Below are 140,684 nucleotides of genomic sequence, written 5' to 3' on the forward strand. Positions count from 1 at the left end.
GGGCCTTCTTTTTCTCGTCGATCCCATCAAGAAGGTGGGCGAGATGGTGGTTAAAATTCTCCCAGTGTGGGCAGTGTGTGATTCTGGAAGTAGGAGCAGGTAAGAAACAAGGTGAAAGATGAGAAAGAAAAACAGACCAAGGTCCCTGACTATCAGCAGAATTGCTTCCTTAGCAAAAATCAACAAGTAGTTCATATCCGAATAGGAGTTCACTGAGATCTCTGCCCACCAGCTGCGTGCCATGTTACTACCCGCTCAACCTTGACGCTGCACACGCCAGTGCCTGGCTACATGTCTGTGTTTGCCCAGCTGCCTGCCCCTCTCCAGCGGCATTAAACTCTCTGCCTCCATTTGCTTTATTTGCTCTCTCTCTATATTTTTTATTACGTACACATAGTATGTTTCTCTGGACCATGTGAGAGTAAGTTGACTACATCATGCCCTTAGCTTTTAGAATTTTAGAAAGTGGTAACTGGAAGGCCGATCAGAAGACCTTCGGTCTGAGGATTCTCAGCCAAGAATTTCCATGAGGGTCTGTGACTTCTGGAGATGATATGCAACGAAGAATGTGTATGTTATGTGTGTTTCAAAGTGCAAAGTGTCCAATGATTTCATCGGATTCTCAAGGAATCCATGACTCCCCCTCAAAATAAAAGGACAGGAAGCTCTAAGGTAAACCAACTCCACTGTAAAATAAAGAGCACAGGAAACTCGAAACATTTCGTTAGGTGTGTGGATCCTAAGAGCAAGGATATTCTCTTATAAAACCACAGTGCAGTTATGAACATCAGCATATTTAACTTGGATGCAATATTTTAACCAAATCTCTGTCTGTTCCAATTTTGTCAGCTGACCTAATAATATCCTTTCTAGACTTTTCCCTTCCAGGACAGAATAGAGTGTAGGATCAGATGTTGCATTTACTTGTCCTGTCTCCTTAGCCTCCTGTAACCTTGGCCTTTCCTCAGCCTTTGATATAGATGACATTGAAATTTTGGATGAATATAAACCCCCCCTTTTAATAGAATGGTCTCATTTTGTGTCCATTTCATGTCTCCTTGTGCTTAGGTTGAGGCTGTGCATTCCTGGCCAGACTCTGCATCCCTGAGGTTGTGTTCTTCTTAGAGTATCACGCCTGGGGGCACCATGCTCCTCTCAGGTGACATATGAGCCCTTTATCTGGGAGGTGACTTCAAGAAACACTGGCAGGAAGTGGAGAATGAGAGAGGGAAGGAGAGCTAAGGAGTGCTGGCCAGGCCCGGAGGTATTCAAACACGACACAAAATTAACTTCTGCTCCTGTGCAGATAGAATATGCCAGAGGGCCAGGTATGCATAGGCCACCTCAGGCCACCTCTGCAAAGAGGAGAGATCGTCTGCCTCGCAAATAAACTAGTCCTTGAGGCTCAGAGCAGGTAATCTCTTTCCACCTGCCACCAGGAGGGAACCCTCCATTGCTCTTCCTTGACCCCGTAACTCAGGAGGGGCCGGCCTCATGGATTCTTAGAGCTAAAAGGAACTTGAGGGTCACCAGGCCCAAGCTGTCTATTTTAAAGTTGTGGACTCAGAGGCCCAAGAAGGGGATGTAAGGTGGCAAGTCACACGGCCCCGGAGTGGCAAAGCCAGGACTACCCATCCAGTGCCCTCAGCTCTGTGCCTCCAGATCCTCACCCAGTACCTGTCTTGTCCAGCATTTGATGTCTAACCAAGAGGCACTTGCAGGAGCACGATGTCGGTTAAAAAGAAAACAAAAAGAATGCTGCTGGCCGTCTCTATGGTCCCAGTGGCTCCAGTCGTCCCAAGCGACCCTGGCTGAGGCTGCACAGAGCCCAGCCCTGCCTCGGCACAGCCTGCTCTAGATGACACACGGAGAATGCGTGACGGTTATAACTTACCTTTTCTGTAAGGGGGACAAAGCCAAGGAAAAGGAAACCAATTTTGGAACCCTTAACTAAAATTAGTCAATCTTGCTGTTCCAAGAGCTTCCAATGTACTCTGCCAAAGACCAGCTTGAAATAGGATCCCCCGGAAAGCTCAGCAGTTTCCCTTGGCACCTTCCTAAATAAGCTTTCGGGACTAACCCCCACCCCCACCCCACCCACCCCCTCATCTCCCAGAGAAACATTAAACAATGTTAAGTGATATTGTGGCTTCTTTGGTATATTGGGGCATGTCTAGTCTCAGGGGCTGCTGGGGCTGACCTTGGGATGTGGGAAGAGGTGGGAGGGTCCCCCAAATGAGGGGTGGCAGGGGTCACGGGCCACCCATCCCAGGGCCACTGCCAAGTCAGACATCAGAAGGGGCAGTGGTTGGGTCCTAGGGCAGTGTTTGCTAAGTGCCTGCCATGTGCCAGATGTTGTTCTAGCTCAGTGGAGACAGCAGTCAGTAAGACAGTTGCTTGTGTGGGCCTAGGCAAGGGGGAGGAGGGAGGCAGGAAGGCAGGAAGGCAGACCACAAATAAGTCAAGAAAGGAAAAAAACAGGATAAGCAGAGCTTGTGGTAAGTCCTAGGAACGAGGAGGATAGAGTGGTGATGGGAGTAACTGTACAAGAGGGCGCAGGGGTGCCAGATTTGAACAGGCTTCTGAGATTGCAAGGGGTTTGCCAACATCTGGTTCCCCTACCACATTTCCAGCTTCCTTGCAGGTCAAGGGAGGCAGGGCCAGAGTTCTGGTCAGTAGAATGTGGTGGAAGGGGCACATGCCACCACAGGCTGGTTGCAAACACTCCTGCATGATCCTCTATATTCTCCTTCCCGCCCCACACCCTGCAAGTTGCAGGCAGATCCAAAAAATACTCAAAGTCCTAAAGCAGGGATCAGTAAATTACATCTGGCCCACTGTCTATTATTATAAATAAAGCTTTATTGAAACACAACCAGGTCCATTCATTCAGATATTGATTACGGAGCTTTTGGACTACAACAGCAGAGCCGAGGTGGGCAACAGAGACTGTTATGGCCTTCAAGCTGGAGATATTTATTCTGGCCCTTTGCAGAAAAAGTTTGCCAGCCCTGCCCTGAGGGCGATGGAGCTGCAAGATGGAAGCAGCCATGTCCCCAAACTCCTGCACCGCCAGCATCGATGGATTGCTCAAGCAAGAAGAAACTTCTCCTGTGTAGCCCGCTGAAAATGAGAGGTTGCATGTCATAGCAGTTGGCCCACCTTTCTACCCTGCACCCCATGGACAAAATACTCATTTCCTGTAGAAGCTTCCAAAGGCATTCGTGGGCCTGATATCCCTGGCCACTGGCCCCGGTGGAGTGAGGAGCCTGGCTCCCCAGCCACCTTCGCTAGCTCTGGTGATCTGCCACTCTGGGAACAAGAATCTGCACCCGAAGTGCAACAGCAAATCTCTATGGGGAAAACATGCACGCAAATGCATTACCACCTCACCCACTGCAGGGGCGATGTCCAAGTGTGATAGCTTCCCAGCTGACACCTACTCTAGACAATGAAATATTTCCTTTTCATGATGACCTGGACCCGTTGTTCAGTCCTATAAACGTGTCTAAAAGTCACCAGCTTCTGCCTCTGGCCCATGTCTACCTTTAGTGACAGGGCCTGGCACTCAGCAGGTGGACAGCAAATGCGAGCATCCTTCCCTTCCCACGAAGATTCCTTTTCTCTCATCTTAGTAAGTGGCCGCTGTGTGCCAGCCACCACGTCAGTACCAGGGACAAGATGGTGAGCAGCGAGACTGACATAGTCTCGCCCACAAGGAGGGTGGGCCTCCCTGCCTCCCCATCAAACTTCTCACATACACAAATGCTCCCATTTACTTAATTCTTGCATCTGAGCTAAAGACACTGAGATCTTCAGAAAGTAAATTAACGACTCCAGGCTCACCCTGGGAGAGCACTAGCCTCAGCTGGCAAGGTGAATCCAGGGTGTCAGAGGAGGACACTGGGTATGGGTGAGGCTGTGGAAAGGGGCTGGGGTATCAGTGATGTGATCCACTGGGCTACCAGGCCCCTGCAGTGACAAGAGGGTATGCTGGTGTTTTTTTTCCCAAATTTGTTCTCCAGTTATTCATCAACAAGTTTTTATTGTGCCAGACAATGGTCCAGGCACTAGGGATTCAGCAGAGAATGAAACAGACAAGGAATAAAGCAGGGTAGGAGTGAGATTACCAGAGTGAGGGGTTGCGAATTTGTAAAAGGTGACCCGGAAGGCCTTTCTGAGCCATAACATTTGAGAAAATCCTGAAGGAGTGAAGGGAGCAAAGTACGCAGATCTCTGAATGAAACGCTCTGGGGAAGAAGGAACAGCAGGTGCAAAGGTCCTGAGGCAGGAATGGGTTTGATCTTTCAAAGGATAGCATAGGGCTGTGGTGTCTGGAGTAGAGGAAGTGATGGAGTGGAAAAGGAGGTGAGGTCAGGGACTAGTGGGCGACAGAGGGCAGGGCTCCCTAACGAGGCACTGGACCTGCAGCCTCTGGGGAATCTGCTTGTGCTCCCCTCCTGGCTGTGTGATGCCCCCTGCAGTGCCTAGTCCTTTCGCATGGGGTAGATCTTGTCAGTCCTTCCCAGCCCCATGTGGGAAAGACCACCAACCACTGCCAACACCATTCTCGCCTATGCCCTTTTAGTAATGGAAGCCACCCACATTGTAGATTTCTATTTCTCAGCCATTGCTGCAGCTAGGTATGGTGTGTGACTCAGTTTGGATCGATGGGACTGTGAACAGAGTGATGAGGGGAATCTCTGAATCATGTTCTGCAAGAGGAGGCCACCTCCTCTTGAGGTGAGGATGATGGACAGTCTAGAATAAATTCTGACGAAAGCCAGAGTATGTGGCTTTGCACAGCATCTTAGCATGTACCCAGTGTTTTCTAAACTGTCCTTTCACCCCTGAACCACGGAGCAGAATGACAGTTTACAGAGTAGACACTCTTTCTCTAGACGCTCGCTAACTTTTCTCTGGGTTTTACTGACTGCTTATATAGGGCAGAGAGAAAAAAGAGGCCACAACAAAATGAAAAATTTTGAAATGTTTTCTAAAACCATATTTTAGAAGAAGGTTACTATTTTCTCCCTCTAACCCACTCCTGTAAAGAGGAGATCCTATGTATCAGCGGTCCCCAACCTTTTTGGCACCAGGGACCAGTGCTCCTATGAGAATCTGATGCCTGATGATCTGAGGTGGAGCTGAGGCAGTGATGCTAGTGCTGGGAAATGGCTGCAAATATAGATGAAGCTTCGCTCACTTGCCTGTTGCTTACCTCCTGCTGCGTAGCCTGGTTCCTAACAGGCCGCACGCTTTACAGGTCCGCGGCCAGGGGGTTGGGAACTCCTGCTATACATCATTAATTTTCCATTCAACGCTTGTCTGTTGGACATCTTCTACGTGGGAGACTTCACAGAAGGAGATGGAGAGAAACAATTAGTCTACCTCTGTAGCTGAGAGCAGACAGGACTGATGACAGCCGCTGCCTGAGGACTGCCAAGAGCCAGGAACAGTGTTCGGCCCACGTCCCATTTCATTTCACCATAATCGTGCAATCTTTGCATCTGTGGCTGACTCACATTTGCCAGACGAGGAAACTGAGGCTTGGAAAGGTGGAGTGGCCCCTTGGGTTCCTAAGGCCTCACTTCTGCTCAGAGGTGAAGACTATACACAGCAGAGGGACAGCATGATGCAGGGGGTGACCAGGGTTCAGAAAAGATCCCCAGAGCTCAGAGCTGCAGGAAACAGAACAGGAGAGTGATGGCAAATCTGTCCTGGAGGAAGCAGCTTTGACTGGTGCTCAGCTAGATTAAATCACCTCCTGATTTAAATATGCTAGTGTTGGCAAAACTTCACCCAGAGGGGATTAGGCCAAAAAGACATTAACAGACTCTCCATTTCGAAAGCGGTGTTCATCATCACTCTGCAGTAATAAATAAGCTGAGTCAAAGGAACTGAGCGAATATTCTGTAATGAGGACTGTCTTGGGAGGAAAGGATTGGACAGGCAGATGTATGCAACGTGGGGACAAATATTACTTACTTGGCAGAACACAGCAGAGTTAATGTCATTTTGAATAACTTGTTTACCCAGTGAGTATGCGATTAATGAATATCAAAAGACTCATTTCATAAAACTGCAGTTTGAACGGCTGATATAGTTCTGGATTTGGTTGTAGTCACCATTGCAGCACAAAAGTAAATCAATTTAAATTATCTCCTGGGGAAAACAATGTGCTAATAGGCTTGGGTGTTTTAAAAATTCTCTCCTTCCCTGAAAAAAAATAATCACAAGAAATCATCATTTCAAAGTTGGCCTTGAGGGGCGGGGGAAGCTAACAGTAAATAACTGTTTTCTCAGTTATACAAAAAAAAAATTCAGTGCGTATCGGCCCTTTGAGACCCTCCCTCTTGCTTCAAACTTCCCTCCCTCTGGCCCACCTCCCAGCCTCCCTCTGGCCCGCCTCCCCGTCCTTTGCACATGCGCATTCCTGAAAACCCGTCTTGCTCCTCCTGCCTGGAGCGCCCTCTCCCGTCCTCCCACCGCTTTCTCACCCTCTCCCAGCACAGCTCCTGTTTTCAACCGCGAGGATTTGCGTCTCCCATCTCTGGTGGCCATTAAGAAAGAGCTAGGGTGAGAACGTGGAACCTTAGAGATAGTTTTAGGAAACATATCATCGAGTTCTCATTTTATAAGAGTTTGGGAGTTTTGTCCAAGGTCACAGAAGCAAGTCCAGCAGCAGCCAAGGCAGCCACTAGGATTGAAGGGCTTGGAAGTAGATGCCTCCCTGGGAACTGCAGCTCTACCTCGGCCTCATGTGCTCTTCTGGAAGATATCCAACTTCACCATGTCAGTTTCCTCACCTGTAAAATGCATCTCTGGTGCAGAGTTGGTGGGAGGCTTAGCTTCCTGGAGCTGCCATGCAAGACACCACAGATTGAGTGCCTTCAAACAATAGACATTTATTCTTCAAGCTCTGGAGGCCAGAAGTCTGAAGTCAAGGTGCTGGCAGGCCTGGTTACTTCTGGAGACTAGGGGAAAAAACAGTCCCAGCTTCTGGTGGCTCCAGGCATTCCTTGGCTTGTGGTAGCATCACACTTATCTCTGCCTCCATCTTCATATGGCCTTCTCCTGTGTCTACCGCTTCCAAGGACCCCAGTCATTGGATTCAGGGCCCACCCTAATCCAGTATGACTTCATCTTAACTTGATTACATCTGCAAAGACCTTATTTCTAAATAAAGTGTCTTTTACAGGTTCCATGTGAATGTGAATTTGGGGGGACACTATTCACCCCAGTACACCCACAGGGCTCCAGGCCCTACCCACTTGCAGAAATCCAGGGGACCTTAAGGGCAGGAACTGGGGCTGCTGTCTGCCCAGGGCCCCGCCTTCCCTTCTGACTGGGGACTACCAACACCCACAAGGTCCGGGCACCTTTCAACTCAGGGATGCTCAGACTCGCTGAGCTTGCTCAACTAGCCAGCGGGGGGTGCCCAAGAGCAGGCACTGCCCTTCTCCGCTGCTCCTCCCAGGGAGAGTCCTGGGAAAAGAAGGGAGGCTGGACTCTCCATGACACTGAAGAGGGAATGCTCCCACACCCCCTGCCAACAGCCTGGCCCCAGCACAACGTGGCCTCAGCCCTCCCCGGAGCATGCAGGCTGGAAGGCAGGGAGGAGCTAGGGCTGGTGCTGCAATTAGTAAAAAAATAATTGCAAAAAGTAATTCTGTGAGGAGACGCCCGCCGAGAGCACAGCCATGACAGGGGCTTCTCCATAAACAAAAGGACGCCAGGCTACCCCTACCCGCCAAACAGCAAACACACAGAAGCACCAGAAACAGCTTTATTCAAGCCCAAATCCGCAGTAGCCCCCATCCCTCCACCACATCATGTCCCTCCCTCCAATCCCGATTTCACCCTGTGTAGCTCTACTCAACTCCAACCATTCCCCCACCCCTCCCCCAGGAACAGCGCTCCTCCAGGAGGGTCCAGCTCGGCTCACGGACCTCAGGCCTGAGGTCTGTTTCAGCTTCTGAATTTGCCCACCAATGGTTTTGAAGGCCAAGCCCCCAGGCCCTGCTGTTCCAGGAGGAGAGACAGCTGCTGGCGTGCCTCCTGGTAGGTTCCAGCCTAGGGCAAGAGATGAGAGGGTGTGAAGAGATGGTGCTTGCTGGGGGTGCAGAAGGAAGAGGGCGGGAGAGGAGGGGAGCAGCTGACCTTGGCCTCCTCATAGGTCTTCAAGGCCAGGAGGTGGGACTTCCCGAGAGCTTGGGCGGCCTGGCGGAAGGCCCGGAGAAAGGCCGCCTTGCAGAGGCGGGAGGGAGGCCCAGGGGCAGCACTGGAGACGGAGAGAAAAGAACAGGGAGATCAGAGGAAGGAAAAGATGAACTGAACTAACACCCGCACCACGCCCCTCACACCATCTCCTTTCAAGTCATGACAATCTCAGGGGATATCGTGGGGTGTCATGGGTGGGTAACAGAAGCGCAGGCCATGGTCATAGAGCTGTAAGAGGCTGAGCTGGGATTAGGACCCAAACTGGTGGCTCGATGCATGCTCTTATCTCACAGGCAGGGAGATGGGGAGCCCTCACCACCAGACCCCTTCTCCAGCCCACCCACGGGCCTTTCTCACTCGGCCTTCACACGCCCAGTAGTCGCATCCACAACCTCGACATCAGGGTCCCCCAGGCTCCAGTTGAGGCTCAGGTCATGGCAGGTGTTGGGAGAGGGGTCACAGGGGCCCACGGGGGGCCCTGAAAACAGGTGCAGTGTGGTACGGGTGTAGGGAGGTGGCAGGTGTGACCCCAAGACACTGTCTAGGCTGGGCCGGGTGTGGATGGCATTGCTCAGAGTCGGGGGGTCGTGGCAGGGGTCAGCTGTGGCGGCAGAAGACACACAACAAGGTTTGAGTCATCACCACCCTCTCCCACACACCACCCAGAGTCCACCTTCCACCCTCACGCCCCTCAGGGTCCTCACCCAGGACAAGGCTGGTGGCATAGAGGGGGGGCAAGAAGTGGGCTAGCAGGGCGCTGCCCAGCCCCAGCACAGCCCAGCGTGCCAGCTTGTCACTGGCCGAAAGGCAGCCCACGTGGGTGTCCCGGAGTGCGGGTGCCACGTAGCACACGGGCTTCAGCTCCCCTTGGATATGGGCCTGCAGGCGGAAGGGGGTGCTGTGAAGGAGACGGCCCTCTGGGGATGGTGGGAGGCTGCAGAAGCAGAGGAGGAAACAGGACATTGGGCACAAGAGCCAGAGCTGGTCTTCTGACCCCACCTGACACCGTCTTTCCCAATCTGACCACACCCACAGTGGCTCTTCACATACTAGATATCATGAGCAGCTCCCTTGGGGGTGTTGCTGATGTAGATGTGTAGGAAGATCCGGGGCTTGAGGGTGAACGGGGCCCCAGGTCCCGGCTGGGGGGCCAGCACAGACCGCTCCCTGCCCTTGGGGCCTCCCTGTGTCACCAGCAAGAGCTGCCGGAACAAGAATCTGGGAGAGACAGAAGAGCCGCTGGGAGATGCTGCATCCTGCCTAAGGCTGCCACCGAGTGCCCACCCTGTCCGCCCTTCACCTCAGCAGGGCCCGCCGAGCGATGACCAGACCATGGCAGTCGTGGAGCTGCCGGCCCGAGAACTCCAGCCAGCCAGCACAGCTGCTGCTGCCTGTGCCCAGTGCCACCAGCTCGTAGATCTCCTTGGCATGACCCCTGGCGCCTGGGACCTCTGCAAGGGGAAAAGGCAGAGATTGCCCGGCCTAAGACGAGGGCCCCACAGGGGCCTTCGGAGGTGCGTGGGTGAAGGGCAGGGCAACCGCTACCTCTCTCCAGGATGACTGCCGCCACGGTCCCCTTACAGGCCCGGTACGGTGAGGTCTCGTCCACCAGGCGGTCAAAGCCAGCGCTGACCACAGCTGCGCAGCGCTGCTCGTGGGTCAGAATGTTCTCTGCACATGGGGGAAAGGATAGAGGTGGGGACCCCGCAGGCCATGCCACTCCCCTCGCCACAGGGGTTGGGTCAACAGGGGCCCACCTACCTATACTCAAGGAGCTAGGTGGAGGCTTGCTGGGGGTCTTGGGGGCTCTGGAAGAGAGACAAGGGGTGGGTTACCATTGTCCTGGGTCTGCCCTCCTGTCCTTTGTCTTTCAGGAAGCCAAGAAGTTCCATTATTGTGGTGGTGGTGGGTTCATCTTCCAGAAACCAGTTCCTGGGCTGTTCTCCTAGCAGTCCCTGCCCCCAGCTCCTTGAAAGGCCAGTCCCGATGCCCAGATGGTCTCTGCAGCAACTCACCCTGTCCCCACACACATGCACAAACACAGTGTTTCAGCCCCCCGCCTCCAGTTGGGGCTCGGTCACCTGGGACACCTGCCCCCTCACCTGGGCTCGCCATCTGACTCTGGATGTAGCTGAGGGCAGAGAGAGCCGCCTGCTGTTTGGCTTCCTTCTTGCTGCTGGCAGTGCCCGTGGGGCAGGCCACCCCATCCAGTTCCACACACACAGAAAAGGGGAAGCGGGGATCTAGGGAAGGAGGGGGCCGTGAAGCAGTGCCTTGCACTTCATGCCCGTTGCGGGCCCTTTCTAGGAGGGCCACGACATCTGCCCCACCTGAGCCACAGCAGCTGTCAGCTGTGCTTCCTCCTGACATCTGAGACCGAGGACAGCCGGAATGATAAGGAGACAGACTGCCAATTCCTGCACCAGGCACGGCATGTGTTTTGGTGGACTGGGCCCGTCATCACGCAGAGAATCCTCCTAAGCCCCTCTGAAATAGGCCTGTAAGATCCCATTTTATAGAGGGGGGTACACAAAGGGCGGGCAGTGTACCCAGGTAGTGCCAGAACCCAGATTCAGGGCCATGCTGTTCTCGGGATGAGGACCCTGAGCACATTGCAATCCCTGCCTTTCCCCAGACACACAGCTTTATTTCTCTTCCACGTTTGAAAGGTTTGTCTATCAAACCCTATCACTTTAGGTGTTACTTATGACACAAAACTGACAGGTGGAAATCCTAGAACTGGGTTCACGTGGTCAAAAGGCCTAAACTTAGTTCATGGTGGTCGCTGGTACTTGCTACTAAATTGTTTCTCAAAAGGACTGCCCTTTTAGAAGAAAATCCGCACCTAGGCACTGCTCGCTAGTGCTCAGATTCACCTACTTTAAAAGAGCATCAGAGATGCCAAAGGGTAGATGCAAGAGGAACACTGGCCTCAGAATACCAGCGCATGGCAGCTAGCATGGCAAGAACTAAACCTGGCAACAGTGATCAAAGGACACTAAAACCACAAGGTGACTGTCATGGGGAACAGAATATTCACACCATTTCCAGACGCCACCCCTCCCCCCTCATGACTAATTAAGCACGAAGGGGAAAGTAAAGACACCTGTAGGATGCCACCTCAGGCCCTCCCAGCTACCATCACCATTGGTTGGACAAACAGATCACAGGCCTCCAGCCAATAAAGCACAGCTTGAACCCAAGCCTGAGGAAACAGACAAACCCCAGTGTAAGGGCGTTCTACAAAACGACTGGCCCTGACTCTTCATAAACATCAACGTCCTGAAGATAAAGACAATTGCTTCCGATAAAAGGAGATTAAAGAAGTGTGACAGCTAAATGTAATCGTTCACGGTGGGTTGGGGGGCCATTATTGGGACAATAGGCAAAATTTGAATGTGACTGGTAATCAGGTAATGGTATTTATTATATTAATGTTTAAATTTCTAGAACTTGATCGTTGTCTTGCAGTTATAAAGCAATGTCCTTGTTCTTAGGAAATACACACTAAAGAGTTTAAGGGGTAAACTAACTTTCAGATTAATAAAAAAAATAATATTGTGGATATTCATATATAAATATATAGAATGGAGAGAGACATACAAAGCAAAGGTGGCAAATGTTAAGTGGAGAATTTGGGTGAAGAGTTTGTGGGAATTCATTTATACTATTCTTTGAAATTCTGTAAAAATAGAAAATAAAAATAAAAGTGACTCAAAACCGTGCCTACCCACATAAACAGTGGAAAGGGAAATGTCAAGCAGAAAGTGGGGCAATACAATCCTGTGGTTCAGCTTAGGCTCCAAAAAAATCTGCCTGGGCTCATACAGCTGTAGCCACGCAGCTACCGCCTCTCTGGCCCTCTTCCCATCTGTAGAATGGTAGCAACAGTATTGAACCTGCCTTAAGGAACAGTGAGGACTCAATGAGTTAACGTGACTGGAGTCCTTCAGACAGTGCCTGGCCCATCATCCAGAACCCATGAATGTTGGACATTATCATTTGTATTGAATCCATTTTCTTATTTTCTGTATTCTTGATGCCCTGGCATTTGGGCTCTTGATCCTGTAGAGACCACCCCTCCCGAGGCTACCTATTTTCTAGAGATAGCAAATGACTCCCCTGCAAGCATGCCTTTGATATAAAAAACAAGCAATCTAGAGCTCACATCCCAACCATCAAACTCTCACTCAAGGCAATATTCCTCATATCCTTACCCTAGGGCCATGTATTAGACAACTAGGGACCATCCCCAGAATCCCTAAATTTACTCACTGCTTTGCCTTACTCAATCCTAAGCTTACTCAGCCTACCTGCATTGCTTCAACCATTCCTTCCCAAGAAAAACCCCAAAAAGGCTCTGGAACCTGCTCTTTCCCGTCTCTTCTGCCCCCTGACCCACCTTGGTCCCTTCAGACATGGCCCTGTGTGGTGAGCTGTGCCTTGTTTTTAGGGATCTGTGACTATTTACTTCTTCCTTCATAACCATCATTTCTATGTCTGCTGTCCTACCACACCTGATTAAAGCAAATCCTAGGTACATATTTAATACATTATTTCTTTTTGAGCTGTTCATTTGGGAGTCTCTTAGATAGTTTCACAAAAATTCCCAAAAGCAATGATTATCTTGCTATCTCCTTAGAAACTAGAAATGCACTGGCTTAAAGGATGCCCTGAGGAAGAGGAAAGGACGCAGTAATGATTATCTCTAGTGTTCCCACTATCAAATTGATAATGTATTTAAGTCAGGGGCTGGTCCTCACTCAGTTATCTCAAATGCTATAAAGGCGACTGTAATTGCATGTAATTGACCTTTGAAAAAGAAAAACAAAAAACAAAAAACAACCACATGCGAAAGGCTGGGTAGCTTGGGGCACGTCTTTTAACCTTCACGAGCTTCTCGGATGGGAATAACGTTCACCCTGCCGTGACCTGCCACAGTTAGATGTCCGGTGTAGCCGGTAGACTAGCACCATACTGCTTACCGCAGGAGTCTACTTTGGGTGGGGAGGGGACAGGCAAAGGCTCAGGCTCAGCTCAACGTCCCCTCTGATTTATCTGGGGTTAGCCCAGACGTGCTGCTGTCCCAGGCCTCCGGGCCTCACCTGCTGTCTGGTCCTCTCGGAAGTTCAGGGAGACGCCCTGACTGGCCGCGTATTGCGTAAGCAAGGCCACGGCCTGGCCAGGTGGCGGGTCTTTGAGCTGTAGGCCCAGGGGTCTGGCTGCCTTCGGAAAGTCCCCGGCAGGCCCTGCAGGCGGGACAGAGACCCTCGGGGACATTTCCAGCTGTTCCCCCAAGTCTTCCGGTGCCTGAGCTGCCCCTAGTACCCCGACTCCGGCTTCCGCCCGAGGCCCACCATCTCCTGCAGCAGCCGAGACCAGCGGCTGCCCGCCCCCCTCATTGTCCACTATGCTGGGGGCAGGCGCAGGCTCCCAGGGGTCTTGACCCGGGCTAGCTGATGGACGCCAGGCGTTGGGCCCGGGGCTGATCTGCAATGAAGCCGCCAGGCGGGGCTTCCTGCGGCCACTGTCGTCCGTGCTGGCCGCTGAAGCCATGGCCGAACGTGAGGACCAGAGGAGAGTGGGCCGAGCTTGATCTTGCAACGCCTGCACCCTTTTACACGCGCCAACCGGCTCCCGCGTGGGGAGCACGTTGTGCCGCGTATAGCGCGTGGCGAGCTCCGCCCCGACTCTGCTGCTGGCAATGAGAGCCTGCAGAACTGTGGCAGGCAGTGCTCGCAACCAATTGGAAGGCCAGCCTGGAGGTGGACAGAGTGGTCACCTGGCCAACACCCCTCTTCTGGGGCGGGGCTTCGGGCGCAGGGGTTGTAGGGGGAATATGGGTGCATTCCCATCAGCCTCTTCGCCTTTGCGTGGTCCTGGGGAAGCGTTGACGAAGAAAGGGGTTGGGGACTCTAGTCCGGCGTCTCACCTGGCTTGCGTGTAACACCACAACCATCACAACAGCCAGTCCCCAGCTGCTTAACTGAGCCTGGAGGTACTCATCCGTTAAATAAGGTGTTCTAAATTGAAGCAGTCCCACAGCAGCTTTAGGATCTTCGTTTAAAAACTCTGAACTGTACACGTTCCCGAATGCAACCGAAAGTGCTCTGTAGCCAAAATTAAACATTTGGCACCCTGCCCTTTTTTTCTTCAGAAGAGATTTTTAAGTTAGCTCATAAAAATACCACAACTCTTTAAGATGAGTGACTAGGGATAAAGGAGAAAGAAAAATACGATGAAATTAGGGATGAAGACAATGTACATATGGCTTGCTGTGATGTAACACCTAATTGCTAGAAGGAGGCCAAAAATATAATTGAGTCTTATAGGAGCCAGTGATAGGGAAAACATAACCAACTACTGTTCACAATCTTTAAGATTTGTCCCATTGCTGCAGATTGCTACCTTTGGGTCTGACAGTGTTCGCCAGGATTGTGGCTGTGTGGAATCTGGAGCCTATACAGAGCAGTTGGTGGAACCAGGAATGTTTAACTTAGGAAGAGCAGGTGTTAGGGGCAGAGTAGATTCAACCTCCCAAACATTTCAAAGATTGGCACCAGGAAGAACAATTCTGGTTTTGGAGTGTAGTTCAGAGAGCAGAATTAGGCCTAATTCTGGTGTTCAGAAATGGAGTGATGGCTGCCCATAACCACAAGGACTTGAATAGAGTTGCCAAACCCAGAAATGTCACCAACTGGAAGTTGCATGAACAAATCATGATATATTCATACCGAGTAATAGAAAAACTACTGTTATGTGCACAACATGGATGAACCTCATAGACATGGTGCATGTAAGAAGCCAGACTAAAAAGAGTACTTCTGCATGATTGTATTTACATAAAGTTCTTGAACTGGCAAAATTAATAGTGAGAAGAGTCAGAACTGTGGTTACTTCTTGAAGTGGGTATTGACTGGGAAGCGGCACCAGGCAATTTTCTGGAGTAATGGAAATGTTCTATGTCTTGAGCTGGGTGGTGGTTATGTGAATTTTTATGTATGTAAAAACTCAGTAAGCTTTAAACTTCAGACTTGTGAACTTTACTGCGTGTTAGGTATATGTCAGAAAAAAAAAGAAAAGAAAAGAAACAGCTTGTTTAGAGAAAGGAAAGAAAGAAAAAATGGAATTGGCCCCTCAGTGCAGAAGCTGAATGGGTGTCTCATAAGATTGGTAAGAGAAATAATGATTCCTCAAAGATGTCCAGGTCCTGATCCCCTCTGACTAGGAATATGTTACATCGTATGGCTAGGGAGATTAAGGTAGCAAATTAAGTTTTCTAATCAGCTGAGATTAAGATAGGGAGATTATCCTGGGTTACCTGGGTAGGTCCATGTAATTACGAGGGTCCATAAATGGGAAAGAGGGAGACAGAAGAGTTGGAATCAGAAATGGCATCATGAGAAAGCCTCAATGGGCCATTGCTGGCTTTAAAGATGGAAGGAGGTGTTGAACCAATAAATGCAAGCAGCTTTTAGAAGCTGGAAAAGGGCAGGCGGTGGGGAGGGGTGGACAAAACCAAACCCAATTCTCCCCTGAAGCCTCCAGAAAGGAACATAGCCCTGCTGACACCTTGATTTTAGCCCAGTGAGACCCATTTCAGGCTTCTGACCTCCACAGCTATGTGATATTGTGTTGTTTTAAGCCACTCCATTTGTGATAATTTGTTACAGCAGCAAAAGGAAACAAATATAAATGGCATTCAATTTTTTTTGCGTATATACCTGTAAAATTATTTTGAAAACTTTGTATCCTAAATATTTTTAGTCACAAGTTTAAATAATTACAAAGATGCAGTTTTTAAACTTATTATATATTATAATCATCTTTCTAATATATTTTCACCAAAACCATGTGAATGCAGACTAAGCTTATTCCATTTATGAAAAACACTTTCCAAATGATTTAACTGGCAAAGCCTGTCTTCATAGTCAAACCACTCAACTAAATCAGGCTTACTTTCTATCAGAAACAGTCTGACTATTTCTTCAATTTAAATAAATGTGTTGATATTTTCTTAGAAGAACCATCTCGTTTCATTCCACTTTTCATTATTCAAATATTTATCAAGCATCTGTTCTTCTAGTTGTTTGAGATGCATTGGTGACCAACAGAGACAGAATTCCTGTCCTCCTAGAGTGACTTCTGAATTCTATTTCTAAGATAGGTAGCTGCGAAGGCACTTAGCCTAACCAAGAAGTTAAAGTCTCAATGAGATAATTTGTTAACAGCCAGCAGTATTTTCTTTTTTCTTTTTAAAAAAGACTATCGAAGTAAAACATATGAACAGAAAAGTGTACAAATCATTCGATAAATTTTCACACATTGAACACACCTATGTAACCAGCACTCAGATGAACAAAGAAAATATTGTTAGTCCCCAAATTCTCCCTCCTGCACCCTTTCATCATTGCTTCTTACTGAACCTGCTTTTCTTAGTCTTACGGTGACTCTCTCCTGCAGGAACACTGCCTTTTGGAATTGCCCCCTTGTTCAGTGCCCGCCTTGGGCAATGCTCCAAGATTGGGGAAAAAGTGATTGAGGAGATGCAAACGGAGAAACATCTGATTCCAAGGATCTTTCAGATAAAAACTATATAGATGGAAGCTGAGAATTTGGAAATCGATTCTTTAAAGTAATGGTTCTCAAAGTGTGGTGCCTGGACCAGAAGTAGGAGCATCACTTGGGAACTCATTAGAAATATAAATTCTTGGATCACATCCCAGGCCTACTGAACCAGAAACTCTGGGGGTGGGGCCCAACAAGTTGATTTAACACATCCTCCAGGGGGTTCTAATGTGATCAAGTTTCAGAGCCTTTGGGTTAAGACAATTGTAAAACTTATAATTTCACAGTTCTAAAAGCTTGGCCCCCAAACAAGCTGAATCAGCATCACCTGAGAACTTAGCAACACAAATTATTAGGCCCTACCCCAGCCTCACTGAATCAGAAACCTGTGTTTTAACATGTTCTCCAAGTGATGTTGATGCCTGCCAGAATTTGAGAATCAATGTCTAAAGCTATACTTGCCTGACCACTGGGAAAGCCTTATGCATTCCCAGGCATACTTGTACCCTAATTTGTAAAGTCTGCGTAATAGGGTATTAAGACAATCATTAGGATTCCTACTGACTAATACAGTGCCCAGTTCATACTAGGTGCTCAATGTTTGTTGAATGAGCTAATTTAAAACTCAAAAGAACCCTTCGAAATAAAAAAATTAGTTAAGCATAGGTGGGATTCGAACTCTCCACAAAACAGCCTTCACTCTTAGGATTTGAGATTTTATTTCTGCTGTACTCAGCACCGCCTCCGCTCCCATTCCCCCTCCGCCCGGGCGGTGGCGCTCTAGGTCGCCCCTGAAGCCAGACTGGGAGGCAGGATTTCCTGCCTCGAGAGAGCACTTCCGTTCCGGCCCGGAAGACCATTAATTGCTGATGCTATGGGGCTGATCGTGGAAAGTTGCTGAAGGTAGGGTGTCGCTTTGGGCTCCCTCGTGTTACGAAGGTCACATGAGCATCACGCGGAGGTCCATTTCCTAGACGAGCACGGCGAGGCCCGGGTCACGTAAGTGCTCGTGCCGGGCGGCAGAGAGAAGGTGGTCCCGGAGCTGGGAGGAGAGCTTGGGTCTGCCCTCTGAGCGGGTCCACGGGCCCCAAGCTGTGTGCCTTTGGGACAGGTCATCCAACACCTACAGATTGGGTTATTAGTCTCTAGCTCGTAGAGAAGTAAAGAGCGGCAGCAGCTATCTGCTACACAGCGCTAGATGAGAGTCCTCTACTGTTGAATTTCTGGGACCCGGAGATAGAGTGGGTAGGGAAGACGTGTGTGAGGGGAGGAACCGTCCGGATTTCCTCATCCATCCCCTGCTACAGTCTCACTTTCTGTCGTGTGCCGCCATGGCAGTAACGCAGCCTTGGAAATCTGAAGGGGCCTTGAGAACCTCCGGTGAGATTGGGAAGTTGAGTTGTCTGTGGGGCGTTTCTGAGGTCGTGGGCTCCACCAGCGCCTTCAGAATCCCTGAGTTTGAGGCTGTCCTTTCTCCTTTTGTTCATTCATTCCTTCAGCTTCCTTATACTGATTGTTACCATGTAGTAAATACCAAGGCAATGGGCATAATTAAAGTCTCTTCCTCGTGGAGACTATTAGAGCAGTTAAAAAAAAAAAAAGCTTCATATTTAAATATGTAATTACAAATTGCAGTGCGTGTTCTGGAGAAAGCATGCAGGGTGTTGTGGGAGGATTGGGTTGGAGAACTGAGAGAGGCTTTCTGACTCGAAATCTGAAGGATGAGTAGGATATTGTAGGTAGAAAGGGCGCTGGCAATTATTCTAAGCAGAGAGAATGTGTGTAGAAGCCCTGTGGTGAAAAGAAGCATGGTGAAGAATAATCTAGAGGGGCTCTGTGTGATTGGATCCCAGGCACAAGAGATGAGCTGGAGACTTTTGTGTGTATGTGCTGATTTATCAGGGATACAGCCACCTCTGGAAGGCTTGGGTGCGCCTTAACTGCAATCAGTACAGGCAGTCCTATGGAAGCCAATGTTTTTCACAAAGACTCACTGAGCATCTCCTTGATTCCTGCCACTATCTTCTCTGGTCATGGAAAAGAGAATGACAGCAGCAGCTAGACACCACTAACTTGGGAATAAGTCAGAAACAGTCCCTGTTCTTGGAGAGCTTGCAGGCTACTGGAAGAGATAAGACTATGTATAAGCCACAACTAGAATGAGGCCAGCGTGCTAGAGAAACATATTCATTCGTTTGACAAGTATTTACTGTCATTTACTATGTGATGTGCATTTCACATGGCCTGAAGGTACATGGATACACTGAATTTACAGAATAAATGGATAAAATGCAGCGGCAGTTCCAAGGGAAAAGATTTGTGCTTACTAAGACCCTAATGCTAGTATTTGCTTTTAGATGCACAGGAGAGTAGCAGTGCAGAACTTGGACTTTGAATTGGATGCGGGGGTTAAGCTTTTGATCTTGGGCAGTTGCCTCTTGCCTGAGTCTCAGTGTCCTAAACTCCAAAATAGGGAGAATAGAAGAGTAAATCATGTATTACCATGTCTGGTAGATGTTTGCACTCAATAAATGAGCACTGCTGTTGTTTTTGCTGTTAATAAAAAAAGAGGAATTGTGTGGCTACTTTTAGAGCACTTTCTATTTAGCAAAGCCCTTTCACTAAATTTATTTTTATTCAACACATAGTGCATTTCCTGGAAGCTACTGTCCTTGACAGTGATAAGACAGACTAATTAGACTCGGTCCCTAGCTTTGGGGAACTTGAGTTAGTCTTGGGAGTGTAGCCTGGAGTGTAGGGCACGTAGTCTACAAATATGTAATTGTAATACCTACGAGCTATCGTAGAAGCTGACCCCTCGCCACCTATCCGACTTCATCCCCTACCACTCTTCCTCCTCATTCATTCTATGGCCTCTTCTTTATTGCTCAAACACTTCCTGCCCCAGGATTTTTGCACTTGCTATTTATTCTGCTAGGAACCCTCTTCCCAGGTGTCTGTGTGGTTCTCTCCCTCATTAGGTTCAGGCTCTGCCAAACACCACACCAAGGTTTTCCCTGGTTACCATCACTAAAACCTTCGGCCCATTGCCATCTCTTCCCTCATGGGTGGTTGTTGGTTTTATATTTGACAGTAGGCTACATACTCATTTGTTCTTGATTATCTGCTTCTCCAAAGAAAGTATACTCTTCTGAGGGCACATTTTACCCTCCTCGGAACCCTGGAGACTGTTGGTTAGACTCAGGCGTTTGAGAAGGCCAGCGTGATGTGTGGTTCTTGCTTTCCAGGATGGACTTCCCCAGCTCCCTCCGCCCCACATTGTTTATGACCGGCCCACTTGGTCTGAGTGATGTCCCTGACACGTCCTTCATGTGCAGCTGGAGAGATGCACTGTCGCTGCCAGAGTCCCTACCCCAGGACGCCGAGGTAGGGATGGTGGGGAGAGCCCTGGAGGCTCTGGGGTGGGCGCCTTCACTCGGCCCCCGTTTTCTAGCATTCACACCAGTTGGCAGGAGTATAGGGTGATGTGTCTGCTAAGACACAGGCTGAGCCAGAATCCCCTCCTTTGGCGTCCATGGATCAGCCTGCCATCCACAGAGGGTTCACTCAGTGGGAGCTGTTGGCTCGCTCTTTCTTACCTCCCTTTCCCCCAGCCTTTCCTTTCTCTATTTGTTCAACAAATACTCATTGAACAGCCCCTACAACGTGCCAGATACCTCCTTAGGCCCTGGGTGTTCAGAGTGACTAAGTCAGATACAATCCCTGCCCCGTGGTACTTAGAGTTGGGTTGAGCGAGAATAGACAGTGAATAGATTGAAGTATGATAACAGCTTTGAGCGAAACCAAAAGTATGCCGAAACAGCGCAGTGGGATGCGGCGGGGAGGGGAGACCTCCTGGGACAGGAAGGACACCAATTCTTTCCCTGGCAGCCTAAGCCATCTGGCTGCTACTGGAGACAAGCTGGCTAAGAATTACACCAGACAGAGACAAGTGGGTGCGAAAATCAAGAGAGAAAGTAGGGGGCTGGGGAGGGGAGCAGTGGTGCTTCCTTGACAAGAAAGGGCTTAAGTCGAATCGGCCCCCTCCAGGAGCCTGGCATGCTGGCTCTTCCAAGTCCCCCCGTGTTTGAGCTGAACCACCCTGCAGCAGGGAGTGGCCTGTGGGTGCCCTCAGTAAGTGACCACAAGGCGTCCTGAGTGGAAATGAGAATCAGGTGGAATTCAGGTCAGCCAGTAATGATGCAAGGGGCTCCTCTGAGAGCCAGTGTGTCTGGAGGTCAGAAGCACAGATTGGAGTCAGGCTGCCTGGGTTCAAAACCGGTTCTTCTCTTTACTGGCTCTCACCTTGGGCAAGGTGAGAGCCTCCCTGTGCCTCCACTTCTTCATCAGTAGTGACTGACGATGACAATTGTACAAACTTGGCAGGCTCTTATGAGGATCGAATGAGTTAATATAAGAAAGTGCTGGTGACAGTGCCTGTCCTGGGAGCACACTCACTGTTGTGTTGTCATTGTGGTCATGTTTCCACAGAACAGGGTGCCACACTTGGCCAAGGGACTGTTCTGGGAGCCGGACACCCCTGGGCCCCTTCCCTTGCTGCCACCTGGGCCTGGTAAGGGTCTTGATCCTCAGGGTCCCCTACCAAGCTGCTCCCCCATCTCTTCTTCCACCCAACTCCCCCTCCCCCACCTTGAAACCTTTCCTTTCCCTACTAATGCTCTCCGCCCCCAGGGTCCTAGTCACTTTGGACCGTGGCTCCGCTTCTGGACCCTTCCCAGTCCCTAGGACAGACCCCTTCCCCAACCTCATTTTCCTTCAGATCCCTGGGACCCTGGCCTGACTGCCCAGGACCTGCTTTTCCGGGGAGGTCCTAAGTTCCGGAGGCAGCCGCGAGCTGTGCTGGATGTTACTGAACAGGTAAGTGGCCCCACTGGAATGAACAGTGCTTCGTGTCTGGGGCTATGCTTAGTGACCTAGCCTTCTCTCCTCCTGCAGCTCAGCCGGTTCCTGTGGGACCATGGAGACATAGCCTATGCACCCCTGGGGAAGCTGATGCTAGAGAATTTCAAACTGGAGGGAGCACGGGTGAGTAACCCTGGCCAGGCAGGAGAGGGCCTCCCACTTTATGTTGGGGTGAGCCCTAAGGTGTGCGAGCTTGATGAGGCATTTCCACACAGGGCCGCTCTAAGAAGAAGACAGTGGTCAGTGTGAAGAGGCTGCTCGAGGACCTCGGTGGACACCAGCCCTGGGGGCAAGTGGCTAGTGAGAAAGGATGGGGCGGGTAGGCCTAGCTGGTGGTGGGGATGTGGAAGGAACTGGGACGTGGGTCCAGGTTTTCATCATATTGCTCCCTATCGCATACAGTGATGAGCCATATTTACGCAGAATTCCCAACTCTACTAGCCTAAGGGGAAAGGGGAACTTAAATTCATGGGTTGCAGGCATGGCTGTATCCAGGTTTTCAAATGTTTGAAATCGAGCTGTGTCTTTTTATTTTCTCATCTTGCCTCTGCCTGGCTTAATTCCTAGAAAGTTTCCAAGTGCAGCAAGATGGCTTATGATTCCAAGGAAAGAGCTGGTGTCTTTTCCTGAGGCATCAATAGAAGTCCTGGGAAGGGTGTCACTGGCTTGGCTTGGGTGTGGTGCCCATCTGTGAGCCAATCACTGTGGCCAGGGGTGGGTCATGTGACTACCCCTGGGGTATGGGAATAGGGCGGGGTGGTCTAAAGGAAGAAATTCTAGACAGATTAAAAAGGTGTCTACTGCACCTGGCCTTTCTAGGGATGGTACCCAGTTTTCATCCCCATCACTGCCACAGCCTGACCCTCTTGCCATCCTCTTGTCCCCAGGTGTCCCTGGGCATACCTCAGCCACCGACAGCGCCGGTTCTCCATCCTTGGGGGCCCGATCCTAGGCAAGTCAGTGGCGAACCTCCTGGGAGAGCTGCTGCACGAGGAGCTGGTGATGCGGTGGGAGCAGCTGCTCCTGGACGATGCTTTTACCGGAGGTGCACTGGCCTGGCTTCCCGGAAGGACGCCCCAGGTTGGGCAGCTGGTCTACCCTTCAGGAGGTGCCTTGGACAGGCTGTGTATCCTTTATTGCTGCACAGGATCCCAGCTAATTCCTTCTGGTGGAGGAGGTGCTCTTGGCACCCTCCAGGGGGAGGGCAGGGCTGGGCGGGGGGGCTGGGCGGGTGCTTGCAGTGACCAGAGCTCCCGTACTTAATGAGAAGTGCAGATTTCCAAGAGGTCCGTCAGACCCCAGGTGGTGACCCTCGGATTCTTGGGGATCCTGGCCACATCCAGCTCCGGGGTCCTGTCCGGCAGGTGGTGACCCACACCGTACAGGGAGAATGTAAGGCCCTTAGACAGCTCCTTCCCCTGCTGACTGACCTCCTCCCTGATCCTGACCCTCTCCATCCCCTCCTTAGCTCTGCTGGCTGTCCGCTCTGACTACCACTGTGCCCTGTGGAAGGTCAGTAAGCAGGGGATACCAGCCCCTCTTCAAGTGCTGCGGGTCGAGAAGGGGGCCACAGGGATCAGCCTCAGGTGAGGGGGCTGAATCAGGCTGGTCGGCAGGGAGACAGGCACGGGAGAAGGGGGCGGCCCGACACTAATCACATTTGTGCCCTGTAGCCCTCACCTGCCTGGGGAGCTGGCTGTCTGTAGCCGTTCGGGAGCCATCTGTCTGTGGACTGCCCAAGATGGGTAATGCTACTTTCTCAAAAAACCCTCCATCCCCATAAATGTCTCCCTGAACTATAGCCCACATTCCCCACACAATATGTTCCCCACCCACCAACCCCCACTCTTAGCTGGCCTATCTCCTCAAGGCTTCGGCAAATCTACAAGGATCCTGAGACCCTTGTGTTTCGGGACCCCTCTCCCTGGCGTTGGGCAGACTTCACCGCCCACCCTCGGGTACTGACTGTGGGTGACCGCACCGGAGTGAAAATGATTGACACTCAGGTGAGATGGGGGACCGTCACCGGCCCAGCATCCTAGGGTGGGGCTTGCAAAGGGGACCTCCCCCAGGGTATGAAAAGCAGCAGGGCCAGTGAGTCCAACAGACTGATGGGGCTGGTGCCCTAGACCTTGGACTGTAGGAGGGTCGACCTGGCTTTCTCCCCCAGGGCCCGCCAGGCTGTGGCTTGCTCCTTTTTCGTGGTGGGGCGGAAGCAGAGTGTCAGAAAGGGGAACGTGTCCTGCTAACCCAGTACCTGGGAGAGTGTGGCCCCGAGTCTCTGCAGCCCACACTCCATCTCATCTGTACCCAGGTGAGTGACACATTCCCCCTCCTATCCCTCATGCACTGTCACAGCTGGTTACTAGAGGGTCCTGGGGCAACTGCAGGCAAAATAAGAATCACAAACCCTGATGAGTCTGTGGCTGAAATGGCCTCACAGAGGGATGGTGACATCTGAGCAGGGCTTTGAGGTGCCACTGGGGATGGACCACGTGAGGAGGAAAGGCATGAGGCAGGGAGCAGTCTTTGCAAAGCTGGACAATTATCTGTGCTCGGGAAAGGGGAGGAGGTCTGAGGGCCCCCACCTCACCCCCCAGGACCCCAGGGTGTTAGTAGGTGTATGTCAAGCATAGGTTCCAGGGTCCGGTGAGTTAGAGGAATGCTGGGTGAAAGGTGGGCTTTTTGTGATGAGACACCTCTTCGCCTCTCCCAAGAGCCCTTCTCCCAGTTGTGGCCTTTGGGATGAGACAGCGCCACCCACTTGGAAAACATCTGTGTGGGGCCGGGCAGATGAAGGTGGAGAGGTGCTCAGGGCTGGTCGCAGAATGAGTGACCACTCGGGGGTTTGCACTTGGCCCGAGAGCCATATGGGGCCACCCAGAGAGACTTATCGAGTATGTCTCCCACATCTCGGCCTCGTCTCTTCTGTCCCCCAGTTCTCGCTCTACCTGGTAGATGAGCGCCTCCCCTTAGTGCCCATGCTGAAATGGGACCACGGCCTCCCCTCCGCGCCCCTGCTGGCCCGGCTGCTCCCTCCACTGCGCCCGGGCTGCCCAAGGCCACTGCTCCTGGGAGGCCAGGGCGGCCAGCTGCAGCTGCTGCACATCACGGGTGAGGATCCGGGCAAGGGCAGGGGCATGTGGAGAGAGGGGCAGGGCTGGGGCCTGGACAATGCCTCAGCTGTCTGTCCTTCCTCCAGGGGAGGGGACCTCCACACCCCGGCTGGCAGGGCTCCCCCAGTCTCTCCCTTCCAGGAGCAACTCACTCTCCGCATTCCCCCTGCTGGAGCCCAGGAGTCAGCAGCGGCTGCAGGAGCGTCTGCAAGCACCAACCATAGGTGCGCTGGGGTAAAGGAGTGAGGTTGGGGGGCTGTGCCGCACCGGGCCTTGGGGTCACCGTCGTTGCTGTCTCTAGGTCTGGCTACTGCCATCTCACCCTCTGCCTCCACACCAGTCCTGTCGCTCTTCCAACTCTCAGCAGCTGGAGATGTCTTCCACCAGCGCCTCCACCTCCGGGAAGACACCAGTGACCCTGGGCCCGACGCCCACGCCCCCATGGCTTCCTGGAGCCCCCAGGACACTGCTTGCTGCCGCAGGTGGCTGAAGGCCTTGCTGGAAGAGCCTCCGGCTCCCCCTGTGTGGGCCGTGCCCACCTTTTCCTACCGCCGTCTGCTGGGCTTCAAGGAGCAGCAGAAGGTTGAGGGGAAGGTGCCAGAGGGTCTCCGGACGGCCATGGCCAAAGGGCAGCTACTGCAGCAGAGGGACCTGGGCTCGCTCCCCACCGCAGAGCCGCCCCCTGCCGCTGAGCCGGGGCCTGAGGATGAGCTCAGTGAACGGCTGGAGGCAGCCTGGGAAGGCCCAGCGGCTGCCTGGTGGGAGCAGAGGCGGGGCAGAGGCTCAGGGCCCGGGAAACAGCCCAAGCGGCACAAGCGCCGGACACAGCTATCCAGTACCTTCTCCTCGCTCAGCGGCCGCCTGGACTTCTCAGACGCCCCCAGCCCCCATCACAGCCCAGAACGGACATCCCCTGTGTCCAGGCCTCAGCCCCCGGTGACCCCACCCTCCCAGGAGTTGACCCAGGAGCTGTGGGCCCGAGGCGTCCCCTCAGAGCGGCAACAGACCCTCCGTGACTATATGGCCAAGCTACCGCTTCAGGGGGACTTCCCAGAAAGTGCCTCCGCTCCCCTATCCCAGACCTCAAGCATTCAGGCCACCTCCTTCAAGCAGCAGGCCCTCCGCGACTGCACAGCCAAGCTATCACTCCAAAGGGACACCCCGGGAAGTGCCACTGTGCCCTCCTCCCAGACCTCCAGCATGCGGGCCACCCCCTCTAGGCAGCTGGTGCCTGTCCTCTGTGGTTCTCAGCCACACCGGAAGAAGCCCCGCATGGGCTTCTGAAGACCCAGGAAAGCTGCCCCTCCATCTTCAGGGAGCCCTTGGTCCTGGAATAGCCATATTTTCTGTGACTGGAACTTAGGGAATAAAGAGGAAACAGTCCCAGCATGCAGACCTTTCTGCTTCCTGGAGGCCCCTGTGACTGGGAGACATCCAAAAGTGATTTGAAGCCAGGTCGGAATAGGAACAACAGAATAGTAATTTCTGCTGTTGCCTGAAGATATTTCCAAAGGCACATGGATGGGGCCCAAGGGTTCCTGTCCTGATGCCCTTCAGGGGGCAGTGCTGTGCTTGAAGCAGGGCTCCCGTCAGGCTGCGGGCTCTCTCACGTGAGCCGTGTCCCCTGGTGATGTTGGGTAACTGCCAGCTCACTGTGGTCAGTGACAGTGAAGCAAGACACTGAGAAGCGGCTGGTGCCTAGCGGTGCTCAGTGGACATCAGCAGCTGCTGTGGGCTAGTTTGTGCGTGTGAAGCAATTTCTGCCATGATCTGATGTTTTGTTGAGGCAGATGATTTGGAACCTCACTTAGGGATTGAATAAACTTGTCACCTGAGCGTGGTTTTGAATGATTAAAGTTTCTTAGACTAGAAGGCATCCACTTAAGTAGCTTCTGATGTCTAAAGCATACAGTTCGCTTCCTCAGAGTTCTGTAGCTCTGCTGGGAGGTTCTGCTCTCCTGAGAGGAAAACAGCCACTTGAAATTTCACAGGACACCAGGATCCGATATAGATTTCAAACCACACATAAGAGGAATGGTCTTATTTCAGGGTACGTGATGAAATGGATCGTATATGACTTGTGCGGATATTAAATAATGCAGTAACACATCGTCTCACATGGATACTAAAATGTTTATAATGTTCAAATGAGGCATTATGGTTACACGATTTGCCCCACAAGTAATCGGGGGAATGGGTTACACCTTAGAATAAGGAACACAGTGCCGCCCTGCACTTGCAGAAGCTGACAGCGCAGGGGAGATAAATCAGGTGACAGGCACGTGTCGCAGCTAAGGCCCCAGAGCACTCTCGGGAACTGCAGGAAGGAAGGGGAGCCCAGCCCAGGGGGTGACCTGTACCCAGCACCAGCTTCCTACTAGTCCAAGGGCAGAGGGGCCACCTTGGTTCAGTCCAAGCCAAATTCAATGTCTTCCCGGTCTCCTGCCTTGGTCTCTGAGGGCTCTTTCTCAGACCTCACTCCATCCTTTTCAGTGCTGTTCCCTAAAAAGTTAGAAAAGAAGGTGACTTGGTATTCTGGAGAAGTGTCACCCCTCACCTTCCCGCAGGTAGGCCTTCGTCAACCACGCAAGCTGGTGGGAGAGAAACCTGGCTACTGAGGATCGTCAGAGAAGAGCAGGAAAGGCCTGTTCAACAGACATCCTGATTCAGGTCCCCAAGGCAACCGATGAACAAATACCTGCCAGTCTGCTTGTATCAGGAAGCACTAGCCAGCTTCCCCCACAAATGCATCTCCTTGGTCACGTGCTCGGGCCCCCAGCACCAGGCCAGTCTGATAAGTCAGTCTGTAGCTTCCTTTATCCCACCCAGCCAGCCGCTCTGGACACTGTCCCTGCCTGGTGAACCTCCCTTCCCTGTTGGCACTGTCTTGCGTGTCATTCATCCTGATCCTGGCCCTTCGCTGTGGAGGGACCATACCATCAGGCTTGCTGTCGCCCTCGTTTTGTCCCACGTTTCAAGTTGTGGTGTCACCAGTCCCCTCCCTCTCTCAGAAGCCTTGGTCTGGAAAGGCCGAGGATCTGAATGGTGAGGAAGGGGTGAAAATACAGTCTCCCCCAGCCCCATCTACACCTGCTGAACAAGACTGGTGAGATCTGCATGGCCCTAAGTAGCCCAGAGATGCCACCTGCCCGGGAATGGGTCAGCTCAGGCCAGCAACTGGCAAGTGGCAGCCTCAAAGAGATATAAACTTAAGAACATGATCACGGCTATCTCTGTGGTCAGTCATGAGTGACCCTCTCCTATGGGATTCTTGGGGCAAAGGCCAGTTGGCTACTCAACTTTGGGTTTCAGTGGTCAACAATTCATTTCCCTACTGTCAAAGCTTTCCACCCCATGCTCTTGAGAGTAAGGTGGCATTAACCTGGAGAAGAAGCTGGAAGTAGATCACTGTCCCCATCCTCACTGGAAGGGGGTGGTATGGTATCCCTTTTGCAGGTTGGGGGTGTCGGTGGAGAGCTTGAAGTCTCATCGTCATTGAGCTCCTGAATCAGAGGGCGTGGGGACTTGGTGGCACTACTTCGGGTTTCCAAGTTACTCTTTGCTGCTTCTTTAAATATGTGTGTAAAAGGCGTCTCAGCCTTCCTGGAGGTGTCCTTAGAGATTGCAAATATATTTGAGAGGGCATCTGTGGATGTGTTTTCCAGCACTGGAAGTGAGATGTAGTCCAGTTCAGGGTCACTGTCATCACTTAAGCTTGAGATAGTTGTAATCTTTGGAAAGCACATTGTCTGTTAAAAAAAAAAAAATGTATTTGAATATTTCCCTTTTACAATAGTCACTGTAAAATGCACAACGCTAATTTCACTTTTTATCTAGCACAAAATATTCTGTTGCCACATGCAGGAAAGACCCAAGGGAGCAAAGCACTCTGCCTTTGGAAAGTTGGGCCTCAGGATGAACACCTGTGGCCACTGTTTCTGAGTCCCAAAGTCTACAGCCATGTGTACACTGCTTTCCCACCCTCTGTTGGGTCTCCACCCCGCACCCACTCCCCTGCCCGCTATATTCTGGCTACGACATCATCCTCCTGGGGCCCTGAATGGGCTCATCTCTGAGCCGTGGCTGGCATAGGCCTAACCTGGCCACCTGGACTCTGCCCCGTTGGAGGTCAGGCCCCACGGAAGCTTTCGTCCCGTGTCTGTTCCTTTCCTCAGTGGTGAGCTCCTGCACAGACTATCTTATGTTTCCCCCTCCCTCAGGGCATGGGTTTGGCACACATGGACTCTCAGTAATGCTGTGGGGAGGAAGGTCAGGTGAGATCAGTAAAACTACCCATCTTGCCTCGTACACTCTCCTCCTCCTTCCCCACTTTTTCTTCCCTCTCTATGTGTTGCTAGAGTGTAGGCATTCACAAGATGAACATAAATACATCAGAAGGGCAGAAACATGTCAGGTGATGATGTAAGTACATAGGTATTAAAAATCAGTGATAAAATATGTTCAAGAAAACCCAAGTAGTTAATCATAAAACCTTAAATAAGTGAGCAACAGCCAACAGCTGCACTTCTTTTCGAAAGGTGAAAATACAAGGCGTGTGCAATGCTTTAAGCACAAAGAGCACTTTACTTTCCAATTAAGGAGATAACACTTTGTAAATGATGAGACTAGAAGTGAAAGTGGAATGATGCTGATTGTGGGAAAAACCTGGGTTATAACCTTGTCCTGGTCTTCCAAAGATTCGCCTGTATCAACATCTTCCAAGTCAGGTAGGTCCTGAAAGAGCAAATGAGCCCATGTCACCAGGAGGCATTCACATTCATCACTGGAGAGGTGAGACAGATGCATCCACGCAGTCAAGCAAGCCTGAGTTTTTACATGAGCGAAGTGTGGAGGGGAAATGCGAAAAGACCCAAACCATTCAGACAGCCCTGTGCACGCTCACAACACACACTCATTGCCCAGTATCTGGATCGGATCGGTGAATGAGATTTGCGAGGTATAACATGTTTGAAGAATTTCCACATCTTTCTCCACTTGACTTTGTCATTAGACATACAGCCAGGTTATCTGGGGAGACATAACGGAGCCCAAACCAAATGCACCTTTTGTGTACAAATTGGTCACAGGACTCTTTGGTATAAAGTAAGTATATTTTGGACTTCCTCAAAACTAGGAGAGCTTTTGTGTTTTGTGTTGTGTTTTTGTTTGTTTGTTTGTTTTGTATCTTTATCTCCAGCAACTGGTCTAGCATGGAGGCAAGCAGCACAGTGTTAGATACATGAACTCTAGAGCCAGACCGCTTAGGTTAGTATTCTTTTTCCACTGTGCCTAGCTGTGTAGCCTTGGGCAAGTTGCTTAACCTCTCAATTTCCTCATCTGTAAAATGGAGATAAGAATAAAATCTACCTTTTGGAGTTACTGGAAGGTTAAATCTATAAATATAAGACATGTTTAGTACAGTGCTAGGCAAAGAATAAGAACAATAAGTATTAGCTATTAGTTGTCCTGTATGTAGTTGATTCTCAAATGTTAGAGATAAATTGCCCAGTTTTGTTTCTTAGTACATAGGCCCAGAAAACTAGAAACCCACTCTGAAAATTGACCATGCCCAGTTTAAACCTTATTGAGTCACGTGAAATTGTGAAATTAGAAATGAAACACAGTTTAGAAATTTATTTTATTTTAGGTGAGGGAACCCTTGGTTGACCTCGCAGGTTGCAAGGACCCTGTCAGTTTACAATCTCTTATTTTTTTTTTTACACCTACAGCACCTGGTCTTCCTAGGTGGTCTCCCATTCAAGTACTAACCAGGCCTGACCCTGCTTAGCTTCTGAGATCAGATGAGATTGGGCTTGTTCAGGGTAGCATGGCCATAGACAAAGGAAATTTATTTTTTATTTTTTATTTATTTATTTTTTAACGCCTATAGCACCTGGTCTTCCTCATCCAAGGTACTAACCAGACCCGACCCTGCTTAGCTTCTGAGATCAGACGGGATCAGGCACGTTCAGGGTGGCATGGCCATTAGATATTTATTAAGGGGGCAAAGTTGTGCCCACAGGTTTAAAGTGAAGGAGCTCACTCCTGGGCAGAGAAGCAGGGCCGTCCTTCTGGGTCAGCAGAGGGAGCATCAACTGGCCACTAGGTGTGAGGCTAAAGGTACAAGAAAAGCCTCTCCACTCCTTGCTCCATCAAACTCCAGTCCCTGGGGGGTGTGACAGAATGTGTAAATTCTCACAGTGCTCATTCTGTGGGCCAAAGCATTTAAGACTTAACAAAAAAGGAAGAGTTTAAGGAAGGAGAGGGTTCAAGAGGCTGTGATTAATCTTAAGGTTAGGCAGCCCTTCCCTGACACTGGACAGTTACATAGGAAGTCAGAGCAGTGACAGGCCAGGCAGGTGGCATCAGCCATTTGTGGAGCAGCTGTCCACAGAGAATTAGAGGCTCTGATAATAAAATATAGCTTTCTCAACCATAATGTATAAGGCTAGCTGGACCTAATTGCTTAGCAGTGTAACTTCTTTGGGGAAAAACAAAAACAAGTCAAGAGTTTTATAGACATAGTTTGAAGGGAATCATTTGGGCCAGCACTTCTCAATCATAACTGTGCATGTGTATGAAACACCGGGGGAGATCTTATTAAAATGCAGATTTGGGTTAGTAGGTCTGTGTGGGGCCTGAGATTCTGTATTCTAACCAGCTCCTGCTGGTCCAAGAACCACACTTAGGGGGTGAGGGTTTCACCAGCTGTAAAGCGGATCCCCGCATGGAACTATTTACATACAGCGATGAAGAACTTCTCCTCTGTCTCCAGCGTAATGGTTTCCAAATCTTCATTTCCCTCAAGTCCTGTACCTGATATACCCTCAGTGGCCACAATCCGGGGCGTCAGTTCTAAGGAACAACAATGAAGAGTTATTAATCTTGGAGTTGGTTTTATACACAGTGGTCAGATAGACAAGGCCAAGGTCATGGTGGATTCCAAGAGCAGGGGAAGGACAAAATCCCCCTTAGTCTGAAAGACCAGCCCCTCTGCTAGGAGCCATGAGAATCCCCAGATTAGGATGAGGCTATGTCTAAGGAAAGATTAGGGAGGGGAAAAGAAGAGAGCTTCCCCTTCTGGAACCTGGAGGTGACTCCAATGAGATGGAAGTGCCAGTCAGGAATCAATGCAGAACCTTGGAAAAGGCGTGATTGATGGGCAAGGAGACTGAGAGATGTGATAACATTGAAGGCAGAGAGTCATTTCATAGCCCTGTCTGGAAAAGCTGAACCCACCGCCCTGTTGGATTGCCTGTCCCTCAAGACACACGCCCCTCTTATTGCACAAGTGTCAGGAAGACCTGTTAAACGACCTCAAGGTTAACTGGAGAATAAATATGAAATAAAGATGATGTTCCTCTTCCCGCTCCGGGCCCCCACTTTTCAAGCTTTCCAAGGTTATATCTTTGGGTCCTGTTCTCTGCTTTCTCTTCTGTCTCATGGCTTTACTTATTAGAGATGAATGGCCCAGCCTTTCTCATTACACATAGGTCCAATGTGTCCACCCTGCGTAATGGCCATGCCCAGCTGGACTCAAAGAGCCATACTGGGGCACCAGTTTAAGATGAAAAAAGGAAGCAGGCAGAGGGCTTCTGTGGTTGCTGATTTGGATGAGCCCAGGGCCACAACGCAGCCCTACCACTGACTTGCTCCACGACTTGGAACAAGTTACTTCACCTCTCTGAGCCTGTTTCCATCTCCATAAAATGGGGTAATGATGATGGCACCTGGCTCGTAAGATTGTTGAAAAGGCTGAACGAGATAGCCTGTGAAGCTGTGGCCTTCACTGAGTGCTCGTACATGTTGGAGAAACATAGAGCTGGATTTTATCTCAATCTCCCAATCACAGATGCTGCAGTTAACCCGCTCCTTTTAAAATGTGCCTTTTGTCTGTTCGGTGAAAGAAAGGCCGGTTTCAGTCATAGAAAACTTTACCGCTAGGCTAGGTACAGTTTCAAAGTGAAAAATTACAGGACGGGGAGTGGTTATGCAGGAATATACGTATGACACCATCTAAATCATCAGTTCTAGGTCTCTCCCAGACAGTGGGGACCTTTGTTCTGGGAGAACTTCTATTGTGGGCCAGACCAGCTAAACTCCCCAAACAGACCTTGAGTGCTGCTCAGGCAGGGGACAGCATCATCTCTGTCTCCCAAATCACTATGGACTGGGCAAATTCCATGTCTGACTCATCCTCACCAATATCACAGCCATAGGACAGTGTCCCAGACTTGAGTTTATCTGTTAGTCAGCGGGACCCAAGGACCTTAGCTGGAAACTGCCAGGGGTTCCTTTTCCTAGATCTGCATTATCCACCATCATAGCCAGATCCACGTATGGCTACTGAGCACTTGAAATGTGGCTAGGACCCCTGAGGAACTGATTTTTTAATTTTCTTTGTTTTTATTTTTAATTAATTAAATTTAAAAGCTGAAACAGTATGAAACAACTCGCTTCTTTTAGTATAGCAGGACTACATTTCGCTTTGACTGTTGAAAAGTCAGTATCTGGATTGCAGTGTGCTGAGGTATCAAATACATTCTGGATTTTAAGATTTATTGCCCCCCAAAAGTAAAATAGCTCATTAATAATTTTATACTGTTTTAAATCATTGTATTTTAAATAATTGGGTTAAATAAAATATACTGTTAGTGTTTCGCCCGCTTCTTTGTACTTTGTTTAACGAGACTACTAGAAAATATAGTCATGACTCCATAGGTAATGAGATAACTTACATACCTTATAGAAACATCTCTAGGTAATGAGATAACTTACGTACCTTATAGAAACAGCAACTAGACGTGGAAACCAGCCCCGGGGCCCAGAGGCTGCAGGAGTGCTGCCCTGAGCCGGCATCTCAGCCTAGATTGCATTACCTTCCCAGGCAGCTCCCGGGGCTGCCGCCTTGGGGGCCTCAGCTGGGGGCTCCCCTCCTGGCTCCTGGTCTTCAATCTCTGCATTGACTTCCACAGGCAGATCTTCTAAGAGACCTGACTCTTCTGGGAAGAGCTCATCCTTGGCCTGGAAGCTTTCCTTGACAAACAGCTGCATTTTCTGCCGCCTTTCTCCATCCTCAAGAGGCTCTTCCTTCCCTTCCACACCAATGTCCCCATCGTTCTCTTGCTTGTCTGGCACTGGCACCTCCCCTGAACAAGAGAAGTCCAAGGTGAACTGGGAAACATCCTGGGAGGCCAAGTACCTGCACGTTTCACTATGACACGTGACGAGTGAGCTCGGGGAACCGTCAGGAACCAGTAAAGAACCACCCGCAGGGCTGTTCATCAAACCGTTGTGTATGGATGCTAAAAAAATGGAGCTAAACGTCCACGAGAGAGATTGCTCAGCACGTCCATCGAACAGAACACACACAGCCATTAAGAAAACAATGCAGGAGGTTCTTGGGAGACGCATGAGAAGTATTTGGGTCACGATGTCTGCCTTTACCTTCCAATGGTTCGGCAGAACAGGAAAGCGTGTGTGCATGTTAAGTATTTAAAATAGACACAACAGCCTTTCATTTTACTATGTTTTAAGCTTTCCTGAAAATTTGAAAACTTTGATAGTTGGGGGAAAACATGCTGTAGGAGAACGTCTATTTTATGGAAAATATACTATGCTAATTCAAAAGAGTAGGCAAAAGCAATATAATTATGCCACTTTTCTATAAAAATATACATTGCATACATAAGGAAAAGCCAGGAAATACATGAATTAGTGAGTGACTTTTGTTGCAATTATGTTGTTACCTGTGCTTTTCTATGTTTTCTATGTATAGTGTATTCACGTTTTGTAATTAAGTGAAAAACAATAAATGTAACTTAAAAACACACATGGAGCCTCTGGCTCCTCTACTGGGTATCGAATAAGGAAGAAAGTTCTTACTTGTTAAGGTGCCCTGAGCACTGTCCCCAGGATCCCACAGGCTCTCCTCGGGGTTGGACTGAGACAGACACAGGACTCACTCCCTCACTAGAAGCCTCTACCAAATGCCGGCCAGGGGCATCAGGCATGAGCAGGGGGCTCTGAGACCTGGATGCGGGGCAGTAGATTGTGTGGGGAAAGGAGGGGTTCATTTATGCCAAACCTGCCTGTGGATAGAGTCTTGAAATGGGTGCAGGGGTGTGGGGAGTGAGTTGGGGAAGGCAGGAAAGAGAGTCTGAGATGCTAGAGTAGCCCAGAGGGTCTGTGGAGCCAAGAACATTTCCCAGGCCTGCCCTGGTCCTGCCATGGTGATTTGCACAGAAGGTTTCTCTCCAACCCTGGGGCTGCAGCTTCCCACCTGGCTCCCCAAGTGTAGAACCACCTTGCCCCCAAACTCATGCCACTAACGTCACTTCCATGACAGCCACCTACTTCATAGCCCATGACCTGTCACCTGCCATATCAAAACTGGTTTCCAAGGCCCTTCTTGATATGATCTCACCCAACCCAGCTAACCTTGTATGAGTTCCTAATTTACAAGTTAATTCCAAATCCAGGTATCTCGTACTCCTCTTCGCCTCCCCAGGGGAACCGTGGGCTCCTTGGAGGTGAAACTGTATCCTCTCCCTCTGTTGGGATCTGCAACAGTGTCTGTTTGCTCATTCCACATATGTATAAGTGCATGTACCTGTGCCTGAGGTTTACGTGCAGAAACCTATTTATTTGTGAATGCCAAGCCCCCTACTCCACTAAATGGGCAGTAAGATCTGTGCGCAGAAAATGGCAGATTTAAAGGGGCAATAATAGTAATGAAAAACCTTAATAACAATTAAAATTCAAGATTACCACACCCTTTGATTCAAACAAGGTAAAAAGAGCACTGACTGAGCCCCCAGTACATGCTGGCTGATTTTATTGCTATTAATGGTACTAAATGTGGTACCTATAAAATTAGTACAAATACCATATTGCTTTGATATGAGGTCACAATATTCATTTGTGGTAGACAGAATAATGGCCCCCAAAAGATGCTCACATCTTAATCTCAGAGCCTGTGAATATGTGACCTCACATGGCAAAAGGGACTTTGCAGTTATGATTAAGATTAAGGATCTTGAAATGGGGAGTTTATCCTGGATTATCCTGGTGGGTCCAATGTCATCACAAGGGTCTTTAAAAGAGGGAGGTGGGAGGTTAGAGCTAGAGAAAGATGTGAAGATGCTCTGCTGCTGGCTTTGAAAATGGTGGAAGGGGTCATGAGCCAACAGATGCGGGCAGCATCTAGAAGCGGTCTTCCTTAAAGACAAGGAAACAGAATCTCCCCTGGAACCTCTGGAAAAAACTCAGCCCCGCCAACACCTTGATTTCAGCCCAGTGAGACCCATGTTGGACTTCTGATCTCCAGAACTCTGATAATAAATTTGTGTCGTTTAGGCCCTTAAATTTGTGGTAATTTGCTATGGCAGTCCCAGAAAACTAATATACCATTGATTTTGGAAAACTGAGGCTATTTTAACAAATTGTGTTTTAATTACTAAAAGTGGTTTGAAACTACATATAATTGTTTGAAACTACATATAATTGTTGGGGTTTCTCACCACCCCTGGCAGGTGGGGGAAGCCAAGTGCAGATGGATCTGTAGATATATGAGTAAATGATCACAAAACTCTGCCAAATCCCAGAGATGAAAGACTGTGAGTCTGACAGCACAGATTTCTAGTCTAAACAGAGCTCTGGGGGCTGTCTCGGCTAGGACATGTACCTTTCTCTCGGCTTTCTTTCTGCCGCTTTCTCTCTGCAGCCTGCTGCCTGATCATTGCCAGGGCCTTGATGCTGTCTGTGATCTTCTTCTGTTCTCTGCTCTCCCACCGCTGTCTCTCCTCTTTCTCAGCTGCATACCCTCCCTGAGCCCAGGCCTCTGCACAAGCTCTGTTCAGAAAAATAAATAAAGAAACAGAAAGCGGGGAGGTTTGATGTTCACAGGTTAAAGGTAAATTCAAAACATATACTATCTGACCAAATGTGTTCATTTTTCTCCAAATCAAACCTAAGGTGCATAGGACATGTGACTGTAAGGACAGAAGTTAACACATGTACATTTTAATCTTTAAAGTCGCATGGTTTGCAAAGCCTTCTAGATATAATGCCAAAAGTACAAGTGACAAAAGGAAAAATTGAGAAATTGGACTTCGTCAACATCGAAAATGCTAGTAATGCAAAGAATACCATAAATATAGTAAAAGACAACGCAGAATATAAGAAATATTTGCAAATCATTTACCTGACAAGGGACTTGTATCTAAAATATCCAAAGAACATTCATAACTCACTGATACAAAGACAACACAATTTAGAAATAGGCAAAGCTTAAAAGAATGAGATGACAAGCCACAGACTGGGAGAAAATATATTCAAGAAAGATAACTGAATAATGGCTTGTATACAAAAAAATACAAAGAACTATTAAAATTTAAAAAAAAAAAACAATAACGTGGGCAAAAGATCTGGATAGCTCAGCAAAAGAGATATACAGAGGCAAATAAGCATATAAAAAGATGTTCAACATCAGATGACATTAGGGAAATACAAATTAAAACGAGATATCACAACAAATCTATTAGAATGGCTAAAATCCAAAACACTGTCAGCATCAAACACTGGTGAGGAATGAAGAACTCTCCTCATTCATTGCTGATGGGAATGCAAGACAGTGCAGCCACATTGGAAGGCAGTTTGGCAATTAGAAATCTAAACATAGTCTTAACGTATAATCCAGCAATCCTCCTCCTCAGTATTTACCCAAATGAGTTGAAAACAAACATCTACACAAAACCTGCACATGAATATTCATAGCAGCACTATTCACAAGAGCCAAAAAGTGGAAACCACCCACATGTCCATCAACTGATGGGTAAATAAAATGTATATCTAAATAGAATATATTATTTTGCAACATTATTTTGGAATGAATTACTGACACCTGTTACAATGTGGATGAACTTTGAGAACATTATGCTAAGTGAAAGAAGCCAATCACAAAAGACCACATACTGTATGAAATGTCCAGAATAGGCAAATCCACAGAGATAGAAAGCAGATTTGTGATTGTTAGGGGCTAGGAGGAGGAGAATGGGGAGAATCTGTTCATGGATAAGGGTTCCTTTTTGGGGTGATGAAAATATTCAAGAATTGATTGTGCTGATAGTTTAGTATAGTCACTCTGTGACTATACTAAAAACCACTGAATTGTACACTTTAAATGGGTGAACTGTTCTAGGAGGGGTTGTAGATACAGCAGATAACAGGAGATGACATTGCTCTCTCTGTTAGAGCTGCCCTTTTTATGGGGAAAAACAGACCTTAAACAAGGAAACAAACATGTCAGAGGCTATCGTGTCCAAGAAAAGAAATCAGGCTGAAGAGATACCAGGTAGAAAAGGTAATACTTACACAGTGTGCTGGGTCATGAAGATCTTAATAAGATGACAGGTGAGCAGAAACCTGCAACCACCCGTGAAGCTCAACCCAGACAGAAATAACAGCAAGTACCCAATGCGGACCAGCTGGTGAGCGGTGGAGTTAGGATTCAAACCCAGGTGAATCTGACTCCTGAACTGGAGTCATGCTATACTGTACAGGGTGGTGGTTCTCACTGAGAAAGGTCGGCCTCATGTCCCTGTTTACACTTTCCCGTGGGTCAGCGCTGCCCTGGGATGGAGCTCAGAATCCTCAGCAACAGCTGCTCCCATTGGTTCACTCCTCCTGCGAACCCTTTACCGCTCAAGTTCACAGGTACTCAGGAAGACCCTATCCTTCTCTCCAGATGAGGAACGTGAGGCTCGGGAGGTCAGTGAGCCCAGCCAAGGGTACACAATTCGGGGCTGCAGAGCTAGGCTTGGAGGTCAGCATGCAGGCCTGGCTCACTGTCCCCCAGCCCCGCAGGGCTGGGTGCTCTGGAAACCGGGTGCTGGGTACATCTCTGCCCAACTTCCCAGAAGCAGGTCTTCTTGTTTTCTCACCTAATTGGAATGAAGGTTCTCACTACTATCTGAAATATTTGTTAGTTTGACTTAAATTTGTGAGTTCAAAAACATATTACCAGCTACATTTCTTTTTAAATGTTGTATCATTCAAAATTCAGATAGCACTTCCCTTCAAGCTCTCCATGTTACTGAGGTTTTAGTCTAAGTTATAATGAATAGTGACCTCAATTTAAAAACACAGATAAAAGGAAAGTGACAATATACATGGCGGTCCTGGGTCCAAAATTCTTAATACAAGAGCTCTTATGAATCAAGGAAAAGCCCTCTCAGAAAAAAGAAAACTGGGAGGAAGTCATGAATGGAATACCTCATAGAGAAGGAAACATAAATATCCAACAAAGATGGTTATTGAGACCAACCTCATCAGTTATCCAAAAATGCAAATTTAAAAAAGGATACCATCTTCACTTATCAGCTCAGCTGGCAAACGTTTCTTTTACATGGCAATGTCTAGTGAAGTTATAAATAGTTACAAACTTTCTAGAAAATAATTAAAAAATATTTATAAGCACCTTTAGAAGGGCTCAAACCACATTCTTTCTTCCAATAACACAACTCATTACATTTCATCCTTAGGAAAAAACCAGCAATGAGGTCAGAGACCTATATACAAAGATATTTATCAAAGGATTAATAAAAAAAATCGATGAATCAGTACTCAAAAATAGAGGATTTCCTATCATAATTATGTAGCCATAAACCTATTTCTAAAAAAAATATTTAATGATGTGTAAAGTGCTCAAAAATTAAACATTTTTAAATGTTTAATAACCATACTCGATTATTACATATTAAAATGTGAGCAAAAGACTTTTCTCCTCCTTACCTGTCCTTTGGAAAAACTGGTCTGTCGTCCAGGAATGTTAAGTGTTTTAGTCGAACAGTGACTGTCCTTCGATAGTTAGGGATATGCTTAATAACTGGGTTTCCTATCAAATTCAGGACACGCTGTAAGCAGACAGACAGAACCAAATTAATTACTAAAAAATGAACGTGGTTTAAATATTTTATATGTGCTGTGCTCTAAGAATAAATAAAAAGGAAGAGACAACATCACGTTCTGATGACTTTGTTAGCGAAGCCGGAAGGACGTCATTGTTTTTGTGCCATGACGTCGTCCTGATAACTGGACAGCCCTTTTTTTTCTTGAACTTCAGGTCCTCAGTCTGATTGCCCTTCCAGAAGAATACTGGAAAACATTTCCTGAGGCCTTTTCCAAGTGCAGTGATTACGTTAGTTTTGCTCACCCAATCTCTTCTACTGAAATTAATCTCAGTCTAATTGTTTTCTCTTCTTCCCAGCCAGGACCCATTTTAAGAACATGTACACAGCAGCTAGACAGATAAGAAGCAGTGACTATGGGAAAAGGATGAAAAGTGCCCGCTTCTCTAATGCGTGGGCCTTTCCTGCCAGGCCTACGGATCTCCTAGATATCACATTGGAACCAGGAAAGAGAAAGACATACAGCAGTGACAGCATGCCATCCCCCCCACCCCCCGCCCATCTTGCAACACTGCCACCTCCTCTCCTGCGAACAGTTAAGGAGACACGTGGGTGAACCATTTAAAATCTGTTAAACCGATGAAATATTTTTCATATCTAAAGCAGTTTCTATTGTTGGAGAAAAAATTATCTTGTGAACTAGTTAGTTTAGCCTTCCCCTAACTTTATTCTTGTACTGCCTTCGCCATTCTTGTCATATTTTCAAGTGCCCTCTCCTGTGGGGACTGGGGTGGTGGGAGCAGTATGCTCCAGGTGCAGGCACCAAAGAGGTACATGGGGTGTGGAGAATTTAAAAGCTATCATAAAACAGACTGTAAGGCAGGCTGCTTTTGCTATGGGCTGAATTGTGCCCCTCCAAAATTCACACGATGAAGTCTTAACCTCCAGCACTTCAGAATGTGACTGTATTTGGAGACCTGGCCTTTAAAGAGGTAATTAAGATTAATGAGGTCACAGTGGTGGGCTGTAATCCACTATGACTGGTGTCCTTATAAAAAGAAGAGTTTAGGACACAGACACACACAGAGGAAGGACCATGTGAAGACACAGGGAGGAGATGGCCATTTGCAAGCCAAAGACAGAGGCCTCAGAATGAAACCAACCCTGCTAACACCTTGATCTTGGACTTCTAACCTCTAGAATTATGAGAATATAAATTTCCGTTGTTTAAGCTCCCCAGCCTATGGTAATTTGTTATGGCAGCCAAGTGAGAAAAATTAAAAATGTATTATTATATAATACAGATTTATATTATCACTATGTGCTGGCAATTCTAAACTAGTCCTAGACAGTCTGCTCTGCATATAACGCCTGAACTATTTCTCTTTTAACTGACTCACTTTTCCTCGCTTATGCATGCTCTGAACAGTAAACAGTAAACTCAAGAATTTTGTGTACTATTTAAAAAATTTTGTTACTAGTACAAATGGCAACATACACCCTAAAAAGCAAGGAAGCCAACAAAGGCCACTGGGGGTGAGTTAAAAGTATACAGGTCCCAACCAGAGGGGTTGTCACAGGCCAGAAGATGGGACCACTTGAACATCCAAAATTAAAATAACAGCAAGGGTTAAATCATATCAAATACTATATATATAAATCCATGAGTTTATAATGATATTGAAAAACCCTTCATTGTCACCTTTAATTGTTGCTAGGTTCTTGACTCATTTCTTTGAAAATTGATAAATAAAAAGAAAAAAACAGACATTTATCCCAGCCTTTCTGTATGAACTATACATTAGGGAACCATTAGTTATGTGGGTAAGTTTTTTTTTTGTAGAAGTATTCCAGCTAACAAATGCAGAAGGAATAAGAGAATTAGAAAATGATCATCTTGTGATGCCTAATGAAATAATACATCTAGGCAATGCTCCTCATTGGCTGCTAAAACAAGATCAGTGGGGGAATTTACAGTGGCTGGATCAGGCTGACAATATCTGAGCCCACCAATCGATCTTTCAGTTACAAAAAGAGAGGCCACCGGATATTATATCATATGCCAAAGTTAAGTATCGAACCTGGATCTGATCAAGCCTCTGGCTCCATTATCATTTTATAAGAAATATTGGGGGCCAGGTTGATGGAGACTCAGATGTGGCTGCTGCCTGCCTCAGTGTCCATGGGGAGCGGGTAGGCTTGGTAGGAGAGGCGATGGATTCTGCTAGCACTGCTGTCTGGGCACGGGGCTGCCCCTCCAGCCTTCGCCCTGAAGCCCTGTGGGTCAGTCCTCCTTGTGTGTCCCTGGCACCTTTTTGGCTGCTGCCCCAGCGCTGGAGCTTGGAGCAACTGTGCACCAAAGGATAAGACAGAGAATGCTGAGGGGAATTCCTGACACTCATTTCTTTTCCAACAATATTTTTGTAAACATGTGCATATATTTTCTTCTTTTTAAAAGATATTTCTGATGCTTTTCGATTGTGCTTGATAATTCTCATGTATCATCTATTATGCAACCTACCCCCACTCCCTTCCCTCCTACAAAATAAAATAAATGAAAAGGCAAACAAACAAACAAAAAATAAATATTGGGTACAGCAGAACATGTTAAATGACGCCATGAGGTTGCAATCAACCAAATCTAGAATGCGGCACACTACCAGAGAAAGGACCCAGTCTCTTTGACAGATTAATAGTGTGGAGGTGGGAGGTACAGGGAAGGGGAATGATGAGAGATCAAGACGTTTCAGAGACAAGTAATCCAAATACGATGTGTGGGTCTGGTTTGAACATCTCAATGGTCAAAACGCATTTTTGAGATCAATGGAGAAAATTGAACATGGTCTGCATATTAAATGTAGTTATTATAACATTTTAGATATAATTGTATTTCGATTATGCTAAAAAAATGTCCTTATCTGTCAGAGATACACACTGAAATATTTGAGAGTGAAATGGTATGGCATCTAGCGTTTAAGATCTCTAGCTAAAAATGCAAAGAGGAAAAAAGTATGAAAGAAGGAAAAGAGGCAGGAAAAAAGGAGGGAGGGAAAGAGGGAGGGACGGTGGGAGAAAGGAAGAAGAGAGAAGAGAGATTTGGTATCTAAAGATCATAAAATATGCAAATTTTGTGCGTGTTTTACCAAATCGGGCATGCTCTCCAGAATGCTCAGGATCTCTGGATCACTCAGCTTATTGTGGGAAAGGTCAAGGACGCAAAGTTTTAAACATTCCTTTAGATGCTGAATGTCTTCCACGGTCTCTAAGTGATTGTGGGCTATCTGGAGCGTGTTCAGGACTGGCAGACAGGCTGGAAGATGAAGTCAGCAGAAGTAAGCAACAAAGAAAGGCATCAAAATGTTTCTTGCCCGTAATTTAAAATTTTAGAACCTCCCCCAGGGGAAAGTGTTGGGCATAATGACATTTAGAAAGACCCCTCGTGCGGCATTCTCACAGAGGTTTTCAATGGTCTTGATGTAATTGTTGCTGAGGTTAAGAGCATCCAATTTCTGCAGAGTTTCTAGGTTCTCAATTTTATGAAGCAAGTTCACTTGCAAGAAGAGGCAACGCAATTCGGTTTGGGCCTCCAGGTTCTCGATTTTCTGTATTCCATTGCACTCCAGCCAGAGACAACGCAGCCCCGTGTACTCTTCCAAGTTCTCGATGCGATCGAAACCTGGCAAGAAGAAGAGGGTGTCAATTAAGCTCCTCCATGCACATAAGAGAGACAGGGCTCACTTTGGTTTTTGCCTACCTGCCTAGCATCCACACCTTCCTCTGGTGACAGTACTGCCACTTTTCCTTGAGGAACCTCCTCTCTGATAACTACCCCATGGCTCTCAGAGTCACAATGATTCATTCTGGATTGGTCATGCTGAGCCAAGTGGAGGCCAACTTAGATGAATCCTGGAGAGTACGGTTAGCTCCATTGGAAAAAAGGCAGTCTTTCTGAGTCAGTGGCCAGTCTGGCAAGGGACAGCTTAGCACTGCAGCGGCCACCTTCCCTTCGTGGTCGAGAGTGAATGGAGGTGAGGGGTGACCCTCCTGAAATGAATTAGAGGAAACCAGGGCGAAGAAAAGGAGAGAGACAGTTTTGCGAAAATACATTATGAGCGCTGGGTGCCGCGTCCTCTTTCTACCCTACTGCGTGACAAGGTCCGGAGATGGGGACAGAGGCTTCAAGGAATGCATCGTCAAGAACGAGGACGTGGCATGTGTTTAGGGATAATTGGTTTCTTAGGAACGATCCTATTAATAGGGGGAATTTGGGTAGCACAAATTCTAGTAAGTGTAAACGCTATACAAATGGATTTCCTCAAAATTGGCTCTGAGGAAAACATAGTAAATTCCCCGCGTATGGAATCAGCTCTAGTCACCCTGACGTGTCCAGAATGCGTAAACCCTTTATTTGAACAATTATTAAGAGAAATTCCTTTTGACGCGCCTCTTAAAGATGTTATGAATAAATTATAACAAGCTGAATTACTAGAACCAGTTTATACTCCTGTTCCCACGCAGTTAGTAGAAAAATTAGTAAAGGATAAGAAATTTACTCATAAGCCTGTGCCTACTATGGAAGGGCCTCCTTTTATGGCCTACTGGATAAATGGAAAACTCTGGTATCCACCTAGGGGGGCTAATAGAATGAAAAGATTACCTGATCTTCCTTTGCCTTATACAGGAGCTTATAATAAAGATAGTATATGTATAGTGAATAAAGATGGAATTCATATGCCTTATAGTAGTTTAAGTTTCATAGAAAGGCTGGCTAGGTCAGGACCTCCTTGGTGCTTAAAAAACAAAGGAACGGAAACTTAGCTTACGAAAGCAGCGTTGTAAAACTGATTTTTTATAAATATTTTCCTCATTACTGAACCAAGGAAACTTTTGAACAGCTATGAGAAAGGTTCAGCTTGAACTTTAGATATAGCATAAATCAAATAGCATTTAAAAGATTTCTTCAGGCAGAAAGAAGAACAATGTCTGCCCACAAGCCAATGCTTGCTGTTATGAATACATCTATCTATCACCTTTACTTAAATCAAACTGTATCTTACGTAATAGATATAAGAATTAAAAGTTTAGATTGTTCCATCAGGTAGTTCTGTTCTAATGATTGAGAGAAAAATGTACTAGTTAATCATGAATATTAATAATAATATACTCTATAAGATTTTCTGCTTCGCCTAACCACAGAAATTTAACTCCCTGCTACCTTAACCACAAAGTATAACCAAATGCCAAAATAAAAAGTATAAAAGTTGTACTCAAATCACAATAAAATGGAACAGTGTCACACCGCCTCTGAGTTGTGTAGTCGACTGTCTCCCGCGCTGACGCCTTGCCCACCTTCGGGGCCCCCTGGATCTGTCGTGGCTGGACCGCGGCAGCTGGGATCCAGCAGAGCCTGAAGCTAATACAAACTGCAGGTCTTCTTTTGTTTTTCAGTTTTATAAGCCAAATTGAAGGTTAGGAAAATAAACAATTGACAGTTTGACCGCAACCTCTCTAGAGACTCTGAGCCAAAACCACCCAGCTAAGGCATTTCCAGATTCCTGGCCCTCAGAAACAGTATGAGATGACAAATTTGTTTTAAGTTGCTAAGTTTGGAGACAAGTTGTTCCACAGCAGTTTATAACATGGGCACATCTCTCTCCTTGTTCTACCTCTTTGACTCTTTCTACTGGTCTAACCTACTGGGTCTTCTTCTCCCCACCTCTTAGGATCTGCCCTCCTAAGTCATCTTATCACTACTATACCTGGACATTGGATGGAGAATTTTGGAGGGAACAACATGGAGGTGAGGAGACCAGCTAGGAGTCGTTCAAATCATTAAGATATTTGTGGTGCTGGACCTCCTCACAGTGGTTGTCCTATCCTCTAGGACAGTGGTCTCCAACCCTTTTGTTACCAGGGACCAGTGCTCCTATGAGAACCTAATGCCTAATGATCTAAAGTGGAGCTGAGATGGTGATGCTAGCGCTGGGGAGCGGCTGCAAACAGAGATGAAGCTTCGCTCATTTGCCTGCCACTCATCTCCTGCTGTGCGGCCCGGTTCCTAACAGGCCACGGACCAGTACTGGTCTGTGGCCCGGGGGGTTGGGGACACCTGCTCCAGGACACCAAAGGCATCTTTATTATATCCACCTCTGTGTCTCTAGCACTGAGTACAGTGCCAGGCATACAGAAGGCCCTCAGTAAATATTTACTTAAATAAACAAATGAACATGCGGAGGATTGATGAGGCAGGTGGGCCATACTCAGTTCAACTCAGACTGGGCGCTATTTTCTTTTTCATTGAGAGAAATAGCGCTATCTGTGAACCTGAACTTTTATATGTGAATACCGGACACCAACTCTGAGCCCTTGGATGCCACTGTTCATACTTCTCCATTCTAGAGGCACCGTATGACCCTTGCTCTTTGTTTTCCACGCCAGTTTTCAATCCTTTACAACATATCCCTCCCAAGCCCAAAGCATTCACAACTAGCTTCTGGCTCAAAAAATTATTAAGTCTTTGGAAAACTTAAACAAAAGTAACAATGTGTTTCCCTTTACAAACTCGAGTCAGGTAAGACTTTTTCTTCAAAGTGATATTGTTGCTTTTCTATAAATCTCCACTAAACTCTGATTCTATTGTAATATAATTTGAGAACTCCAGATGATCCATGCAAGCAATTTCTTTACACCACCAGAATCTTTCCACCTGATATGAGACATCTCTTTCAGATCCTTACCTTTAAAATGTAAATACAGTGTATCATTCAATGCTGGGGTAATATAAAGCTTGTGTTGCTTGCAGAGTTTTTGCAGGAATCTTTTAGTCATTCTGTTAAATGGAAAACATGAACAAGACATTTATTTGTCGGTTCTAAAATATATTCCAAAAATTCTTCACCATATCTATTCCTTCCCAAAATTCCACAACATCCTATACGCCTTTAACTTCTTCATTTTTTTTTTTTATAGCTTTCAGGGCCTCGTCTAATATTGTTACTTTCAGCATTCTTAAAAATTGCAAGGCATGTTCTAACAAAAATACTTTTAATAGTGTCATGTCATCAAGAACTACTGGTGTTTCTCTTTCCAGGTTTTGCATTAAAGTTTGATAGATTGTGGTTAGTTGTGCCACAGAGGCAGTGCCATCCTGACTCCACTGCTACAGACACTGGGCTGACTATTTAATCTGCATGAACCTCAATTTCCTTATCTGTCGAAGGGGTGATTACACCATCTACCCTACTCAGTCAATGTGTACTATAACTGGCAGCACCATACCCACATACCTGGGGCTATGATTTTCCTTGTCATCTCTGTGGTGTTCTAAACAACCATCTGACCTGCTATCACCACTCTGTTTCTGCTCGCACATTTTTCCTTAGGATTATTAATTTCTGTAAAATAAGAGGTTGGTTCTATGGAGATCAAAATACGTGTTAAAAATTTCCAATTTCAACTTAACAACTATTCAATTTTAGAACAGAAATACTCTTTAAATGTATAGAACAGAAGTACTCTTTAAATGTATAACAGTTTTTAAAACACACTGATAAGGACTATGGAAATTTCACTTTTGGATAGATCCTCTATAAAAGTTCTTGTGCAAGCACACAGGAGATGTGCAGATTCATTTCTGTTACATTATTTGTAACAGCCCAAAACTCTTAACAGTGCAAATGTCCATCCATAGGAACTAGTTAAATAAAAACAATGGATTATTATGCTGTCTTTGAAAAGAATGCACTGGAGCTACATCGGCAATATGGCAAGTTCTCAGAAACATACTTAGAGTTGAAAAAAGCAAGTTTCATAATAAGCACAGGATACTAAATACATATACTAAAAACACACAAACCAATACTATGCATTGTATAAGGACATTGTGTGTGTGTGTGTGTGTGTGTGTGTGTGTGTGTGTGTGCAGTGTGTGGTGTGTGTATAGAGAGAGAGAGAGAGAGAGGTGATGGAAAGGATCCATACAAAATTCTGGAGAAGGGGATGAGACTAGAAATGGAGGGGCAAGGGAAGGAATGTCAAATTTATCTGAAATGTTTTCTTTCTTTAATTAAAAAATACTTCAATATGATAAAAATGTTAATCATTTTCAGTTCTTAGTGGTGATACATGGGTGTTTGTTATAACCTATGTTCTTTTTAAAGTTCTCAAAAGAAAAAAACATACAAAAAGAAACAAAAATGGTGGAAATAAATACATTCAAATGCACTTAATTTTTTTAAAGGTCGATCAAAATTGGCTAATTCCAATGCACTTTATCTTAAAGGTCACTGGCTTCTGCTCTATGTGTTTGTGTGATCTGCGGAAGGAGACTAAACGCTTCCTGTGTGCCACTGTTCTTATGCTTCCCCACTTCCCTCTGCATACAATGCCCAGCCACAAGAGATACCAGATAAAGGTTTGTGAAATAAAGAATAGGTGCTCAATATACATAATAATCGATTGATTATATCATTAACAAGAGCTAGCATTTGTTAATACCCCACTGTATGCCAGAAATTTTAATTAGCCCTGTATAATTATCCCTGCTTGCAGGTAAGGAGACTGCCTCACAGAGAGGTTAAGCTTTGGGCCAGGGGCCATAAAGCTGGCAAGTTGCAGAGCTGCAATTTGAACCCAGTGTGAGTGGCTTTCCACAGAGCAACATGGCTTCTCTACAGCTCCTCATACAGGGCTTGTCTGGACAGTCGATGCCCAAGATATATTTTTTTGTTGTTGACTGGGTTCAAAAAACGAAACACAAATCAGCTACTAGCTGATTTAGTCACTAAAATGTTTCCCTTAGGGACCCCAAGCCAAATGGGAGCAGAGGCTGAAGCCTGTCTTCTATGACCATTCTGGGAAACTGTGGCGAGGAGTTGCCTGCTGACCCCAGAATCACCAGCTCCTCATTCACTCTCTCTATCATGGGTCAAGGCATTGCACTGGACACGGTGAATTCAATCAGAATGTCCTTCCCTGACATCTTCTGATCTTACACGATGATAGCAATAAAGGGATACATTCAAAACAAAAATATTGGGCAGAGACAGAATGGTGTGTTGGGTAACGGCTTGGGCTCCAGAGTCAGACTGTTCAAGCATGAGTCTCTGTTCTGTCATCGACTGGCTGAGGTTAATCTTTTTGGAGCAATTTCTGAAATGGGAAGAGGAGTGTCTACCGCACAGGGAGGGTGTATGGCTCAAATGCCGTGAGAGCTTGGCAGGCATCCTTTAATAATTGTGGGCCTCTAATACTGCCATTATTATTATTGTTGTTGTTGTTGTTATTGGCTGTGAAGATCAGATAGGTGGTGTTGGGCTCAGCCTGTCACCCCCCTCGCCTCCCTGGGGCGGCGGTCGGCACCTTCCTTGCGGTCCCCTTGGCCTGCGTCCCCGTGGTCACCCTCAGACTCCTCCACGCCCTGCTCCACGCCCGGCTCCTGAGCGCAGTCCTGCTCTTCTCCTCCGTCAGCCGCAGGCTCCAAGGCCTCGGGGTGCATGTTTACTCCGGAAACACCGAACACCTGTAGCAGTGGGGAGACCCGTTGAGTGGGGTCGCTATGGCGTTCAGCCGCGCCTCACTTTCATTGACCGCCGGCCACTCCAGCCAGGGTCTTCGGCAGTCCAACGCTTCCCTGATCTCCACGGCAACCGCCGCGCAGGCGCACTTAGGCAGGCCCGCGCGTCTGGACGCCTCGGGCGGGCCCTACAACGGCTCCGCCCCCGACGCGCGCGCGGGTCACGTGGGGGTGCGGCTCTCGACAGCTGCAGTGGCGGTGACAGGAGTGGCGGTCGCGTGGGTCCGGCGGGAGCATTTCGGATAGTGCGTCGTGTCTGCAGGTACCGCGCCCCCGGTGTCCAGCCCCGGGCCCAAGGCTCGCCTCATCCCCCTCGGCGCCTACGGGGCTTCGGGCCGCCTCTCCCTCCTTGTCCTACCACGCCCCCCGGAGTCGGTGCCTCTTCGCGCCCCGGGACCTCAGACCCCCTCGTCTTTCTCTTCTCTCGGACCCCCACCCCCATCACCTCTCCCTTTACACCCGTGCCACTGTCCCAGCGCCTTTCCCTAACTCCATCCCTACGTTGCACCCCAGAAGACCTTCTCTTCTGGGCCCGTCCCCTTCATACAGAATCCAGATCTGAGGCCCCACCCACCCCGAGCGCGGGGCCCCCTTTACCCCAACACGCTGACCCGGGTGCTCCCCACGAGGCTATGAAAATCAACCCCTTTGTCCGTGCTTCTTTATTCTCATTTCCAAAGGACTTGGTTTAAGTGGGATTTGTTGACGTTGTCTTTGTTCTGAATTAGAAGTAATTTAGAATAAAGGAGAGCTCGAAGAAAGGGCCCCACCAGTTCCCGAAGCGGCGATCGTTTGCTCGGGCTCGCTTGGCCCTGCCAGGTACTGGAGGAGAAGGGTCTGGAGACCAATGAGGCTGCCCCAGTCCAAAGGAACGTACAGCCTAGCAAACCAAATCCTGTGGCTTTCTCCGTGATGCCAGCAGGATGTGTGCGGGCGGGGGCGGGGGCGGGGGCGGGGGTCTCACAGTGGGCCTACCAGCCAGGGTTCTGGACTTTTATAGACCTTGATCTGAACGCCCACTGCTCAGTTGTGGAGTCTGGGTATGTTACTTTAATCTCTGTAAGCCTCAGTTTCCCCATCTGTAAACTGGGGATGATTATAATTCTGCCTCGTAAGGTTGATGAGAGAATAAGTGAGCCAATAGGAATAAAGCACTTAGAATCTTGCATAAACAGCTCTCCCTGACCCCCACAAATAGCCAATAACTAACATTAAACACTGAATTATAGCGGCTAATAGCTAAGGTTTATTGAGCACTTAGTCCCAGACGCTTCTAAGTGCTTTATGTGTATGAGCTCATTTAATTCTCATTATAATCTTAGGCAGGAACTGTTACCCCCATGTTTAGAGTTGAAATAACTTCACCTTCACCCAAGACACCATTTACATGGGGAGCCTGGATTTGAATCCCAGAAGTCTCTTTTCGGGGTTTGTGATTTTAATTACTACAGTAATAGTCAAGGAGTGTGGTATTTTTTTTAGTTGAATTTTTTAAAGATAAAATTTACATAAAATTCACATTTTTGCCATTTAAAATAATACTTTTTCATAGCAGTGTACAGCTATCACCACTACTTAGTTCTAGAACATTCCCATCCCAAAAAGAAATCTCATCACATTAATAGTCATTCCTCATTTCCCTCTCCCCCTCTACCCGGCAACTCTAATTTACTTTCTGTCTCTGTGGATTTGCCTTTCCTAGACATTTCATATAAATGGAATCATGATATTTGGCATTAGTGCCTGGCTTCTTTCACTCAGCACAATGTTTTCAGGATTTGTCTATATAGTAGCATGTATCTGTACTTTATTCTTTTTATTGCTGAATATTCCATTATGTGGATAGACCACATTTTGTTTTTCCATTCATTTGTTGATGGACATTAGAGTTGTATCCACTTTTTAGCTGTTGTGAATAATGCTGTTACGAATATGGCTATAGAAGTTTTTGAGTGAGTGTAAGTTTTCAGTTATCTTATGTACCTCGGAGTGGATGCTATTACTATTTTAATTCCCACTGCACAAACAGAGACATGAAACTGAGGAGTATTGGACCTTGGGCGAGCACTCCCATGTTCTGCTCTTTCCACTTAGCTTCCCATTAATTCAGTTTAGTGGTCTACTAAAAATTGGCAAAAGAAGGTAAGGAAATTCCAAAAAGTCATGATATACCAATAATAACTTTGTCAAAGTGCTGACACAAAGTTTGAGAAGCTCCTTAAGATTTTTCTCTTCAAGAATGAAATTTGAGCTTTGAATGCAAAGCAGTATTTTCTTCTGTTTATTAAATAAGTATTGTATACACAGCACCATGCCAGGTCCTGAGGAGGAATATTAAAGATGAATGTGAGCCCAACCTCACACCTTCACAAAGCTGTAGGAGGATTAAAGACTTAAATCAGAAAAGCAAACTTGTAAAAGCTTTGAGACAATAACATAGAAAAATATCTTTATAACCCAGGGCTAAGACAAGATTTCTGAAATAAAACATAACAAGCACAAACCATAAAGGGAAAAGATTGATACATTTGACTATATTAAAATGAAGACATTCATTTCACTGAAAGCACTGTAGACGAAACATACAGAGAACTAGTATCTAGAATATAGAAAGAATTCTTATAATTCTGAAAGATAAGACAACACAATAGAAATAAGGCAAAAACTAGGAACAGGCATTTCCTAGGTGAGAAAACAAGCATAACGATATCAGAAGAATGCCAGTCAATCTTATTAGTAATCAGGAAATGTAAATTAAAACCATAATGAGATCCCATTTCACAGCACCCACTGGGCAGAAGGTGAATTGTTGGACATTGCCAGCCATTGAGAAAGAGGCACTGTGAACTCATATTCCTGTTGGGCATGCAGATTGATTCAGCCACTTTGGCAGTGTCTACTTGAATGCATGGCTGCCTTGTGGCCTAGCAGTGTGACTCAGGCGTATCCCCTTGAGAAATCCTTATACATGTGCCCAGGAGACATGCACAAGAATGTTTATGGCACCACTGATCATAATTATAAAGTAAAAACCAACAGAAACAACTCAATGCCCATCAACAATAGAAAGGATATATGAATATGATATTTGTACCATGAGATAGTGTGCAGCAGTGAAAGTATGACCTACCTACAGCTATAGGAGCACGGATGAGTCTCGAAAACGATATTGCGTGAAAGAAACAAGTCACCAAAGAATACATGCAGTATGGTTCCTTTATGTAAAGTTCAAAACCAAGCAAAATTGAATACTATTATTTCAGAATCCATGCTGGGGTCATAGTACAACTATTGGAAGGGAAAAAAAAAGCAAGGGAATGATTGTGTGGGAATTTAGGCAAGTAGTTCCCCCCAGGGTGGCGGAAGCGGGTATGGTCAGGGGAGAAGTATTTGCAACTTCTAAGACTGATTATATGTATGAAGTAGGGTAGCTCTGTGGGTATTTTGTTTTGTTTTTTGAACTGTGCATTATAGGTTTTACAACTTTTGTGTGTATTTTTCGGTTTTTTTTTTTAATTATAGAAAAGTTAGTTTTAGATAACATATCCTGCCCTCAGGAGGCCTGTGCTCTAGTCGGGGAACCAAGATAGATACAGAACCAAGTAAATGCTTAAGTAGAAATCAGAGCAGTGTGGTAAGTGCTTCATGGCTAAGAGAGACAGGGAACTCAGAGGTGGGGGTTGGTGTGATGACCCAGGAAGGAAAGGGAAGAGATGTGTGGGCCTCCAGTTTATTCCCGGGGTCTGGCATGTTAGTCGGTGCTTGTCAGTGAATGCTGGGATTGAGCTGAAGGGAAAGAATGGGACTTGAGCTGTTCTTGGACAGACAGGATTTGAATGCTGAGAGCAAGCCAGATCCAGACGCTGTGTGAAAGAAGTAAGATATCTCTGGGGGAAAAAAAGTTAATGAAAATAAAGTCCACACCCTTGGAGCCTTACTGAAGAGTTGGACAGTGCCAGCTGTTGATGTTGGTGAGGACCACCTCATGTCTGTCCCAGTCAATTGAAGATCATGGGAATCTCTGAGGCTACTTTCTGATTCCTGAATACACTTGAAAGTTTTGGTTTAAGGGATTTGCAACTTGTCTCTTTATTGTTCTAAAAACTAGACTGACAGACCGTTTCTTCTTCTGTCCATCCATCCTAATTTCCTATGGCTGCTGTAACAAATTATCACAAATTTAGTGGCTTAAAACAAAATTTCTCATCTAACAGTTCTGAATGTCAGAAGTCTGAAATTAGTCTCACTGGGCTAACCTCAAGGTGTCAGCAAGGATGTGTCACTTTGGAGGCTCCAGGGCAGAATCCACTTCCTTCTGCCATTCTAGAAGTGCCTACATTTCTTGACTTGTGAGCCCACTCTCCACCTTCAAATTCAGCAGCCTAGTGTCTTTACTCTGACCCTCTGCCTCCATTTAATAAAGATACATGTGATCACATTAGACCCATCTGGATAATCCAGGATAATCTCCCCATCTCAAGATCCTTAATCACATCTGTAGTTTCCTTTGCTACGTAAGGTAACATATTTAAACGTTTGAGAATTAGGATGTGGACATCTTGGAGGGCCTTTATTCAGATGACCACACTACCATTCGTTTGGCGATGCTTTGTCTTCTTCCCATGATACTTTATTTTCTTTGAAAACTTTTGCCCAATTCGTCTTACATTCTTTTACCATCCATTCCAGGTATTATTCGGATAGTTTGGTGATGTCTGTGTTTCAGCCAAGACACTTTCCCAGAACTCTTGATTCATGAAGGTTTTTATACAGGTATGTGGTGGAATCGAACCACAATATCTCTGAGGTATGCCTGTATTAGATTCAGTTACCCTTTTTACTGCTGAGTCGAGTCATCCAAACTGTAGGTCAGGATAACAGTACAGGCCACAGCAGTTGTACTTTGTTCCTTGCAGGTTTTTTTTTCGATAATTTTCATTTTTCAATTAAAGTTGGCATACAATATTATATTAGTTTCAGGTGTACAACATAGTGATGTCCCTTGCAGGTTTGACCATAATTTTCTCATGACATTTTTATAGTTATAATGTTACCTTTAAGTTTTTTCTTTTAAGGATTTTTTTTTCAAGAGCAGTTTTTTGGGGGAGCAGTTTTAGGTTTGCAATAAAATTCGGAGGAAGGTACAGAGATTTCTCCCTTCTCCCACACATGCAGAGCCTCCCCTGTTATCAACATCACTAACAAGAATGGTACCTTTTTTTAAACCAAGGATGAACCTACACTGACACATCATAATCACTCAAAGTCCATAGTTTACCTAAGAGACCTTTAAGTGTTTGAATTAGATCTGATGAATATTGCCTTATCGAAGTATTAAATGCCTAACGGACAACAGAGAATTGCTTGTCTTTTCCTATTTTGGGACAGTTATGATTTACTATTTTCCTGTACCTGTTTCTGATTGTTTTGATGTTTTAGTTTTCTGTAGAAGCAAGAAAATAAAGCTTTATAATAACTTACAGGTAGGTAGTACAGAATTTTACTGTTTTATTGTTGTTTTAAGTAATGGATTTCTATAAGTTTTATACTAATGCCTATCCACAGAGAAATTAGTCAAACTTCTAAAGCCAGTTAAATGCAGCTTGATAGCTATACGTATCTTGGTCGGTGTCTAGACTTAACTGTGAGATAAACTCCTTTAAAACTGTGTTTCCGTGAGCTTTCCTAGAATTTAGTGGCTTTGGTGGAAGTCCTGATTTCTTCTTTAATTAGAAAGATGTTTTCCATCATGTACTTAAGGATGGAGAAGAGGATTGAGAGGATGTAAGGAGTTTATAATTTCCTGTTATTTTCCATTTATGATCTATCGAGGTATGAACAAATGTGTGAAAATGGTGTGTCTGAGGAGCAGCAAGAAATCAATCACAAAGCCATGAGTTCTCAGTCTAGCCTTGCTTCATCCCCATCTGCACAGTCAGGGTTAAGGACTCTTCATTTCCTGCCTGCCTACTTGCATGCAGCTCCCACACCTTCTGCAGCAAACCCAGTAGCTCCTGCCTTTGGTGTAAGGGACTCATTCAGAGAGTAAAGCCATGTGATTCCAAAGGCATTTCACGATCTGGCCTCCCTTCCCACTCCCCTTTCCACCCCAAGGTGCATATCCTGTTCTATAAGCAAAGTAGGCAAGACCTTTTACAATGCTGGTTCCTTGCCTCTCTGGCCGGGAGGGTCTTGTACCTTCTTCAATAGCTCCCTTTCCACAATGTGTTAAATGGCTCTGTTCATCTTTCGATGCATTCTGTATACACAGGGTGGCAGGGACTCCTGGCTTACTTGAGACAGGTCCTTAGTGTCTGACATGGAGTTTTCTTCATTGTTGTTCTAGTAGTTTGGATTTCCACGTAGACTTTCCTATAGACCAGTGACCATGTGTATTTCGGCTTCTTGGCTCTATTGTCTATTATTCATAAATAAATTGACATTTTAATCTATCAGTCTTCTGTGAGTTTTTTTGGTGTGAGTCAAATTTCCAACTTGAGTTACCTCTGGGGAATGACCAAGTTGTCTTTACCTCAAGCTGAAGATCAGACCTAGGATGTTACCAGCCTTCTGATTATCTGTAGTTTTTAAAAACTAGCAATGATAATACATGTTTAAGGTATTCGTCTGTGATAGAACTGTAATGTTAACATATGGTGATAGTATTCCCCCTTACAAGATGGTGAAGGGAACTCAAATGGGTAGAGTCGAGAAGCAGGGCCAACCTGGAGTGAAGCCCCTTGACACCACTGTTCACAGCTCAGCCCTAAAGTCTGTGCGTCTCTCCTGCTGGGCCCATGCAGGAGGTCCCTGGTGGGGTTTGCACATGAGGGTTTTCTTCCTCTAAAGGATCAAAGGAGTTTGTTTGGAGTAGGGGAACAAGATAGTATTTAGAGGCTGAGAACTAGATGGGAAAAACAGCCTGGGAGCTGAGCAGAGACTGGGTAGTACGGTTTAGTGCAACAGACATCTGTTGAACTCCTGAGCTGTGCCAGGGGTTGTGGAAGGTGCTGGAGGACAAGAGGAGTAAGATTTGGCCTCAGCCCTAGAGGAACTCAGCCTCAAAAACAGACCAGTTATAACACAGTGTCTAGAGTGGAAGGAGAGGGAAAAGGTGTACCAAAGTTTGTTTTCATTTCCTCATTCTTACAGTACCTGCCCCACTTACAGGCTAGAAGGGGCTGTTCCAAATACTGCAGGACACTTCCTCCCCGCCACCTCCACTAGCTGATTAGACAAGTGCTGGATACCTGAGCTCAGGCGGGCCAGCCAGAATCTCTGCCAGGAATTTGGAATAGTGATGCCAGGTGGGTGCAGTCATGTGGAAGTTCAAGTGCTCTGCAGGTAGAGCGCAGGAACACAGTTTGCAGAGAGAAAGCTGAGGCGGAGGTGGTGGAGGGGAGCCCAGGCAGACACACCAGGGAGCAAGGGAGAGAGGAGGGCTGTGGCTGCCTCCCTTCTTGGCCGGCCTCTTCCTGTGCGTGTGTCCTGCACTCACGGCGTCTGTGCAGAGCACCATCTCTCTCTCAGCTATTTGAATAGGTTTTGTCCCATTTGATGAAATGTTCCTTAAGAAAAAAGGTGCAGGGAAAGGGGTCACATTCCAGCTGAGCCTTTCACCAGATGGAGGCTACTGGTGCCTTCCTTTTTCTGAAATGAAATGCTTTGCTGCCTGTATATACAGGGATCATGGCATAAGAATTTTTGTGTTTTATTTTCAAAATCTTTGATCTTAGTTTTACATAAAGTTTTCCCAGTTGAACTATGAGAGCAAAGGAAAGGAATTTGGTGCATGTTGGTTTTTGTTCACAGGTTGACCTTAAAAGGAGACAGAGCAGCATATTACTGAAGGCCAGGAGACAAAGTTAAGAGGGAAACATGGCAGTAAATGACTTGAGAAGAAAAATTGGGAAACTCTTGTGTAGTCGGGCATCTTCTGCTAGAGTTTTTCCTTTATAAATGTTCAAATTATTGAAAAAAATTGTCCTTAGGGGGGAACAAGTTCAGTTTCCCATTAGTACGAGGTCACTCCATGAGACGTATCTGAACTCCTTTTCAAGTAGAACCTTGTTGTAGACACTTCATGCAATTAACTTTCCCACAGGTCTTGCTTGGCACAACCCATTAGATCTTGATGTATGTAATTTTTCATTGAAAACATTGTTTTAACATCTTAGATATACGCCCACCTGTTACTTAGAAGAATAAATTTAATATTCCAGTATCTAGCTTTTTGTCATAGTTTTGTTATTTCTAATTTTATTATATTTTATTTGAAAAGTACTAGAACAAGTGATTAGTTTTTGCATTTACTTTCTCACAGCCTAGTATTTGATTACTTATGACAACAGGCACAAGTACACTTGAAAGCGTTATTTCAGGAACGTCTGACTTAACATGAAATCTTAGTTTTTATGTTCTTTCTTATAAGAAATTAATGTTTTGGCCGTTTCTTTAGGAATCTCGCAGTTAATACTACTCAGGGACTGTGACCAATGTGAACACTTTGATACCGTGCCAGGTCAGGGGCATATCCAGTCAGCGCCCTGCCTCAGCAGGGACTTAGTTGTGTATTGAGACAGCAGAGCAAGGGGGTCTTTGAAAGTGAGTGGCACGTCATTTCCTCTTCTCTAGTGTGTGGAAACTTTGAGAGGCATTCGTGCAGAGCAGAAAAAGAATGAACAGTTTGGAGACAAATGTTCCTAACTTTGACTGTATTTCAAAGGGTTTGGGAGCAACAAGGATTGTTACTGCCTGTTGTCTGGCAGATCAGGGGAAAAAAGGTATCTTCAGTCCAAACTTTGTTGATCTTCGTATTTCATATTTTAGGAAATCTTAGCCAGTGTGGTCATGAAGAAAAATTACCCCAAAGGGGCATTTAATTGTTTTATTAAGTATTTGGTTTGTGCATTTAATAAAGTTTTTAATGTTTTCATGATCACTCTTGATCATCTTATTGTGGGAGCTAAGTTTCTATGAACAGAACCCTAGTATATAGCACTTTACCCGTAGGAAATAAGGTGGCCCAACTTCAGTCACTTTCTATGTTATTTGGAAAAACATTCTTTAATTTATTTAATGCCACATCAACTTAATTAGTAATATGGTTGCAATATAAAACTTTGATGAGAGATTATGTCCTTATTATGGGGCATTTACGAATCTTCCCGCCTATCAGTTTTTTTCAGTTTTATATTTCCTTTGTATGTTTTATTGGTTTTTAATTTGGACTATACATTCATATATATATTTAACATATAAATATTCATATGTATATTCAACAATTTAAAAAATCATTCTGTGTGCCTTTTATCACAATATGGTATCACTCTTACATAAACATATTCCATTTGTGGTTAATTTATTTTCTGCTTAGTTCAGTTTTTACTCTGTAACTTGGTCAAGCTCACATTGTAGTAGAGTGGGAGGGAATTCACTCATTTTTCCTTAAGCTTATGTCAGTTTTTGCTGCTGCTGTTGAGTATCTTCATACATTCAAGATTTATTTTTTTTAAATCGGATTTCTACAAGAGAGACTAATCCCAGACATATATTTCAGCTTAAAATCAACTTTCTTTCATATAATAAATGCTATATCCTTTTGTTTGTATAAATCCGAGCTCCCTGTAATTTAATATAGTCTGTTCTGGTCTGTTTGATATTTTGTCCGTCATCAATAGTGCACAGCTGGATCAGTGGCTCCTCAGGTCCAGTCTAGGATGAAGTTTATCAGCCTTGGTCATGCCCAGCCTTTGTCTGTTCTGCAGGGTTCTCTCTGATTACAAGCACACATATATCAGTTCATATGGCATTTAAAATTATTTCGTTAAATGTATGTCTCCTACGTACAGTTATTTAATTCATCTTTGACTCCTTAGCATCTGTCACAGCACATAGAACACAGTACATGGAACATAGTAAATTTGCAAAACATTAGCTTCGAAAATGATTGCTATGAGGATACTTACAAGAGTTGTATTGGACTTTTCTCTCCTCAAACAAAACGAGCCAAAAATAATGATGTACAAATTAAGTTAGTAAGATGGAAGAGTGCTTACCCCATTGTTATTTGAGAAAACCATTTCTTCAAGTTTGGGGAGTATTTCTTTATATATATATATTTATGTATATTATTTATACATAATATTTGTTTAATTTATGTGAAAGTTTATTAAAGCTTAATTTTGTCTCAAATGGACTGTAGGACCTTTGTGGCCAAGGCCATGTCTTAATATTCCTTCTATTTCTTCTGTTTTGTTTCTACATGGGTAATAGGCCCTCTGCACTTGCTGATTATGAATACTACAAAGAAACATTTCTCTCATATGTTATATGAATGAGTCTGAGTTGTCATTGTACAGGGCTCACAGCTTTTTTAGGGCACAGAGCATATTGTGTTTATCTCTGTGGGTACAACGTGTAGCACAGGGCTTGAATTTTAGTAGAAATTTAGTAGTTGTGTTAACTAATCTCCTTGGTAGAAAAGAACTTTATAAACTACAAATGTTAATGAAATTATAAATTGCTTGGATCCATGGGCTACATGCATTTGAACTGTTACTGTTATTGAACACAGAATTGTTAAGCTCTGATGTCCTCAGATGGCTTTCTTCACTCAGACTATGAATGTTCCTTTAACTTATTAAGCAAAGTTCACCTCTTTCTCCCTTTCCCTGCAGGCTGCCATGGCTGCTGTTGACAGCTTCTACCTCTTGTATAGGGAAATTGCCAGGTCATGCAATTGCTACATGGAAGCTCTAGCCTTGGTTGGAGCCTGGTATACAGCCAGAAAAAGCATCACTGTCGTCTGTGACTTTTACAGCCTGATCAGGCTGCACTTTGTTCCTCGCCTGGTGAGCAGAGCAGATCTGATCAAGCAGTATGGAAGATGGGCAGTTGTGAGTGGTAAGAAATGAGATTTCGATTCTTGCCTAATTTAAAATCAAAATAATCTTTCCTGTTTAACTTGTATCTTAAGTTGGATGCATTATTTAAGGAGTTACTGAATTTAATGAGATGTTTTCATGGGAACTTGCTGATGAAAAAAATAAAATTGATTACTTCTGTTATGATTATGTTCACATTTCCTTACTGTCCTCTTCTTGGAAGACATTTGCTACAATTTTACTGTTTATTCTAACCTCTCCTATTCCCAGTTCTTCTCTAGCCCCACCTAGCTACACATTTGCCTTTAGGTTTTCTGTTTTGAAATTGTCCTTACAGACTGTCTCCACATTCAGAAGTGCTTTTCTTATTTTAAGTGTCATTTTAATTTATCATTGTTTCCCAGGAAAGTACCTCCTGGCACTCATTCGAGCCAGACAGAAGTTCGAAAACAGTTTTCTACTGTGTCTCACATTCAGCTTGGTGAATGGAAAACAACTCTTCCTCTACCTATCAGGGTGTCTGGGAGAGTGTTGACTAGCATGTGTCATTCATCTTATGACATCGTGTTTGACTGATCAGTATTAGAATTCATTTTATATTTACTGTGATTCTTTCTCTGATTAAACCTGGGAATGGGAAGTGGGGTTTTTAAGGTTCATTTTAAAGATCTCACCACAAAAAGAGAAGGCTCACTTTTCCTGGTTGTATTGTAGGTGCAACAGATGGAATTGGAAGAGCCTATGCAGAAGAGTTAGCAAGCCGTGGGCTCAATATCATCCTGATTAGTCGAAACCAAGAGAAGTTACAGATGGTTGCTAAAGACATCGCCGACACCTACAAAGTAGAAACTGATATTATAGTGGCGGACTTTAGCAATGGCCGGGAGATCTATGACCCGATTCGAGAAGCCTTGAAGGACAAAGACATTGGCATCTTGGTAAATAATGTGGGTGTGTTTTATCCCTACCCCCAGTATTTTACTCAGGTCTCCGAGGACAAACTCTGGGACATCATAAATGTAAACATTGCTGCGGCTAGTTTGATGGTCCACATAGTGTTACCGGGGATGGTGGAGAGAAAGAAAGGCGCTGTTGTCACTATCTCTTCCGGCTCCTGCTGTAAACCAACTCCCCAGCTGGCTGCTTTTTCTGCTTCTAAGGTAATGTATTCCTATTTGGAAATGAAATCATAATGCAATCGGACGTTTATTTAATGGTTTGGTCCAATTTGTTGCGTTCTTTGTCAGCAGCTCACGTTTGCTTATGCTGTTTTGTTTCCTGAAATGATGAAAAGCAAGCTTTTTTTCTCCTGAATTTTCTTCCAAGTTCCAGAAAATTAAATGTCTTTTCCCCTGCTTCATTTTAACAGGCTTATTTAGACCACTTCAGCAGAGCATTGCAGTATGAATATGCTTCTAAAGGAATCTTTGTACAGAGTCTAATTCCGTTCTACGTGGCTACCAACATGACTGCACCTGGCAGCTTTCTGCACAAGTGCTCGTGGTTGGTGCCATCACCAAAAGTATATGCACATCATGCTGTTTCTACCCTTGGCATTTCAAAAAGGACCACAGGATACTGGTCCCATTCGATCCAGGTAACAGTATCCACTCAGTTGTTATAATTAGGTTAATGCATCCTAAACCTTTCTAAATGATACAGGAGAATCTGATAGAAGCCTGATGCTGAAAGATGAGAATTGCAAATTCTGATTCTTAAACCTGACACTCTTATTAAGTCACTAAATTCTTTTTTATGGAATTATTATATTAAAAACATTAAAAAGTTCAATCTAAAAGATGAAATATGCTGCTTTAATATAAGTAGATGGTAGCAGTGTAAAAGTACTGAGTTTATATGGAAATTTCGAAGTAAAAGAAGATTCTTCTAATGCTTTAGGGGGTACCTCTAAGTTAACAGCATAGTCCAAAAACATAAAACCACAAAATAGGTCTATATTTCATATAACCATATGTCAGATAATATCTCAGTATAGTCTTGGACTCATTCTTTCAAAAGCATAGCATTTTTTTTAAGTTTATTGTTCAGGCATGACAAAGTTTTGGGTTTCTAGTATTTTAAAGGGTAACTTTGTTAAATATTTGAAAATTTGATTCTAAGTATTAGAGAACTCATAATTATTTGTTTTAATAGACTTGTGTTTCTTTATCTGGCATGGTAAGTAGATATGCCCCAGTTTAGAATTCTTTTTTCTTTAATATGTAGTTTTCTTAAATTACCAAACAGATATTTTTGGGGGCTCTTTGCATTAAGATGATTAAATTTACCATTACTGAATAAATAGATAAGTAAATCAACAGTGAGTTTTTACTTTTATCAAAAGGTTTGGCTAAAAGTTTCTTTAATAAGAAGTAGTTTTATTTAAGTGGTTATTTCCAGGTCTTTAATTACTCTAGAGAAACCTAAAATAATTTTAGAAGCCACTGACCATGAAGATCCCTGAGAAGTGAAGATATAATGAGGGTGAGGTTTCAATGTAGCAGATATTTTGACTATATTTATAAAACACCAGCTTTTTCATTACAATTAAACTTTGTTCACGTTGATGAACTTTTCTTGAGAATGTTTATTTTTTCTGCCAAGAAATTCTATTAAGCTAATTTAATTCCTAGAGTAGTTTTCTTTACAAAGCTGTTAAAACTTGCCATTTTTTTCTATTTTCACTTTTATTTTATTCAGATTATTTTCAGCATAATCGATATTTTTTTCAATTTTACGACAAAGATTTGATTAATCGATCAACATATTGCCCATAGCAGATTTCTCTGATATCTTTTGCCATTGTGACTTTTATTTTGTAATCATCTGAATGCAGTTTTCTCAGATTGCAAAGATCTAAAATTTGTTAAGGTAACAATCTTCTGTCAATTATCAGCTTATAAGAAATTTACTGTATGAAATTTGACATGTCAACATACTGTATAAAGTTTTGTGCTGTTTATTCCAGTTAGTTTTCTACATTACGAATTAAAGACTATTTCTTGTTGAGAAAGGTGATAGATTGAACATGAGGGGTTCAAGGAAAGGAAGAAACAAAACATTCTTAGGGTTTGGGCTTCAGAACCTCATTGTTGCCACATACTCAGATAGGTAGCATGAGCAAACGAGATCAGGTTTTGGAGAAACAGTAAGAGTTTTACACATGCTAGATTTGAAGATTCTGGGAAATTGTCAAGAGAAGTGGAGTAGGTAGCTGTATAGATGGGAGTTCAGGTGAGAGGTTTGTATGGAGGTAAAGGCTTACCGGTCATCAGCATTAAGCTGGATAATCAATTTAATGGGTGGGTGACGTCACCCAAGGAGCATATGTAGAGAGACAAGACAGCTTGGTCAGAGACTCAAGGAACTCCAACATTCTAGGGGAAGGTAGACTGAGGAGGGCAGCCGATGGGATCGGTAGGAGAGGAGGAGAGTGGAACCTGGACACTAAGGGGAGATATGGTTTTCAGGTGGAAGGCATAGTTGTCAGTGTCATGGGATGCTGTCTGTCCCAAAGCATAAGGACCTACATGGCTGTTGGGTTTAGAATCTTGGAAATCCTTGGTGGCCTTGATGAAAGCAGTTTTGGAGGCATTCTAGGGAGCAGCTGGATTGCAGTGAGTAGATGAGTGTGAAGAAGATAGGGATGTGGAGACAGTATGCTCAAGAGATACATCTGTGCAGGCGGTGGCAGGATGGATTGGGTCCAAGGAAGGAGTTCTGTTTGTTAGAAACCTATGCAAGTTAGCAGAGACTTGATTGTTATTTAGTGCTGGAGGGAAGGGGTGTGTGGAGAAGAAAAGCTTAAACACAGGAGAAAGAAGGTATGGTTCCTAGAAGTTGCAGGTGTAGGGCTGAGAGCATAAGTAGAGGGGAAAGGGTGTATGTAGACTCAGGAAATAACTAGAAAGCGATGGAGGCTAAAGGAAAGATTGGGAGCCCATTTGGAAGTGGATGCTCCTTTCTGATGACTCCTGTGAGTTTGGGTCTGCTCAGAGTGAGGGTGAGGCAGAGGGAGTTTGAGGCTCAATAGAGTGAGGAGGTTTGAAATACTAATTGTGAAGAAAGGAGAGTGAGGCACTGGGAAAACACCAGAGGATTGCTGAGCACGGAGGAGGCCCAAGTGATGATGGGGACCAAGAATTGATGGTGGCTTCAGTCTGTATGGCTTTTCTCCAGCAGCACTGAGCACATTTCATATGTATGTAGTACCCTTCTCGAAGCCACTTCAGAGATGACATCTAAAGTAATTTTGCAACATTTTACTGAGAACATTTCTACATTTGTATGAAAGGAGGTTATTTTTGATGAGCTTGCACAGAGGTTAGGAAGCCCATTTCCTCACTCCTGACCCGTGCTCTGCCTTCTGTACACATGTCATTTCCTTACACACGTCCATACAACAGCATTTCTCAACATGAGCAGTATTAGACTGACTCACAAGCATGACTTCTCCACAGCTGTTCATGTAATTTAACAGTCACATCTTGTGTGTAATATGATCGTTGTCTTAATAAAGATTTGCCAGCAAAAAATAGAAAAAAATCATTTGGACTTAAACAGCTAGGAAGGAATCAAATGTATTTGCTTTAATTGTTAACTAGTTATTAATATTGGTTTGGGAGCATTTCTTGTCATTTTCAGAAGTGGCATCAGGCAATATTAAATCGTCAGTGTCAGAACACATAGTTAGCTTGACAGAAAAAGAAGAGTTTTTGTAACAGCTTTCTGTGGTACTTGACACAAAGGCCAGAAACATGCTGGTATGTGTTTAGTTGAAAAAACAGTAAACTTGACAACTTGACTAGTAAGTCTCTTGCTTATGAATATGAGGACTGTGCGTCAGGTGATAGGATCCACAGAGAAAGCTCCAGGGACTGGGGAGTGGAGTGGGAGAATCTGAGCTCTCCAGATTGGCTCAAAGTCTTTTCTGAATTTCTGCCTACTCTTGATGTGTGTGCTACTACTGGAAAGAGAAAACCTGGCGTTGAGGGGAGAGGTGGCGCTCGGTGGAAACGAGAAGGCCCTGGGTCTGTATATTGAAATGTGGTGGGGGAGGGAGCAATATTTCTGGACATTGCCATATGTCCCTTGGTGGGCAAAGTGGCCCTGGTTGAGAACCTTTAGAGCAGAACAACATCAGCATTACTCCCTCCCTCGAACCCCAAGCCATCTTCATCACATCTTAAGACTGTACCAGGATCCTGGTATTTTTGACTCAGTTCTTATTTAACTTAACTCTATTCTACCCCTTCAACCTGTTTTCTCACTCAATATTAACCACACATGCATTTGTCTATTTCAACTCCCTTTTATTCCTAGAATGATTTTGTAGTTCTTAACTAAATGGACATACTATTAATGTCATGTTAAGTAAAGATGGAATCATATTATTGCTTGTAGGTCTGTTTGGCCTCATTTGGGAAAGGGGGAGGGTGGGTGGTGATCATGTTTCTATTCCCACTGAGTCTAGCATAATACAAAAGTAGGTGCTCAGTACAATCGCACCTAAGGGCTTTTTCCTTTTATGTGTTTAAAGTGATTGATGATATTTGTTGGATTAAATCATGCCGACTTGTGCATTCAATGTCAGTGGCTTTGGGTTCTAACCTTAAGACCTTTTTCTCTTTCATTTTTAGTTTCTTTTTGCACAGTATATGCCTGAATGGCTCTGGGTGTGGGGAGCAAATATTCTCAATCGTTCTTTACGTAAGGAGGCCTTATCCTGCAAAGCATGAAACTGGATGATGGTTGCGAAGTTTTTCCAACTCACGGGAACCTGCAGTATTCTGACATTTGGAAGAACATGTTTAACTTATCTTCTGTATTTTCTTTTATTACTGGTTATTTAGTATACTGTTGACTCATTTGCAAAGCAAACATGATACTTTCAGAGAATGCTATGGAAAAATCTCAAGAGCCGCATGGTGGCACAGCATAAATAATGACTGAGGAACAAGAACTGATTGAGGAAACCTAAATTTCAATTCTTTTTTTCCTTAAGGTGTTCAAGAGTTGGGTGATTTATGTTCTTCTAGGAGCTACAGCAATCCGATATTGAAATATACTTATGACTTGTCACCTCTATTTCAAATGTTGTTTTTTAAGGGAAATTATCTAGTAGTCGGATTCTAGTATTGTTTTCAAATGTTCATCAGGAAAGACTAGTTAAAAGTGTTATTGTATGAGTAAGATTGCTGGTATTAGCAGTAGAAATCTGTGTGTATTACTGTTGTGTAGCTCTAGTTGTTTGACTATCTGTGTAAGAAAGTGCTGCTTTTCAACTGATATTTTATTAGAAAACCATATGTGTATGTATGTTGTGTGCATCTAGATAACTTTATTTATGGGTAAGTTACTTTAAAAAAGATTTTTTGTTAAGATGGCTTAACATGGAACCTTACAGGGTATTAAAATTCTAGATTATTCCTTTTTATACTAAATAAGCCTACCAAATTTTGTGCTATAGGTTTGCCATGTTTAATATTACTTAACGACATTCTTGGTTTGTTTTTTTTTTAAATCTTCCATGGAATTAATTCATTCCTAGATTTGGACATGTAATGATTGATTTATAATTATTGTGGATAAATAATGCTTTCTCGGCTTATAACTGAAAGTTAGCTCTTTGGAATTTGTTAATCTGGTTTTCATATACTCTTCTATATAATATTCCATTCCAATAGCATTATTGGTATAAACATCAAGTATTTATGGAATGTAGTTAAAATATGAACAAATTATGTGTGTGATATGATGTATCTGTTGAAATAAGTTAGAAGCTCATTCTTGGTTCTTGTAATTAACTTACACATTACAGTGAATACTTTTATTAGTGTGAAGATAATTATGCACAACCCACAACAATATGGCTTAGCATTGAAACCTGTGAAATGTTTTTGGTTCTGGTCCTATAAAGCCAAACATTTTTGAGGACACATACCTAGTGCTTTGACAGTTGTAAATCACTATATGAATATGTGTGCAAGTTAAAAATTTGGAGTTTAATATTGAGACACCAATGCAGAAACTAGTAAATTGATTGAAATCAGAACTTTTCTGGCATTGTTTTCTCCTTAGATGATGTACCATTATGACTAGGCCTAAGCATCTTTTTATGTTATACCCACAATTTTGCCAGTGACATTGCCTCAGTATTTTCAAATGTGACTTGGAATCAGTTCAGAAACTTCCACTTCACTGATCAGGCCTTAATCACATAAGAGATATTCAGATGTGAAAATTTACACACTAATGACACTATGTATCACTGAAGGTTTTGATGGACTTGCTTGAAAGCCTTTATTTGGTCACATTTGGCATTTTTCCCCATCTAACAATTAATTTATGTCATTAAGACTAGAAAAAAAATTGACTTCATGCCACATTGACTTGAACTTTAATGTATAATAAGCAGCAACTTTATGTAAAAAATACCATATTTATATAAAAGGTGTTATGTGGTGCAGCATTGTTTTATATTTATAGATTAGGTATTGAATCATTGTTACATGATGAGAATAAATAAACCATGTCGATAATGTTTTAAAATTCTCTGCTTGACAGGATGTATGTAAATAAGCTGATTGGTCCAAAGTTAGTGAAAAATCAAAACCAAGAATCTTCCTTCTGTTTTGTCTTTCATAAAATACTTTTTTCCAGAGCTCATTTGAGAGTCATAATTGGACCACTGTAGATGGAGTTTCTTATTAAGAATGTGGGAAATAAGAACCTTTTAAATAATCTATGAACTGAAAATTTAATAATGAAAGCAGTTGCTTCTTCTTTTGGAAGAGGTTTTGCTCTCTCTGTTTATGAATTGGTTGTCTGGAATGAGAGATACATTTTTTTCCCCCATAGAAATAATTATTTTAAAATTACAAAACTTAATCTATGGTAGTAATTCATTAAGAGCTTGTATTTCAGCAAGAACATTGTACATAACCATGTCTTTTAAAGTACTAAGTTGATTTCTTGATCTCATTCTCCTGATAGGTTAAGTAAGATGAAGGTTAATTGTAATCATTGACTTTGGCAACAATGTGGAGATCACTGGCAGTTTTGCCATGAGCTATTTTTCATCCAGTGGTGGGGTGAAAGGTGGACTGTAGTGGTTTCAAGAAAGAATGGGAAGACCAAAGGAGACAACAAGGAGAGGTAGCTCTATCGAGGAGTCTTTTTGTTTTGTTTTAACCTAAGTTACTTAAAATCTTGTCACATTTGGGAATCAGAGGGTTAGGTGGATTCCTCCATCTTGATAGTGTGCCCTCTGAAACCAAGTCCAGTCTTTCTGTATGTGTCTCAGTATTGGCTAGGCTGTTACTCTTAAAAGAACATTTAGTTTCAATAAAGACTTAACCTTCCATGGAATTGTGAATACTTTATTACACACATGAAGCTTGAGTTCACACAGTTATTTTACAATCTGGAGTAGTGGAAAACCTGGAGACCAGGATCCTATGGGTCCATCTCTGTCTCATGTTCTGGTACTCTTCAGTTTATAGGATTCTCAGGAGCTGGCAGCATTCTCTCCCCCATTTTGGGGCTTCACTACCACATGACAGAGATGTTTGCAATTCACTAGCCTATCTCAGTCCATAACAGTTAGGCTGTGTGTCCAATGGCATTGTGAATTAAAGGGGTGTTCAAAGAACCCTGGCCAAGACCAATTTACCCCAAATTAGAACAACGCAGTTATATTTAAGATTAGGTGTATTAATAGTGCATTAAGGGAGTGCTTAATTTTGAGGTTTTACAAATGCAAGAATCAAGAATTCTTTGAAAATTACTAACATTGATGCAATCTCAAAGTGGGAGTTGGGAATTTAATCAGGTGTGGGTTTATCTACATATAACCACCACCATTCACTGAACATGTCTGACTCGAGCTCTGTATGTGTTTTATTTAACCCTCATTCTATGAGGTAGGTATTAATGTCTCTTTTTGGGAGGTGAGGAAGGGAGGTACAAAGAGCTGAGGTACAACTTGTCCAAGATCACAAAGCTAGAGCTGGTGATTATATTAAATGTTCGGTTAAATGTTAAAGAGAAGATGAAGTGCTGTGATTTTTCGTCATATTGGTACCATTCCGAATTGTGGTGCAGTGGAAAGATCAAGATATAAACAATTTTATCTAAATAGCAGATAACTTTTCATTAGCATTACCTAAAACATATTTTCAGTCCTCCGGTTGTGACCGATGCCAAATGTGGGCCAGTTCAGCATTTAGATAGAAATCCTGTATCCAAATCACCGAGACATTTTTGAGAGGCAAACTATTGAGCTTAATACATTCTTTTGTTTCTTCAAAAGGGCAACCATCTGGCGTTAGTGGTCCAGGCGAGGTGGCGAGGGGTTAGGAGTGGTGCAGAAGGGATTTGGAGCAGGGTTTTTGCCTGTCAGGGTGGGAGTCAAGTGACTGACAATAGATTTACAGGTGATTAATCCACCGGCCCGCATCTCAGTGCCGCGTCAGTGAAATGGGTAGAGTTTTGTAGAGTGGGGGCCTGGGAGCCTGGCTTTATTTGGGACACCTAAAGCCCTCAGGAAGAGAGCGCTAGAGTACTAGCGTCAGGCGTTTACAGAAAATGCTACCAAAGGGGACCTTTCTATCAGCGTCCTCCTTCGTAGAACTTGGCCCAGCGCGGCCGCTTTCAGCCCTGTGCGGGTTCCCCAAGTTCCTGGCTCCCAAACTCAACGAATTCCACTCCAAGCCACTTCTACCGAACATTTCTCCGGACTCCGTCGGGGTTCGAGAAAGATAACCACGACCCGCCTCAGGGCCTCAAATGTCGCGAGATCACCCCAAGCTTTCCTCAGCGTCTAGAGCGCGCACGCAAGCCACACGCAGGGCACGCACAGCCGGCGGGGCTGGCGTTCCCAGCCATCACTCTCCCCGCCCCGATCGCGCGGTGTCGCGAGAGGTGGGAGTAAACAGCCCCGAATGGAGACCCGGGGCGTGTTTGCCTCTGAGGCGCCGTTATCCCGGGCCTGTCGGACCCAAGCTTGAGGCAGCCGCAGGTACGTCAGGCGGTCCGTTCCCCGGAGCCTCCGCCTCTCCTCTTGACTTGCTTGGCCGCCCGCGCGGTCAGGTGTGCCCACTGCGTCCGAGGCCCCGAGGATGGGGGTCTGCGCGCGCGGTGGCTGGGCCCTCCCAGCGACCCTGACCGCAGGGAGCGAACCCCGGGCGCGGTGCGGGGACGAGGGGGCGTGCGGTAAAGCTAGGCATTTAGACGCACCGGCTACGCGGCGTGCATGGCGGTAGGAAATGAGCGGTCCTCTCTCTTTTGGCCAGACCCGGCCGGGACTTAAGGCTGGTGTCCCTGCCTGGCCCTTTCTACGTGTTTACACGGTGTGGTAGCTGGCACAGTTTCAGCATTCTCTTTATGTGAAATAAACTCTAATGGAGTGAAACAATATGCCTGGCCTTGGCCCTCAGCCTCCGAACATACTATTAGTGCTAGGTCTGCTCCCAGAGAGGTGCTGGTATCAGATTTTTAAAATGACCTCAGTTCTTTGCTTCATCCCAGTCTGTACACCCTGCTTCACTGATTTTCCAGAATCCAGTGTAAGAAGCTGATCGGCAAGTTTGGCCTCTAAGACTGGTTTAGTCTCAGAACCAGAATAACTTTCAGACCTGTAGGATCTTAACATTTTGCCTTGCCCTGTCATGATGTGCTTCCTAAGACTTAAAGATCATCAACGAAATTTTCATTAAGATGTTTTGCCCCTTGTTTTGGTTAGAGCCTCTAAGAATCTTGGCCTATTTGTGCAAATTAAGTTAAGTATTTACATTTACTTTAACATGCTTCCAAGTGAGATAGAATGGCATAAAATCTGAGTTGAACTCAGGAGAATTTAGTTTCCTCTGGCCTTTTAGTCTTAGTTATGATAGCAAGTGCCTCTCTAACTTCAGAGTCTCGGTTTGCACATGTATAAAATCGAGGGGCTTGGAGAACAGCGATTCTTCCTAACTTTTTTTTTATCTGAAGCACCCATTTTATATATGTATATATATATTTTAGTTCAAGAGCTTTAAGGTAAAATTTACCATAAAAATCACTTATGCTAAGGTTCCTATTCAGTGATAAATTTTAAAAATTTTCCAATTACAGTTGTCATAAAATATTAGTTTCAAGTGTACAACATAGTGATTAGAGTCTGATTTTTTTTTTTCAGCAAATTTACAGAGTTGTGCTGTCATCACCACAACCCACTTTTAGAACATTTGTCACTCCCCCACCCAAAAGATTCCTGGTGCCCCTTTGTAGTCACTTCCCATTTCTAACCCCAGTTGGAGGCCACCACTAATCTACTTTCTGTCTCCCTAGATCTGTCTTCCAAATATTTAACATATTCAGATGTAACCATATGTGGCCTTTTGTGTGTCTTCTTTAGTATAATGTTTTCAAGGTTCATATTGTAGCATATATCAACACTTCATGCCTTTTTATGGCCCAGTAATACTATGTCATGGCTATAACGCACTTTGTTTATCCATTCATGCAGAACTCCTTTTGCAAATAAAATTTTATGTTTCCATGTATGATGCAGATCGCCAGCCCTTTATTGGAGATAATGCCTGGCATTGCCTGAGTGAGACACTGCCCTCCATTGCATTCCCCAAGCATCCCTTATAATTAAGAGTTGGTTGTATCTATGAAAAAAAGTCAAATTAAGGGCTTGTGGAGGCTCTGAACACCTTTGGGATCAAGCGGGATCTCTTCCAGTTAAGAGGATTTTTGCATTCCCTTAAAATTTACACGTTCTTTAATTCTATTTTCTATCATTCTACTGTTAGATAGTTCATGCCTGCTGCCTGTTTATTTTTGTGGGAGGCACAGTAAGTCCCACAGATGATAAGACTAACAAAAGCTAGGAAGGCTGAAGACTTAGGTAAACTGCACATGGCTCCCATTGGTGTTTTAAGTGGGGATTTGAGGAGAGATTTGCAACTGCCTCTTGCACCAGGAGAGAGTTGAGATACTGGTTATTTACTGGAAAAACTCGACAACTTCAACCCTTGGTGATGTGAAATATTAAGAACTGGAAGCTAGACCTTGTATTTGGTATTTGAGTAGAGAACCTTGGTCTCTTTCAGTGTTTTGCTTGAGACAGGTTAGGAGGTGGTTACAAGAGATTTAAGTTGATTTTTCCTTCTCTGTATTCCTTATCAGTTTTGACGCGCTGCAGAAATCTGTCAACTAGATTTATTAATCTTGACAATGTCTTTTAGCTTAAGGAAATGAATTTAAAGTAAAATGAGGAAAGTAGTGAGTTTGGAGGTGGCTCATGTATGGCTAACCAGTACCAGAAGATTGAAGGATAAAGAACAAGGAGGCACGAGCAACAGGTGTGAAAGAATAGGCAATTAAAGACATTGTAGACCAAGCTTTTTTTAACTTTGGCACTGTTGACTCTTTGGGCTGAATTGTTTTTTTCCCCCCTATAAAACCTACCAGCGAACAGAATGTGCCAGAAGGAATGGTTCAATCAGGCTTAAGAATACACCTTTTTTCTTTTAAGATAATGTGGTCTGACATCTCTTAAATATTAGCTTATTAAACAATGATAATACAGCCAAGTGTGCAGTTAGTTATGAAAGTGGCATTTTTACAGCCAAATTGTAGTTGAACTGAATGGCCCTTTCATTGCCTAAACACAATTCAGTTTTCTCTGAAGCTATTTCAGTAAAGGTTCATTAAAAAGCAAGGCATATTTGCATAATTAGATTACTGTTTGGTGGTACAAGTAATTTCCTCTCACCTGTATTGTGTTCTTTAATTGTTTGCTGAAAAACAGTTTCAGATGTACTTTAACTAAACCCAGAATTATGATGTTAGCATTATTCATTTATAGTGTAAAGTAGAATCTCAAAGCTGCAGAGAATGGAAACTATTCGGTAGGCCAGTTGCTTGCTCAAGTAATATATCTCCTGTACTTTGTCTCCCTTTTACACATAGATCCCATTAGTCTTATTCTTAGCATATATTATTTGAACTATTTTTTTTGCATTCAAAATTTGATGTCAATATTTATTTTGCACCTGTATTAGAGGCATAATTATGCCTAATTATGGAAAACCCATAATTACGTATATACCATCTTTTAGAGCATACTTTTTTGTATGTAAAGATAACCAGGTCTTCTATATAAAGAATGTATAGATATTAAATTCAGCCAACACTTAATGGATCCAGGAACAGCCCTAATTAGGCCTTATGAGTAAGCGATACTACAGATAAGTTTGTCCGTTCAGAATGAACTAGCCAAAAGCTTAGCCTTACCTTAGAAGGTAGACACAGATTTTGGTAAAAAATTCCTAGGAAAAAGATCTTATTTAAAGAGGTTTCTAAGGCATTAAGTCGTACGTTTTGTCTAATTATAAAAGTATAACATATACTCTTGGTAAAAATATAAATGAATAAAGAGGAAAATAATTACCTATAATCTTACCATTGAAGTGTAGAACCAGTGTTACCACTTTGGTAGACATCTTTTCATGTTCTTTTTTTCCTGTGCATATGGATGTGTTCTTTAAAATCAAAATTTGGATCACATTGTACATGAGCTGTTTTATTTAATATTTCATTAGTATTTCCCCGTATTTGGAAAACATATTAGTTTCTTATTGCTGCTGTAACACATTTCTACTAACTTAGTGTCTTAAAACAACATGAATTTATCATTTTACGTTCTGGAGGTCAGTCTCACTGGGCTAAAGTCAAGATGTTAGTAGATCTTCATTCCTTCTGGAGGCTTCAGTTTCATTCCCTTGTTCAGTTTCTGGAGGCACCTGCATTCCTTGGCTCCTAACCTCTTTCTCTGATTACTTCAGTCTTGTGCGTCCATCGTCCCATTTACTGACAGCTCAGAGCTTCTGTCTCTCTTTTATGAAGACTCTTGTAATTACATTGGACCTACCCAGATAATCCAGAATAATCTCCCCATCTCAATATTGTTAGTTTAACTACACCTGCAAACTCCCTTTGGTATATAAAGTAACATTTATAGGTTCTGGGGATGTGGATATCTTTTGGGGACCATCATTCAGCTTTCCAAAGAAACATAATTTGGAACTGCTGCATAGCATTCCATAGTATGGATGGACCACAATTATTTAGCTAGTCCCCTGTTGTACTTTTAGATGGTCCCTAATTTTTCCTAATGATAATCCTCAGGCATAAATCATTGTATGCTTTCAGAGTTACACTTACATGGAATGAATTTCTAGGGGAGATTTTAGAAGAGCAGGGTAGCCTACCTCTTAAGAGCATAGTCTCTGGAGCTAGACTTCTAAGTTCTTAGCCCAGCTTTCCCACTCACTAGCCATGTGGCTCCAAGCAAGGTTCTGAGCTACCCTGGGCCTCAGTTTTCTTATTTGAATATGGGGATAGTAACAGGTTGTTGTGAGAATTAAATGAGTTAATACATGCAAATTACTTAGAATAATGCCTGTGTCAAGATAAATGCTCAGTAAGTGTTCATTTTTGTTGTTGTTAGTGTATTTACTAGACCAAAAGTTTTTTACATCCACTTTTATGGCTTTTAATACATATTGGCAAATTACCATTCTAAAAGGTTATAAGAATTTTACATTTATTAGCAACATATGAGAGTACACATTTTATTCAATTGGATTTTTAAACATGATTTGTACTTTTTAGTGGCTGTCAATTTATGTCTGTTAGAGTGTTACTTGATTTTAATAATGTAAATGATAGAAATGGGTTTATTTTAACAGAAATTTACCATGAACCTTTGTAGGAGTTCTCTCAATTCTTTAGAATGAGAAATACTTTTAATTTCACTTTGACTATCTGTCCCATTTGTTGGGATATTAGGATATCATTCAATGTAACAATTGGTGGGGATAAATCTCTTTGACATGCTGTATGATCTGGTTATGCACAGTCTAATATAAGAGGTTTATAAGTGCATGCTCTCCACAACTTTTTAAAATTTAATACTCCCACCCTTCTCAGTGTATTTCTAGCACCTGAGACTAAATATAGGATGGACACACACACACACACACACACACATATTTTCTTTTTTGCATATTTTGGAAACAATTTCAACTTGTCAGAAAGGTTCTGAGAACAGTATAAAACCTTTTTTCCCCTCTGAACCATTTGAAAGTAAGTTGCAGACCTGATGCCCATTATCCCTAGATACTTTAATGGGCATTTCCTGCAAGCGAGAACCTTCTCACATAAGTAGAGCACAGCCTTCATACAGCACTGCTATCTAATCACAGGGAGGTCCCATTCAATGGTTTTGCCATTTGTTCCAGTAATGTCCTTACAGCAAAGGGACCCAGTTTCAAATCTTAAGTTGCAGCTAGTGATCATGTCTCTTGAGTGTCCTTCAATCCTGGGCTGTATCTCAGTCATTCCTTGGCTTTTGTTACCTCAGTATTTGTGAAAATTCTAGGCCAGTTATTTTGAAGACTTGTCTCGGTTTGGGTTTTGATGTTGCCTCATGATCCGATTCAGGTTGTGCATCTTTGGCAGAAACCCCACGGAGAATACTGGGCTTCTCTAGTGCATCTGCTCTGTGGTCCCGGTTGTGTGTCTCCCATTGCTGGTTAATTTGATGATGCTTCTCCACGTGGTGACTTTTTTCGCCTTTGTAAATCAGAATTTTGTTGGGAGGCATTCTGAGACTATGTAAATGTCTCCTTCAAATTTTCAATTTATTTCTATATGTCATTGTGCACTCACATTTTCCTGTTTTACTCAGTGGGTTAGAATCTGTTATTTTCATTATTTATTTTGATGCTCAGATTGTCCTAAGCTGTCCTCTTTGTCCCCATCATTCTTTGAGTACTTCCTCAATTTTTGGCACAAGATGTTCCAGACTCATCTGTTCTTACCCTGTCAAGCCTGGAACTAGCTCATTCTCCAGGGAACCTGCTTTCCTTTAGTGGAGAAAGATGTTTAGAAAACCAGTTCTGGGCACTACATGGGCTCCCTCCTATTGGGGTGTCACTGCTCTCATGTCCTTTTAGTAGACAGTTCTAGGAAATGTATGTATGTGTGTACACATGCATACACACATTCGCATATGTTTATTTCTATATATGGATAACTTAGAGTTCACACCAGTACTTCCAATTTCAGTCTGATCCTGCATGGTTCATTCAAGTTATTTCTCTTTTCATGTTTATGACTTCATTCTCTGACAACGAGAAAGCTGCCTCTGTAAAATATTTATTCGATCAAGTCAATTTCCTTTTGTCACTGCCTTCACCCCATTCAGGCTCTGACACTCCTCATCAGGCTCCTTTCCCCCGCCATACACACACCTTCCTCCTTCTCAAACTCCATCACACCAGGCCACTGCACCTGCCTTCTTGTCCTCAGCTGAATTATGCAGAAAAGGAAGAAAAAAAGAGGTTAGAACTCTTTCAAGAAAGTATTTTTCTTTTCATGTGTATGTTTTCATGTGTCTTTGTTTACATACTCTGTGCTTATCTTATATTTGTTGCTTATCTGCTTGCCACTAGATGGTGAGCCTGTCTTGGGGAGCATGCTCACCAGGTTCGCATTATATAGTGAGAGTGGGCAGGGAGCAAGGGGAATCTGTCATTGATACTGGTGAATAGATAGGTGTTTTAGACATAGGAAAGTACACTTTGCCTTTAAAGGCCCAGTGGAGGAGTCAGTGGGGACTGACCATCTTTAAAACAAACAGGCCAGAGGCACAGAGGTCAACAATAAGTGGCCAGTCTTGGGATCTGTTATATATTTTTTTTTTTGGCAAATTACCATTCTAAAAGGTAATTAGAATTACCTGGCCTCCAAGGCCCTTCCTGGTCTGCCTCCCAGTCACCTCTCTCATTTTCTGATTCCCCTTCCTTCACTCTGCTCCAGCCATACTGACCTCTTGCCTTTCCTTACACAAGCCACACCTGTTCCTCACCTCAGGGCTTTTGCACTTGCTTTTCCTGGTGTCTTCAGTACTCTTTCTCCAGGTGACTTGGTGAGCTTCCTGCTTCCATCAGAGGCTCAGAGGCTTCTGCAGTACTCTGTCTAAAAATTCAGCCCTTCCTCTAACATGTCATATTCCTCTTCTTTCTTTTTCCTTCTTCAAAATATAATATTTATCACTAGCTTAGTGTACTGTATGTTTTACTTATCTGTGTATTACCTGTCTCCCCATGCTAGAAGGTTAGCTCCATGAGCTTGGAGATTTTTTTGTTGTCTGCTCTGTTCCTACCATCTGGAACAGTAACTGGCTCTTTGGAGTCACCCAGTAAATGAATCAGATGAGTGAACAAAATTGCTCAGCAGTCCCACCTGGCTCTGTTTTATCTCTGCACAGTTCACTCCCATTGGATAGAGTGAGTCTGTGTTTCCAGTTGTTTGCTGGATGTTCTGCTCAGACTTCTTACCTGCTTGAGGTCCTTGACCCCCATCTTCAGCCTCTTCAGACTAACATCTCATTGTCTCCTGCCTATGGATGACTTGCTGATCCACAGTGCATAGCCTGTGTTTTCCTCTTCTGTGATGGAGCTTGGCCTAGGATTCCCCTTTCCCTCTCCTGATTTCCCTACTTCCAGTCCTGCCAGCTCCGATTCCACCAGAGCCAGCTGCCATCTACTTCATCAACAGAAGCTTCCTCTTTACACCCAAGAAGAACTCTTAATTCAGTGTCCCTTGCACTGTCCATGTGCCTCTCCTTTGGCACTTTCCTTTCCTGAGCCTTGTTTAGCTGTTTGTGTTTATGGTTGGCCTCTTTGCTTGATCACACCTGGAGGACTGTGTCCCTTACTAACAATGTGTGTTTTTTTCCAACATCTGGCAGTGTCTTAAACTTGATTAGCACTCTCTTAACTCATATGATTTAATGAGTAAATTAAGGTAGAATGTCTTATGATATTGCAGTGACCTATTTTCCAAAAGCTTCAAAGTTTAATTTTTCTCTCCCGAATGGGAGAGAACTGATTACTTGAGGCATTTTAAAATTTAAAAAACCCCTAACCTTTTCTTTTCATTTCTCTTTCTTTTAAAGTCAGGCTCCTGCCTGAGTTGTAAGAGAACATCAACCATCTCTTCTGCAGAGGCTATGGTGTAAGTTCACTGTTTTACCTGTGTGTGAATTCTTTTGGAACAGGTTTAATTAAAGTTGATCTGACACAGGTCTAAGATTTGCTCACTAGTATCACTCACTAACATCTGTGTTATATGTAGCCCAAATATGTCATAGATTCTTTAGTTTGAGGTAGAAGAGTTTTAAGAGATTTGTTTTTAAAAACTTGCCTTAATTGAGAGAGAGACCTATTTAAATCTTTTAAGTTTATTTAATATAACATTTAATATCACTCATATTACCAGTGATTGGCTTTGTTTTCTTTGATCAGTGATGCTGTAATAAGGTGACACATATGCTTCATGTAGTTATATTCCGTGATACTCCATCACTGCAAGTATCAAGTATAAACAACAACAACAACAAAAAATTTGGACTCACTCCCAGGTGAATCACTGTGAAACACATTGGAGTGGCTTTTAGTGTGCCTGTTCCTTTTCTTTGGTCTTTCCATCTGGTGTTTGTTTTTAATTTCTTTATTCTTGTGATTGGAATTTTCACTGTTGACATTCTCATTCTTCCTGTTGATATGCACAGAACTTAAAATTTCATTTCTGTCTGATGAGCTCTTTTTCACTAACTTCTGTAATTTCAGAGATAGGCCTTTTTTCAGGATCCTTTGTTACTATAGCAATGAAAGTCCTAATTATTAAACTTTTTAAAATTCTATAGACCCTTTACCCTTTACTTTATCAATGTTTTTCTCTTTATAGAAACACATATGAATGGTCTCAGAAACCACAAATTCCTTGTTGCTCTAAAGCACTAGTTTCTGCTAGAAGATCAGTTTAACAACTTGGCATACCTCTCTTGGAAGGGAGTTAACTCCTTATCCTAAGTGTCTTTGTTTTAGAGACAAGTGGCAATGTAAGGCCTATCTTGTCTCATTTTCTGTCTTCCCCATGCTGGATTATTTACATTTCTGGTGTGATGTATGCAACTGATTTTTCTGGGAATGCTACAGCCAGCATTGTTTTACTGCTGCTTATTTTTCATTGTGAAGAATGATCATTTTCCTACCATTCAGATATTTCGAAATGTATGTACCCATGTGTAATATAACACTCAAATTAACATTTTTGGGGGGCAACAGCTTACCTCCCAAACTGTCCTCCCATATTACTTCCAGTAAAGAGAGATAATCTAGTTTTATAACATATTTAGCAGGTTAAATTTCTTTTAAGTTGAGGCATCAGGTAAAATAAATTTAGTGATAGTAAAAACCCTTTTATGCTCTCGTCATAGAATTGGCAGAAAATATTTCAAAATCTAAAAAGGCTGTAGTTTGAATAATTTTAAAGCACAGCGTCTCTTAAAGAAGGTTTTAAGTACATGACTTGAATGGAAATTAGTTTGTTTTTAGGTATTAATTTTACACTAGAAATAGGGGTGTATATACCAAATTTTTACCTGAAAAGTTAGTGAAATTTATGGAGATTTAAAGTGCTGATTGAGGAAATGCCCTGGAGATGAAGAGTTTGCAAATAGGAAAATATAGAATCTGAAATAGAAGCAAAGTAAAGAGTAATAAGCCACAGATCATGATTCTTCCTCCTCTTTGACTGCGAGGATGCTAGGGGCAAATGTGCTTAATATTCCTGGTGTTGTGTGTTATCCTTAGTTTTCTCCAACTTTCTCATTTATTTTATCCTGTCTTAATTTTGAAGCTGCCTTAAAATTCTATTTTTCCCCTGAAAGAGGTAAGGAGTAACTAAAAGTGAAATAATGAAGTGTTTCATGGTTGTGTCATACACTTATTTTGTCTTATAACTGGCATATCTTTTTCAGCCTCTTATCTAAATTGCACCTATAACTAAATCCTATCTGGTTCTGTCAGTGTGCTACTAATGTCTCTGTGCTTGTTTTGTATTGTAGATTGGCTCACAGAGTAATTGCTCATCCCTGTTGGACTTTGGTTCTGTAGTGCAAATGGAGTGTAGAACTCAGTTGTCTGGGCCAGAGTGACAGAAGCCTGATGTCCAAGATGGAAAAGAAACGAAGAAAGAAATGAAAGCCTCTTTTCAGGCCAAACCACAAAAGGCCATGAAATTTAACTTTTATTTACATTGGACAAGACTGTAAAATGGCTGATCAGTAATGTTTCGGCTTTTAGCTGAAACAAAAATTAACTTATAATCAAGGAAGAAAACAGTGTGATTTGAATTTATGCAATTTTATGACCATATTCACTTATGACCATGAAGCTTGTCAACATCTGGCTGCTTCTGCTAGTGGTTTTGCTTTGTGGGAAGAAACATCTGGGTGACAGACTGGAAAAGAGAACTTTTGAAAAGGCCCGGTGTCCTGGCTGTTCCCACCTGACTTTGAAGGTGGAATTCTCGTCAACAGTTGTGGAATATGGTAATGATATTATTTTAAATGTTAGGTGACCCCTCCGCCCCCCTCCATGTTTTTGTTTCAGATTTACTTTAAACATTAGCTTTTGCCAAAAACATTTACTTTTTATAATAAATTTCAAATGGGGTGAGTGTATAACACTTGGATGTTATTTGTTTTCCCAGTGTAGTTAGCTTATATAAAGCAAGGAAATCAATGTTCTGAATTACTTTCCTAAAATTTGATTCCATGGAACAGATGCCACTGTAGCCTAGTTAGAGTGGGGAGCTTGAAGGTACTGGGTTTTATGTTCTGAAGTTCAGGTGAACAGATATGAAAAACTAGCAAATAGTCTTATATAATCTGCTCCAAATTTTGTTATTGTTTTCAGTAAAATAAAATTGAGCCTTCACTTCTTTGGATTCCTTTTGCCTATTTGAAAACCTTACATGCATTTGTTTGCCATACATTCAAACTTGTGTTAATATATGCTTTTTAAAAAATAGCACTGGTATCTGATTTTGAGTTATGTGTCCTGTGATCAGGGGATTCATACAGATCACTTTAACTCAAAGCTCTAGAAACTGCTGTCCAGAGCATTTAAACCGATCTTTTTGTTTACTGCTCTTTCCACTGTGGGTTTTAAGATACGTCATTTTTCTTTTACCAGGGAAATTTTAGATACGATATAATCTTATGTTATATATGTATATGAATTTTTACTTTTATTTGTGGTCATTGATTTCAGAATATATTGTGGCTTTCAATGGATACTTTACAGCCAAAGCTAGAAATTCATTTATTTCAAGTGCCCTGAAGAGCAGCGAAATAGACAATTGGAGAATTATTCCTCGAAATAATCCATCCAGTGACTACCCTAGTGATTTTGAAGTGATTCAAATAAAAGAAAAACAGAAAGTGGGGCTGCTAACACTTGAAGATCATCCAAACATCAAACGGGTAACACCCCAACGGAAAGTCTTTCGTTCCCTCAAGTATGCTGAGTGTGAGTACTGAAATCTCAGGGGAATCTCTGTCAATTTCTGTTGCTTGGATTTAGAGAGAATGTGCATATTCACCCACAATGAGATCCACCACTCTCCTCCACCCCCACCCTGACTTTATTTTGAAAAATTTCAAACTGATGGAATAGTTGAAAAATAGTACAGTGAATACCCATGTCCTTTCATCAGTTGTGAACGTTTTCTTGGCAGGAACTTAAACAAAAAAGAGTCTTCTTTTTATTCCAGTAGGAAAAAAATGAAAGTGTACAGTGGAGAATGATAATGATCTTTTTTCTTTTGAGAGTGATTTTCACCCAGGTTTGTCTCGGAGCCTTCATTCTTTGAGGCTGTGATGCCCCTTCACACTCTGAAATGAAATATGGAGTCTTTGAGTCTCCTTTTTACTTGCATTTTACTTCTGTCAGTATGTGTTTTCATTTTTTTATGGTATCTTGCAAAACATCTTTTCCTTGGGTTTCATTTTGTTTTCTCAGCGTCTCCTGACCATGCAAGATCATCCCTTAGCTGGGCTAATTTCAGCCCTAAGCTGTGCAGGTGTGAAGATGGAAAGACTTTGATTATTGGCTTTTCAGAACAAGGGCTTAATCTTTCCTACTTCTTTACAACTTGGGCTTGTCAAAATAGAGTTTATCCTCAAAAATTAATTGCATATTTGTTACATATTTTCCAAAGCATACATGTTACCAAAGGAAAGGTTTTCTGTTTTCCTGTTTGTCATAACTGGGGTAACAAATTATTTCTCATCATTTACTATCATTTTTTTCTTTGGAAGGAAAAAGAAATAAAATTTTGCTTTTCTTCCTTTGTCTGTCCTATACTAGCCTCAGAGCCTTTGGTTTTAAAAAAATACACAGAGGAAAGGCTGATTTGCATAGTGTGATCAGCCAGTTCTGGAGTCAGCTGTACAATTCAGGTGTTTGACTTCTTCAGAGCTCTTTCTACTAGTCCAGATGTTTTGTAGTGCTTTTTCTTTTTAAAAGTAATAACTTCAAAACAACGTATTAAGATTAAAAACAAACCTTATACAATTAGCCAAACATTATACGTTGTTTTTTTTTTTTATTATTTTATGGTAAAGAGCACCAGAATATTTTAGGAAATATCGAGACACCTAATTTTAGCACAATAATTGTAGAATCTCATGGTTGGGCTTCCTTTATACACTGTCCACCGTGGCTGTCTAGTGCTGTGCTTGACTGCGCTTGACTGAGGAGACAGTTTACTTCCTGGTGGACCCATTTTCTCTTGTTATTTGTGACCTTGTATGGTAAGCAGCTTTTCTTTAAATTTCAACTTTTCTCATCCAAAAAAAAAAAATGAAAATACTACCTATCTTATAGGATTCTTATGAAGATAAAAAGAAATAGTGCATGTGAAGAGAGCTTAGCAGAGTCTTTAGGATATTGTAAATAAACATTAAATGTTAAATATTTTTTTTTGTCTCTGCTGTTGGAAGGTTTTGCTTTATTTTGGGCTGAAACATGTCTCACTTTGGATCCCATCCCTGGCTCTATCCCATGAGCCATAAGACACAGCTAACTTGTTTTCTACAAAATAGTACTTAAAGATTTTTTTTTGAAGATATCCATGATATCTTCCCCAGCAATACTTACTTTCCAGAACAATAAAAATCTTCAGTTCCTTCAGCAGTTACTCATATGATATGATTTCAAGTCTCCATACCATTTTAATTGTTTTCCTTTGAATATTTTTCATTTTTTTCTAAATTGCTCTTAAATAGTGAAGCTAGAACTGAATTCAGTACTTAAGGTAAAGCAGAACAGACCCCTCCCTTGTTCAAAATATTGTTCTTCAGTTAGTACTTCCAGTATTGTCCCATGCTGTTGACTTAATAGAATCAACACAGAAAGTTCAGTACAGAATAATTTCAGTTGGACTGTGCAAATAATTGCTTAATGGAATTGACGTGACTACATATATTTTTCCAGTTCTTCGTACTTTCATGGGTGTAGCCTGGTGTAACTGGAATAAAAATGATAGTAATTTGCTTTAGAAACAAAACTTCAGTCTTATTACAGATTCGCTCTTAAAACTGACTTGAAATAAAGTTTTTTCTTCATTATAGCATGGTCTTTGAAAGGTAACGGGATAGCTCTTGTGATATTTCTTTTGCTTTCTCCTCCATTTAAAAAAAAAGTAAGGTATTTACAGATAGTAAAATCCATGCTTTTTAGTGCACAGTTAGGCAAGTTTTGATAAAAGTGTACAGTTACCCAGCAACAAAATCAAGATTTAACATAGTTCCATCACCCTCAGAAATGCCCCCAACTCTTTTGTAGTTATTTGCTGTTTGAAAGGTGACATTCTAGGAGATAAGCATATTGAGAATATCGAGCAATATACAGTTGGAAAAGATAATGATGTTTGACCGGAGATAGGTGTAATGGGATAACATGGTTTTTCCTGTCCCAGAAGTCCAGTGCTGTAAAACTTCATGACTGGGTAGCAGCCATTCTCCTCCTTTTTCTGGTTCAGTGAGGAGAAATTGCTGATTAAAAAAAAAACCCAGTCATTTCTTCAGTTTTAGTATCACAATTGACTTCTTTAAAAATGATGATTTTATTCTTTCTCTGCTTTACATGGTTAGAAAATTCCATGTAAAGAGCTCTTTGGGAATCATTATGGCTAAATAATATCCAATAAATATAACTGCATTGAGAAAATCCTAGCAAAGGGAAAGAATTCCATTTTCCTTCAAACACGATTTTCAAAGATAATCATTGCACTGTTTAGAATGACTGTTTTTCCCGACAGGTATCATGTCATTTCAGTGTTTTTCCTCTTCTGATCTTTCTCTTCCATGGCTGTAGCCGACCCCATAGTGCCCTGTAATGAAACCCGATGGAGTCAGAAGTGGCAGTCATCCCGTCCCCTGCGAAGAGCCAGTCTTTCCCTGGGCTCTGGTTTCTGGCACGCTACAGGAAGACATTCAAGTCGACGGTTGCTGAGAGCCATTCCACGCCAGGTTGCCCAGACACTGCAGGCAGACGTGCTCTGGCAGATGGGATATACAGGTGTGTGATGTGCATCCGGAGACAACATAGAGTCTGGTGTCTAGGAGGCCTCCCTCTCGAGTGCCTTCTCATTATTTGTTGAGCTAGATACAGTCAACTCCCTTCATCTTTGACACCTGTTGTGCTAGGCATCTGTTTCTGTGGCTTTTCTAATTGTTTAATCTATTCATGTTTTGTGTCTTGTTTTTCTGTACCATTTCTGAGGCTAGAAGGGGTAGATTGTGAAACATTTCTTTCTTCTAGACACATATGTGAACATACACAGCACTCCCCACAACTGATGGGCAGTCCAGCAAAGTTCTGTCATTTCCCAGAGAAAGAGATCAAATTCAAAGGTACTTGCCTTGATTTGGGCAATTTCATGAAAACGAGTTTATCACTCCAGTGTGGTGCCCTGTGTGCAGAATGGCTAAACAGTTGACTGTCATACTTTCGCTGTTTTGTTTCAGAACAGGAAACAATATCAATGACCATACCCTATGAAACAAAACTCATAATCAGTAAGATTTTTTTCTTACAGATACATCATGGCAGAAAATTCCTGTTTAAATGTGAAGATTTAGACCCTGACTTTTAAGTAAGCCCATTTCCTTAGCTCCAGAAACCAGGCTTAGAGACCCCCTACCTCTCCTTTGACTTCCTGAGCCTCTTGCCCTTCAGAATGCCTGAGATACTTAAACTTTTAACATCTGGTAGACTGACATTTTATTAAAATGATTGTCTCCCCTTGGTTTTATCTTTTTAGGGTGAAAACTCCCTCACAAAACAAATTCTTTAGTCATCAGAAAAACATTTTTTATTCCTCTCCAACCAAGTGGTTTCCAATTTTATGTGTGCATTTTTTTAAAGTAAGCAATACATTTTGATGGTTATCTCAGTGTAATTGATTATTTAGTGTAGTATTGATACATAAACAATCATAACAGAAAGACATTACCGTCATTATAGCTATTAGATTTGAAATAATAAAAGTATCTTGTATATTTTTCTACATGTTTTCTAGAATTTCTTGATCTGACAGCATCAGTTATTTTACATAGGTGCAGATGGCTTGTAGCCAGTATCTGAAATAGACTCATGATTATGGAAAAGTGCATAATATACTGATTTTCCTTAAATGTGATTATCCCTGTGTGTTGTTGACAACCCCTCTCTGCAGAGTTAGTTGTTAGGAATGAGCAGCAGTGAGTAAGTTGCCATCCATGTCAGAAATAGAGATAGTTGCCCCCTCTCCCGGAGGTATGTGCTTTGTGGGTGCCTTCACCCTATAGGGTCATTGGTGGAGGAGTGGGGAGAGGTAGTTCATTCCTGAGCATTGGTGACAGTTAACGGTGTCCAGAGAGATTTTCTCTGTAGCCTCAAGTCTTGTGTAGCAGCAAATGATGGCATTCCCACGGTCTCCCCTTTTCTTAGTCTCAGCCTAGTCAGGGCCTCTGGGGCATCTGACCTAACTTGTGTACTCTGGGCAGGCTTTGGCCCTCAGTGACATGTCATTCTCTTTGGGTTCCAAAGAGGAGTGTGTTCTATAGACAAAAATCTAGAAAGATGATTTCTCCAAACCTAATTGTGTATGCTTTCTTTTTGGAATAAGGTGCTAATGTAAGGGTTGCTGTTTTTGACACTGGGCTGAGTGAGAAGCATCCCCACTTCAAAAATGTGAAGGAGAGAACAAACTGGACCAACGAGCGAACGCTGGACGACGGTAGGTGGCAGTGTCGTGGCGAGACCATGAATGTGGCATTTTCTGGTCACATATGGACTTCATACATAACTCCCATCCTCCATTTTGTCAGTTAAGAGTATTTTTTTCTGTGTGTTATGATTAAATAGTTCATGTACAATAGTTATTCAGACAAACCCAAGTTGTCATTGTGTCTTTTGGCAGAAACTTTTCCAAATGTCTCAGAGGATGTCGAGAAGTAGCATTTAAGGGGAGAAAGAGGGATATTTGGTGGAGGTGCAGCTCCCTGTTTGGGAGAGAGCAGGAGTGGCTAGACTCAAAAGTGGGCAGGTATGGCATGAGCTCTGAGCGGAAGACAATACAGAGGAACAGAGATTCTGTATCTAGGACTTGGAGGATGAGCCAGTTTGAATTGGTGGTTCGAAATGTGCATGTCGGCACACATTATCATTGACTTTATGAATTTTTTTCTTATGGGCAACAGGGCTGGGCCACGGCACATTCGTGGCAGGTGTGATAGCCAGCATGAGGGAATGCCAAGGATTTGCTCCAGATGCTGAACTTCATATTTTCAGGGTCTTTACTAACAACCAGGTAGGTGGTTTAAGGATCCCTGAAACTCAAAGAATTGATATTAAAATGTAAAAAGTTAAAAACTCCAGAAAATACATATTAGTGTAAATGTAGCACACGTCAGTCAGCTAAACTGCTATTGGTGTCCCATGTTTGCTGTGTTGTCTCTTCACTGTCCCTTCTGTGTAGCTTTGCCCTTCTCCCACCACCCCTGTCATCAGCCTCACTTGAACCCTAGACCCTGCCTGGAGGCAGCTGCACACAGGGATTCCGTTACCACATGTTTCTTCTTTCCCTTGGGCCCACCTGAGGCTCCTGTGCCACCGTGTCTCAGGCACAGTTCTTATACTTTCTGCATGAGAGAAAATTGCATGTTTGTGTGCTTGCCACCCCTCCTGGACTGCATCCACTTTGAGGGTCCCCTCCATAGCCCAGCACCTAGTGTCATTTTGGGTAACATGGATGTATGAGCTTATTCCCTTACTCTTCATTTGGAAACTATAGGAAGTGGGGAAGGATCCTAGTATTTATTTATTTAAAAATTTTAATTTTTGTATAGGTGATACATAGTTTTACGTATATGTAAAAAGCAACAAGGGGATAATTCTCCTAATCCTGTCCCTCTCTAGCAGGTGCTTACCTTACTTCCTCCTGTCTCCCATGGGAGAGTTTAATTTCTTATACTCCCTCCTAGAATTCCTTTGGCATATATAATTAAATATAAATGTGTAGTCTTATTTTCAAAAGCCTTTAAAGAACATTCTTAATTGTTATATTCATTCTGTTTCCACTGTAAGTTTTAATTTTGTATTTGTAGAAACACTAAATGGTGATACACAAAGTAATCTAACTTCTGTCAGGAAACTAAGAGGAATTGAACATCAGAGAAATAATTCTGTGAAATAACTTTATTGATGCTGTTTATCTTTCAGTCTATTTAGGAATAAAGATTGTTAAGACAAATATATTAAACTATTTAGAAACACTTGACTTAATAGAAGTGTCTTAAGGTAAATTCTCTTGCGAGAGTATTAGTTAGAAGTCTAGAATTTTGCCTCAGAAGGTGTACTTCAGAGTAGTGAGCTATACCTTAGGCCCGGAGAGACAGGTGCCCTCGGAGCACGCTGTCTCATTGGAACCCAGCTCCCTCTAGAGACTTAGAGTTTCCGGGTGTAGTAGTTTACATTTCAGAGCATTATTTGTTCTTAGGATTTATTTCTGAAAGTTAACACTTCATGTTGCTAGGAGTCCATATTTTGCTCTTAAAATTAAAAACTCTCTTGTGGCACTTTGATGAGATTTTCTCTGAAATGCCTGAAGGACTGTGTTAACGTTAACCAGGTGTCCTACACATCTTGGTTCCTGGACGCCTTCAACTATGCCATCTTAAAGAAGATTGACGTCCTCAACCTCAGCATCGGCGGCCCCGACTTCATGGACCATCCCTTCGTCGACAAGGTTGGTCTTGTCACTGCACAGAAGGACGTTGCATTTGATGATGGCTCCTGCTTTTTCGCATGCCCCAGCTTTTGAGTGCTTCATCTTTAGTGTGCCAGTGGTTTGTCATCCATGAGGTAACTGCTTTGTGAGGACAAGTGGGTGATGACGTGAGCTTTAGTGACTTGCATTGGAAGTAGTACATGGTGCTTTGTTGATTCCTTCTCAACTAAACACATGTCCTGTTTTCTGAACTTGCCTGGAAAGCCGGTATCTGCTCTATGCGCTGTACAGGCCTGCGTCCTGGTTTTTATCTAAATATACTGGCTGCCAAACACATTCGTGTCAGTAAGCGTCTAGTGTTACATTTTCATGGGGAATCTTTCTCTTTTTTTAGGACTTTTTCACAGTTGTGGTTATTTTTTGACAGTTATATGTTGATTGTTTAAAAGTGGTGTACTTTCACAAATAAATGCTTGCTAATTTTGTAGGTGTGGGAATTAACGGCTAACAACGTAATCATGGTTTCTGCGATTGGCAATGATGGGCCTCTTTATGGGTAAGTATGCCTAATGGGGAAGGACTTAGAAGCGTTTTTTTGTTTTCCTGAAATAACTGAAAAACTTGTGTATTTCTTTATTTATCTATACCTGTTTATATCTGTCTAAAGCTTTGCATATTGAAATTTTCAGCATGCCAAAAAATAGACTATAATGAACCTCAGGTCCTCACTACTGGCTTCAGCAGTTGTCAACTCAAGGACAATCTTGTTTCTGTTTAATTTTTATTTTATTATTTTAATTTGCTATAAATAGAGTGCAATTAGAGTGCCTAAAGTTTTTATTCTACTTTTTCTTTTCAAAATCAGAGAAGTAAATCTGTTAGAAATAAATGGATTCTGCAGTATTTAATAAGACCCACTCAGTAGGAAGCATGGTGTGAAGAGGTAGATAAGATGAGGATTCTGCCTCTTTAGGAAACACAAGGTACAAGCACAACGAAACTAACACGAAAAGAAGCATCGTAACAGACACAGATGGTGCTTTCGGAATTGATGAGAGGAATCAGATGGGAGAATCAGAGAGAACAGTGTCATGGAAACGTTCCTTTGTGTTGTGCTGTCACAGTGAACTGAAGCAGCCCAAGATATGAAACATTAGTCACCGAATACCAGGCAGTAAACACTGGTTAGAGATCTGTTTTCTTTCTACCTGCAGCTCCGATTTTTATTCTCTAGGTACCATATGTAAATAATCTCTTGTGTTAAAATGCTTTTACTATAGGGTATTTGTTACCCTCCTTTATTGGGTACCCAGGATGTATGCAGTTTGGTGCTGTGACAAAGGGTTTGAGATCACCACAAAGGAAAAAGAAAATATAGTCTGCCCTCAGTGCACCATAACCCAGCAGATGGAGAGACAAATATGTGTTCCCTCCCACGTGTGTGTGTCTCTGTGGTGCACATGTTAAGGATGTGTACTTGTGCCTTCAGAAACACACTAACTACGTCTCATGGTGACATCCTTCAGAGTGCATGCTGGGGAGAGCAAGCTACCTTGAAGACTGTCTGAGCTTACTTAAAGGGTCTAGGGCATAGGGTTAGACTGAATATATGAAATTAATGTTTTTTTAGGTCAAAAACCATGCATATTGGCAGTCTTGGTTCCAACCTAATAGTTGTTCAGTCAGTGATTCTATCTCTGTCAGGAGTCCAAGGTCCCAGATTTTTCTGTGTCGTTAGTAATATACATTGCGACTCATAGGTGACATAAACATTCTGACTATAGCTCTACCATGAAAAACACCAGTTACAAAATAATCTCATCACATTTTCTTGTTTTCCCTTTCAAATATTTCTCCTGTTTGCCACTTCTCCCATTTCTGATGTCCCCACTCAAGGCCAAGCCCTGGTCAGTTGAGTCACTAGGTTATCAGTCCATTTCCTAGCTTGTTCTGCTTAAGTCTTTCCCACCCAGCTCTTCCTGCATGGGCGATGCGGGGTTGTGGGATTGCCCTGGTGTGGAGCCAGATGACTCCAGCCTGCCCCTTGCAGGCTATGGGACCTTCACTCTTTGAGGCTCAGACTCCTCACCTGTCACAGGCGGGCATGAGACCCACCCTGGTTAGTGATTTTGAAGATGAAATTAGACAACAGAGGGAAAGGCTTATGAATAATGAGCCTCTATAAGTAGTGGCCTTCTTTTTCCTTCCCTTTTTTCTGTGTTTTAATTAAAACACATGTTCTAGCAGTTTTCTCATTCCAGAATCTGCAGTGGATCATTATCATCAAATCAAATCCAGATTTTTCTTCTTGGTTCTCAAAATTCTCACTATTCTAGCCTGGAGTCGGCATACTTTTTCTGTAAGGGATCAGATAGTAAATACTTTTAGGCTTCACCGACCATATGGTGTTACAACTGCTCAGCTGCCCCTGTGGTGTGAAGGCTGCCCTGGAGTGTGTGAACGAATGGGCCTGGCTGTGTTCCAGTAAAACTTCATTTATAAAAACAGGTGGTGGGCCTGTTGCGACCACTGGAGACCATAGTTCCCCGACTGTAGCATGCAGCTGTTGGCTTAGCTTTATTTTCCACTTCTGCATGCACATCTTCCTCAGATCTGCTCTCCTCCTTGATCTCCCTGTGGAAACCTTGTTTATCCTGGTCTCCATCACCTGTTACTGCTAGTGTCCCTCCTAGCTTGCCTTTCTTCTGTTTGCACCTCTTGACACCAGCTCTTCCATGTGCTGTTCTGACTGCTTTGCCACACACTAGTTGCTCTTCTGAAATCCTGTGACTTCTCTGGGAAGTCACACTCAATGGCTTCTAATCAAAGTGTTGTTCGTTTTCAGTGTATTAGAAGAGAACCTTGGAGAGGAGGGCCTTGTGTCAGACTCATTGGGTCAGCTCATATAGCTATACAGAGATCTGGTATCTGCCAGCTGCTTTGTGCTGGCAATGGCATGTAACCATCGAGGCATAGCTTGCACCGTTCTGGCTTACTGCTTGGGCATCAGGTAGGACTGGTCAGATGACCATAATGTGCCCAAAAAGCTGGAGTCACATCGCAGGCATTGAGCTGCCAGCCACTCTGGATATAATGCTTGAATCCTCAGATACCCCTTGCTGTGAGCTATGTCAGGGTCCTGCATCCTTGACACTTAGACTTCATGGTGCAAGGAGTTTACAGCTGTAGCTTCCCCCTTTTCAGCACCAACAAAATTTTTTTGATGCTTTCTCTTATATTTTATGGGTTTAAAGCATACTAAGTATTATAGAGATTGACAGAAAGAGGGAGGGTGGGAAGGTGGTTTTTTTGTGTGTGTCAATTACAATAGGAAGTTTTAGCAGTGACTTCTGTACTAATCTCTGCTTCTTGATCTCATAGAAACATATAAATTTTTAGCATCAGCCTGTAAAATATCACCATTGGTGTTTGTGAACAGCCACCTAGTAGCATGTCAATGGCCAGTGAGCTAAGAAGGCAGTGCCAAGGTTCTCAGTGTGGTTTAAAATAGTTGGTTATAGTCAGGTTCTCTATAGTCTTGCTAGTAATATCACGTAAGCCACTTGAAATCAGTTTTGGTTACCGAATTATCAAAGAGTTCATTTTTTTTGGTAGTGGAGCTATAATAAAGCTCAGAAATGCATTTTCATTAGTGGTGGTTGTATACTTTCAGATAGGTCAGCTGCTTCTCGATTCATATCTTGATTTTATAATTTAAACATTTTAGTTGTTATTTCACTGTAATTTCCTTGCAGATCTAGTACTCTTTAGGTATGGAAGAGAATTACATGGTTTTATTCTTTGCATCCGTGTCTTCCTTCCAAGGAGTTCAAGATTACACAGTGATGATAGTCACTTCCACAGTTGCCTGTGAGGAAGGTGGAACACCCTACAAAAGATCAGTTGAAAACGTTAACTTCCTGACCATGACAGTTGCAGATGTGTGACTCAATTCCTTCCCAGAGAAATGCTGAATCTAGTCGAGGAGGCAAAATAAATACATTTGAACAGTTTGAAAATGATGTGAGAATGTATAAGTTTGTGATGAATTGTCATAGTGTTAAGTCTTGTGAAGTTCAGAGAAGGTGGGTAGGTATTCCTGTAAGCCTGGATGTAGTGAGGGAAAAAGTGAGTCTTGGGCCAAAGTATGGGAAGTTGACAGGGAGGGGAAGTAAGAAAGGGCGTTCCAGGTGCAAGGAAATGATTTGAGCCCAGCATGAAGATGGCAGTGAGTATGGCCTTTCACAGGACAGCTCTGAGGAGCAGCAGTCCATCTCAGCTGCACATGTTTTGTCACAGAAGAACCTAATATAGTCTTTGATTTTTCTGGGAGTATTTGCCCTTATTTGAATTATCTATTTAAAATTATTTCTCTCCTCTTTTGTTTTTGTGCCTCAATTTAGCACTCTGAATAACCCTGCTGATCAAATGGATGTGATTGGAGTAGGTGGCATTGATTTTGAGGATAACATCGCCCGCTTCTCTTCACGGGGAATGACTACCTGGGTAGGCTTTTCTTCATTAGTTGAATGTGCCTAAAGGAACCATTTGAGAGCCTGGGGGTGTACTTATGAGTGTACAGATAACAAAGCAGCTTGTAAGCCTGACCCTCATTTGCGCAGATGGCATAGCCAGGGCTGTGGGTACTTGTCCGGCCATGAAGACGAGAGATCTGGCCCCACTGACATCTGCTACGTCACTGGAGTGCCAGGCAAGGGCTGGTTCTGAGTGGTATTTCCCAGTTCTTTTTAACTTATTTCTGAACGACTCACTCCTTAAGTCAGTTAGATTCATGACCACTTGTCTTAACTAGTAGGAAGATGAGCACTTTCCTTGGTGCTAGGTGAGATGATTTTTTGGGCCTTAAGAAACGAGAAACCAGTGAGAAAAATTTACTATCAGCTCTGCTAACACAGAAATAATTGTATTTAGCTGGACAAAATTGAAATAACCCAGGAAGTTAAATAACTCAGCTACTTGGAGTTTAATTATGCAGCTCATTCATCCTCCTCTACTCATTACAACAGAGTTGGATTCAAAGTTAAGTGCTCTGTCAGGTAGCACTGGGCACTCTTGCCTGCCCCTTGCGGTCGTCTGGGTCAGATCACCTCTTGGGTGCTCTTACTCAAGGATGTCGAGCTTGGAGGTCTTGGGAAGTCCCAGAAAAGAGCCACAGCCTCCTAAGAACATTGTGGCCTTGTCTGTAGTGGCGCCACTTTATGGGATAGCCTTCTACCTTCACACTGTCACCTCTCCTGGTGCCCTCTTCATTCAGCTCCACTGTGGTTCCATGCCTCAGGCACTCAGACACCTCCTACTGCAATGATGTTCATTGAATTGTCGCCACAGTCTGGTGGACCCCACCCTGAAAAAGTCATTCCCGGGGATGTGTTTCATATCAGTTCATTTGCGCTCCCTCAGCACTTTCTTTGTACTGCTAAATACTTGGAAACGATGCCTTTACCACTTGATGTCTGTCTAGATCTCTCATAAATGCTTTCATGGAATTATAATGCAGTGCTATGTCCTTGGTTTTTTGTCATGGCCTTGTTTTTTTAATGGTATTTTGAGAAATGTTCCTGAATCATTACAGAGCTGCAGATGAAGGTATCCTTACTCAGTGTCCCACATAGATGGATATATAGCCTCACTTCCAGGAAATTTCTGAGTACTCAGTTAAAATCTTATCTCAAGTCGCTCATCATTTACATTTATCTGAATGGTTTCTTCTTTATTCTCTGGTGACAGATTGAAATCTTCAGTTATGTACTTTTTTCCTTGTAAAGAAAATGTTTCTTTTTTTCCCTAACTTTTAATTTTCTGATTTTTCTAAAATATTTCTAATTTTTAAATTATCTAGATATGTCAGTTTGCAGTTTCTAGTCTTGCATGTTAGCAAAATTGTAAATATTTACTTTTTAATTGCCTTATGTCATTACTAGTACACTCGTTATTATAAAACATGTCAAAAATAATTTCATTTTCTGCATTATAATTTAAGCTTATTTTCTGTACTGCAGTGAATTTCAGACTAAAACCAGTAATTTATTGAAGTTACACTATATTTAAGGAACCCATATTTCCGTTCTGGTTTTATTCACTGATAATCCAATAGAACTGTGTGCCAGTGTGTGTGCCTTGGTGGAAACCAACCCGCTTTTATTCATAGGAGCTACCAGGAGGCTATGGCCGTGTGAAACCTGATATTGTCACCTACGGTGCTGGAGTGAGGGGCTCTGGTGTGAAAGGGGGATGCCGGGCCCTCTCAGGGACCAGTGTGGCTTCTCCAGTGGTCGCCGGCGCTGTCACCTTGCTAGTAAGGTGAGTGTTGCTCAGCAGAGAGAAGGTGGTGCCAGCAGACCAGGAGCTGAGTCTTGCTTTTCAACAGCTGTGTTTAGAGTTCAGGAGCACATCATGCAACTTTGCTTCGTCTCTGTTTATCTTTACAAAAGAGGTCGGAGTCCATTCTTTGATAGAGGATGCTTGTGAGAGTTGATTCTTGTGTGTACGTGGGTACCCACAATATAGCACTATGTGAGGAAAAATACCTATTTCTTTATGTTTGAAGTCTGGTTTTCTTATGGGGGTCTTTTAAGACTTTTTTTTTTAGAGCAGTTTTAGGGTCACAGCAAAATTGAGAGGAAAGTACAAAGATTCCCCCATGTCCCTTGTGCCCCCATTTTGTTTGTTTTTATACCATTTTTGGTGCTACAGCTGTACTTGTTATATCCAAGCAAGTGTGTATATCAGGCATGGAACAGAAAGTAAGGTATTTCCTTGCCATAGCCTTCATTTCCTTGGGAATTCACTTTTTAACATTTTCTTTTAGCTAAGGAGCTGTCAAACCAGGCAATCAGCTCTCCTTTATGATAGACAAGTTTCTCTTTGTAATTTACTTACTCTTTTTGTCTTGTCGAATCCCATCTACAATTGAAATGGAGCTTAGTGGTCAACCTTTAATTTTGCTGTTAATGAAGCTGTAAGAAAGTTTTCAAATATATTCGACTGGAATCGATGCTTATGTGCTCTTAGTCAGATGGGCCATGTGCCTTACTCCCAAAATTATAAAAAGATGTCTTTGGAGCTAACACTTACTTTGTAGTTTAACACCCCTCAAAAAAAAAAAAAAAAACCAAAACATGATCTGTTGCCTTTCTTATAAAGCCATATTTCAGTAGCCTCTGTTATATTTTAAAATTAAAATAGGCAAATGATAGTAAATGTTTTTATATTTAAAAATCTCTTGAAAATCAAGTAAATTTATGTTGATTTTAACTTCTAATGCCAGAGGCATCTTTTATTAATAGTCTTTTATAAAGCTAGATATTTTCTTGTTTCGTTCTTTTTCCATCCTTCCCTTATAGTTCAGAGCCAAATTCTTAAAATTGTTGACATTGCTCCGAGTAATATTCTCTTTGGAGACTAACCATGTGCCTGTTAGAAACATTGTCTTTCTGTTCCACTTGTTTTCTTCACCCCCACCTTACATACAGTGAAAAAGAGGGAAGGGAATGCAGACTGTGGAGTTACCTGGCTCACTTAGGCTTCTGTATTTGCCGGGAGGAGAGAATTCAGCCAGGGCTCTTGTTTCCATTCTTGTTGATTGTGAAACAAAAAATTCTGGCTCACGTCTCCCATTTGCCGTGATTGTTAGCAGGGATGAGATTTCAGGCTCTACCGTTGAGCGCATCGTAACTGCCTTCTCATGTGTAGGGAAGTGAGGAGGGTGTGCTTTCCATTTTCAGTAGCATCTCTAAGTATAGATATTTTCAGTGTCAAGGAAACCTTTCACTTCCTTCATCTCCCTGCAACAGATAAAAATGCCACTGTGATAGTTCAGAAATATTTTTATGGCCAGACAAATAGCTCATAATAGATACTGACCACAAAGAAGTGCTTCCTTGGCTTCTAGCCTCCCAGTGCTCAGTAAGGAACCAGAACCTAACCTTTGGTCTTGCTTGATCATCAGGAATCGGGGAAGACTGTGGACCTGTAGCTGAACTTTTAGCAGTTCTTTTTTTGTCATTGAGAATCAGTCCCACTTTATGTCCTCTTACTTCTCTCTATGTTAGATTTCCCATCTAGACCTTTTAGAAAAACCTGCCTACACTTTAAGAACAACTGCTATTATAGTGAAATATTTAGGATCTTAGGAGGTTTTTTTGTTTACTATATTTTTTTCTCCTGAATTTAGAGATTAAAATTTACTTGTGTTTATAACACATAGATATACAAGAATGAATGTTTTAATGCTAGCGTTTTTAAGCAGTTGATAGTGCCTAGGTTTCGCTTAGTTCCTAGCCAAGTAGAGATGAGCATTCAGGTTTGTCCAAATGTATTCTGATGATGAAACTCTCAAGGTAGCCTCAGATATGCATGGTTTTATCAGGCTTTATCCACCAGGGTGATGCATCACACACAGGACTCCAAAACAAAAAAGGCAAGTTTTCGTTTTGGAGATGGTGGACTTCACTTAGATGCTGTACCTCTTTCCCAGCCTGCATTGACTTTACTCTCCAGGACCCGTCTGCCTTCCTTACCTTTTCCCAGCTAAGTCATGTCTCAGCTTATCTCCTTGCTCCTGCCTTCCCGTGAGAAGCCTGTACCTCTTACCTATTCTTGCCTCTGGAAATCATAGTTACTGGAAAAATGTTTTTCTGATCACTTTAGTATAAACAGGCACTAGCCTCATGAGCAAGTATTCTCACAAGCCATGTGGAAGGCTAATAACTCTTCAGTCCTGAGGCAGGTGCGGAAATGAGAACACATTCATTCTCATCTCGCATGGTCCCTACCAAAAAAAGTGTTTTGTTAGACAAAACAATATTGGAGGTCACATGTTCACATTTGCAGGTTAGGAATAATCTGATTTTTATTCTTTTATGAGAAAATGAACAAATGCATGCTTCCCTCCCCAATCTCTCCCAGCACAGTCCAGAAACGTGAACTAGTGAATCCAGCCAGTATGAAGCAGGCCCTGATTGCATCAGCCCGAAGGCTTCCTGGTGTCAATATGTTTGAGCAAGGCCATGGCAAGCTGGATCTACTCAGAGCCTATCAGATCCTCAACAGCTACAAACCACAGGCAAGGTCAGTATGCTTTCCTTTTGAGTAGGCTTTTCACTGGGTTCTGTACAAAATAGTAGCCTCTGAATAGGAACCAATCACTGACTATGTAACACTCAGGGATCCCGGGGAGAGCTTTATGCTGTAGCTTCTACTACGGTGCCAGCTGGTATTCTGTTATTTTTAATATGAGTGGTTTAAAATAATGATTTTCTGTTTTCTTTTTACTTTTTAAAACTTTCTTCTGAAATAACCTTAGGTTTACAGAAATTTGCAAAAATTGCATAGAGAGTTCTCATGTACCCTTAACTTAGCTTCCTCTAATGCCAACATCTTAGGTGACCATAATTCAACTATTAAAACTAACAGATGAATACTGATATTGTACTATAATTAATCTGTAGATTTTATTCAGTTTGCCAGTTTTCCCCTGGCATTCTTTGTCTAGTCCAGAATCCAGGCCCCACATTGCATTTAGTTGTCTGTCTTCTTGGTCTCCTCCAGCTTTTGACAGTTCATCTGTCTTGTCGCTCATGATTCTGAGTCTTTTGGGAGTGCTGGGTACTTATTTGTAGACTGTCTCTGGATGTGGATTTATCCGATGCTTTCTCATGATTAGTTTAAGGTTATGTATTTTGGAGAAGAAGCTTTTTCATTTTTTATTTTGAAATGAGTTTAAATTTACAACAGGGTTCCAAAAATAGTACATGGGGATCCATAAATCCTTCACCCAGCTTTCCGTAATGTTAACTTCTCCCATAACCGTAGTACAAATCTCAGAGCCTGGAAATAAATTAACATGGATATATGCCCATTGAATAATCTATAAACTGTATTCAGATTTCGCCCACTGTCCCACTCCTGTCCTTTTCCTGGCCTAGGAGCCAGTCCAGCATCCCACGTTGTATTTAGTTGTCACATCTCCTTGATCTACAATCAGGGACACTTCACCAGTTTTCTTCCTCTTATTACTGATGGAATTTATTTGCATCATTCAATTTAGGTGATGTGTCCAGGCCCTCCAAGAATCAGACTCCAGGATTGGATTAGGCGTCCAAAAGATCTGTTGTGGGAGGGGACCCTATGAAGGAAAAAGAGAAGGAGGCAGTAATAGTCTTAGGACTACCATGCTGACCCGATGCCTATGAAAAGGGATAGAGGAAGGAGGTTTGCAGAGCAAGACCATTGGACTGCAGCACAGGTCTAAAAATGTTTCTGCTAATGGGGAATCCTTGAACCAAAGTTGTCTATTAGGGGAGCCTGTGTCCCCCAGGGATGAGCCTGCCCTAGGAACACATGGTGGAGGGACTGGAGGGGCAGCAGCTGGAGGTGTCCAGAGCTATGCTTTTGTGGTGGGAGATCTGAGCAGCATGGCTTATGGTGCCTACCTTAGGTGGCGTCTGCTGGGTTTCTTTATTGCAGTTACTGTTTGTCTCTTGTGACTACTAAGTATCACTTGTGGGGATGCACTTTGAAATGATCTTGGTTCTTAATATACTTTCACTAATTTTAGCATCCATTGATGGTTCTTGCCTACAGTAATTATTACTATAGAGATTGCCCCATGGTGATTTTCTGTTTCTCTCATTCTTTCTACATATATTAATTGAAGTCTGCTATAAGGAAGAGCTGTCCCTTCTCTCCCACTTATTTATTTATTCAGTTATTTGTATCAGTATGGACACATGGGTATTTATTTGACGCTGGGTTATAATCCAATCATATCATTTTCTTACTGTTACTCACATTGTCCTGGACTTGGCTATTGGGAGCTCCTTCTAGTTGGCTCCTGTCTTTTCAGCATGCCTTCATTTTTTGCGAACTTTCTTACTTCTTGGCAGCACAGCATTTCCATGCCCCAGCCTTGGTGTCAGTTCTTTGTCCCAGCACCCTGAGTCTTTTATTTAGAAATCAAGACCTGGGCACTAGGTGTGCTCCTGGCAGCTAGGTGTGCTCAGAGTTTTTTCTAGGCCTTTTTAGCAGACAGAGCTAGGAAATGTCTGTATGTGTACACACACACACACGCGTGCACACGCGCACACACACTCTACCTATTTCTCTGTGTGTCCATCTGTAGATATACTAAAAACATGAATTCATCTGTCTCCTGGTCACACCTAACACCTCAGCTCTCGGTCTAGTCTTCTCTCTCCTTATTTGTAACTCTTCTCCAACAGTGAGAAACCTGGCTCTCATCCACAATATGTTTGCTTATTTGTTCAGTCCTAGCATATGCATATTGAGTAGTTTTAGAATTGCTAACCTATGCCCTTGCAAAAAAACAAATTTATCAGCTAGAGTACAATATTTATGTATACTTCTTTTTAGCTTTACAGAGTATAGTCATATTATTTTCCAAAGTTACTTAGGTTAAATCTTTTCTTTTTCCACTCCATTGGTGTGGTTTTGCTATTTAGTTTTAATATAATTGAATTCACTTGTTAGTGTTTAGGTCTCTTTTTAGATTCCTCCCATCTCCTGGTTGATTTCAACTAGGTATGTGTTGGGTATGTGAAGCATAACCATGGCCCTAAAGTCATAACTGCACACAAAAGTATGCCTGGAGAAGTGTCACTTCTCTCATCCTTCTGTCCCCATTCCCACTCCCCATTCTTTCCTATCCCCACCTACCCCTGTAGGTAACAATCTCATTAGTTGTTGGTTTATCTTTCTTTTATTTCTTTTTGCACAAATGAGCAGATACATATATATTTTCTTATATCCCTTTTCTTACACAAAGGATAGGATTACTACAAATATTCTTTTGTACTTTGCTTTTTTCACTTAACAGTATCCTAGAAATCGCCCTATATCAATTCATAGAGATCTTTTTATGGCTGTATAGTGTGGATGTACCATTGTTTATTCCACCACTTATCTTTATTTTGGCATTTGTATTGTTTCCACTGTTTTGTGGTTATAAACCGTTGCTATGAATAATCTTGTGCCTAGTATTTTAGTTTTGTTGGAGATGTGTCTTCAGGAAAAATTCCTAGAAGTGGTATTGCTAGGTCAAAGTTAAGAGCATAGGAGCTTTGTTAGGTACCAGTCCATTCCCTTCCAGAAGGGTTGTGTCCGTTTGCATTCCATGGTGCTGTGTGAGAGGGCCTGCCTCCCCAGAGCCTCACCAGCAGAATGTTCTGTCATGCAATTACTTTCTGCCACTCTGAGAGATGAGACATGGTCTCTCAGTATTGTTGTAATTTGCATTTTTCCAGTTATGAGTGAGTTTGAACACTTTGTATATGGTCAGAGGCCATTTTTACACCTTTCTTGGGAAGTGTCCGTTCATTTCTTTTTCTTTTTTCTCTGAATTTTATTTGTCCCTCAGTTGTTAAGAGTCATATATATATATATATCTAAAGGTTAGTAACCCTTTGCTGGTGATATATGTTGCAGATATTTTTCTCTGTTAGTTTTTTGATTTTTTGTGAAGTGTTTTTTGCTATGCAGTTTTCTTTAAACAGCCAACTTTGTTATTAGTCTTTTGTTGTTGCTCTTGGAATTTGAGTCACAGAAAGCCTTTCTCTCTACTAGGTAAAAGAGAAATTCACCTAGGTTTCCTTTTAATACTTGTTTCCTTTCCTTTTATTTCCTTTTATTTACTTGAGACTCCCTGATCCATTTGGGGTTTATTCTTGTGGGTGGTGTGAGGTATGGATCTAATTTTATCTTTTGCCAAATGACAAACCTATTTGTCACTCCTGCATCTATTAAAAAGTCTATCTTTGCCCCAGTGATTTGAGATTTCGTGATTTGAGACTCTTGCGTCCAAAGCATTCACTGCAGCTGGTTGCCTCATCGTTTTCTGCCAGCCACAACCACCAAAGTTCTAAACTCGCAGAAGGAAGGAGATGTTCCCCACACATTCTGTTGTCTGTACAGTCTAGGCAGCCCGGCCCAGTGGTCTTCTCAGCATAGGAAGCACTTCAAAGCCAGGTTCCCAGATGCCAGCTGAGGGCAGCCCTGCAAGCAGGCCCGTCTGAGGCTCAGGTCCATCCACTTTGTTGACTCTTTTTGTATAGTTGTGTCACTTCAGTGTCGTTTTCTAACGCACTCTGCTCTAACGCTATATTCTTTGTTTCAGTTTGAGCCCCAGCTACATAGATCTGACTGAGTGTCCCTACATGTGGCCCTACTGCTCCCAGCCCATCTACTATGGAGGAATGCCGACAATCGTCAATGTCACGATCCTCAATGGCATGGGCGTCACAGGAAGAATTGTAGACAAGGTGAAACTGCACTGTGGCTTGTGGTGAACTTAGACCTGGCCCAGACCTTTTTGCCTTAGCTCTTTCTCCTGAAGTTAAAACAGGAAAAGTTCTCCTGTCCAGGGTGCTGGGGTATTGGAAGCAGTCATTTGTTTTCTCCTAAGTCCTCTACACATTTGCTCTTTTTTTACTTTGTCATCTAAAGTTTAACTCCCGAGTTGACTAATTACAATTGATTCTTTATCCTTATTATTTCCCACCTATAATTAAAGGCCCACTTATAATTATCCTATTTTTTAATGCGCATTTATGGGCCTTAGGGTTTAGAAGGCATGGTCTTTTTGAATTTTGTTTCTATAATATTTTTATACTTCATAAACATTATCACAACAATAAAAGGTACAGAAAGAAAACAGAAAGATCACTTCTATCCTGAGCACACATTATTGCCACTGTTTTTTAAATATTTTTTTCCAGCCCTTATCTGAAATACATATTTTTTATTAAATTTGTGTGGTAGGCAAAAATTTAGCCCTTTTTTTTTCAGTTCTCACTTTGTCGTAAACATTTAAAAATGTAACCGTATACATAGCACCAATGTACTTTTTAAGGGTTGTTTAATAATACGTAGAACTATCAAGTCATAATTTGCTTACTGTTTCCATAATTTTCTTACAAATAGGTGATTTTCAAATAGAAATATTTCATAGAATAGCTTTGTATATATATATGTAGTTTTGTTCTGAATTATTTCCTTGGCATAAACTCCCTTGATTGGAATCCTGAATCAAAGGGCCTAGACATTATTATGGCTCTTGGTACATACTACAGAGTTCTTTCAGAGAAGAGTTAGGCCATCTCACACTGCTGCTGCTGGTATACGCAGGGGCAGTGTTTCTACCATGCCTGTTCTAGGTGGTACATCTTTTTCTTAATTCCATGAGGTTTTTAAAAAACGAGGTAAAATTTACATACTGTAAAATTTACCCTTTTAAAACTGCTTAAACTACCCTTTTAAGTAGTTTTTAGTGTATTCATGAGTAGTGATGCAACCATCACCACTGCATACTTCTGGAACATTTTCATCCCCTCCAAAAGAAATAGCTATTAACAGTCACTCTTCATCCTCCTTCCCCCTCCTCCCCGCCGCCGCAGCCCCTGGCAACTACTAACATACTTTCTGTCTCTCTGGGTTAATCTATTCTGGATAGTTCATATAAATGGAATCCTGCAACATGTGGTCTTTTGTGGCTAGCCTCTTTCACCTCGCATCTTTAAGGTTCATTGTGTTATACCATGTATCAGTGCTTTGTTCTTTTTCATGGCTGAATAATATTCCATTGTACATCTAGACCTCATTTTGTTTATTCATCAGTTGATGGACATTTGGTTTATTTCTGGGTGGTTCATCTATTAACTTTAAATTTAGAGAGAATAAAATAGGTACCTTATCTAATGAGCACTTCTTCAATTATTTGTGAGGTGACTGTCTCCTGGATTGTTTACTAATTGTATTTTCTCTTTTGCAAATTAGCTTTTCATTGCCTTGGCCCATTTTTTGTACTGGAATTTAGGTTTCCCCTAGACATTAACCATTGTAGTGTTTTGTGCAGAAAGTTCCCACAGATTATTGTTTAATTTTCTCTTCAGTAATAGCGATGGTTTTTATTGGGGGGTGGGGACTTCTGTAAAAGTTTCACATTTTCCTATAGTTCATTTTTGATCTTTGGTGATTTCTTCTTTTGTTTCAAAAATCAGAAACTTATCCTTCCACAGATATAATGAAATCTCAATTTTATCTTCTACTGACTTTTCCTTTTATGCTTGTTAAATATGTAATTTTTTCATTTGTGTTGAGTTAATTTGATACATGGAATAAGAGATAACTCAAATTTTCTCAATTGCTAACCAGTCATCTTCAGGAAGATTTATTAAAAATCCCTTTCTTTCCTCATTGTTTGTGGTACTATATCCTACAAATATTTTTCTTTTTCAGAATTGTTTTTTAATATGATGACTTGCTTGGGAAGTATATTGTTGCTATCTGGCTTGTGAGATTTAGGTTAATTTAGGTTAGTTTGAAAAATATTGGTTATTGAAGTATTGAAAAATTGAAATAGTGTAAAAGCTAATTTATGTTTCTTCTAGACAGTCTCCTCTCATGCTTTCCTTTTCTCTTTCCTCAAATCTGGAAGAGACTGAAAGAGCAGTCATCCTGACAGCCGAGCCAGCTTTTCCTCTGGAAGTCCCTTAAACCTCTGCCTGCCCAATTACTGGCTTTAGAATTTGCATCCATGTCATTTTACTGTTTGACTTCTTTCAGTTAATGTGATTCTCTATGCATACAACTAATTGGGATCTAACCTCAAATCTGAGAATTGTCGTTTATTTAAGTTCTCTATCAGATACAAGTTCTTCATCAAACCATGTTTCCCCCCTTTTTTTTAAACTTGGGAATACATTCTCTAAAATTGGAAGCTGTCAGAAATAATGGATTCTAAACTTTTCTAATGGATGATGTTCTAGACATTCCATAGGCAACTTTGGTTATAGGTTGCTTAGTATCTGTATGCATTTCATTTTGCCTTATTTAAAATATTAAGTTTTTCTCAAAAACTGCTATAGGTAATTTAGGAATGGAACATTTCACCTTAGCCTTTGCTTATTTCTCTTCTGCAGCCTGACTGGCAGCCCTATTTACCACAGAACGGAGACAACATTGAAGTGGCTTTCTCTTACTCCTCAGTGTTATGGCCTTGGTCAGGCTACCTGGCCATTTCCATTTCTGTCACCAAGAAAGCGGCTTCTTGGGAAGGCATTGCGCAGGGGCACGTCATGATCACCGTAGCTTCCCCAGCAGAGGTGGAAGTAAGTGGGCAGGGAAGGGCTTGTGTCTTTTAACCTTTCACTGTCACCTGCCAGGAAGGGATGGACTGGCTAAATGCCTAGGGTCTCAGATTTGAAGCACAGTTGGCGGATGTAATTAGGTTTGAAGGCCATGATTGATGATTCCAGGGCCTGTAAAAACCCGCTCAGTGGTGAGTGTTGGTGCCTCCTCTTCTGTTGCTGAGCAACGGTAGATAGGACCATTTTATGCCAATTTCAAGCTCAGAATGATTGCAGAAAATATGTGTTCTCTGAAAGTGAATGTACGGTTAATCCTATGTAACACTAGTGTTTCAGGAACAAGGTGCTTTAAATTTTAAGTCTCAAGCTCTTAAAAGAAGATTTTGAATGGAATTAATTATGATACATGAAAGTTCCTTTCTATATTTGTTATTATTGGAAATTCTTGTGTTCAAATTATTAGGGTTAAATTAATACAAATGAACTTTTTAAACCCCAAAACCCGAAAATTTCTCCTGAGCAAAAAACGGGGCGGGGGGTGGTTCTATGTTTTTTTTCCTTTAGTCAAAAAATGGTGCAGAACAGACTTCAACAGTGAAGCTCCCGATTAAGGTGAAGATAATTCCTGCTCCTCCTCGAAGCAAGAGAGTTCTCTGGGACCAGTACCACAATCTCCGCTATCCGCCTGGCTATTTCCCCAGGGACAATCTGAGAATGAAGAATGACCCTTTAGACTGGTAAGCATCTTTCAGACACAACGCTCATCACCCCCCGTCCTTCCACAGCAGGACTAGGGGTTTTGTCCCTTTGGGAAGCAGGTGTTGCTCCTCAGTGAGCCTGGACTTCTGTGACCGCCCCCAGACTTTTGGGGCTCTTAGGGCACCCTGCACTTTAACAGTTGTGCAGTAAAAAACTTTGAACGCGTCCTTACTTGTTCTCTTTCCCTTACTTCTCCTGTTGAATCAGCCAGCAAGTCCTGTCAGTCCTCCTTCCAGAACATGTCCTGACTCCTGCCCTATCTGGCTGCCACCTCTGCTTCTCCTCTCATTCAGGCCATTGTCATCTGTTGCTTGAACAGTGCTGGTTACCTGACAAGTCACTGCTGCCACTCTTGTTCCCTTAAATCTCATTGTCCATGCAGCCGCCCTGGTCCCCTAAAAACATTCTATCACGATTTGCTTAAAACTCCAGTGCTGCCTATCCGGACTTCTTCACGTGCCAGACTTCCTGGTGTGTCCTTCTCAACTCTCCCGGCCATGCCCCCATCACAGCCCCTCCACTGCAGCTGGGCTGACTCTCCTAGTCCATACGCCAAGCTCATTTCTGCCTTAATATAAGTAAAGGAGTTTGGACTTAACTCTGAAAGTGGGGAGAAGAAAGAACATTGAAAGATTTGAGCAGTGCACTTACAATGTCATATCTGCTTTTTATTAAGATGTCTCTGGAAGGCAGATTGGAGGGCCTTAGCAGAGGCAGGTGGACAATAAGTGGGAAGAAGTTGATAGACCAAGGTAGTGGCCATGGATCCAGAGAGGAGCACATGAGTTCGGCCTTACTGAGGAGGTGGACTGTGAAGGGCTGTAAAGTGGGGAGTGGCAGATAGAATGACCCCTGGCTGTTTCTGTGGGGCGTTTGGGTAGGAGGCTTATGTGGAGTGTATGGTAGGAAAATGAGCACCTTTAGGAGGATGAAGGATGGAAAGGTGATCAACAGCAGTGCTACATGGCCATCTCAGCATGTCTGCGTGCCCATGCTCCATCTGTCAAGTGCAGACATGTATGCCACCACTGGAGTGAAGTTTCAGTGTATTTCTTTGGCCATTTCTTCTTGTCAGTTTATCTTCTTCATATTCGTGCCATGTGCATTATTTCCTATTATTACCCATTTTATTTGCTGGCCAAGAGAAAGCACGTCTGAAAGTCTGACTTCTGTGCCTGAGGGCCGGATTCCTCAGGCCTCTGCTGTGACGGAGCTGCACTCCTGCAGAGATGACTGGATTTAAGGAGTTGACTCTGTGGCTAGGTAACCTGTATTATGAGTAAAGATTGGTCATTTTAGTGTCGGGGCTTGCTGTTTTTCAGGAACGGTGACCACATCCACACCAATTTCAGGGACATGTACCAACACTTGAGAAGCATGGGCTACTTTGTCGAAGTCCTCGGCTCTCCCTTCACGTGCTTTGACGCTAATCAGTATGGTGAGCAACAGTGAGGTGCTAGCCAGGTGTTCTTTCCACTCTGTTGGTGTTTGTGAAAAGTTTGAAAAGGGAATTACAGTTTAAATGAGAGGCTGGCAAGGGGAGCATGTGCAGAGTCTCTGGTCCTAGTGGAGGCTGGAATGAGGCGCCAAGCAGAGCAGTGCATGGCCCTGCTTAGTGATGGTGGTGGTGATGTCCAGCTAAAATGTGACTGTCACAATGATTGGGGACAAGAACGTTTGTACATTTTTACTTATTTTTAATTAGAAGAAATTTTAGCACTGTATTTTGCTTCTCTTCAAGTAAGTAAAATATCTTTATTTTGGGGTTCACAAATGGAACAGAAGGCCATAGCCAGCTGTTGTGTAACTGCAGGCCTGACCCTTTCTTTTCCACTCTGTTCTGAAGTGAGTTCAGGGCACAAACCAAAATGTTAGAAGTCAGTAACTTGAGATACAGATGCCAGTAAAATACTGTTTGTCCGAAATAGTTCAGAGGTGAAGTTTCTCACAGCTTGGCACTTTGTCCTTCAGGAACTTTGCTCATGGTGGATAGCGAAGAGGAGTACTTCCCTGAGGAGGTCGCCAAACTGAGACGGGACGTGGACAATGGCCTTTCACTGATTGTCTTCAGTGATTGGTACAACACATCTGTTATGAGAAAAGTCAAGTTTTATGATGAAAATACGAGGTACTGATGAGTTGGTATTTGGATAAGAAATTTGGCTTTTTGAGATTTAATTTCTACCTAGCAAATGCTTCAAGTGACTGGTCTGTTGGTGATCTTTTTAGCTATCAGAGACAGCTTTAGATGCTTGGTTAGAGAAAGCTTTCTCTTCATGTAGTAGAGATGTTTTTGAAAGTTGCTTGTAAAGTAAGTAAAAAGCTCATCGATTCCAAGTGCTAATTTAAAGGTTCATTGTCTTTCCTTGGTGAACTTAGATACTTGTGCTTTAAATTTCTGTTTAGTTCTTTTCCATTCTCCCATTGCTGTGTTACAAATCTATACAGATGTAAATGAACCAGAAGAACTGTTATGTAAAGAAACCTTCCAGTAAATTTTAGCACTCAACAATTCCCAGTGTATTATGAATATATTTTGAATTTTTCCTTTAGAGTCTGTGATAACTTTATAAGCTTCTTTTGTATTTTTTTTTCCCTTCACTGACCCTCTCGAGGTCTAGGCTCTATATGCAGTGTATTTATGTCATCAGGAGTGCATTTCACGAAATAAATTTAGCTTTGGTTTACCCTGCACCCTGCCTGAAGCATTTACGTTATAGTATTGTTCAAACCCAGATATTTCAGCCGAAACCGTGGTGTGGTTGGGCTTGATTCTGGCAGACGAAATTTAGTTTTGTCGCGAAGAGAGTAAATGTGTATGGAGTATTTTAATTCCTGCCTTCTTCGTTCCTCCTCACCACTTTCATAGGCAGTGGTGGATGCCGGACACTGGAGGAGCCAATATCCCAGCTCTGAATGAACTTCTGTCTGTCTGGAACATGGGGTTCAGTGATGGCCTGTACGAAGGAGATTTTACCTTGGCAAGCCATGACAGTAAGGTTTTGTGTTTGTTTTTTAATAGAGCACATTATTCTAGGGGATGCAAGAGCAGATCCAGTGTGTCTTTGAAGTCTGAGTTTTAGAGAATGGTGTGATTCTTAAAGAAGGTAGAGTCTGTGGAGAGAATAATTCAATAGATTCACAAAGTACATCTGGAAAATTGGGTGTTAACCACTCTAGTTGTGTCCAAATTTTCAAATGAAAATATTTAATGCAAGCATTTCTAGTTTTAGTGTCACCTGTAAGGTGCTCTATGTCCTGTATGTTCCCAAATAAGAAATATCTCATAGGTTCTTGATTATTTATACAATTCTGTTGAAATTGTATAAATTGTATGAAATAACTTGGCAAGTTTCTCCACAGATTAGTTTTGGGAGCTAGTTTCTAGAACAACATCTTAAGCACTATTGTTACTGATTCTTCTCATCCTGACGTAGTCGTTTCGAGTCTATGACATCTCTGACTTCTGAAATCTATTCGGAAATCTTATATTAATAGCATTTTTAAACTTGAATTTTGAGGTAATTCCTTGTAGTTTAAGTTTGACAGGCAATAATAGCAGCTCTTCTCTTAAGATTAAAAACAATTTTAGAAAACATGTAATGTCTAAAGAATGCATTTTAGATAAATGAGTAGCCGTTAATAAAATGTTCAGTGTTTCTATGTTCTCATAACTTTGAACAATTATTTTCCAGTGTATTATGCGTCAGGGTGCAGCATCGCTAAATTTCCAGAAGATGGCATAGTGATAACACAGACTTTTAAAGACCAAGGTAAAGAATGCTATTCATACGCTTTTTTTCATTTTCCTCCTTTCTTTTTTTGCTTTTCAGCAACAGTTTTATTGCATATAATTCATGTTCCGTAACTGTATTCCCCCTTTTGAAGTGTACAATTTAGTGATTTTTAGTGTATTCACAGTTGTGCATTCATTACCACTACCTACTTCCAGAACATTTTCATCACCCCAAAAAGAAATCTCTGTGCCCATTAGCAGTTCTGTTTTTATAATATATTGCAGTACTGTCTGTATGGTACCCACTTTAGGCAAGGCTTCTGGGTGGTTGCTCTGGGAGCTGCAAAGAAAGATAAGACAGCCTTTTGCTCATGTATATTAGTAGATTTTTAAAAAATTATTCTTAAAGTTTCTTAAAATTTTTGTACTATCTGCGAATTGTTCTGCTCCCTTGATTGCCAGATTAGCACTGCAAAGTAGAATTTATTTTTTTACCTGGAAGGGATTTTTTCCCTTCATCAAGACAAAGTCAAGCAATAGATCTGCGTTCATGGGATTAGATTTTAACTTTAAGCACATAGATAATCATGTCTTCTCAGTTACTTGGCACAGTTTACTGTGAGTTGGTGATTCTTTCTGAAATCAGTTTCTCACAGGGCAATATCTCTTCTGGTACAGGTCTACACAGGGGTGACAGCAGTTTCCCTGGATTGTAGCTAACCGGTAGCTTCTTGTTTTGTTGGGAGAGTTGGGATCAAAAGTAGATTTAAGGATGTATACTTTATCTTGGGGTTCTGCTAGTCTGAAAATAAAGTTAATTACTTTGAAATCCTTTTAAGGGGATTTTTATCTCCACACAGGCTTTAAGTTGAATAATCTTTTGGGTACAAAATAAGAATTTGAAAATCCGGGTTATGTGGGATCAAAAAGGACCTTATTGTCAGAAACAAAACTCTGTCAAACCATGAGGCCAAGTGGCAATGCAGTGTGCACTTTCCCTTTTTCATCTGTCTCACTGCTCTGATGAAAGAAAATCTTGCTTGCTTTTCTACTCAGTTCCTACTGGAATTATACACAGAGAGAAGGAAAGGCTGCATTTTTATAGCCACAGACATTTTAGATATTACCAGCGTGGTAAATATTGGATTCTGATGATGTGCGTCATCTAGTGCTGAGGAATGCATTTGCTTCAGGAGTAGAGGTTCTTAGATTACGTGTTGATGTCACCGGCAGTTGCTGCCCATGGCATTTATGCATTTTTGATTTCTTGATTCATTAAACACTGTAAATTGTGCCATTTGGGGAGAGATAAGAAGGCTCAACTTTGGAACATTTATATGTATGAGATTAATGTAACAAATATCTTAAATCTAAATTTAAAACGGCGTATATTTTAAAAATTAGTTATGTTTGTCCTAGCTTTGCATGATAAGACACGAAACTGGGTATTGGCCTCTGTGACTGTATATGTGGAAGTTCTTGTGTGTTTAGCAAGGGCTGCCTGGCTGCTGCCCCTAGCAAATATAGTCCAAGGACATAACCTTTCAGCATAGTAAGAATGGACAGAAATTTGTGTTTTTAGTATAAAAAGGGAAAAGTGACACCTTTAAAATTGTAGATACCAGGTACCATCATTTCAAGTGAAAATGAAAGAGGATGGATGGAAGTATCATGAATGTAAGTGAATTTTGCTAAAACCCTAGTTAATGCTATTTGAGACATTGTTTTCCTATTCTAAAAATTTGCACTGTTGTGATTAAAGAGTAAATTTTACTGTGTTTTCTTTGCGACATGGACTGAATGTCAAGTTAGGTGGCAAAAATTCTCACTGCTGTTTTTGTTGTGTTGTTTCAGGATTGGAGGTTTTAAAGCAGGAAACAGCAGTTATTGAAAATGTCCCCATTTTGGGACTTTATCAGATTCCAGCTGAGGGTGGAGGCCGGATTGTGCTGTATGGAGACTCCAATTGCTTGGATGACAGTCACCGACAGAAGGGTGCGAACTGATGATGTGGTCGAAAAGTAGATTGTGCTTCCTGATTTGACATTCAAATCCTTTCTCCCCATTGTCCCTGAAAAGGCACCAGTGAGGTGCTGGTAAATTAACAGAAACCTGCTCATGAGGGCCAGGTACCACTGGGGAAGTTTCTGCTGCTTTGATTGCTTAGACTATTTGGATAGGTTTATAAGCCTGGAACATTTAATAAGCAAAACAAAACTGCACTTATTGCCTCCGCTGCCTTTCCCTGCATGATGGTCATCCTGGGGCCAGTGGGTGCCAGGACTGCCGAGTTTTAGTGAAGAGACCCTTTACTGATTTTCCTGGTCTACCCACCTTGGTTTACCCTTCTGGAGTCTATATGTCACTGGCACTGCCATGTGAGTGCCCCTTCTTGGATCAGACCCACTCTTTCCCGGAAGGCCAACACTTGGCTCTCGTCCTAGGCGTGGTTATTTTGGCTATTTGAGCCTTCACCAGGATGGGCATTTGGTTTCATTGGTGGGGGCCAGAGTGGGGGTACTAGTCCTTAGCAGCCCTCCTCTTTTTCACATCTCTTGATGCATCCTCCAAATTTGGGGTTTTTGAGGTTGGACACAAGTTTATTTTTCTTATTTCGTAATGAAGGAAATGGAATGCTGAAAGTACTTTTTGGTCAGATGATGACAAAAACCAGGACTAAAACCCAGTCTTCTTCTAACTCTCTGGAGAACGGGGTGGAGAAGAGGGTGGTGGGTTATGTCTTCATATTTGCAAACAGCGAACAGGGTTACCTGGAAAGAAAGAGGCCATGAGAACGTGAATTGGGAGTTGTATGGTGTACCTCTCTCTCTTTGACTTGAAGCTGACTAAATTCCTAGTATTTTATGTAAATCCTTAGAATAGGATTGGTCTTTCTAAAAATCAAAACAGGTTAAAGTCCTAGTTGAAAGAAGGTTAATGTTTTAATTCCATAGAGATTTTTTTTAAGACCTGAAATCTGGTAAGATACTTTATTAAAATTTTAAATGCCTGAGAGGACTGTCCTGGTCCTTAAACTTCAAATGACAGCATAGAGGACCTTTCAGGAGCTTTAAGCCCTTCACCAGAAGTACTCTTCAGTGCAAGAAGTGCTTCCTGGTGTTGTACCTCATGAGTCTCATCTGGTCCAGCCTGGTGTTGATGGGACTGGAGTGGCAGATGTGGGGAGAAACTGCGCATGTGGTGGTTCTAGGATTAAAGACAGTGCAACATCTCTGTCTCCTAATAGAAAGGGTCCATCCATGTGAGTCTTTGATGGGAGCTGTGAAAGCTGTGATGTGTCCCAGAATAACTGTTTTCTGCTTTTATACTTTGTTATTGGGGCCCACTGACTCAGAAGGCAGCTAGATTACTAGACTCTGCATTTGTATTGACCTTGAACCCACCTCCCTGTGGAGCACACACAGTGGTCCTGTCTCTGCCCTCAGGATATAAATCTAGATCCTTTCCCCAGGATGGCCTTCGGGTGTTGGCAGAAGCTTTGGTGCCCCGTTCTCTTCTCTTCTTCTCTGAAGCCCCATTTCTGGGCTCTTCTCTCAGGGGGTGTCACAGAGTTTTGCTGTCCCCAATTGAGCATTGTTCTGTCCTCTTTATGAGGAGTCCAGAGCACAGTGGTGCTCAGACAGCTTGTCCAGCCAGTGCACAGTGGTACTGACTTGCCTGAGCCCTGGGCCAGGGGTGAAGCCCACAGCCAGGTCATCTCTGCTGCTGGTCTCTGGCTGACACTGACCGTGATGAGGGCCTGTTTTTCAAGATAGGAGTTTGCTTTGACCTAATCTCACTTCCTCTCATTTTGGGGGCTAACTTATTTTCCTGTGGAAATTCCTTTAAAAAAATTTTAATTCCTAAGCAGCATGCTTGTTGAACCCACAGACTGCTTTTGGCTCCTGGACACGCTCCTTCAGTACACGTCGTATGGAGTGACACCTCCCAGCCTCAGTCATTCTGGGAACCGGCAGCGTCCTCCCAGCGGTGCGGGCTTGGTCACTCCAGAGAGGATGGAAGGTGAGTGGGCCCACGGGCACTTAGTGGGGGGAATTGGTTGAAGCCTGGCTCAGGCTGCTTTAGGAAATAGTTGTGTCTGCCAGAAAATGGAGCCAGTTTGCAATACAACTAATTATTTTTCTTACTGACTGCAGCAGGGTGGCAGCCTATAGCTCTAACCTGCAGAAAAGGCAGTTCTCTCATAACAGGATGGACATGTACTGAGGGCCTCAGGTGCCACGTGCTTTCCCATGCTTACTCCTAGATCCTCACAGCACTCCGAATTAATGTTTCTTGTCCCACTCTGATAAGACCCTGGCTTCTGGGGGTCTTTGGGAAGAATAGCCAACAGTTTTGAGCTCTCACTAGGTACCAGGCACCAGGTTGGGGATGCTTTACATAAATTCCCTCACTAAGTCCACTCAGAATCCTGTGAAAATATATAGGATTCTTTCATGTTCATCATTGAAGAAACAGGAGCTGAGGGAAGTTAATTAACTGCTCAAGGCCACCAGTGATTATACAGTGGCACCTGAAGAGAAGGTTCCGTGGAGACCTGCAGCCTCCCCCACTTGGTATGTGGCAGGCTGGTCTCCGTGCTCTCACGGCCCAAGTGTTCTGATCTTCACAGCACTGTCCATAGAAGTGCAGAGTGAGCCACAGATAGAATTCTAAATTTTACAGTAGCCACATTAAAAAAGTAAAAAGAAAGAGGTGAAATTCACTTTAATTAAATTTAGACCAGTACACCACATATTTTTATTTAATCATGTGACACTCACCTTATTTCAGTTGCTTAGTAGCTACATGTGGCTATCGGCTACAGTATTGGATAACACGGATCTAAGAAATAAAAGAGATTTTGAAATTTGAAACTGCAGATATTTTTTTTTTGCCTGAGAATTAAATACTTCAAAATAGAAAGATTTTTCTGTGAAGCATATCTACAAGTTAGATTCCTCAAGTATGACCTGATGCATGCGATTATGGCCAGTAAAAGTTGCCCAGCCACTGCCTTGTGTACAACGTGGCCACTTTAAAGGGAACAGCTGTTCTTTTCACTCCCTTTCAGCAGTGAGCACATGTCCCCAGGACAGCACTAGTCAGGTCTTACTCCTGAAGCCCCTGGAAGATAGATTAACAGCGTGTAGTGGGCCTATCAGCAGGAAAATACACAAACTAATGAAGCTTCTTTTTTCCCCTTGCATCTTCATAACAACAATCATTTCCTGCTGTCGGTGTTGACGCTGCCACAGGGAACCACCTGCACCGGTATTCCAAGGTCTTGGAGGCACGTTTGGGAGGCCCGGAGCCTCGGGCTCTGCCAGCCTGTCCACACCTGTCATGGGCCAAGCCACAGCCTTTAAATGAGACAGCTCCCAGGTTAGCATCTTCCTGTTCTTTTCCACTCCTTCTGCAGGGTTTATGATTCATTACTTTTTTTAAATAAAAGAATGGAATTTTACTGACGTTATTATTAAATAATCAAATCTTCTAGCTTGTCATTTTGTGGTAGTTATTTAAATTAGTGAGCCCCCATATTGACCTTTAGAATTATGGTCTCTAGCAGTATTCTTCGGGTAATTAGCATTTCATAAGGTTTGGTTGACTCTTGTTTAAAAAGCTGTGATCTGACAGTGATGTTATTTGAACAGAAGCTCTGACTCCTTGGGTTTGGGGTTCGGGAGCTGAATGCTCCATGTTTGTGATGTCGATTCTGAAATATAGACAGGTTCTTTTCTTCTGTTGTGCCCAAGGAGCTGGGACTGCTCAGAGTAGGTCTAGTTCTTGGTCATAGCCTGGCCCAGAATGTGTGTCTGTGCCCTTCCTCCCCTGCTGAGTGCTGTGCCCAGCAAAATGACCTCCTACCACAGCAGGGTCCTTGTTGGTGCCCTTCTTTATGTGGCGCCCAGACATCGTTTATTTTCCTGCTTCTCCATATTAATATCTAACTCGACCTTCTAATTTGCATCATTTCCTTTCAGAAGCCCAAACTCTTATCTGTGGACAGTATTCTGCTCTGTTAAGGAGAATAGGGGCTTTTCCTGTCTGGGGGTCCTGGCACTGGGAAGCAGGAGCCATGTCCCAAGGACAACTATGGGGCAGTCCTCCCACTCCTTGTCCTTGAAAACTGTCCCCCCCACCTCTCAGCACACTGCACACATACTGGCAGCTGCCTCCCCCGCCCCACCGCACCCACCCCCTGCAGTTCTCAGGCAGCAGGCTCCTCTATAGGGAGGCACATGTCTTCTCTCCCCTACCAGGCTGTTCACTTTGCTCAGGTCTTAGTGTGTGCAGGTGTTGGTATGGCCAGGGGCATTTTGCGGGGGCAGAGGGCCACTGTCTATGCTGCAAGCCACCAAAAGGAAGATGCCTGGAGGAAGGCCTGGAAGCTTCCTCTGCTTAATGCTGTCATGGACAGAAGCACTGAACGTGCCACTTGCTGACCATATGTCCTCATTTAGAACGCACTCAGTAGAAAACAGTGGAATTGTAGCATCATCACGTAGTCTCTTCCTCAGTAATTTTCTTCCTGAAACTAATTACTGAGTAGTTTTCCATTGCAGTTAACATCCTATCATTTAAAAATTTCTGATAAGATTTCATTTTTTATCCCATCTATTTATAACCCACCATTATCCCAGCATTCAAACTAGACTTGACTTCCAGCCATGATCAGCAATTCATACTCATTGGATAGTCATTGTTGGCTAAAGTTCCGAAAATCCAATTATTCTCCACAGTGTTGTGCTGTTCAGGACTCTGAGAAACAGATAACAACATCCTTGGTCTCTGCACATCCACATCAGATAATCCATCAAATGCCATCCTGGCCCTTCAAGGGTGTTGATAATGTACAGCTCCTAGAATTTGATTTTCACCATCATGTTCAGAAATTCCTTCCTAATACACCCACCAGGTTTCACGTTTATCCCACATTTCACATTTTATTGACTATCGGTCTACATTCTGAATCTCTGAAGAGATTTGAGACAATGTCAAACAACTACTGACAGCCCTTGAAAGGCCCAGAGTATCTGCTGAGTGCAAGTTTCCAGTCCATCTTGGAAACAAAGGCTCATTTTCCCAGTGTCTTTGTTGAGCATCAGGAGTCCTTAGAGCAGTTGCAGGAGTATCACACCCACTGGGAACCCCTGAGCAAGGCTAACCCTTCTGTCCTTCCATCAGAGCATTGTGAAATTCTCAAATGATAACCTAGTGTGCTGTTCCCGTGATTGCCTTACTAGACAGTGCCATCACCAGATAATTAAATTTCAGAACAGGATATTACCTATTAGAATTAAAATGTAGCTCCATATATATTCGGCTACAGAGTCATAAAGCTTAAATGTCATTGAATTCATAATTTAACATTGTCAGTTTAATTTTCAGACTGATTAAACCTGAAATGGAAAGTTAAATCATATGAAGTAAAACAGATTGTAATACTCGTTGGCATTTTCTAGACAGTCGCCCAGGTGGAAGTACATGATAGTAGTTTATCTCTTTCCTACACAGAAATCCTCCACAGACCCAGCATCTCCTGACTTCCTGCTGACCTTCACCCTGACTGCTGATACAACTGAACATCTTTGCTTTCACTTGGCCATAGTAAGAGTCAGGCCAACCATTTCCAAAAGAATAAGCAGCAGAAAAATGGGGAATTCATGGTTTGCAAACATATTTAATTCTCTTCCCTCATTTAGCCAGATCAGTCTTCAGATTTTCCATTTGCATTATTTGCTCTTATCTGGGTGTCCTCCCAAGCTGTCTACTGCTCTTTGTAGGATATCAGTCTCTCTGTTCTTCAGGTGTGTAAGTTGTAAGGAGAATAGAGGCCTGAACAAGTTCTTTGGATCTCGGAATTAACAATGATAGCACTGCCGTAATGAGTCAAGCTCATTTCGCAGAGCACTTGTGTTTCCACATCATCCTAACCCAGCAGCAAGGCAGATAGATGCTCATCCCCATTTGCCTATCTTAGCTCCTTGGCTCCTATTCTCTGCCTTACTTTCTCCTTCCTCATGGCAGTGCCCTTGAGGACAGAGATGATGCCTGGCTTCAGCACCAGTGTAGCCACCTGCATTGGTTTGCATTCATCAGAAAGCAGGCTCTGTGGGTCCAGTGTCTTGAGGTGAGACCTCCAAGCACCTTCAGCCCGACCCATGGCCATGAAGTCCTGGCTTCAGCCCCTGCCATCCACGAACTCCTTTCAGAGGTTAACGTGTAGTTTCCTCTCCCAGTCTTGGTGAATTTCCCAGGTGGCAGTGTTATAAACCCAGTAGAACTGATCCCTACTCACGATCATGGGTGTGGACTGGATTTTAACATTTCTGTCTCAGGACCTGGAAGTTATCACTACAGTTGTTATACAGTTGTGTTTCGGCAGTTGTAGATGGGACGTTATTTCACGTTTCTCTTTAAATTGCTGTTTCTTAGGTATTGGCTAAGCTTCCTAGACTAGTACTATTGCTTATTTTTATTTCGTTTTAATCTATTTTCCTGCAGTAATCTTTGGAAACATCAGAAATTACTCTCCATCGACCTGGACAAAGTGGTATTACCCAACTTTCGATCAAATCGCCCCCAAGTGAGACCCTTGTCTCCTGGAGAAAGTGGTGCCTGGGACATTCCCGGAGGTCAGTTCTTAGGTGCCTTATTGCTGTGCTCACTCATACTGTAGTTTATTTAAAGTCGCCTCCCTCCCTCCCTTCCTCAGGCAGTCGGCCAGACCGGTCCCATCTTTGCCTTCCTGAGAGCCATGGTGGTCCTGGCTTTGCTTGTGGTACGAATCAGTAAGGCCATACGCAGGCCTAAGAGGTTAACACACCATCGTCTTTCAGAAAATTCTACCATTATTTTCAAATTTGAATTTCTTTTATGATGGCCTGATATTATACTTAAAATTTTCCAAGAGTAATTTGCACATTCTTACATAAGTTCTGCAAACAAACATGTATTATATACCCCAGGGCATGCCTGTCATCAGTTGGTTTTGGTCCGAGCCAGTGGTCTTAGCCACCTGGCCCCTGAACCATCAGCCTGGAGGTCTCCACCAATTCTCCACCCTACCCCTCCTAGGTGGGATGTCACTGGGCTGGGATTCTCAGTTAAATTCAGGTGCTCCAGTTCTGTCCCTTCGCACTGAGTGACATCAGATATACTCTCTACAGATAATGGCCTTTGGTCTGACTGGCCTGTCTATGACAGGTTCTTTCCTGCCTGCGATGACTGCTGCCACATCATCCCATAGTGTGGGCAGCTCTTGCTCTGGAAACCCCCGTGCTCTTTCAGTGCAGCAGCCAAGGGCGTATTCTCCTGATTCCAAAAATTGGCCAGTAACTCGGGATCAGAAAGGGGTACCCCAGCCCATGCAACCCAATCTTGGGGACTTTGTGTGATGATGCCAAGCTTCTGAGGGCCTTCCCTGAAGGTCTTGGGGTACCCTGAAAACAGTTAATCCTGGAATCTCAGCATTATTCAGTTACAGAGTCATTCTGAATATAAATCCAGGGTCCTCCAGTGGCCACTCTTAGTTTCTGACCACATGTTCCATCTTTCCCAGGTGGGTGAGGGCGTGACCAGCTGTCCTTACCTCCCTACCTGGCCTGCTCCCCCTTCCTCCCACCCAGCTAGTACGACACCACCTCTCCCCCTCCTCCCCAGCATTCAGATTTGTCCATCTTCCATTGTTTTTAAACAAAAAGCAGCTCTGGGCAGTGCTGTTTTAGATTGTGACAGAAGAAAGGCCATTTCTGGTCTCTGAGGTGAGCACAGGGAAGAAGGGCAAAGACCTCTCTGCACCTCTCCACAACACACACACACACACACACACGCAAGGAAGCTGCTCCTCTGAGGACAAAGCTGCAGGTCATTCTCATTCATTCTCTACTAATGGCCTAGTTTACTCTAGTTAAGATTTAAAAATTATGTTTGCCCTGCAAGCCCAACTAATGAAATTAGCATATCATTTGCAATGAGCCAGCCTCTCGTGGGAGGAGCAGCTGTGGTGTTACTGATCATCCACCGCTGCCTTCTTGCAGGGATCATGCCTGGGCGCTACAACCAGGAGGTGGGCCAGACCATCCCTGTCTTCGCCTTTTTGGGAGCCATGGTGGTGCTAGCCTTTTTTGTGGTACAAATCAACAAGGCTAAAAGCAGGCCAAAGCGGAGGAAACCCAGGGTGAAGCGCCCACAGCTCATGCAGCAGGTTCACCCACCAAAGACCCCTTCTGTGTGACAACAGACTGCTGACCGTGAGAGCCAGAGCAAGCCTTTCCTGATGGCCTCGGTGAGCAGGTGGAGCTGTTGGGTTTCCAGAGGGGCCGCCTGCTTAAAGGGACTGAGTCTTCAGCTGCAGGGGTCTGAGCGTCAGTTCTGAGTGGCCTTCCCCTGTGATGCCGGGAGGTTCATGTGCATCTTTAAGTGTCTCGTGGCCAGGGGCCCACAGGAGGGGCTCCGTGGATCAGCTTCAGGCGAGACTTCATCCAGCCACTGCGTGCACCAAAGACTTGGAGAACTTCAAAAGGCTGCCCGGGGCCTCCTGATCCAAGAGGGAGGATGTGCTTTTAACAATGACACAACTCTGACCAAGCTAAGATATGCTCATTAAGGCTATTTTCTATATTTATTGTTGGGGAAAAGTCACTTTAAAGACTTGTGCTATTTGGAAGCAAAGCTATTTTGTCAATGGAATGCAGTTTTTACTATTCCATCATGAGGAATAACACAGATTCCGTGATCTCCTTTTTGATGAAAGGACAGACTGAAATTTGAAGGCAAATTGCACAGATCTGTGAAACATAGACCTTCGCTTTATTTTTATAAGTCTCAACTGCCATCATGTTTTGTAATTTGGGGTCTTGATTTCACCATTGTCGGTGAAGAAAATTTTCAATAAATACGCATTACCTGTATGAAGCTAAAAGAATGTGTCAGTGGTTCTTTTTCCACTTGTCTCATTTCTCTTTGATGACAACCTGGATTAGGTTCTATTTTGTTGAGATATAATTCACATACTATAAAAATCTCCATTTTAAAGTACACATTTCAGTGTTTTTTAGTATATTCACAAGGTTATACAACCATCACCCCCATAATTCCAGAACATTTTCATCACCCCCGCCAAAGGAAACCCTGTGCCTGTTAGCAAGTCAGCCTCTTCCCTCCCCCAAAACCTATGGCAACCACTGATTTGCTGTCTATGGATTTGCCTATTCTGAACATTTTATCTAAAAGGAACCATAGAATATGGTCAGCATGTTTTTAAGACTCATCTATGTCGTAGCAGGTCAGTACTTAGTTCCTTTTTATGGTGGAATAACATTCAATTTTATGGATAGACCTCATTTTATTGATCTATTTCTCCGTTGATACACATTTGAATTGTTTCCACTTTTTGGCTATTGTAATAATGCTGCTCTGAGCAATTGTGTACAAGTTTTCATGTGGACATAAGTTTTCATTTCTGTTGGGTAGACACCTAGGAGTAAAATCATACAGCTCTTATGTCTAATTTTTTGAGGAACTGCCAAACTCTTTTTGTTTCCAAAGTGGCTACCCCATCTTACATTTCCATCAGTCATGCGTGAGGGTTCCAGTTTCTCCACATCCTCACCAATGCTTATTACTGATCATCTTTTTGATGATAACCATATTAGTGGGTGTGAAGTGATATCTCATTACGGTTTTGTTTTGTATTTCCCTAAAGACCAATAATGTGGAACATCTTTTTATGTGCTGCTTGGCCATTCGCGTATCTTTGGAGAAATGTCTGTTCAGAGCCTTTGCCCATTTTATATTATTGACTTGTAAGAGTTCTTTATATTTTCTAGACATAAGTCTTCTATCAGATACGTGGCTTGCAAATATTTTCCCTCATTCTGTTATCTTTTTAACTTTCCTGATAGTATCTCTTGAAGCATAAAAGGATTTCATTTTGATGAAGTCCGTTTTATCTGCTAGGTGTCATTTCTAAGAAACCAATGCAAGACAGCCTCTTAATTTTAACCCCTGCCTGATCTGTTTTCCCTGTCTGACTAGACCGAACATCAGCCTTCATATTACAGGTGAGGATGGATTGACTGGAAAGGAGGTGGGCAGAGACCACGTGGGATTAGGGTGCTGAGGGGGTTCTGAAAAGAAAAAGGCCTAGGCCAAGGGATGAGAGAGGAACTACTAAGGCCCAGTTCTCCTGTGACGGGTTTTCTGTGACAGGTCACGTTGGCGACCTTGTACTTTTAAATGTACTCTATCCTTGGCTGCTATTGCTTTAAGGCTTTGGAGAATTTGCCGAGGGCCCCACAAAGCTCTCTCTGTCCCAAACAGCCCTGAGAGCGTTGCCCTTTAGGCTCCTAGTAGCGTGTTGTCCTCAGAGATGGGCCGTGGACCTGAGCGCAGCTTCGATGTATCAGAATGAGGGGCTTGTTTGTTATGGAGCCTTCTGGTTCCCCTGTCACCCTCCACACTTGTGGACAACTGACCATCTACTCCTCAGCACCATGAAGATTGGGGTCAAGGCGGATCCTTGTCCCACCAGGAAATGAGGACATGGCCCTGACCTAAGACAGCAGGTCACCAAGTTGGGACATGCTTGAGTGCCCAGGCCCTGTCTTAGGGATGACACATCTTGATTTTTCTGGGGAAGCCTGAAATCTGGAGTGCGTGAAATCTCCCATTTTTAATGCTGGCAAATGACTGAATTATAGAAAGGTTTGCGTGAACTAGACAAAGCTGCTCCATCTCTGTCTTGCAGTCATCCAAACACTGTAGGCGAGGTGATTGCAGAATGAAGTTCTAGACCCCGTGCTGTGAGCTGGGCATTTAGTCTCCACGCTGGCTGCAGCCTCAGGTTCGCTCGTCTCTCTGGGTCTTGGATATCTCACCCCTGAAAGATGGAGCTTAGACCTGGGGTGTCTGTGTTCCGACCTGAGGTCGGCATCTACGTGTGTCACTTGCCTTCGGGACTCACTCTTCTGCCCTGTCTCTTCTCTATGCCAAGGCTACTCACTGCCCTGCTTGCTCTCTCCAGAGATGGGTCCCCCCGTTTAGATGGGGTGGCCCTGCCAGCCCAGGGCCGAGCATACTCACAGCAGTCTCAGGGTACTCATTTTGGATTTGGGCATTTGAAGGGTCACATAGTTGGGATGGGAGAGGACAGAGATGGACAAGCACAGACACCCAGAGGCTAAGTCAAGAACCAAGAGAGTTGTTAAGGTACCAAGATTTTTAGGAACCTGCAGCTTCATGAAAGGAACCTGCACAAGGGATAACTAACAAGGTGAAGTTCAATAGCAGCACTTAAAGACTGTGGTTGGTATTGAATAAAGAGCAGCTTTGTGCAGTACTGCAGGCCTGGGGCATGGACGGCGAACCTGAAAGGCAGCGGCGTAATATGCCTGCCAAAGGGGCCGCATTAATAGAGATGTAACATAGAAAAGGAAGGCGGACCCTTTCCTGTCTGCAGCCAGAATGGTACTTTTAGCTGGGTGCCAGACTCACTGGGCTAAGTATAACACGTGCATTACTTTCATCTGTGCAAAAACACTGGTGGGTCATGGAGGAAATGGCACTTAGATGATGATCTCAAGTACCTGCTAGAATCACACAACTAGTAGTGCAGACAGGATTGGAACAAAGCCTGAATACTTAACCTTTGTCACTCCTGCTGGTGTCTGCACGATTGTCCTACATCTGTCTCACTTTAGGGACAGTGACACACTGAGGGGATGACTGGATAAAGGGGCCTTGAGACAGTCATGGGAGGAATATGGTGGACAAAGGAGCAGATAAGACTGAACTAGAGAGAGGTCTCAGATGGGAAGAGCTTTCACAGAAAGGGGAGTAAATCTCCGGGAAGACCCAACTGATGGGTCCAGTCCGATGTGCTATCTAAGGAGAGAGGCCTTGTTGATGGTTGCCATGGGATACCCCAGCCCACCTGGGAAGAATGTTCTAGAGAGCATGTCACCATCCAGGGCACAGGTGATAAACTACAGCCCTGGCCCTAGACTCAGACTGCCTGGGGTCTAGTTCTGGCCCGGCCACTTTCTGCTCATGGGGCTTCACTGAGCAGGCATGGGACGATGTGCTTCATATGGCCATGTGCCTGACACAGGGCCAGTGCTATGTTATGTCAGCTGTTGCCAATGGTAGATCACTTTATGGTGACCGATGTGCCTAAAGGCTGTGGGCCTGGGCCGGGCCAACTCCCTGCTTTGAGGGGACCTGTTCTCCTTGGTGGAATCTCATTGTCCTAGTGAACAGTTACATCTTTTTTTAAGATTCAAAAAAAAAAGCAACTAACCAACCCACCACAAGCACAGATGGACCTGGGAGTCCATGGAGGCCCTGGGGGAACCAGGAGGGGACAGACACTGAGATTGGGCCCCAGGACTCATCCCTAACCACGCTGTTCCTTGAGGGTCAGGCGGGGCCCTGACTGCAGGGAACTTGAAGGTTCTGTGTGGAGACGAGCCAGAAATGGGGACAGCTGGGTACCCTTGCCCCACCATCAGCCCCACCGTGTTACACGCAGGTCTGAGGTCTTCCGTGCACATGCACTTGTCCATCTTGTGCTCCTACAGGAGAGCAGACCCGAAGCACGATGACCCTGAGGAGACGAGAATGGCCCTGCGGTCGGTGAACCTGCCCCGGCAACCATCGCACTGCATCTGCTGAGCATTCACTCATAAAATGGACGAACTTGAAAACATCGCGCTAAGTCCAGGAGCCAGACACAAAAGGCCACATGGTGTATGAGTCCATCTTTGTGAGAAGAGGCAAATCCAGAGACAGAGAGCATCTTCGTGGTTGCTTAAGGGCTGGCAGAGGGGCAGATGAGGAATGAGAGCTAATGAGTACAGGGTTACCTTTTGGAGTGATGAAAATGTTCTAGAACTAGATGGCGGTGGTTTCATAACATTGCAAACGTACTAAATGCTACTGAACTGTCTACTTTAAAATGGTGAAAATAGTGAATTTTATGTTCTGTGAATTTTAGCACCAAACCTCCACAGGGGATTCTTACACAAAGGCAGGGTGGGGGACCCTGGCTTGGAGACTGAGGGAGGCTGTTTGGGGGTTGGGACCCAGGTGATGAAGCCCCCGCAGGGGCTCCCTGTCCCTTAGCTGGCCCTGCTTAGGGCAACTGTGATGCAGCCTGTGGTCTGGCTGCTGAGACCTCCATGGAGTGTCCTCCTTAGGATGCAGGGACAGGAGGACGGTCAGCTTTAAGACTATTTGAAGACGCTTCCTTTCCCTTCCAGGTGCGATTCGCTCTTCCTTCACCCAGAGCAGGACCTGATCATAACTCACCAGCCTCTCATTAGAGGGAGGGGACAGCAGAACTTGGCAAGGCCCTTGGGCCATGTCACCTGGAGGCTCCATTCTGCAGAAGTGTCCACTACTGTAGAGCCTGGGGGTGGGTGTGGGGAGTGGGGTGCCTGTGGGCTTCCAGTGATCAGAACTCAGGGTGCTGGTGTATCAGTTTTCTGTTGCCGCTGAGACACGTTACCACAAATATGTGTCTGAAAACAACACATTTATTCTCCTACAGTTAGAGAGGTTGGAAGTCCAAAGTCAGTCTCACTAGGCTAAGCTCAGGTGTCGTCAGCAGGGCTGCTTCACTCTGGAGGCTGCAGAGGAGATCTATTTCTCTGCCTTTTCCAGCTTCTAGAGGTTTCCCGAATTCCTTGGCTCATGGCCCTCTCCTCCATCTTCAAAGTGCATCACTCCAACCTCTGCTTCTGCCATCACATCACCTTCTCTTTGACCCCTCTGTGTCCCTGTTTTGAGGCCACAGTGGTCACATTTAGGACCACCTGGACCATCCAGGATACTGGGCCCATCCCAGGATCCTTAACTTACTCTGATCTGCAAATTCCCTTTTGCCATGCCAGGTGATATGTGCACAGATTCTGGGAGTAGGATGAAGACATCTTTAGGGGCTGTCATTCAGCTGACCACGCTGGGTTTTTCTGTTTCCCACAGGAGGACACGGGTCCCTGGTTAGCTGCCACAGGTAAGGCTGCCTTAAAAAGTCCATGGTTCCTGTCATCTGAAGACCTTGAGGCTTTACCCCTTCAGAGTCTGGCTCACTCCACCCAGCACTATTAAATTGCTTTCTGTAGCCAGCCCTGGGGCAGAAAGCTGCAGAGAAAAGAGGGAGGTGGGCTCAGGGACACAGGGGTCGGACAGGGTAGGGTCCCTACCTGCTCAGAACTGCTGTGTCCACTGCATAGCACGTTCCATCTCTTGGGGAGTTTTACAGAAATCCTGCAGCCAGCCAGTCCCAGGTCAACATCTGCAGCCCTGTGGGTGGGTCAGGCACTGGCAATTTGAAGAGTTCCTCAGGTATTCTCATGTGGCCAAGGTTCAAAATGCTGTTCTAGAAGTTCAGAATCAGGCAGAGGGAAAAACACATAAATACTGGTGATGGAATTTGCTGTGTACTTGTTTTAACAGCAGCTAACACACACACAGCTCACTGAACCCGCCTAACGGCCCTAAAGGGTAGGAACTGTTGTCACCCCATTGCACAGGTGACTCCAGTGAGGCCCAGATCAGAATCAGTGAGTGAAAAGATCACCATTCAGTCCTAGGTGCCAGGTGCACTGGCTCTTGAGACCTGCCCTTATTTGTCTTCTAGAGCTTTCTGTCACCCTCCAGGAAAACAAGCCAAGGTCACTTCTGAAAGTTCTTAACCTGTCATGTGACCCATACTCTGTGGAGAAGGAAAAGAAGGACCCTGGGAACAACTTGATGACAGTTGCTCGCCTGGTAGCGAAACACAGGAGAGACAGTCCCGAGTTTGGGCACTGGGCTAAGCCACCACCTGCCTCGTCCTCAAGTGCACCAGTGTGCCACCTCACTGCCTTCCTGTGCACCAGAGTGCCGCGCGCCCACAGACATGGGGCCCTGCGTGGTGCCTTTCTGCTGCCAGAAAGGTCAGCAGCCCTGGGATGCTGGCAGAGAGAGTATATCAAAGCCCCTCAGAATTAAGAGGTTTTCCCATTGAGTGGAATTTCACAGCCCAGTGGCCAATTTCCAAGTCATGCACGTTAATAGGCAGCTAATGAGGGACCCAGGCAGGGGCAGGGAGGTGTGGGGAACGGAGATTAAGGAGTACAAAGCCGCAGCCCGCTGGTCTTTCTCCCTGCCTTAGGGGTGGTTTGGGAGAAGAAAGTAGGTGGTTGGGGCATTGGAAGGCCTGGGGGAGCCTATACTTGCTGGCTGCTGTACTGGCTCCACCTGCTGCCGCCCAGCCCCTGCCTCCCCACCGCGCCCCACACCAGCCTCAGCCCCTACTGTAGCAAGACGGGCCTTTCCCAGGTGCCCCAGCCTGGGTCTCCACCCAGGGGACTCCAGCCCCGAACACTTGGGCCTTCCTGGGAACGTTGGCAGTGCCCCTGGCTGAGCCTTTGCACAGAGATTCCCCACTCCCTTGAATGTCTGCCCCTCCCTCCATTTTTACCAAAGGTGCACAGACTTCTCAGCTCCTGCGCCTCCTCCAGCCCCTCCCCACCACCCAGTCTCACAGTTCACTCCCTCGGTTCACTCCCTCTCCCACTGGACCGAGGTTGTCTAGTTTTGACCTCCCCACTCAACAGTCTGTCTCCTCCTCCAGAGCAGAGACCTTCTCTTCCACCCCTGAATCCCTAGGGCCTAGCATGCAGTGGGTGCTCAATCAATCTGTGTTTGTCAAATGACTAACTGAAGACTGAGAACACAATCAGACTCCAGATACACGGGATGTCGTGGGCTGAATAGTGGGCCCTAAAAGATATGTTCGTGCCCCCAGAGCCTATGAATGTGACCTTATTTAGAAACAGCATCTTCAGAGGTGTAATTAAATTAAGATTCCTGAGATGAAATCATCCTGGAATATCTAAGGCGGCCTATATCCGATGATAAGGACAGGACACACGCACAGGGAGAAGGCCACGTGAAGACGGAGGCAGAGACTGGAGGGACGCAGCCACAAGCCAAGGGACGCTTGGAGTCCCCAGGAGCAGGAGGAGGCAGGCAGAGTCCTCGCCCACAGCCTTGGGAAAGAGCTCGGCCTTTCTCAGACTCTGACTATGAGAGGACGAATTTCTGTGGTGTTAAGCCCCGCAGCTTGTGGCAATTTGTGACAAGCAGATTCAGATCACTGCATGGGGGATATCTTGCGACTTTCCTTTTTCTCTCTTTTCTGGAGTCTGTGTATTCATCCTCCATTTATTCATTCATGCATTTATTCATTCATTCAGCACTTCCTGTCCGGGGCACTGTCAGAGTCAGGGCAGGGTGTGGGAGACAGCATGACATCACAGACTTTGAGATGACACACACCCAAGGCTGAATCCCAGCCCTGTCACTTGCCAGCAGTGACCTTCTGAGCCACTGGCTTCGCCCGCCTGAGCCCAGTTCCTGCTCTGTGCAGTGCGAGGATGGCAACACTCCCTTGGGATTCGTGTGGGGGTGTCCAGCACTTGCTGTGAGCACAGGTTCCCGGTGAGCACTGCTCTTGTGGTAGCAGTGTAATTAATGCTGCCAGAGATGTGGTCCAGCTCTGAGCAACTCAGCCCAATCCCGCTCCCTTCTCACTGGTGCATGCTGGGAGGCTGGCCACATGGTCAAGCCTGTCAAGCGTTTATTGACTACCTGCTGTGCGGAGCCTGAAAAGGTATGAACAGAGTCTGCCTCAAGGAGATGACACAGTTGGGGGTTGAGACCATTAGAAACCACATGGAGAAAAAGTGTGGGGGCCATCTGGTGTCCTACAGATAAGGGCTGATTGATGCTCTGGGCATTGAAGATGTTTAACTGAAAGCAGCGATTCTCAAAGTGGAGTCCCTGGCCCCACAGCATCAGCACCACCTGGGAGCAGGTAAGAAGAGCAGATCCTCAGACTCTGCCCCAGACCCAGTGAGTAAGAAAGAAATGCTGAGGATGGCCCCACAGTCTGTTTTAACACACTCGAGGGGCTTTGAGCCTGCATGTCAAGGATAAACAGGAGCGCATCTGAATTCAAGATCTGACCTTCATGGGCCTGCATTTTCTGGAATGGGGCTGTTTTTGATACTCCGCCATGTTAGCTGACAATGTGTGGGCTGCAGAGGTGGTCTCAAAGTGTGGGACCAGTGGCTCCTGCCTTCCCAGAGTTTGTGAGAAATGTGGAATCTCAGCTCCTCTCAAAGTGGAATGAATCAGAATCTGCATTTTAACAAGACCCCCAGGTGGTTCCTTTGCACATTCGGTTGGGGAGCATCTCAGTGAAACACCTGCCACCTGCCTGGGCCTTTGCCTCAGTCTGGAGCTTTCCTCATCCCCTGTGAAGTGGGCATACAGTGCGTGACTTTCTTTCACACACTACTAGCAGATGACAAGACACTGAGCTCCATGCTCTTTCCATGCCCCGTTCCTCAGACTGGGGGCCTCAGAAGAAGGCATTAGATAAACTGACCCAGGTCACTGCATGAAATCAGGTGCGCCTCCTTGATCTCTCCAAGCTGAGCTCCCTGTAACCCGCTGGCAGTCAGGGAAAGCCCCGCCCCTGGGAGGGGCCTGGGATGGGTGGGGTAGTCTTAAGACTCTTTCTCAGGCCTGAAGTCTCAGAAACTGCAAGTTCTTGGGACAGATGGCTCTGACTTCATGTCCTTTTCTCCCTAGGTTTTTGGACATGACCCCAACACATGCTCTTTAGGGCTCTCTTAATTCATGACTCATTATTCACTCCAGCGAAGCTAGAATCTTCCTTCTTCCATCTCTCCTGGGCCCAAGAAATGCAGCTGAACCATCTGGAACAAGCCTGAGTCCCCTTCTGCGGTGGCCAAGGACTGTCTCTCGCCTTGAAGTTTGCATTTGGTGGTAAGGATTGGGGGGTGGAGCACTGTCAGTGCAGAAGTCTGGCTGGAGGCCGAGGGGTGGGGGAAGTGGAGGGGAGAGGGCGGTGATGGGCAGGAAGAGTTGGAAGTTTGAAAGGGGGAGGAGGAAGGGGTCCAGTGGCCTTGGGGCAGGGTCGGAGAGCCGGAGTGATAAACAGGGTTAGAAAGCTAGAGAGAGAGCGAGGGACGGTTCTTGAGGTGGAAAGTGGTGAGGACCGTAAGTTACGAGCCACTGAGCATGTAATGTAAAGGGGGAGCAGAGGTACAGCAAGAGGAAGATGGTGGCTTGGGGACACTGAGACATATGAGGTGGCTCTGGCTGAACTGGGGAGAGAGACCTGTCACAGGTTGGGAATGATGCCGTGAACTGGGAAGAAAGTACGAAGACTGCCCCCTCTCTCTGCCCCTCAGCTGCTTCTAGCTATGGAGGGACAGACCCTTGGAAGCAGAGGCCTTTCAGAAAAGCCTGCAGCCACCAGCCCAGGTCTGTCCTCGCTGGGTGCTGTCTTCATTCTCCTGAAATCTGCGCTGGGGGCTGGCCTGCTCAACTTCCCCTGGGCCTTCCACAAGGCGGGTGGAGTGGCCCCCGCCTTCCTGGTGGAGCTGGTAAGACCCTGGGGAGTGTTTGGGGGGGCGGGGGTCTCCCGGAGCAGGACCTTCTACAGAGCTGCCCGTCTTAGAAACTATATCTGTGGGGTTTGATTTTCTGACCTGCTCAGCTCAGGAGAGAAGATAACCCTCAGGCAGAGAACAGCCTCTACCTGCTGAGGTCTGCTGCCAGCCAGGGCTGGGGAGGATCCAGTGATCCTGGCATTTCAGCCGGGAGGAGGCCGGGAAGATGCAGTCTCTGAGCAACTACCTGGTCAACTGGCTTCTCTTGCCTGCTGGTCTCAGCTCCATAACCAAAGCGTCAGTCCGTGTGCAGATCAGATCAGGACTAAGACTCCCTGTGACACACGCACACCAAGCTGGGCCAGGCCCTCCTCGATGTCAGAGGCCTTCAGCCACAGCTGCTGGTTGCACGGAGCCTGAATTCCCTTTCCAGACAGTCCAGGGGCTGAGTGTCCTTGGAGAAGAGCTGCTGATAAGCGCGGCTTCATTTTGTTTGCAAAGATCCTTCTCCCTGGCTGATGGGAGCCGCCGTGTTTTGTGGTAAGCTCTTTGACGGACATTATCTCAAATGATATTTTTATGACAGCTAGCTGATAACAGGCGGTTCTAACTGTTTGTGGGCCACAGAGCCTTTCGTGTTCTTTTGGAAACTGCCGAATTCTGGGCTATGTCGTGTCGGCCGAGCACTCGCTCTGGCATTGGAGGGCTGACAGTGTGGGCTCTGTTCCCATAAAGCTTATTCTAATAGGGAACTCAGATAAGATACAAGAAGTCAAATAAGATAGTTTCAGACGGTGTGTAGTGCTCGAGGGTCATGTGACCGAGGAATGGCATGATGTGGTTGGTCAGGGGAGGCCTTTCTGAGGAGGTGACGTTGAGCTGGGCCCAGGGGAAGTGGAGGAACTGGTCCAGGCGCATGCGAGGGGCAATCGAGCTGTGTTTGGACGCATGCAGCAGAAAGGCCGCCCTTCCCGAACAATGAGGAAGAAACTTCCTCTCCCGCCACAGCCACAGCGTGTTAATGATAAAGCAGGTGTGGCTGCAGGAGAGGGGGCGTGGTCTGGCCCAGATATGGCCAGTCCAAGAGTGGCAGGCCAGGCTGTGTGGCACAGCCGTGGGTCCCCGCTCCTCACGCTTTGTGCAGCATCACCTGGGCACCTTGCCGAAGTGCAGATGCTGGGTGGGCCTGAGACTGCAGTTCTACGGAGCTCTAGAGTGACAGGGCTGTGGCTGCTGCTGATGTGGCTTGCATATGGTGCAGGGTGGGCTAAAGATTCCTGCCATGAGCAGACTGGAGGAGAGGGGACGCATGCACAAATAAACGGAAACTCTAGTCAAAGGAAGGCATCAGGCTGGTCATGGGCGCCCCCACCTCCAGTGTTTCCCCTCCTCTTAGCCAGCAAGATGTCTGTCCCTGTCCCTTTTACAAGGCCCCAACTTGAACAGAGGGAGCATTTAAACATCCCACTACTGGCAGGTCGGCGGTGCAGGGTTATAGGTCTTGCCCCCATTAGCATTAGAGGATTCCTGCTATTTAATGAACCCCAACCCTCTCTAGGAGCTGCAGAGAGTTGGAGCCTGGGTACAGGGTGCTAAGGGCCCTTTGCTGTCCTGCTGCTCAGGGGCTCCCTCTGACCCTCCCTCCCTTCCCATTCTCTTCATCCACAAATATCTACGTAGTTCCTGCTATGCGCCGGGCACTTCTATGGGAGCTAAATGGTAAGCAATAAAAGACACAGTCCCAGACTTCACCGGGCTTGGAGTCTGTGGGTGAGAGACCTCTGTAATATATGTACAGTTGTGAGCATGTGTCCTCGGGCTGCAGGACCAAAGGACCATAAACCAGGGAGGTTAAAACAATGGAAGTGTAACTTCTCACGACCCTGAACACCAGAAGTCTGAAATCAAGGTGTCAGCAGGGCCCTGCTTCCTCCAGAGGCTCTAGGAAAGAGTCCTTCGTGCCTCCTCCAGTTTGGTGGCCCCGGGAGTACCATGCTGTATGGCCATATCACTCTAATCTCTTCTCCATTGTCACACTACCTTCTCTTCTCTGCGTCTTCTCTTTTAAGGCCAGTTGTCATTGGATTTCAAGCCCACCCAGATTATACCAGTAAAGACCCTTTTTCATTTAATGCCATATTTATTACTTACAGCTGCAAAGACTGTGCCCAGGAAGTCACTCACACAAGTTCTGGAGCTGAGGATGTGGCCTTATCTTCTGAGAGACCACTATTCAGCTTACCGCAGGCACAAATGTGCCCAAGAATGTTACACTGAGTGGACGAAGCCAGATACAAATCGTGTGAAATTAGAAAAATGTTAGATTAGTGGTTTCTTCTGGGAGACAGGATGGGTACAGAGAGTGATCAGGAAGTGGCAGGAGGGGACATCAGGGGTGTGTAGTGTGTTCTGTATCTCTTAGGGGTACGTTTGTTGTACCTCTTCCAGTGATGCCTTTATACAGGTAACACACAGCCCATGCAATTTTTGAAGAGTCATTTAGATGCTGGGTTTCTGATGCCTCATTTGTCCAACTGGATAGAATGGTATGAATCCCAGATTCACAGATTGACAGAGAGCAAGGCCTTGACAATCCACCCGCTTTGCAGCTCTGGTTTCAGGACAGGAGGGGAGCCCCCAGGCTGTAGGCAGCTGTGACTTCTGCAAGTGAGAGGCCCAGTGGAGGGGGCCATATTGAAGTCCCGGGAGCAGCTGGCTCGGGCTGTGGTGGTGGGCGTGCCCTGGCCCACAATCCTCCTCTGCAGGTCTCCTTGGTCTTCTTGATCAGTGGGCTGGTCATCCTGGCTTATGCTGCCTCCGTCAGTGGCCAGGCCACCTACCAGGGCGTGGTCGGAGGGCTGTGTGGCCCTGCCATCGGGAAGCTGTGTGAGGCCTGCTTCATCATCAACCTGCTCATGATCTCTGTGGCCTTCCTCAGGGTGATCGGGGACCAGCTCGAGAAGTGTAAGTACCTTTACTGGAGTGGAGGGTGGCCCCAGGGTTGAAGCCTGTTATGCTCCTGGTTAATGAGCAGGACATGGACACTGGGATGGCAGAGACCAAGACCACCCCGAGCTCCTAACATCATAGGGAAAGGAGACTTGGAATCAAGGAATGCCGTAGCTGGGATGTCTAATGGGGTCAAATGTCTAGTGGTTTTACAAATGGGAAAGTGCAGTCAACTACAAAGAAGCCCTCATGAGAGATAACCAGTAATGTCTTAAATTTTGGGATGTTGAAGACTCGCAACGCCTTAACCTCGAGCACCTTGGCCTCTAAACCCCGCCCCTAACAATTTTCCTCTAAGCACTGCTTTGGCTGCATCCATTTTCATTTTTATTCTCTTTAAAACATTTACTAACTTTCACTCCGATTTCTTCTTTGGCTCATGGGATGTTTAGCATTGTGGTTTGAGTTCTGATTATTTGGGCATTTTCATACGTTTTGGTTTCTACCTTAATTGCATTGTGGTCAGAGAACACACTCTGCGTGATTTCGGTTTTTAGGCATTTGAGATTTGTTGTATAGCTCCCCACATATTCCATCTTGGTGAGCGTTCCACGTGCGCTGGAAGGATGTGTATTCTGCCGTTGTTACATGCATTGTTCTAGGATTCTCTATCAGGTCAAAGTGGTCCAGCTTTGACCATATCATCTTCCACAGCCTTGTTGATTTTTTTGGTCTAGTTATTCTGTCAGTCTGAGAGAAGATTATTAAAATCTCCATCTGTGATTGCAGATTTATCTATTTCTCTCTTTAATCTGTCCATTTTTTTGCTCATGATTTTTGAAGCTCTGTCATTAGGCACGCACACCTGAATTACCCTTTTATTATTGTGAAATAATACCTTGTCATTAAGTCGACCTTCTCTGCTATGAATGTAGCCACTCCAGCTGCCTCAAGATTAGTGTTTGTGCAATATTACTATTCTCGTCCTTTCACTGTGAATCTAACTGTGGCTTGGGATTTTAAAATGCATCTCATGTAGACAGCATATGGTTGGGTCTTGCTGTTTTATCATCTCGATGACCTCAGATGTTTGACTGGAATGTAATTATTGATATGATTAGACTTCAGTCTACCATTTTGCTATTTCTTTTGTTTGTTCTGTCACTGGAACCATGCATGAAAAGGCCCCTGGCTCTGGAATACTGAAATAAAAGCGTCCATGTTTTGGGCACCACCCTTATCCCAAAAAGCATTGAGGTTGGTAGATCTGAACCTCGTGGTGGGTAAACGGGTACAAAAATGTCCTGCTTGCCAGTGGCAAGTCGAGATCATGTCATCTGGTAGTGATGCTGTGTGAAGGATTTTGAGGCTGCCTTCAGGATCAATAGCAGAGCGCGTGAAATGAGTAGAGCATCGATTAGAATACAGGCCATCTTGGCTCTGTATTGACTAGAGTGGAGAGAGCATTGTTTGCATGTTTCCGGTTAGGTATTCGGGGATGGGTCTTTCTGTAGGCAAGTCCAAGCTTCTTGAGAAGAGGGCTACATAGAGGTCGGGGAAGTCACTGCATGTACTGGGTACAGATGACTTGACTATAAGTGACTGGTACTGAGGACATCAAGGACATCTTAGAAAGTGTGGGTTCAGGACAGAGTGGGTGTAGCCCTGATGTCAGAGCTGGGGTTTCCTGGCTGCAGGAGATGCAGATGGATAAGCAGGGGTGGCACTCCATCCCATGCCACCTGGGGTCTGTCACTCACTGAGATCTCTGGGTGCCTTTGGTGCGTACCTTCTCCTGGCGTCTCTGGCCCAAAACGCTTGCTCCGCCCTCCCACGTGGGTGCCTTTGTCCAATGACCACGATGTGGAACTGTCCCTCTATGTGGTTTTAGTAGAAACAATCTATTTTCCTAAGGGGTTTCTTTGTATGCCTGGTTTTATTGAGAACAAAGAAAGGGCAGTGCAGGTATCCCCAAGTGGGCCATGACCCAGCTCTCAGCCACCCCCCAGTCCGGTTGCAAGGGGCTGCCTCACTTCATGGGTTCTAGCCCCAAGGCATCTCCCCTTTGCTCTCCTCACCCCAATCTGTCTTATCTCTGATGTCAGCTTCAAATTCTCCATCTTACTGTGGTGGAATGAAGATGGGCCCAGGGTTCTCTGGTGTTCCTTCCACCGTGAGGTCGGTGGGGTCTGTGCCCGTTCTCCGATTCAGGGTAGACGCTGATGGCTTGACTCAGCAGAGTAGGGCAGATAGGACACCATGCCAGTTCCAGGCCTGGCCTTTAAGAGAATGGGCACTTTCCACCTTGGTCTTCAGGAACCCCAACCACCATGGGCTAGGCTACTGAGGGGTTCATATGGAGAGGCCTCAAGACTATAAGGAAGGCCTGGCTGAGCTCAGGTGTCCCCACCAGGTACCAGTTGTGGATGGAGCCATTGAGGACCCTCCAGAACAGGCTTCCCACCAGCCAAATACACCCAACTGACCCTAACTGGTCCCATGTGGAGCAGAAGTGGCCAGCTCAGCCCAGCCTAATTCTTCATCTCCCGTTGGAGGCAGAAAATAAAGTAGTTGTTCTAGGCCACCGTTTGGGGTAGTTTGTCATGGGGCAGTGACAGTGTGGTGGCGCTGATGCAAAACAGCTGGGCTCTCCCCAGCCCCAGCCCCACAAAAGCCACCCCAGGCCCCCGCTCGACCCCGCATACCCACTAAGCTCTTGAGCAGAAACAAAAGGATCTTTTGCAAGAACAGAAGGACCCAAGTGCCTCAAGGTCAAAGATAGGTCGTTTTGTCTCCTTCGTTGTGGATTCCGGCACTTAGAGCAATGCCTGAAGGATCTTGAATGTCTATTGAATGAATTCCTATAGCGGGATTCCTTCCTTTGTGGTGGCACGAGACAGAGTCCCTGTCAGGCTTGTCATTCCATCCCTTTAGACTCACAGGACTGACTTAGTACCCATGACAGACCCCGCCCAGGGACTGGGAGCCTGGAACACGTGGCGGGCGGCTGGGGGAAGGCTGTGCAGGCTCACTGCAGGTCCCACCTCCTTCCCGCCAGTGTGTGACTTCCTCCTGTCCAGTGCCCCGCCGGCCCTGCAGCCCTGGTACACCGACCAGCGCTTCACCCTGCCCCTGCTCTCCGTGCTGGTCATCCTGCCCCTGTCCACCCCAAAGGAGATCAGTTTCCAGAAATACACAAGGTACGCGCTGGAGGTGCTTCCTGGCAGGGAAGTGGCTCAGACTGGGTCCTTGCCGGCTGGCAGCCTTTTCATCTACCTGGGACAGGGGTGCTGCCAGCACTGGCCTTCCTATTCGTAGGAGGAGGAAAAAGACTAAAAAATACACATATGTGTACATTAAAAAGTACACATATGTGTGATAGAAAATAGAGATAAGCAAAAGGGAGAACTACCATAATGACATAGTTTGCTTCTGACATTTTGTTATTTCATTATCACAGACTCGATATGCATGCACACACGTGCACATGCAAGCACAGAGAGAGACACAGACATACACACCCTTTTACGATCTGTGGCTTTCTGTATACTTTTGAAAAAATAAAGCCTGATAAAAGTATTCATGCAAATTAGCAACCCGCCTTTCCCTATTGTGTTGAGAGCAACAGTGGATTTTTCACTTTGGAAATAGAGAAGTGAGCAGTGGGCAGGAGACCCAAGCCCCCTTGGTGTCCCCAGCCCTTGCCAGTCTCTCTTGTCACATTCGGCCAAGACAGGGGTCCACCCTTGCCATGAACGGTGTCCCGACTTAGATGCCAAATCTGAGTGGCTCTGTGGCTGTTGGAGAGACAGGGGCTCCAGTAGCTGTCACAGCCTCGCAGGTGCTGGCCCCATTACAAACTCGGCAAATCTAATCTCTGGATCTGAGAACCGCCCTGCCTGAAATGAACTTCCTGCTGTCCCCATTGTGCAGAGAAGGAAATCGAGGCTCAGCTGTGAGAACTTTGCCTGACGCCTTGCTGGGGTGGGCAGAGCTGGCATTCAGACCCCACTCTGTGTGGCTCCCAGGCCCTGCCTGGCAGGGCTGGTGTCCCTGTGCATTTCTGATCGCTCTCTATGTGTTAGCATCCTAGGCACACTGGCTGCCTGCTACCTGGCCCTGGTCATCATGGTGCAGTACTACCTCGGGCCTCAGGGCCTTGTTCGTGAGCCCCACCCTGAACCGAGGTGAGTCTGAGAGGACGGCCTCTCATGGCTTCCTGAGAGCTGCAAGGGGATCCTCGAAGGAAGGACACTTGTCCTCCCCCATGGTTTGCACAGAGCCCTGTCTCCTCTCCTTGAAATCTTCTATGTCTCCGATGCCATAGGGCCCAGCAAAGACCCCTCTCCTCCTTCAGAATGGACACAGCTGTTGCTAGTAAGTGCAGGGACAGGCCGAGGATACCAAAGCACTAAACGCCACATTAGCTTAAGGCTCCTAGGCTGTTGCAGAAGTGTCCCCACAGACTGGAGGCAGCAGAACTTACCAAAAAGAAAGACACAGATGCCAGGCAGAGGGAACAGGGATGCACAGAGGCCTGTGGCCGGTGTCGCCTGACCAGCTTGAGCAAGACCGAGAGTGGGGGTTGGGGGTGCCCTGTGGGGACACGGAGCTGCAGCATGGACTTCAGCTTGCTGGGAGGCCACTACAGGGTATTGAGCACATCTGGGGTTTAAAACCAGATCTGCTAGTGACAGGCCAGCTCCGTGGGTGTGTGACCCGTGACGTCACCCAGGCCCTATGCCACCATGCCAACATTCTTAATTATTGTCGAACAAGGGACCAGCACGTTCAGTTTGCACTGGGCCCCACAAATTATGTGGCCCCTTCTGGTTGATGGATTGGAAGTGGAATGTGAGAGAGAGAAGAGTCTAGGGTGACTGAGCTCTGGGCCTGAGCACTGGGAAGGGTGGTGGTGCTGTCCCCTGGGATGGGTAAGATGGACAGGAGCAGGTGGCTAGGGAAGAAGGTCAGGCGGAGATGTCAGGTAGCCGGTCAGACCTGTGTGTCTGGAGTTCAGAGATGCCTGGGCTAGAGAGAAGTGTGATTGGGACTGGCCCAGAGATGGCATTTAAGGCCGGGAGCTCGGGCGCGACAAGCACTCAGAGCCTGCGGTACTCCCTCTGGCACTGGGGGGTGGGGCAAGTAGAGGGAAGAAGGAGCTGGAGAAACACCCAGAGGGCTGGGGTGTAGGAGGATGTGTTAGCTTCCTGGAGCTGCTGTGACAAATTACCGCAGACCTGGCGGCTTAACACAACAGAAATTTATCCTCTCTCAGATCTGGAGGCCAGAAGTCCAGAATCCAGGTGTGGGCAGGGCCGCACTCCCTCTGAGGCTCTGGGGGCGGCTCCTCCTTGCATCCTGCAGCCTCCAGCGGTTACCACAGATCCTTGGTGTTCCTTGGCTGACAGATGGATGCCTCACTCTGGTCTCTGCCTCCATCATCACAGGCCTTGTGCATCTGTTTTCTCTTCCTATAAGGACACTAGTTGTTCCATTAACATTCAATGGACTCTGGTTCATATGATCTCATCTTAATGTAACTAATTGTATCAACAGAGACCCTCTTTCCAAATAAAGCTTTATTCTGAGGTTCCCAGTGGATGTAAATTGGGGGCGGGAGACCAGGGGACACTAATCAACCTAGATTAGTGTCAACTAATAGATAGAGGGCATTAGAAGGTGGTTCTCAGAAGTCAATGAACAAGATTTCAGGAAGGTTGGTGTGATTGCCACCACATGTTGCTCCTGGGTCGCATAGGACTGAGCATTGGACGTCAGTTTGGCCATGTAGGCCACTGGTGACGTGACCAGCTTGGTCCGGGCAAGAGAAGAGCAAAAGCTCAGGTGGATTGGGTTCAGGAGAGAGGAAAGGAGGCGGGAAGGAGTTTTTCTGAGTGGAGGGGGAATGGGCAGGAGCTAAGCGGGGACAGCCCATGTTTATACCGATAGGATAATCCTGCTATGACAAATTACCATCAACTTGCTAGCTTAAAACAACACAAATTTATTATCTTATAGTTCTGCGGTTCAGGAGTCCACAATGAGTCTCACTGGGCCAAAATCAAGGTGTTGGCAGGGCCATGCTCCTTTTTGGAAGCTCGAGGGGAGAATTTGTCTCCTTGCCTGCTCCAGCTTCTAGAAGCACTCACATTCCTTGGCTAATGGCCCCATCTTCCTCCATCTTCAAAGCCAGCAATATTTTTTCTCTCTGACCCTACCTCTGACCTGACCACAGCTAGGAAAGGTTCTCTGATTTCAAGGAATCATATGATACATTGGGCCTAGATAATCCAAGATAATCTCTTCATCTCAAAGCCCTTACCCCTTAATCACATCTACAGAGGCCCTATTGTCATGTCAGGTAACATGTTCACAGGTTCCTGGGATGTGGACCTCTTTGGGGGCCATTATTCTGGTACAACCAGGAAGCCCTGATTCTATAGCAGGTGCTGTTTATACCCCACTCTACTATATGTCCCCAAAGGTGCCAGAGGCTGGCATCTAGAGCTGCTCGTCAAAGGAAGCTGGAGGGCCACCATGCCAAAAATTCTGCCCTGTGCACACTTCAGTTTTTTAGGCAGCTTGGACAGAGGTCAAACCATCCTTGCACTTTGGGGGTCTGTTTGATGGATGCAGCCTGTGGTCCCCAGCCCCTGACCTCACTGGGAGCAGGCAGCTTCAGAGGGAGGTTGGGAGTTCTGCTAGCCACGTCCCACTGAGTTCTGCCTGTGTAGAGAATGTCAAGTTACCAAAATGTCAGCACAGATGGATTTAGAAAGTACAGCATTGAACACGCATCCTTTTCCATCCCCCCAAACCTGGTAGTGAACATAATAATTAAAAAATACTTAACTGTCATGCTTAGTTACACCTTCCTAGTATTATTTAAAATTCATCTTCAAGCCGAAAGTTGTTTTGAGTTTAACTTTTTGTAATAAACACCTGTTCTCATCTGTTTGCAGTCCTTCCTCCTGGACCTCCGTGTTCAGTGTCTTCCCCACCATCTGCTTCGGATTTCAGGTAATCTTAGCATCTGTGTTGAAGAGAGTGGCCTTTGCAGGCTGTGGTGACTCCCAGCTCCCTTGGGAGAGTGTGGCCTCGCTATCAGGAGAGAAGTTTGAAGACTTGTTCTAGGATGCAGAGGGTTGTCTTCTGGAGACTGTGGGTGCCTGTGGGTTGGCTCCTGGGCTCAGTGAGGTGTGAATTGCCATTAAAATTGGGAACCCGGCCCCCACTGACAGCCAACAGCAGCAACACAGTCTTGTTGAGTCCAGAGTAGAGGGTGGGGATCTGGCATCTGTCCCCTCCCCTGCATGGCTGTTGCCATACCTGGAGGCCCAGAGCTGCTCACTTCCTCATGCAGAATGCCTGGTGGATTGTGCCCCAGGGGTCTTGCTGCCTCCTCAGGAGGCTTGTAGTCTAGGAGGGCTGGAAGGTATGCAAGTGGCCGCATGGCAAGGGTACAGGACAGAATATACAGAGTTTCTGAGAGAGTTCATGGAGTGAGGATGGGTTGTGTGTGTGCAGTCCAACAGAGGGGCTTCTGATATAGCCCTGGGTGGGGCAGATTCAGAGACACCCTTTTTTAGGCATTGATGACTGAAAGCATCTTGAAGAATGTGGGAAGAGGCCAGGTGAAGCGGGGGCATTCCAGCTAGAGAGGACAGCTCAGGTGAGCCATGGAGGGGAGAGGGTCCTGGGTGCAACTTGAGAGCTATAAAGGGCTTGGCTAGGTGGGTGCTCCATGGGGTGCCGGAGGGTGCTGTAGAGGGTAAGGGCTCTGCTCCCTGCTTCTGTCGCTCTTGGGGTTTTCCAGGCTTCTAGCAGGTGGCAGCTGACTCCATTCTTTCATTGTTTATTTTAGAAAAGATTCGTCTGTCTCGTTCTTAAAAAAAACCTATCTACCACACCAAAACAAAACAGCCCCAAAGCAAAATCAAGTTCTCAAGGGAGTGTGGTTCAGGACTGACGATATCTCAGCAAAGCCTGAGGTTTTCTTCCTTCCTCCACCAACTAGCTCCTGTTTCTGTTCTTCGTCTTGCATTTTCTTTGAGAAATATTTTTCAAAAAACCCTGAAACGTTTCCATTTTTCTTCTTTATAAATGAGTTGATTTAGCAAGCCACTTACAGGAATTTCTCACATTTCTTCTTGCACACCCAATATTTTGAAAGATCCAAAGTGATGATTTTGCTGTCAACTGTTTGGATGTAGTTTAACCATCCTTCTCTCCCAAGCTTGAGC

The 140,684-nt window shown here is 44.5% G+C and overlaps 6 protein-coding genes, 1 long non-coding RNA gene and 2 pseudogenes across 17 annotated transcripts in view; 4 read left to right on the forward strand and 5 right to left on the reverse strand.

The window, feature by feature from the left end:
- Positions 1 to 7,971: 7,971 nt before the first annotated feature.
- ADAD2 (adenosine deaminase domain containing 2) lies at positions 7,972 to 13,826 on the reverse strand. Its single transcript, XM_039888518.1, has 10 exons — positions 13,329 to 13,826; positions 10,326 to 10,466; positions 9,985 to 10,029; positions 9,769 to 9,894; positions 9,524 to 9,674; positions 9,274 to 9,441; positions 8,928 to 9,157; positions 8,581 to 8,824; positions 8,164 to 8,284; positions 7,972 to 8,076 (listed from the first exon to the last, which is right to left on the reverse strand). The coding sequence occupies exons 1-10, from the start codon at positions 13,777 to 13,779 to the stop codon at positions 7,972 to 7,974; spliced, it is 1,782 nt and encodes a 593-aa protein (XP_039744452.1). The 5' UTR covers positions 13,780 to 13,826.
- Positions 13,827 to 17,632: 3,806 nt separating this feature from the next.
- Positions 17,633 to 26,666, forward strand: TAF1C (TATA-box binding protein associated factor, RNA polymerase I subunit C). Of its 8 annotated transcripts, none has more exons than XM_039888778.1 (15): positions 17,633 to 17,790; positions 20,040 to 20,178; positions 21,283 to 21,364; positions 21,572 to 21,669; positions 21,748 to 21,837; positions 21,930 to 22,003; positions 22,602 to 22,840; positions 22,990 to 23,106; positions 23,183 to 23,300; positions 23,388 to 23,459; positions 23,567 to 23,720; positions 23,885 to 24,028; positions 24,654 to 24,828; positions 24,917 to 25,054; positions 25,132 to 26,666. In XM_039888778.1, the coding sequence occupies exons 2-15, from the start codon at positions 20,041 to 20,043 to the stop codon at positions 26,112 to 26,114; spliced, it is 2,622 nt and encodes an 873-aa protein (XP_039744712.1). In that variant the 5' UTR covers positions 17,633 to 17,790; position 20,040; the 3' UTR covers positions 26,115 to 26,666. The 8 variants fall into 8 exon arrangements, with proteins under 8 accessions (XP_039744712.1, XP_039744713.1, XP_039744714.1 ...); XM_039888779.1 differs by having other exon boundaries at positions 23,585 to 23,720; XM_039888780.1 differs by lacking the exon at positions 22,990 to 23,106 and having other exon boundaries at positions 22,602 to 22,822.
- A 278-nt stretch (positions 26,667 to 26,944) lies between these two features.
- Positions 26,945 to 49,470, reverse strand: DNAAF1 (dynein axonemal assembly factor 1). Its single transcript, XM_039888786.1, is given in 13 exon segments — positions 26,945 to 27,332; positions 28,213 to 28,579; positions 29,508 to 29,564; positions 31,576 to 31,685; positions 33,710 to 33,979; positions 36,517 to 36,683; positions 39,624 to 39,745; positions 42,883 to 43,049; positions 43,194 to 43,415; positions 46,477 to 46,568; positions 47,026 to 47,107; positions 47,110 to 47,133; positions 49,100 to 49,470. Coding segments are annotated over 13 exon segments (1,911 nt in total). The 5' UTR covers positions 49,236 to 49,470; the 3' UTR covers positions 26,945 to 27,237.
- On the reverse strand, positions 30,551 to 30,669 carry LOC120623163 (uncharacterized; annotated as a pseudogene).
- LOC120581057 (uncharacterized) lies at positions 30,712 to 30,820 on the reverse strand (annotated as a pseudogene).
- HSDL1 (hydroxysteroid dehydrogenase like 1) lies at positions 49,423 to 67,753 on the forward strand. Of its 3 annotated transcripts, none has more exons than XM_039888787.1 (6): positions 49,478 to 49,575; positions 54,003 to 54,086; positions 59,993 to 60,218; positions 60,914 to 61,359; positions 61,569 to 61,796; positions 65,839 to 67,753. In XM_039888787.1, exons 2-6 carry the CDS (start codon positions 54,069 to 54,071, stop codon positions 65,935 to 65,937), a joined length of 1,017 nt encoding a protein of 338 aa, XP_039744721.1. In that variant the 5' UTR covers positions 49,478 to 49,575; positions 54,003 to 54,068; the 3' UTR covers positions 65,938 to 67,753. The 3 variants fall into 3 exon arrangements, with proteins under 3 accessions (XP_039744722.1, XP_039744721.1, XP_039744723.1); XM_039888789.1 differs by lacking the exon at positions 54,003 to 54,086 and adding an exon at positions 56,484 to 56,620; XM_039888788.1 differs by lacking the exon at positions 54,003 to 54,086 and having other exon boundaries at positions 49,423 to 49,575.
- On the reverse strand, positions 67,325 to 70,001 carry LOC120622957 (uncharacterized). Its single transcript, XR_005658602.1, has 2 exons — positions 69,366 to 70,001; positions 67,325 to 68,749 (listed from the first exon to the last, which is right to left on the reverse strand). It is a non-coding gene; the product is annotated as an uncharacterized LOC120622957 (long non-coding RNA).
- A 46-nt stretch (positions 70,002 to 70,047) lies between these two features.
- On the forward strand, positions 70,048 to 119,930 carry MBTPS1 (membrane bound transcription factor peptidase, site 1). Of its 2 annotated transcripts, XM_039888776.1 has the most exons (23): positions 70,048 to 70,220; positions 80,172 to 80,657; positions 81,382 to 81,639; positions 84,490 to 84,693; positions 86,285 to 86,395; positions 86,859 to 86,968; positions 88,289 to 88,405; positions 88,876 to 88,943; positions 92,791 to 92,893; positions 94,557 to 94,708; positions 97,316 to 97,477; positions 101,541 to 101,685; positions 104,344 to 104,532; positions 105,076 to 105,248; positions 106,593 to 106,708; positions 107,242 to 107,398; positions 108,140 to 108,264; positions 108,966 to 109,043; positions 110,861 to 111,001; positions 112,898 to 113,029; positions 114,265 to 114,391; positions 117,518 to 117,648; positions 119,053 to 119,930. In XM_039888776.1, exons 2-23 carry the CDS (start codon positions 80,489 to 80,491, stop codon positions 119,247 to 119,249), a joined length of 3,165 nt encoding a protein of 1,054 aa, XP_039744710.1. In that variant the 5' UTR covers positions 70,048 to 70,220; positions 80,172 to 80,488; the 3' UTR covers positions 119,250 to 119,930. The 2 variants fall into 2 exon arrangements, with proteins under 2 accessions (XP_039744710.1, XP_039744711.1); XM_039888777.1 differs by lacking the exons at positions 117,518 to 117,648; positions 119,053 to 119,930 and adding an exon at positions 116,528 to 116,638 and having other exon boundaries at positions 70,072 to 70,220.
- Positions 119,931 to 128,609: 8,679 nt separating this feature from the next.
- The window catches only part of SLC38A8 (solute carrier family 38 member 8), a 19,842-nt gene continuing 7,767 nt past the window's right edge, over positions 128,610 to 140,684 (forward strand). The window contains exons 1-6 of the mRNA XM_039888519.1: positions 128,610 to 128,860; positions 129,289 to 129,483; positions 132,255 to 132,453; positions 135,497 to 135,638; positions 136,524 to 136,625; positions 139,404 to 139,461. Of these exons, the coding sequence (XP_039744453.1) occupies positions 129,301 to 129,483; positions 132,255 to 132,453; positions 135,497 to 135,638; positions 136,524 to 136,625; positions 139,404 to 139,461 (684 nt within the window). The 5' untranslated portion in view covers positions 128,610 to 128,860; positions 129,289 to 129,300. The remainder of the gene's footprint in view (positions 128,861 to 129,288; positions 129,484 to 132,254; positions 132,454 to 135,496; positions 135,639 to 136,523; positions 136,626 to 139,403; positions 139,462 to 140,684) is intronic.

Source organism: Pteropus medius, unplaced genomic scaffold (genome assembly GCF_902729225.1).
Source record: "Pteropus medius unplaced genomic scaffold, Ma_sr-lr_union100, whole genome shotgun sequence".
In the NCBI taxonomy this organism is placed as follows: Eukaryota; Metazoa; Chordata; class Mammalia; order Chiroptera; family Pteropodidae; genus Pteropus; species Pteropus medius.

What these genes read in the sequence shown, in the direction of transcription:
- TAF1C (XM_039888778.1), top strand. Translation starts at nt 20,041, where the DNA reads ATGGACTTCCCCAGCTCCCTCCGCCCCACATTGTTTATGACCGGCCCA. An exon ending in GGTGGACACCAGCCCTGGGG is followed by an intron (nt 22,004 to 22,601) that starts GCAAGTGGCTAG and finishes TCTTGTCCCCAG; the next exon opens with GTGTCCCTGGGCATACCTCA. An exon ending in AGGTGCCTTGGACAGGCTGT is followed by an intron (nt 22,841 to 22,989) that starts GTATCCTTTATT and finishes TGAGAAGTGCAG; the next exon opens with ATTTCCAAGAGGTCCGTCAG.
- ADAD2 (XM_039888518.1), bottom strand. Translation starts at nt 13,779, where the DNA reads ATGGCTTCAGCGGCCAGCACGGACGACAGTGGCCGCAGGAAGCCCCGC. An exon ending in GGCAGTCATCCTGGAGAGAG is followed by an intron (nt 9,675 to 9,768) that starts GTAGCGGTTGCC and finishes TTCCCCTTGCAG; the next exon opens with AGGTCCCAGGCGCCAGGGGT. An exon ending in GCTCGGCGGGCCCTGCTGAG is followed by an intron (nt 9,442 to 9,523) that starts GTGAAGGGCGGA and finishes TGTCTCTCCCAG; the next exon opens with ATTCTTGTTCCGGCAGCTCT.
- MBTPS1 (XM_039888776.1), top strand. Translation starts at nt 80,489, where the DNA reads ATGACCATGAAGCTTGTCAACATCTGGCTGCTTCTGCTAGTGGTTTTG. An exon ending in CTTCCCCAGCAGAGGTGGAA is followed by an intron (nt 104,533 to 105,075) that starts GTAAGTGGGCAG and finishes TTTTTCCTTTAG; the next exon opens with TCAAAAAATGGTGCAGAACA. An exon ending in TTAAATGAGACAGCTCCCAG is followed by an intron (nt 114,392 to 117,517) that starts GTTAGCATCTTC and finishes ATTTTCCTGCAG; the next exon opens with TAATCTTTGGAAACATCAGA.
- HSDL1 (XM_039888787.1), top strand. An exon ending in AAGATGGGCAGTTGTGAGTG is followed by an intron (nt 60,219 to 60,913) that starts GTAAGAAATGAG and finishes GTTGTATTGTAG; the next exon opens with GTGCAACAGATGGAATTGGA. An exon ending in CTGCTTTTTCTGCTTCTAAG is followed by an intron (nt 61,360 to 61,568) that starts GTAATGTATTCC and finishes TCATTTTAACAG; the next exon opens with GCTTATTTAGACCACTTCAG.